Below are 117852 nucleotides of genomic sequence, written 5' to 3'. Positions count from 1 at the left end.
TAGTTCTTTAGCAACCACCTAAACAATCTCTCATACAGACTTTTTAAAGGACATTTACATTGCTGTGGTGGAAATGACGGTGATACTGTGTGACAACTATATTTTGTGTAAAAAATAATATTGACTGTCTCACATTAAATACTAAAATGTTTTTTTATTATTTGAGTATTACTTTGTTCAGGAACATTAAATGTTTTCATATAAATTATATTTTTACACTTTATTTTCATTGTTGAATGGACACATGGTAAAAAGTTTCTAAGATTGTTTTATTGCTAATTTAACAAAGAGAGAGGGAATTGTACAAAATTATATGTATTTTTAAAAAGGACATGAAAGTGCTTGTAGTCTAAGAACCACCCAATTACTTATCTCGCAGTTTTAATTATTGCTTTTGCATCTGTAAAATCATTTATATTTCAGTTCCGCTTTCGGCATTTTGACCAAGTTTAATGTTACCTACCTTGCTAATGAGATGACAGGCCAAGTGTATAACGTTAGCACAGACGGTTGTGAAATTAAGAACTAAAATAAGCGTTGCACTTGAGTCCAGTAGGTATGGTTACCAGTTGTATAGAAATTGGCGCAAGACAATGACTTCTTCACGGCAGGTATATCGATTTTCTTAAAAAGTGACGATGCCAGTTGGACCACTCTGCCATTTCTACTGTTCAATACTTTTTAAATTATGCTACTAGCTAGGCCTACCCTACAATGCCACATTTCTAATTTCATGTTAGCTAGCTCTATATATCCTCTATCAACATACAAACAATTAGTAGGTCTGTTGCGTACAATAGCCCATTAAAAACACTTCCATTTAAAATTAAGACACTGGTGTACGAACACAAATTTGGCTTCAACTTGCTGTGTTTGATAAAGCTAAGATCTGCTTCAATTGTATGACATCGAGAATGCCGCATTGCAGGTGTCCAAAGGACTGCCACTTCCAAAATTGGCTAAAATTGGAGATAAATAGGCCTAGTCTACTTTAGCGAGATGGCCACCTACCATAACTAGCTCTTTAAACACTCTCTACACATGTAGCCCTCATGTAGCCCTCTATTGATAACTGTACAAACTGTACATTAAGTGTCAGAATTTTAACAGGTGCTCTTAGCCAGAACAACCATCTGTTTGCACCAGCTTTACAGTAAAAAACACTGCAACCCTAGGGCTTAATATATAGGGTGAAAGGGGGTTACAACCCCCAATATTACAAAACAGGCAAAATAACCCCACAATAATATGTAGCAATATGATGAGAAAAATAATAGAGATGGGGATTTCATGATGTGACTGGGATATACTGGTAAAGCTGGGTGTTTGTCACAGAAGTCGCAGGTGCCACAGATTCCATGACATTCCCCATGTTTTGCCATTTCCACAATTTCCTCTGTTTTTAGCGCTGTTGGTTAATGTATTTTTACTTGGGATATTTTTTGCAGCCTGAAATTGAGAAATATGAAAAGGGAGAAAAAACAGGATGTTTTTTTTTTCTTTTTTTTCCCCATTTTCTCCCCAATTTAGTCGTTATACAAATTCTCCATGTTTATCACATTCCTGGTCGATGCGCTATCCTCTGTTGGTCTGGGGAGGGTGTAGACTACCGCATGCCTCCTCCGATACATGTGGAGTCACCAGCCGCTTCTTTTCACATGACAGCGAGCAGTTTCACTGGGAGAGTGTAACGCGCGTGGAGGTTCACGCTATCTCCCCCAGATCCCCTCCCTGCTGAACAATTGTGAACCCGGGTCTCTGCAGTGGTAGGTGAGTGCTTATACCTCTACAGTACCCAGACGGCCCTGAAAAAACAAAATGTTAGCAACAAACTTACGTAATAGAGCTGTAGAAACATGCAGCTATTGCCGTTGAGTGACTGAACATTGGCATTGAGATTTGGCTTTGATCCGTCTACTGATGGTCCTTCGGTAGGTAAGATTGCAGAAGATATTGTTCTTTGGAAGCATGTATACACATGCATTTTATGACTAACAAAGGTTGACTTTGCTTTGAAAATACTTTATGTTTCCAAACAAATATCAAGCTCCAATATACATGTGAACTGAAACATTACACGAGTTCATTTTTTGCCCAATGGCAAACTCTTAATATACTTTTCAGGCAGCTGCTATAATCTAAAACTGTGGGACTGCAACCTGTTAAGAGAGCTAGCCACTAGGTGGCACTCAGGTTCCAAACACGAAGAAGCAGCGGCCGTAAAACAGGAAGTGATCGATGAAGAGGCACGGGAAAACAGACGTTAGGTTATGCACTGCAGCATTGTTTTATTAGCATGCATTAAAGACGGTTTCTAAACATCGACCTGACTGGATATATGTTTAACACAACCAAAATGTACAGTATCCAATACTGTAGAAAACATATCTTTCCACTTTCTGTAGGGGATGGACACTTGAGATTAGATTTAAATGTTTTAATTTTAATTTTAATTTTTAAATTAAATGTTAAATGAGATTAGATTTATCTACTATTAGGACTTGGTGAGGACTAAATGAGAATGCTCTATGTCCTAATATGTGAAGTCAAAAAAATGAAAGAGGGTGTATTTTCATTTCACTTCACTGTAAATGACTGCTGCAGCTTCGTATTTTTATTTGTAGCCTCAATTATGTTTAGCTCCAAACAAGGTAGAATTAACCTAAAATCTATGCTATCATTGTTATCATTATCATTATTATTATAATTATACAAGAAATTACCTGTGCATTTCCAAATAGGGTATTCGGCTTTGGATAAACCCCTAATTCATATCCATCTGGACCCCTTTCGTTTTAAGGTGCTTTTCAAAGTTTTTATAAGTCATACTTTGAATATAATCTTTCAGTCTTTAAAAATAATGCAGGAACACAGGCACATGATCATCTGGAGGATTAAGAAAGGTTGCATAACCTGTATTATTATTCAAAGATTAGGTCAGTATTTGCATTTAGAATGCTAATCACATTTGTATATTGCATCAGATTCCTCTTACCATTTCAGGGTCAGTGAGCTACGAAGTTACCTGTTCAATCTTAATTGTTGTTAGGGTGTTGTGTTTATTAGGGGAAATTTGGCATCATTTTTCTCTATCTATTTCTGCGTAGTTTTGAAGTCCGCAAGGGAGATAAGTCGGGAAGCATTACTATTAGTTTTTGAACCAAAAATCTGACTCAAAAACAGACAAACCAGGACAGGATACCAAAAAAGGTTTAAAGACTGACAGAGACAGAAAGTCACCTGTGCAGATTGAACAAGATACAAAATAGGCTGAAACACTGGTTTGAATGCAGAGGAGAACAAACTGGATATTTAACAATAGGTGAAACTAATATAAAACAAGAAATCAGTTAGCACTAGCCAGTAAGAAGAACAGAAAAGAAGTACTAGACATAAGGAAGGGAAATAAAAGAAAATAAACCTGGATAAATTATTTAGAAAATACAAAGTAATCCCACAACACAACATAAATTTCAGCCAATGGAAATGTAACAGTCTGCAGTCTCTGACCCCATAGCACAGACGTCAAATGTAATCTCTGTGTAGATCACCTGTGTCTGCTGTCTCTCACAGAACAAGGGCAACAGCAAAACCTGGCTTTGTTACGAGAGCACTGAATGACCTGACTTTGTAAAACTAAAATAATCATCTGTCAAAAACTGATTTTTCAGCACTGCACTAGAACACACCTTAAATTAAACATGTGTCAATGCATTATAAGGATAACTTGTAGAGAACTCTATACCAACTAAGGGAAGATTTTACCAAATTAATATGCCAGTCACAATATTGTCCAAACTCTTTAAGAATAAGATCAGGAGATGATAAGAGATACATAAAAAGATCAAGATTGACTGTCAGGTTGCAAACACACCCCCACTACTGCCTGTGAAGTCTTGCTTTTTTCATAGGAACTAAACAAGCCACGTCACATTTTGTTAAAATATATTGTATCAATGTTGTTTTATGATTACATCTGATAAAACCATAAAAACAATAAAATTCCTTGAGTGCTGTTTACCCTCCCTTATGATGCATGCTAATATAGACATAAAACTGATGGATTCCATTGATGTAATGACTAACAGTAATTACTGTCCAGATTTGAGGAGCCAAATGTTACAGAGTCGAGAGGACATTGTGAAGCCTTGCAAGATTGCTGGTTAACATTCAATTTCTTGTTATCAAGCACCCATGACCTAGTGCAACAACAGGGAAGTGCCTTTCTCTTTTGATAGGTACCAGCAGTTCTTTCTTAAACAGATATTTCTTTCCTGACTAACAACTGTCGTGGAAATTATCTCATTTCCCCCGGTCGGTGAGAATAAAGGTATCTGAAACCGAATATTTTGGGTAAGTCTGTTAGACTCAACAGACTTACCCAGAATATTCGGTTTCAGATACCTTTATTCGGCCGAACAGGAGAATTCACAGAGCAACAACGTCTCTGAATGAATGTTCTCCAAACAGTTGGAGTATTTTACAGGCTACACTTCAAAGTAGGTGAAATTGCGTGTTCTGCAATTGCCCAAGCTATCTCAGCTTGAACATATGCTTTTGCAGTTCCGGTAAAAATGTTGGATTTCTAGGAAACGCTGAATTCTCACTTCCTCAAGGCTATATATGTCACAATGACTTACAGTGGGCTCCAGAATTATTAGCACCCTCAATAAAAATGTAGATAAAATCTGCATATAATAAATCACACAGATAATAATCTATATGTTATGTTCAAACATATGGGAAAACTATATACTTTTATTTCAATACATTTACTCTCATGCTTCAATGTTATTGTATTAAGTAATCAAATTTTTTTCTGAAAATCATAGGTGCCATAATTATTGGCACCCCTAACAATTATTGTAAGTAAAACCAAAAAAAAAAATGAAATCGGCAATACAATTTTACTTAATTTAGTTCATCTCAGTCTAAAGGAACTATTGTGTCATTCTATCACTTCCAGTTTCACTAGAGAATAAAAATGAGGTAACAAGCATACAAAATTCCTTTCATCCATCAGCATGGGAAAAGCCAAATAACTGTCAATTCAGAAGAGACCGAATGGTAATTTATCGTCACAAGTCTGGTAATGGGTACAAAAAAAGACAAACGGTTAAACATACCACTTAGCACTTTAAGGCAATACTAAGAACGTGTAAAACATATGGAATGGTTGCAAATTTGCCAAGAAGAAAAATCAAGTGCATGTTGTCCCCACGGATGGTGAGGGAGGCCATTAATAATCCAAGGATCACTGTTTAAGAATTGTAGAGATTGGTTTATTTCTAGCCGTCAACAAGCCTAAAAAAAAACATGAAATGGCACCTCCAAACCAACTAACTCTTTGGTAGGGTGGCACGAAGACAGTCCTTACTGAGCACAATAAACAAAACCAAGAATCGGGAGCTTTTGCATATTTATCAAGGGTGCCAATAATTCTGGAGCCCACGGTATAACAATGGGGAAGTGCAGAGACAGTTTCTGTGAAGAACAGGAACATGCGCGGGAGGAGCTATGCGCTCTGTAACACCGGATAATGAAATAATACCGGATAATGCAGTAACTTTTCATAATGTAATGACTTTTTCATTTAGAAGGACTTTATAATGTAATAAAAAATATATAATGTAACAACTTGCCAGCTAATGTAATAAATATGTTGTTACACGGATAACGCAATAACTTTTTCGGGATAATGTAATTTTTTCTTATTACATTATCCAGTGGTTGTTACCGTAAAATTTGTATACTGCTAGAATTCATTTTGGCTGTAAAAGTGATGGGTTTGGAGCCTTCGGATTCATAAAAAAGTAACAAAAAGCATAAATTACTGATTTGAGCAATCAGGACATCTTCACTATCATAAGACAGAGGTGCTTATGACCATGATATGCACTTTTGTACGTCGCTTTGGATAAAAGCGTCTGCTAAATAAATAGTAAGTGCTCGATGTCTTCTTGTTGTATCTCAGGTTGTCTATTATTGTTTAACAACGTTGCAGCGAAATCACCACAACTTTATCAATCAATCAGTTTTTATTTATAGAGCACATTTCATACAAATTTGCAACACAATGTGCTGAACACAATGCCTTTGTGCAGGGCTGCCCGATCCAGTTCCTGGCGGTCTGCTGCCCGATCCAGTTCCTGGCGATTTATTGTCCTGCAGGTTTCATTCCAACACCTCATTCAAAGCCTAGAGATCTCATTGAGCTTCTAATGAGTAAAATCACGTGCGAGAAATTTGGGTTGAAATAAAATCCTATGATATATCTATGGGAACAGGATTGGGCAGCCCTGCCTTATTGAAAAGGATGTTATCCGGTGAAGTTGTTACGTTATTCATCCAAAAAGTTTTACTCACCGGATAATGTAACAACCACTGGATAATGTAATAAGAATAAATGACATTATCCGGAATAAGTTATTACGTTATCCGTGTAACATATGTATTACATTATCTGGCAAGTTGTTACATTATCCGGTTTTACATTATAAAGTCTTTCTAAATGAAAAAGATATTACAGTATGAAAAGTTATTACATTATCCGGTATTATTACATAATCCAATGTTACAGAGCGCATAGCCCCTCCCGCGCGTGGTCCTGTTTTTCACAGAAACTGTCTCTGCGCTTCTCCATTGTTATACGTAAGTCACTGTGACATGTATAGCCTCGATGAAGTAAGAATTCAGCGTTTCGGGTAAATAAGTCAGTTTCCTAGAAATCTGATGTTTTTAACCGAGCTGCAATAGCGCGGTTAATAGACCAGTATCCATATGATGTTTTCACTTTATGATTTAAGAAGACCAAAGCATTAGCCTACATTACACACTGTAAAAAAAGGTTCTATATGGAACCAAAACGGGTTCAATAGAAATGTTTATATATGGCCCCCAAAAAAGTTCTTAAATGGTTCTGTTTTTTAAAATGGCACACGTATATGTGTTGGTTCCATATAGAACCTTTTTTATTTGTTTACAGTGTATAGCCAGTATGACCATATGTGGCTATTTCCTTTGCTGTCACTGTGAGGATGGACGACAGACAAGCAGAACTCTTCGATTTCATTTACTTTAGCAAATCTTCAACAGCCATTTCCTGAAAACTGTATATTGCCCATAGGGTATTCAATTTATCTCAACTTTAACAATAGATACAGCTACATCATTTTACATACTGCTTCTCAAATGTTACAGCTAGGGCGTGTCAGAGGCTTTTTTAAAATATATTTTGTCATTTTCATTTTATGTGGCATTTTATCAGTAAAAAAAGGTTGAAAAAAACGTTTTTTTCTGCGTGTACATATTGTTTTTGGAAGAATTAATTAAAAAACAATATTTTGACAAAAGCCTCTGACAAGCCCTAACTATTGAGTTATTGATCACATTTAAAAAAAAAAAAAATCAGTGCAGATTTTATCTGTTGAGCCCAAATATTGAATACCTTTTATGCAAATAGCTCATTTGCATATTTTAAAAGAAAGAAAAGAAAAGTCATAATACAAAAAAACCTTGTATTTGTGTGTTTATAACGTATTTCGTTATAATCGTATTTATAACGATTATATACATTTAGTTTGTTCATTTTATGAAACTGTAGAAGTTATAGATGCAAAATATAAAAAAAATATCACAATTGACATATGGAACCAAAATGATAGTTTTTGACGAAGCAATCCGCAATGTCCCTGTGAAAACTGATTTGGGGACAAAGAGGTTTTCTGATATTTGCGCCAAATGAAATCGCAGGTGCGTCTCGAATGCAATATTAGAAATTATGGATAAACAATAACGACGAAATGGAACAAACCAGCATCACATTTCCAAATTATAGGAACCAATCAGAAGTGTATTTTCTTGGCTCAGCAGTCGGTGGAGTGAAACTGAATGAAAATAATGCTGTCGAAAGTGCTCAGGCAATAAGACTATATTGCTATTTAAAGGAAGATGAAGTCAATCGACAGAGAGTCAATTTATGGCTGGATTCATTTCTTAAAGTCTTATGAAATAACCCAGCTGCTACGGAAGCGGATTGCTTTCACACACACACACGCGCGCGCGCAAAAAGACACCTTATCGCGTAATTACGAGATCAGGATCTCGTAATTATGAGAAAAGATCTCGTAATTGGGGGTTTCTTCAACTTGGAACACTTTTGTCCTTGTGAACTTATTAAAAAACATGTTCAAATCACACTTACCACAGTCTCATAAGTTTATCTAATTTGTCTAGTTTTAAGGTCCAAGAGAGGACGCGCTGCCATCACAAGATAATTTGGTCATTTTTGACATTTTTTCTGACCCGTAATGAACAAATGTCATTTCCACCACAACTAAATATATGACTATTATTTAAAAATAGTATGACATATGTCACCCCATAATAATATATGACTATTTTCATAACTAGTTTTGCCAGTTGATACCTTTTTACAATTATTATACATTTGCGAATTAAATTTATTAAATGTCACAAGGACCAAACGACTTAACGTACATCCACCACAATCTGAAATATAATGTTGGCTTGGGTAGATACTGTTTTGAAATAAATAAATTGTATTATTGCATTAAGTAGAGTATGATCTCCAAAATTGTGGAGAAATGTTTAATGTATGGTCGTAACTTTTTGAATATTTTCAAAAAATGTGTGCGGTGATGGAAATGACAGGGTGCTGTGGAAATGACATTGTGTTGCGGAAATGACAATTAATGAACACGGATGTAGAAAATATTAAATTGAAAACAGTAGAAACATTTATTTGAAACATTTTTGTTGAATTGTCGTGAGACAAAACTGTTTTTACAATGCAAAATAATGGCAAGGCAAAAATGTACATAAGCAATGATACATCAAAATTGCATCAAATAATTGTGAGAGTTGGATGTATATTTTAAAAATTTGAATTGGTCTCTTAGATGAACAGTTGTGTATGAGTTACTGTATAGAACTTTAACAACGCCCAGTGGAAATGTACCTCATACTTTCAAAGCATAGTGTGCGTAAAATGTGTGTGTGTGTGTGTGTGTGTGTGTGAATGTATCCCAGTCTTCCATTATGCAGAAGATGATTCAAAATGATGTACATCTTTGGACTTAAGCATTCTGGGCACTCTAGTCTGGCCCATTATAAACAGTTGTGTGGCTGCACATAATGTGTGTGTGCATGTGCGTGTATGTACGTGCAGCACATGTGTGTGTGAATGTCTGAATGTGATTAAAGGCCAAATCTAATCAAAAGTTTGACAAAATTCTTTCCAGACTGACACTGCAATCTCCTTGTGCCGTTTGGTCACTGCTCAGGGATCAGTCCTATTACTTTCACGGATTGGTACCAGATGATGTCATCTCTCTCTGGCCAATAGAATCGATTGTTACCTATGGACCAATTGTTACCTATGCAGCTCATTGTTTTAACAAGAGCACCACTGTAACCATCAATATCTTGAATGATGCCCGGGTACACATCTCCGTCATAATTGACGGCACACCACTGACCTATAAGTGTAAGTCCGGAATGTGCTGCAGACCTAAATTGTGGGATGTGTTAGGATGTGATGTGCTGGTTGAGGGGCAAGCTTCCTCCCATGGCTGAAACATTGCAGTTTCTGGATTTAATTAATATATAAACATAGTATTACACATATCTATTTTTACAATCCATATTTGTGCCCTATCAACATAGATAGCTCGGGTTTATGTGTTAACACAATGCCTTTCTCATTTCCACCACACTCTTGTCTTTTCCACCACAGAGGGAAGTGTGGTGGAAATGACTGTGGTGGAAATGACATTTCTACAGTATTTTGTGAAAAACTTCAAGGTAGCTTGACATATTAGCTTTGATTTGATAGCTAGCATGTGATGCATGCAAAATACACTTATTTAACTTTAAAAATCTATCCTCTTACAAACTTCCATGAAGGTACAGCATGTTTGGAAATGACATACAATAAAAATATTGTCTGTTCCAGCTGTTTTCTTCAATAGCTGTACATGAAAATGTACATCTCCTCCATATCAGACATGTGCTCTGTTGCCACTGTCTAGTTCTTTAGCAACCACCTAAACAATCTCTCATACAGACTTTTTAAAGGACAATTACATTGCTGTGGTGGAAATGACGGTGATACTGTGTGACAACTATATTTTGTGTAAAAAATAATATTGACTGTCTCACATTAAATACTAAAATGTTTTTTTTATTATTTGAGTATTACTTTGTTCAGGAACATTAAATGTTTTCATATAAATTATATTTTTACACTTTATTTTCATTGTTGAATGGACACATGGTAAAAAGTTTCTAAGATTGTTTTATTGCTAATTTAACAAAGAGAGAGGGAATTGTACAAAATTATATGTATTTTTAAAAAGGACATGAAAGTGCTTGTAGTCTAAGAACCACCCAATTACTTATCTCGCAGTTTTAATTATTGCTTTTGCATCTGTAAAATCATTTATATTTCAGTTCCGCTTTCGGCATTTTGACCGAGTTTAATGTTACCTACCTTGCTAATGAGATGACAGGCCAAGTGTATAACGTTAGCACAGACGGTTGTGAAATTAAGAACTAAAATAAGCGTTGCACTTGAGTCCAGTAGGTATGGTTACCAGTTGTATAGAAATTGGCGCAAGACAATGACTTCTTCACGGCAGGTATATCGATTTTCTTAAAAAGTGACTATGCCAGTTGGACCACTCTGCCATTTCTACTGTTCAATACTTTTTAAATTATGCTACTAGCTAGGCCTACCCTACAATGCCACATTTCTAATTTCATGTTAGCTAGCTCTATATATCCTCTATCAACATACAAACAATTAGTAGGTCTGTTGCGTACAATAGCCCATTAAAAACACTTCCATTTAAAATGAAGACACTGGTGTACGAACACAAATTTGGCTTCAACTTGCTGTGTTTGATAAAGCTAAGATCTGCTTCAATTGTATGACATCGAGAATGCCGCATTGCAGGTGTCCAAAGGACTGCCACTTCCAAAATTGGCTAAAATTGGAGATAAATAGGCCTAGTCTACTTTAGCGAGATGGCCACCTACCATAACTAGCTCTTTAAACACTCTCTACACATGTAGCCCTCATGTAGCCCTCTATTGATAACTGTACAAACTGTACATTAAGTGTCAGCATTTTAACAGGTGCTCTTAGCCAGAACAACCATCTGTTTGCACCAGCTTTACAGTAAAAAACACTGCAACCCTAGGGCTTAATATATAGGGTGAAAGGGGGTTACAACCCCCAATATTACAAAACAGGCAAAATAACCCCACAATAATATGTAGCAATATGATGAGAAAAATAATAGAGATGGGGATTTCATGATGTGACTGGGATATACTGGTAAAGCTGGGTGTTTGTCACAGAAGTCGCAGGTGCCACAGATTCCATGACATTCCCCATGTTTTGCCATTTCCACAATTTCCTCTGTTTTTAGCGCTGTTGGTTAATGTATTTTTACTTGGGATATTTTTTGCAGCCTGAAATTGAGAAATATGAAAAGGGAGAAAAAACAGGATGTTTTTTTTTTCTTTTTTTTCCCCATTTTCTCCCCAATTTAGTCGTTATACAAATTCTCCATGTTTATCACATTCCTGGTCGATGCGCTATCCTCTGTTGGTCTGGGGAGGGTGTAGACTACCGCATGCCTCCTCCGATACATGTGGAGTCACCAGCCGCTTCTTTTCACATGACAGCGAGCAGTTTCACTGGGAGAGTGTAACGCGCGTGGAGGTTCACGCTATCTCCCCCAGATCCCCTCCCTGCTGAACAATTGTGAACCCGGGTCTCTGCAGTGGTAGGTGAGTGCTTATACCTCTACAGTACCCAGACGGCCCTGAAAAAACAAAATGTTAGCAACAAACTTACGTAATAGAGCTGTAGAAACATGCAGCTATTGCCGTTGAGTGACTGAACATTGGCATTGAGATTTGGCTTTGATCCGTCTACTGATGGTCCTTCGGTAGGTAAGATTGCAGAAGATATTGTTCTTTGGAAGCATGTATACACATGCATTTTATGACTAACAAAGGTTGACTTTGCTTTGAAAATACTTTATGTTTCCAAACAAATATCAAGCTCCAATATACATGTGAACAGAAACATTACACGAGTTCATTTTTTGCCCAATGGCAAACTCTTAATATACTTTTCAGGCAGCTGCTATAATCTGAAACTGTGGGACTGCAACCTGTTAAGAGAGCTAGCCACTAGGTGGCACTCAGGTTCCAAACACGAAGAAGCAGCGGCCGTAAAACAGGAAGTGATCGATGAAGAGGCACGGGAAAACAGACGTTAGGTTATGCACTGCAGCATTGTTTTATTAGCATGCATTAAAGACGGTTTCTAAACATCGACCTGACTGGATATATGTTTAACACAACCAAAATGTACAGTATCCAATACTGTAGAAAACATATCTTTCCACTTTCTGTAGGGGATGGACACTTGAGATTAGATTTAAATGTTTTAATTTTAATTTTAATTTTTAAATTAAATGTTAAATGAGATTAGATTTATCTACTATTAGGACTTGGTGAGGACTAAATGAGAATGCTCTATGTCCTAATATGTGAAGTCAAAAAAATGAAAGAGGGTGTATTTTCATTTCACTTCACTGTAAATGACTGCTGCAGCTTCGTATTTTTATTTGTAGCCTCAATTATGTTTAGCTCCAAACAAGGTAGAATTAACCTAAAATCTATGCTATCATTGTTATCATTATCATTATTATTATAATTATACAAGAAATTACCTGTGCATTTCCAAATAGGGTATTCGGCTTTGGATAAACCCCTAATTCATATCCATCTGGACCCCTTTCGTTTTAAGGTGCTTTTCAAAGTTTTTATAAGTCATACTTTGAATATAATCTTTCAGTCTTTAAAAATAATGCAGGAACACAGGCACATGATCATCTGGAGGATTAAGAAAGGTTGCATAACCTGTATTATTATTCAAAGATTAGGTCAGTATTTGCATTTAGAATGCTAATCACATTTGTATATTGCATCAGATTCCTCTTACCATTTCAGGGTCAGTGAGCTACGAAGTTACCTGTTCAATCTTAATTGTTGTTAGGGTGTTGTGTTTATTAGGGGAAATTTGGCATCATTTTTCTCTATCTATTTCTGCGTAGTTTTGAAGTCCGCAAGGGAGATAAGTCGGGAAGCATTACTATTAGTTTTTGAACCAAAAATCTGACTCAAAAACAGACAAACCAGGACAGGATACCAAAAAAGGTTTAAAGACTGACAGAGACAGAAAGTCACCTGTGCAGATTGAACAAGATACAAAATAGGCTGAAACACTGGTTTGAATGCAGAGGAGAACAAACTGGATATTTAACAATAGGTGAAACTAATATAAAACAAGAAATCAGTTAGCACTAGCCAGTAAGAAGAACAGAAAAGAAGTACTAGACATAAGGAAGGGAAATAAAAGAAAATAAACCTGGATAAATTATTTAGAAAATACAAAGTAATCCCACAACACAACATAAATTTCAGCCAATGGAAATGTAACAGTCTGCAGTCTCTGACCCCATAGCACAGACGTCAAATGTAATCTCTGTGTAGATCACCTGTGTCTGCTGTCTCTCACAGAACAAGGGCAACAGCAAAACCTGGCTTTGTTACGAGAGCACTGAATGACCTGACTTTGTAAAACTAAAATAATCATCTGTCAAAAACTGATTTTTCAGCACTGCACTAGAACACACCTTAAATTAAACATGTGTCAATGCATTATAAGGATAACTTGTAGAGAACTCTATACCAACTAAGGGAAGATTTTACCAAATTAATATGCCAGTCACAATATTGTCCAAACTATTTAAGAATAAGATCAGGAGATGATAAGAGATACATAAAAAGATCAAGATTGACTGTCAGGTTGCAAACACACCCCCACTACTGCCTGTGAAGTCTTGCTTTTTTCATAGGAACTAAACAAGCCACGTCACATTTTGTTAAAATATATTGTATCAATGTTGTTTTATGATTACATCTGATAAAACCATAAAAACAATAAAATTCCTTGAGTGCTGTTTACCCTCCCTTATGATGCATGCTAATATAGACATAAAACTGATGGATTCCATTGATGTAATGACTAACAGTAATTACTGTCCAGATTTGAGGAGCCAAATGTTACAGAGTCGAGAGGACATTGTGAAGCCTTGCAAGATTGCTGGTTAACATTCAATTTCTTGTTATCAAGCACCCATGACCTAGTGCAACAACAGGGAAGTGCCTTTCTCTTTTGATAGGTACCAGCAGTTCTTTCTTAAACAGATATTTCTTTCCTGACTAACAACTGTCGTGGAAATTATCTCATTTCCCCCGGTCGGTGAGAATAAAGGTATCTGAAACCGAATATTTTGGGTAAGTCTGTTAGACTCAACAGACTTACCCAGAATATTCGGTTTCAGATACCTTTATTCGGCCGAACAGGAGAATTCACAGAGCAACAACGTCTCTGAATGAATGTTCTCCAAACAGTTGGAGTATTTTACAGGCTACACTTCAAAGTAGGTGAAATTGCGTGTTCTGCAATTGCCCAAGCTATCTCAGCTTGAACATATGCTTTTGCAGTTCCGGTAAAAATGTTGGATTTCTAGGAAACGCTGAATTCTCACTTCCTCAAGGCTATATATGTCACAATGACTTACAGTGGGCTCCAGAATTATTAGCACCCTCAATAAAAATGTAGATAAAATCTGCATATAATAAATCACACAGATAATAATCTATATGTTATGTTCAAACATATGGGAAAACTATATACTTTTATTTCAATACATTTACTCTCATGCTTCAATGTTATTGTATTAAGTAATCAAATTTTTTTCTGAAAATCATAGGTGCCATAATTATTGGCACCCCTAACAATTATTGTAAGTAAAACCAAAAAAAAAAATGAAATCGGCAATACAATTTTACTTAATTTAGTTCATCTCAGTCTAAAGGAACTATTGTGTCATTCTATCACTTCCAGTTTCACTAGAGAATAAAAATGAGGTAACAAGCATACAAAATTCCTTTCATCCATCAGCATGGGAAAAGCCAAATAACTGTCAATTCAGAAGAGACCGAATGGTAATTTATCGTCACAAGTCTGGTAATGGGTACAAAAAAAGACAAACGGTTAAACATACCACTTAGCACTTTAAGGCAATACTAAGAACGTGTAAAACATATGGAATGGTTGCAAATTTGCCAAGAAGAAAAATCAAGTGCATGTTGTCCCCACGGATGGTGAGGGAGGCCATTAATAATCCAAGGATCACTGTTTAAGAATTGTAGAGATTGGTTTATTTCTAGCCGTCAACAAGCCTAAAAAAAACATGAAATGGCACCTCCAAACCAACTAACTCTTTGGTAGGGTGGCACGAAGACAGTCCTTACTGAGCACAATAAACAAAACCAAGAATCGGGAGCTTTTGCATATTTATCAAGGGTGCCAATAATTCTGGAGCCCACGGTATAACAATGGGGAAGTGCAGAGACAGTTTCTGTGAAGAACAGGAACATGCGCGGGAGGAGCTATGCGCTCTGTAACACCGGATAATGAAATAATACCGGATAATGCAGTAACTTTTCATAATGTAATGACTTTTTCATTTAGAAGGACTTTATAATGTAATAAAAAATATATAATGTAACAACTTGCCAGCTAATGTAATAAATATGTTGTTACACGGATAACGCAATAACTTTTTCGGGATAATGTAATTTTTTCTTATTAGTGGTTGTTACCGTAAAATTTGTATACTGCTAGAATTCATTTTGGCTGTAAAAGTGATGGGTTTGGAGCCTTCGGATTCATAAAAAAGTAGCAAAAATCATAAATTACTGATTTGAGCAATCAGGACATCTTCACTATCATAAGACAGAGGTGCTTATGACCATGATATGCACTTTTGTACGTCGCTTTGGATAAAAGCGTCTGCTAAATAAATAGTAAGTGCTCGATGTCTTCTTGTTGTATCTCAGGTTGTCTATTATTGTTTAACAACGTTGCAGCGAAATCACCACAACTTTATCAATCAATCAGTTTTTATTTATAGAGCACATTTCATACAAATTTGCAACACAATGTGCTGAACACAATGCCTTTGTGCAGGGCTGCCCGATCCAGTTCCTGGCGGTCTGCTGCCCGATCCAGTTCCTGGCGATTTATTGTCCTGCAGGTTTCATTCCAACACCTCATTCAAAGCCTAGAGATCTCATTGAGCTTCTAATGAGTAAAATCACGTGCGAGAAATTTGGGTTGAAATAAAATCCTATGATAGATCTATGGGAACAGGATTGGGCAGCCCTGCCTTATTGAAAAGGATGTTATCCGGTGAAGTTGTTACGTTATTCATCCAAAAAGTTTTACTCACCGGATAATGTAACAACCACTGGATAATGTAATAAGAATAAATGACATTATCCGGAATAAGTTATTACGTTATCCGTGTAACATATGTATTACATTATCTGGCAAGTTGTTACATTATCCGGTTTTACATTATAAAGTCTTTCTAAATGAAAAAGATATTACAGTATGAAAAGTTATTACATTATCCGGTATTATTACATAATCCAATGTTACAGAGCGCATAGCCCCTCCCGCGCGTGGTCCTGTTTTTCACAGAAACTGTCTCTGCGCTTCTCCATTGTTATACGTAAGTCACTGTGACATGTATAGCCTCGATGAAGTAAGAATTCAGCGTTTCGGGTAAATAAGTCAGTTTCCTAGAAATCTGATGTTTTTAACCGAGCTGCAATAGCGCGGTTAATAGACCAGTATCCATATGATGTTTTCACTTTATGATTTAAGAAGACCAAAGCATTAGCCTACATTACACACTGTAAAAAAAGGTTCTATATGGAACCAAAACGGGTTCAATAGAAATGTTTATATATGGCCCCCAAAAAAGTTCTTAAATGGTTCTGTTTTTTAAAATGGCACACGTATATGTGTTGGTTCCATATAGAACCTTTTTTATTTGTTTACAGTGTATAGCCAGTATGACCATATGTGGCTATTTCCTTTGCTGTCACTGTGAGGATGGACGACAGACAAGCAGAACTCTTCGATTTCATTTACTTTAGCAAATCTTCAACAGCCATTTCCTGAAAACTGTATATTGCCCATAGGGTATTCAATTTATCTCAACTTTAACAATAGATACAGCTACATCATTTTACATACTGCTTCTCAAATGTTACAGCTAGGGCGTGTCAGAGGCTTTTTTAAAATATATTTTGTCATTTTCATTTTATGTGGCATTTTATCAGTAAAAAAAGGTTGAAAAAAACGTTTTTTTCTGCGTGTACATATTGTTTTTGGAAGAATTAATTAAAAAACAATATTTTGACAAAAGCCTCTGACAAGCCCTAACTATTGAGTTATTGATCACATTTAAAAAAAAAAAAAATCAGTGCAGATTTTATCTGTTGAGCCCAAATATTGAATACCTTTTATGCAAATAGCTCATTTGCATATTTTAAAAGAAAGAAAAGAAAAGTCATAATACAAAAAAACCTTGTATTTGTGTGTTTATAACGTATTTCGTTATAATCGTATTTATAACGATTATATACATTTAGTTTGTTCATTTTATGAAACTGTAGAAGTTATAGATGCAAAATATAAAAAAAATATCACAATTGACATATGGAACCAAAATGATAGTTTTTGACGAAGCAATCCGCAATGTCCCTGTGAAAACTGATTTGGGGACAAAGAGGTTTTCTGATATTTGCGCCAAATGAAATCGCAGGTGCGTCTCGAATGCAATATTAGAAATTATGGATAAACAATAACGACGAAATGGAACAAACCAGCATCACATTTCCAAATTATAGGAACCAATCAGAAGTGTATTTTCTTGGCTCAGCAGTCGGTGGAGTGAAACTGAATGAAAATAATGCTGTCGAAAGTGCTCAGGCAATAAGACTATATTGCTATTTAAAGGAAGATGAAGTCAATCGACAGAGAGTCAATTTATGGCTGGATTCATTTCTTAAAGTCTTATGAAATAACCCAGCTGCTACGGAAGCGGATTGCTTTCACACACACACACGCGCGCGCGCAAAAAGACACCTTATCGCGTAATTACGAGATCAGGATCTCGTAATTATGAGAAAAGATCTCGTAATTGGGGGTTTCTTCAACTTGGAACACTTTTGTCCTTGTGAACTTATTAAAAAACATGTTCAAATCACACTTACCACAGTCTCATAAGTTTATCTAATTTGTCTAGTTTTAAGGTCCAAGAGAGGACGCGCTGCCATCACAAGATAATTTGGTCATTTTTGACATTTTTTCTGACCCGTAATGAACAAATGTCATTTCCACCACAACTAAATATATGACTATTATTTAAAAATAGTATGACATATGTCACCCCATAATAATATATGACTATTTTCATAACTAGTTTTGCCAGTTGATACCTTTTTACAATTATTATACATTTGCGAATTAAATTTATTAAATGTCACAAGGACCAAACGACTTAACGTACATCCACCACAATCTGAAATATAATGTTGGCTTGGGTAGATACTGTTTTGAAATAAATAAATTGTATTATTGCATTAAGTAGAGTATGATCTCCAAAATTGTGGAGAAATGTTTAATGTATGGTCGTAACTTTTTGAATATTTTCAAAAAATGTGTGCGGTGATGGAAATGACAGGGTGCTGTGGAAATGACATTGTGTTGCGGAAATGACAATTAATGAACACGGATGTAGAAAATATTAAATTGAAAACAGTAGAAACATTTATTTGAAACATTTTTGTTGAATTGTCGTGAGACAAAACTGTTTTTACAATGCAAAATAATGGCAAGGCAAAAATGTACATAAGCAATGATACATCAAAATTGCATCAAATAATTGTGAGAGTTGGATGTATATTTTAAAAATTTGAATTGGTCTCTTAGATGAACAGTTGTGTATGAGTTACTGTATAGAACTTTAACAACGCCCAGTGGAAATGTACCTCATACTTTCAAAGCATAGTGTGCGTAAAATGTGTGTGTGTGTGTGTGTGTGTGTGTGTGCATGTATCCCAGTCTTCCATTATGCAGAAGATGATTCAAAATGATGTACATCTTTGGACTTAAGCATTCTGGGCACTCTAGTCTGGCCCATTATAAACAGTTGCGTGGCTGCACATAATGTGTGTGTGCATGTGCGTGTATGTACGTGCAGCACATGTGTGTGTGAATGTCTGAATGTGATTAAAGGCCAAATCTAATCAAAAGTTTGACAAAATTCTTTCCAGACTGACACTGCAATCTCCTTGTGCCGTTTGGTCACTGCTCAGGGATCAGTCCTATTACTTTCACGGATTGGTACCAGATGATGTCATCTCTCTCTGGCCAATAGAATCGATTGTTACCTATGGACCAATTGTTACCTATGCAGCTCATTGTTTTAACAAGAGCACCACTGTAACCATCAATATCTTGAATGATGCCCGGGTACACATCTCCGTCATAATTGACGGCACACCACTGACCTATAAGTGTAAGTCCGGAATGTGCTGCAGACCTAAATTGTGGGATGTGTTAGGATGTGATGTGCTGGTTGAGGGGCAAGCTTCCTCCCATGGCTGAAACATTGCAGTTTCTGGATTTAATTAATATATAAACATAGTATTACACATATCTATTTTTACAATCCATATTTGTGCCCTATCAACATAGATAGCTCGGGTTTATGTGTTAACACAATGCCTTTCTCATTTCCACCACACTCTTGTCTTTTCCACCACAGAGGGAAGTGTGGTGGAAATGACTGTGGTGGAAATGACATTTCTACAGTATTTTGTGAAAAACTTCAAGGTAGCTTGACATATTAGCTTTGATTTGATAGCTAGCATGTGATGCATGCAAAATACACTTATTTAACTTTAAAAATCTATCCTCTTACAAACTTCCATGAAGGTACAGCATGTTTGGAAATGACATACAATAAAAATATTGTCTGTTCCAGCTGTTTTCTTCAATAGCTGTACATGAAAATGTACATCTCCTCCATATCAGACATGTGCTCTGTTGCCACTGTCTAGTTCTTTAGCAACCACCTAAACAATCTCTCATACAGACTTTTTAAAGGAAAATTACATTGCTGTGGTGGAAATGACGGTGATACTGTGTGACAACTATATTTTGTGTAAAAAATAATATTGACTGTCTCACATTAAATACTAAAATGTTTTTTTATTATTTGAGTATTACTTTGTTCAGGAACATTAAATGTTTTCATATAAATTATATTTTTACACTTTATTTTCATTGTTGAATGGACACATGGTAAAAAGTTTCTAAGATTGTTTTATTGCTAATTTAACAAAGAGAGAGGGAATTGTACAAAATTATATGTATTTTTAAAAAGGACATGAAAGTGCTTGTAGTCTAAGAACCACCCAATTACTTATCTCGCAGTTTTAATTATTGCTTTTGCATCTGTAAAATCATTTATATTTCAGTTCCGCTTTCGGCATTTTGACCGAGTTTAATGTTACCTACCTTGCTAATGAGATGACAGGCCAAGTGTATAACGTTAGCACAGACGGTTGTGAAATTAAGAACTAAAATAAGCGTTGCACTTGAGTCCAGTAGGTATGGTTACCAGTTGTATAGAAATTGGCGCAAGACAATGACTTCTTCACGGCAGGTATATCGATTTTCTTAAAAAGTGACTATGCCAGTTGGACCACTCTGCCATTTCTACTGTTCAATACTTTTTAAATTATGCTACTAGCTAGGCCTACCCTACAATGCCACATTTCTAATTTCATGTTAGCTAGCTCTATATATCCTCTATCAACATACAAACAATTAGTAGGTCTGTTGCGTACAATAGCCCGTTAAAAACACTTCCATTTAAAATTAAGACACTGGTGTACGAACACAAATTTGGCTTCAACTTGCTGTGTTTGATAAAGCTAAGATCTGCTTCAATTGTATGACATCGAGAATGCCGCATTGCAGGTGTCCAAAGGACTGCCACTTCCAAAATTGGCTAAAATTGGAGATAAATAGGCCTAGTCTACTTTAGCGAGATGGCCACCTACCATAACTAGCTCTTTAAACACTCTCTGATGAGCAAAAGGCAAATGCTGGATTCACACTACACACAAGAACAGCAGAGAATCTGACTACCTTCAAGCGCAGACTAAAGACTCATCTCTTCAGGCTGCACCTCTCCCCACCCCTCCCTACCCTCTAGTTTAGCTCAATGTACCTAGTTAGGCTAATGCGATCTCGTTAGTTTTGTATTTGGCAGGATTGTTTTGTTCGATTCTGATTAGGCAAATGTGATTTCAGTGCTAGTTTTGTACTTGACATGATTGTTTTGTTTATTTGCTGAACAGGTTATCCTACAGGGTTGAAGTCCTGATCTATGTGGTCACTTCTGGCACTATGATCTTTACGTCACTCTAGTGTGTTTTTCTGCACCTCTGCACTTTGAACTGATGCACTTGTTGTATGTCGCTCTGGATAAGAGCGTCTGCTAAATGCCTGTAATGTAATGTAATGTAATGGTACAAGGGTTTAAAGGTTTCATGGTCTAAAGCAGAAAATTAACTACAAGCATTTCCAAAGCAGCTTGTACAGCATCAGCCCAATGCACCAGTCATTGCACTGGGGCGTTGGGGTGTGATTGTTTCAAAGGGAAGACCACCCCGAACTGGCCCACCAACTTAGTTGTCTTGGGTCAGTGCTAACAAAGCCCACATATTGATTCAGCCATTTGTAAGCAGAAAAGTATGGGATGGTATAGCTGCTGGTGATATTTGGCTGCTGGTGATTTACCACTGTTATCAGGTAAACTGGAAATAGGAAATAGTCACTATTACAGACCGAACTGACACGTAAGGAGAACGAAGGTTTCTCATGTAACCACCGATCTATGCATGAACTGAGGGACCATGCTAGTCACATACTAATGGGATGGTGGCAGGATGAATCAAGATTAAATTTCAGATCAGAGTACTTTGTGCAACAGGTGTGGTGCATTCTCCAACTCTTATAAATATCGGAACACACCACATTACTTCATCTAGACTTGCTGAGGTTATAAAGAAATCGACAGCTGGACTAGCATAGTTCATAGAACCGTGGCCACGTGAGTAACCTTTGTTCTATTTCATATGGGGACTATGCTAGGCACATTCTAATAACCTAGGAGTTATCTTTGATTCAAATCTTAGTTTTGTACCTCACATTAGAAACATAACTAAGAATGCATTCTACCATCTTAAGAACATTGCCAGAGTGCGACCATTTCTCTGTCGAGCCAACACAGAGACATTAATGCACGCCTTTATTACCTGCAGAATTGACTACTGTAATGCTCTACTTCCTGGTCTCCCTAAAAAGAATATAACTCAATTACAAGTACTGCAAAACTCAGCTGCACATGTATTGACTAGGACCAGAAAGAGAGCACACATTACACCAATTTTAAAGTCTCTGCACTGGCTGACAGTTTGCTTCAGAATTGATTTTAAGGTCCTTTTATTGGTTTATAAAGCTCTTAATGGTCTTGGTCCCATCTATTTATCAGATTTGCTTTTAGCTTACATATCCTCTTAGAACCCTCAGGTCTTCTGGTAGTGGCCTTTTAATCATCCCTGAAGTCAGAACAAAAACCCAAGGTGAGGCATCCTTTTATTACTATGGTCCACACCTCTGGAACAGCCTTCCTGAAGACCTGAGGGCTGCAGAGAATGTCGATATTTTTAAAAGTAAACTCAAGACCTACCTTTTTAGTCTGGCTTTTAATTGAGTTTTATGCATTTATCTGTTTTTTATGACAGCGTTTCCTCAGTTCCTGTTTTATTGAATGCTGTTATTATTGAGTGTTTTATTAATTTACAAAATCATTGCTTTGAGTATGGAATCGGGGTGGGGGGGGGGTTGTTGTATTGTGTTAAGCACTTTGTGTTACATTTGACTTGTATGAAAAGTGCTATACAAATACATATTTGTCTGATTGATAGATTTATTTTAATGGGGTGAGGGTGTATCAGAGTGTAGGACGGAGTGTAGCACAGTGGGTAAGGAACTGGGCTTGTAACCGAAAGGTCGCAGGTTCGATTCCCGGGTAAGGACACTGCCGTTGTACCCTTGAGCAAGGTACTTAACCTGCATTGTTTCAGTATATATATCCAGCTGTATAAATGGATACAATGTAAAATGCTATGTAAAAAGTTGTGTAAGTCGCTCTGGATAAGAGCGTCTGCTAAATGCCTCTAATGTAAAATGTAATGGGTGACAATACCAGAGTATGTTGGTTCCCTTAAGACAAGGTAGGAAATAAACAAACAGAAAACATTTTTTTTCCAAACTTCATTATTTTAGAACCAAACCTTAGCCACAAACTTAGGGTTGGGTTGGGAGAGCTGTGCTAAGTACAGCTGAGCCCACTCTGTGAGGTGATGCAGCATTCACTTGCTAAAACCTAGCAAAGGTATCTGAAGATGCCCAACTGACAGCAGCACATACAAACCAAATGTATCTGGACACCCCTAGGTCTGGGGCTGTTTTTCTTGGTTTGGGCTAGGCCCCTTAGTTCCAGTGAAGGAAAATGTTAATGTAATCTTCTAGACCGTTCTGTACTTCCCAACAGTTTTGGGAAGGCCCTTTTCTGTTTCAGTATGACAATGCCCCCGGGCACACAATTAAGTCCTTATAGAAAGAGTTTTGTTGAGAACAATGTGGAAGACTTTGACTGGTCTGCACAGAGCCCTGACCTCAACCCCATCCAACACATTTGGAATCAGTTCGAAAGCTAACTGCAAGTCAGGCGTAATCGCCCAATCAGTGTCTGACTTTACTAATGCTCTTCTGGCTGAATGGAAGAAAACCCCACCAGCAATGCTCCAACATCTAGTATAAAGCCTTCCCAGAAGAGTGGATGTTGTTATAGCAGCAAAAGGTGGACTGACTCCATATTGATGCCCATAATATTGGAAGAGATGTTGGATGTCAGGTGTCCACACACTTTAGGTTTAGTAAATTAGACAGAATACTTAATTTGCCTGATTTGCATAAGGTCCACCCTGTTTTAGCATGTTCACTCCAGGTATACATATGCATGAACACATTTAACTGTGCATCTAAATGAAAGTCCCGGTATGACATAGTCCAGAATGGACAGAATGGAAATTCTTATGTTATTAAGTGTTACAGTGATGAAAAGTTGTACTTGAGTACATATGGTCCAAGTGTTACCGTGATTTTAAATGGTGAATGTCAATATTGGAGCAAAACAGAACGAGCAGCTCTCTACTCAAGTTTGGAAATATTTCAAAGTCTACCATTTGTTGACTGAAGCTTATTTGTGTCTTCACTAAATGTTTATGAAGAGTATGTACAATCCATATGTAAGATAAATAATGAAACAGAATTTAAATCCCATTTACATGGATTTTTAGAAAAAACTTACTTTAAGCAAGATGTTAACTTCACCAATGACAAGATTTATGCCTCCCGGTTTTTTATCCAGACGATAAATACAGATGATGGTGATAAAGAAAAGAACATGTTGAATAAGCGAAGAGCGGTTGCAGCAAATTGTTCTGATAATAATAAGAATTGGAAATCACCTTCTACACTTTTTGTCAGGGTAAAATAACAGGTTAATTCTAGTAATCGTCCCTTTAGCTTTTTCAGACTGCCGTAATTTTACTCTGCCATTCTTCAATTCCACAAAAAGACCAGGAAGACTATGGACTAATTCATGGTGCATGGTTCGCATCTGGAGGGCACACTTCGCTGCTCGGCTAGCAGTAACTTCGAAGGAAAGCAAACGGTGGCTGTACCACTGCTAATTTAAATTTTCACGCAAGTCCGAGTTTTCATTCTATTCTTGTCATTTTGCGATTAGCCTATATGGAATTGACGATGAGAAAGTAATGAAACAGCAAATTGTTTACAACATGTGCATGTTCTCTGCTGTTGTTGCCAGTTATATTGGAAATGTGAATGCATTCTGTCGCCTCGGATGTCAAGACATGAATGGTAAATGGACTGCATTTATATAGCGCTTTTATCCAAAGCGCTTTACAATTGATGCCTCTCATTCGCCAGAGCAGTTAGAGGTTAGGGGTTAGGTGTCTTGCTCAAGGACACTTCGACATGCCCAGGGCGGGGTTTGAACCGGCAACCCTCCGACTGCCAGACAATCGGTCTTACCTCCTGAGCTATATCGCCCTATTCATTCACATGAAAGCGAATGTTCGCATAAAAACATAATGAATGTGTTTGAGAGGATATATAAAACAGTTACAATCTGACTATTGGCCTGTTATATCCTATTTGTTGCATAACAACGGTCCAAGTTCAACTACCAACGACAGTTTTGCTTGACAATGGTAAAATATGCCCAAACGGCTGCAGAAGAATATTTCAATTCCAGGTGATTAAATCGATAAAAATTAATAAATACAAAAGTAACCATATACAGTCATTGTTGGTAGCCCGTTGTATATAAGTGGAATAAACCCCTCCGGACTGTCCCGGTTATTAGAAAATAATGTAGGCTACTTCGGTGGTAGTAAGGGGTTACAGAAGAAATCAAAGGACAGATGGACCGACGACAACGTCGCTTTTTCATACGTCAGTGGGCTAATTTGCCTAATCTTTGCGGGACTTTAAACCGCGGTGGAAACGCAGACAACAATGGGCTGAAGGAACCTTTTAGTTCCTTGAAAAGTAGTTCCTGGGACTAAAAGTTCCTTTAAAAGGTACTTTTGGTGGAAACGCGGCTTTACATATTCAGAACCTTCTTCAAAATCCTGTTCCTGTTCATCTTGTTTGGGGCAGTGCATGGAATTGCTTTCATTCCTGTTTTTCTGACTTTCTTTGAAATCTGCACCTGTTCAGAAAAAGTCAACAATGAAAATAAAGAAACTGATGCTGGGTCAGTGAGAATTTATGATAATCCTGAATTTGATTATGGACCTAATATCGTTGAAGATGGACAATCACAGTTCACATTTTCATCAAATAACCAAATTCGGGTTTCACAATGTGTTAGCTTGGAAATGAAATTTGAACCTGACTGTCCCTGACTTTCAGAATTGATTATTCTGACATCAGCCTTCCTAATTATGATGTTACAGGTAGGAAAAACAGTTGTGTAGGGAAAAAAACAGTTAAGGATTCTGGTGGCTCTGCAATAAGTGTGAGATAACCATGGAATAGTGGCATCAGTCCTGCAGAATTCTAGATGCTAATAGCTTCCATGCCTTGGAATATATTATTGGCTGTGCAGGCCACACATGGTAGCACCACTGCTCCATTTAATGATTTAACATTTGGCTTTTTTTTTTCTATTTGTATTTTCATGTCTTTGTTCAATATCTTTATTACAGGACATTATGAAAATGTGCAATTGTTTCTAAATCATTGTAGAACAATAAAATGTGATTTTTTCAATGCCATTCAGTTTGAATATGCTATAATGTCCAGTTAAAACCCACAATGTAATGAGCTGTGCAGCAATAACTATTTAATATAACTATTTCAAGGTATGCTATGTAGGATTTTGCAGACCTTGTAGATTCTGTGTTTGTAAACCTCACTCACACCTCCTTTTTCCTCAAGCCCACCCAAACCTCCGTTGAGGACACACCCTCGAGTGCTACAAGCAAAATGTAAAGCAAAAAGGTAAGGTGCTCGGAGATATAGAAATTTTCACGTTGCCTCACAGCAAGAAGGTCTTGGGTTTGAATCTCGGCTTGGGGCCTTTCTCTGTGGAGTTTACATGTTCTCCCTGTGTCCGCGTGGGTTTCCTCCGAGTGCTCCGGTTTCCTCCCACAGTCCAAAGACATGCAGGTAGGCGAATTGGAGATTCTAAATTGCCCATTGGTATAAGTGTATGAGTGAATGGTGTGTGTGCCCTGTGATAGGTTGGCGGCCTGTCCACAGTGTATTCCTGCCTCTCGCCCAATGCATGCTGGGATAGGCTCCAGCACCCCCAACGACCCTGCTCAGAATAAGCGGGTATAGATAATGGATGGATGGATGGATGGATGGTTGGTAACAGTAAGTAGGCAGTGTTATAACGGTCTTTACACTGAGTGCACCCCATAGCGGGTGGGAACATCCTATGGTAGAGCCCCTGCCATTTTGTGTTTTTCCTAGTTTAATATTTAGCTATTCTAGGCTCTGTTTCATGAAGCAGAATTATTGAGTTTGCTGGATAACTGCACTGAGTAAAACTAAAAACCCTCCCAAATCTGCAACATGGACTGAAAAAGAGCTATTATGGGTTTTACTCCAGTTATCCAGCTACCTCAGTAATCCTGCTTCCTTTAATACTCCCCTGGAAATTTAGTTAGAATTGGGATGTAAACACAGAATTGCGCATGGAATATGTAACATTAGCAGGCCATAAGTCTATCATAGCTAGCTAATATACTTGTAAAGTGAATGACTTTTTTATGAAGTTCATAACCTTGTCAAAGTAGATAGCAACTTTGTTAGCTCTGTTACAAAGGTGGTTACACTTAATGTCAGCTAGAGAGCATGCATGCTGTAGTGAATTCATTTTTCCAGATTGAAATAAATGCAGGTGAATTACTGAGCTGGCTGAGTTGCAGCTATAAACAGTGATAGCAGTTCCTATAGGGTGGGGGAAGACTTCTTGATAGAAGAACAGATTTTTATACAAAAGCTACCCAACCTTGGGGCCCAGGTTGGGTAGCTTTTAAAATAATTTAGGGAAAATTGGGTAGCAGCATTGCTTTGGAATATGCCATGTTAAATTTGTGAGCTAAGATAACCAATATTATTTCTTGTAACTTATTTTTGATATCAGTACTTTTAGTCGCAGGCCTAGATTTGCAAGTCTGAATGACTTATAGATGGTGCTTTGTATGTATGAGTAACTTGGCATTTTTGTACATTGAAAACGTTTTTTTTGTTTTTCTTCAGATACTAATTTCCTGTCCCCTTTACATCTAACAATCATAATATTGCTCTTTTTGGCATTATACATTATGTCAAAATCTTCACCATACTGGGAACATATCTTCAATAACTGTTGGAGACCAGCACTATAAGGGCAAAAAAGAATTTACCTGCATGGTCTAATGAGCATATCAGAAAATTAAGATTCTTAATATATATTTAGGTACACGTCTATGACACATTTTGTGTGATAATTTCCCATGATATATTCTATCAAATGCTTTAGAAGCATCAATAAAACACTTAAACACTAGAATTTTGTCTTCGATATTTAGCTAATATTTTCTTCAGAGCAAATATACACATTTCTTATATTCTTTTAAAAGCAAAGTGATTGTCAGTGGTAAGAATGTACAATTCAAGCCTGCCCAGCAAGACCCGCTCCAATATTTTAGAAAAAATGTTGGCTAAGACAATAGGTAGATCATCTTCGGAGCTATTTAATTTAGCAGTCGTGTCTTTAAGTACAGGCAGAAGTAACACGAATATAATCTGGTAGGATACCATGAACTGGAAAAACCAGTAAAACAAAAAGCAAGACATGGAATAAGTTTTTGGCTAGCATGTTTTCGGGGTTCTGTAGTAATAAGGTCCATTCCACATACCTTGTTGTCATCAAGCCTCAACAGAGCATGAAGGACCTCCTCTGGCCTAACTACCATGTTCTCAGCCTCGTCAACATTTTCACCCATATATGTATTACTTTTAACACATAGTTGAACAAATCATAATAATGCTGTCACCACAACTCTGACTACTTTCACATCATAGGAACTATTATTTCACAACTTCCTGGCAAGTGAGTTAGCCCTCATCGTATCCTTATTTTTTTAATTCAGTGAAGAGAAGATTTAAATCTTGCACTAGTTTTTTTAAGCTCAAACAAGGGCCCTTGTCTAATTCTTCCTAACTGTGCCTAACTTTTAAATGTGTCTCTAGCTGCAGCATGTAACTCAGCCACATAGTCATTCCAGTGAGGTTTAATATTATGCACCTTATTCTTTGGTTTACAAAATAACTTTCTAGAAGCATTGACAGATTCCACAAATATTACTGTACATAAAACATAGATCTTTACTATGTTGATCATTATTACAGTTTATGTCACATCACCCCAATGCATATCTTGGTAAGTCAATGCTATCTAGCAGCTTTTCTGCTTGAGTGGTATATCTGTTATTATCATCCATCACTGTGTTAGCATTATTACCAGCAACAGATAACACAGATATATTCTCAACATTTAAGTACAGAGAAAGCATGTATAAATATTTTTTTTTAATTTAGAAAGAATATTAAATACTTTTTCAAACCTAAGACAGATGGTACAGAAAATGAGAACCCAAAAGATAATTCAAAATATGCATTGGAATTCTATGGTCATTTTTATACCAGTGATGAATGTCCCATCAGTGATACGCCTGCTCTTAAAGACTGTACATTGTATATTGATGGAGAATTCCAATTTATGTTACACAGACATTTCTGTTACTGCAATTAAGAAGGGTATCTGTAAACTAAATGGGAATAAATATCCAGGGAATGATGTGTTGACCAGTGACTTCTAAAAAACTTTTCTGGATGACATTGAGGTATTTGTTTAGAACATTTTTATTGGAGTTTTTTACTTGTTTACTCGGAAGATTATTCTTCCATAAGACGTGTCTTATTATTAATCATAAATGCTAAAAGATTAATTTAATTAATGTAATTTTTATTTTAATAAGTAATACCGCAGATAGTGTGAAGTTAAATTTTAAGCACTCTTGCCTGCTTAATTGTTTCATTTGTGTGTTGTTTTTTTTCTTGGTTCAGTTTTTTGAAGTCGCTAGCTGCCTGCAAGCTCAACAGTAGCACAACTAGGTAACATGGCTTTTAACTGTATACAGTGGTTTGCAAAAGCTTGTGCACTCCTGGTCAAATGTACACGTTTTGTTAATTTTCATAAAACTTCTACACATGCACATTTTTTTTTGTTACTTTGTTCTATATGTTAAATTCAATATGTTACAAGAAAATAAAAACTAATTGTGCATTAAAATTTAAAGAAATATGTCTTGTTTCAGTTCCCAGCAGAGGTTGTATGAATTTCATTTCACGTAGAATATTGAAGTAATTGTTCAATTAACCTTAATTACACATAGTACACATATTGTTTTTGTACTCAAGCCTGCTGTAAATATTTCTCAGCCTCATAATGGATTCCTTGACTTTCATTTTCATGACTTCTCATGTTGCAAACACCAATAACAGAGTCCGAAGGCAATCAAAAGCCTAAAATCAAGGCTAGATACTTAAAGCTGTCTTATACCTGCATGAAGGAAGAAATTGGACACACTTGACTATTCAGAAACCCCTCTTATGCCATTTGTCCCATAAGTTATGATGCCCTGAAATAGGGGGACTATTTATAAAAAGTGCTGTAATGTCTACATGGTGAAACCAAAATGTGGCCACATTCTACCCTTTTTCAAAAGGATACTTCCAGCAGGATAGTGCGCCATGTCACAAAGAACAACGTTTACTCCTTATGGCCAGTATAAAAACTGCTGTGATTCTTTGCAGCATAGTTTCAACAAGGTGCTGTAATTATTTCTTAGGGATTTTGGCCCATGCTGACTTCATAACATCACTCAGTTCCTCCCCACTATAGCCCCATCTTCCAGTTCTCAGCTGAGAGAAGTGGAACTCGGCGTGGTCTTCTGCTGCTGTAGCCCATCTGCTTCAAGGTACGACATGTAGTGCATTCCAATATGCCTTTATGCACACCACTATTGTAAAATAAGCTGTTATTTGAATATTTATTGCATTTCTGTTTGCTTGAACAAGTCTGCCCATTGTCCCCTGACCTCTCTCATTAACAAGATGTTCTAAGCCATAGAAAAGCCGCTCTTTGGATTTTTTTGTTTATTGCACCATTCTCTGCAAATGCTAGAGACTGTAGTGCATAAAAATTCCGGGAGGGCTGCTGTTTCTGAGATGCTGGAGCAACCGTTTCTGGTACCAATAATCATACCATGTTTAAAGTCCCTTTGGTCACAGATCTCAGCCATTCTAATGTTTGGTCAAACAAAAAACTAAACATCTTCACGATGTCCGCATGCTTTATACACTGAGATGTGGCCACACAATTTGTTGTTTGGAGGAGCAGGCTCTTTGCGTTAAAACAAGCAGGTGTAACAAATAAAGTGGCCGGTGAATATGTGTGAGTATGTGTGTGTGTATACATATATATACATATATATATATATATATATATATATATATATATATATAGAGAGAGAGAGAGAGAGAGAGCTACAGGAATAAAACAGTCATCATAATTATCTGTATTTTTATTTATATTACCATGGGTTTTTTTTTTTACTTTGTTTTCATTTACAATTGTTTTGATGAGTCAGTATTCCTTCCTTTATTCTAAAGTTTTATTTATTATTATACAACATCTTTTCAGATTCTTGAATATGTCCGTTCTGTTTTTAAACAAAGATTATTTTTCTTTAAAAAGAAACAATCCCAACAACAGCTGTAGTTTTAAGACGAAATGTCTAAAATTGTGTGAACTCATCTTTCTTTTTTTCAGTCAAACTCATTGGTAATTTTATACATCCTTTTGAAATCGGCACTGTTCTCTTTCCTCCACGATTGATACTAAAGTAAACAGAGTGCTGTTTGGGTCCAGAAATTTAACAAGGGGAATATTGACTCCTGTCTCTTGAAAGATGAGGTTCTGCAGAGTCATGGCCACCATTGAGTCGACACCCAGAGCAGCCAGTGCTGTATCATCACTCAGCTCTTCAAAGTCTACATTGCAAGTCTCACGGATCGTGGTCCTGACACAGTCCCCTGCCGAAGAGGGTGTAGGTGACAGTTGGGCTCTGGGTTCTGTGCATATGTTTCTCAGTTCTTCATTTACCAAAGCTGACAGACGTATATTCAGGGAGGTGTTTTGAGACAGCACATGATTTCTAAGGTTTTTGAAGCTGAACTTGCACACAACCTGTTGAGCACTGTTTTGCAACAAACATTGCTCCAGACCATCATGAAATTCTGCCACATTCATCACTATCATTCCCTTTGTCTCCAAAAATCTCTGCAAAGAATCCTTGTTCAATAGGAGGCCCAGGTTCAAAGCCCCCCAGTTAATAGACTGTGCAGCCAGTCCAAGCCTCCTCCGATAATGGCAAAACATGTCCAGGAAATAATTGGCAGCGGCATAGTTTGTTTGAGTGGAATTGCCAATGAAAGAGGAGATGGAAGAGTAGCACACAAAATAGTCCAGTTTGCAGTGCATTGTTGCACGATGGAGATTTAAAGCACCATTAATCTTTGGCCTGAACACTTTTTCATAGTGTGACTTGTTGAGAGTTTCAAGTAGACCATCATGCAGGACAACAGCACTGTGAAATATCCCTCTAACTGGACAGGAAGGAAACCTCTGTTCAATCTCAACGACTGCCTTCACAACCTGTTCTGAAAGGGAGACGTCACACTGTATGCTGATGATGGACACGCCGTATCGATTCTGCAGGGTGAATATCTCATTCTGCAAATGAGATGAAGACCTTCTGCTTAGAATGGCAATGCATCCACCTCCTCTTTGAGCAATGAACTTCACTGTTTCAAACCCCAGCCCAGAAAGACCCCCCGTCACTATGTACACAGACTTCTGCAGGAAAAGTTGTTTTGGCTTCTCTTGTATTGGAAGGTGAGATACCTCATCCTTGGTTTTTCCATCAAGCACAACTATGGATGTGGTGTCTGAGCAAAAGTAGGATTTTGATACCTGAACAGGCAGGCAATCAATGCTTCCGGAAGTCTTTCTTTGAAAGACAATGTTTTTCAGTACCGGAACTTCAATCAATCGCATTGATTTCAGCCAGCTGTAGATCAATCCTTTTTGCTTCTTTAGGTATGCTTTCTGGAACAGATGAGCCACCTGAACAATCTGAACACAAACATTTTCACAATCTGTTCTTAACATGTTTCGCAAAAGAATAGGTGGCATCTGGTTATCATACACTAAAACAATGTTTCTGGCAGTAGAAACACTGCAAGCTTTATCAACCAAAGATGCATCAAATGGAGGCAAAAGGACAAATGCATCGCACTTGTTCGCATTTTGTAGCAGTCCGCTAAGTTGGGTCCCTACAATGACATTCCACCCTAACTGATTTGCGGTAAGCATCAGCACCTGCACCAGATATGAATCCGGTTCAAGAGAAATAATGGCCAACTTTTTCTTTTCTCTTACTTTCGGAAGGACACAATGCAAGATTTCCCATGCAAGGACAAAGAAGGAAATGCATGGTACTTCGTTGAGAAATGGAAGCTTCTTTGTTCTATAGCATGCAGCTTCTGGAATCACAACCTTTGAGGATGCAGTAATGGGGTAACATGAAACAATGTTGTCTCCCAATTTCAGTTTCCCCACATCCTTCCCGACAGCTGTAACAGTTCCACTGAAGTCCAGAGCCAGGAGTTTGTGGTTCTGTGATACGTGTTTGTTCCAGTACATGGTCTGACCAAAGTTCAGATCAGAGACACTGACCGGGAAGTAATCTGATGAATGAACACAGATTTTACTCAGTTGAACCTCAACAGTTTGGTCCTGTATTTGGTCTCCAGGTTCACTACAAGGAATTGCAGACAGCTTTGTCATTCTATAAGGGTCAGCAGTCTGCAGGATGAGATTCTCAGACCCTGAAGAGTAAACTACCCTTTCAGGACTCTCAATGGTTTTAATGGGAGTGCGAGTGATTGTACTTGAATAAATCTGACCATTGCTTATCGTCAGCTCTGAGTATTTTCTGGCTGGATAGGAACATAAAGTGTGAGCTAACGAACTGAGGTCTTCACTTGTCATAGAGGCAAGATCAATTATCTGGAATGACAAACCTAAAAGTTCAGCTGCGCAGGCTCGAGTCATGCCAGAAATGACGAAACCTGGACTGATACGGTCTACCGTCCCCTCTGCTGATCTGTAGGTTATAATTCTGATAGTGTTGGTGTATTTGGCAGCTTTCAGTGCAAGAACAATTTCACGGAAAAGCTCACAGCAGTCGACCAGGTGATCAAGGATCATTTCTGTTTTCAAGTCACTGAGATTTTGAAGGCCAGAAATGAACAAAACATCTTCAAACTTATTGACACCATCTGGAACCATGAATTCAGTAAACAATTCTGTAACTTTGAAGTTGGATAGTTTTCCAAGTTCCTCGAACTGGATGAAAGTAGAACTTGAGTGTAAATACTGCCGTAAAAAATCAGCCACCCCTAACTGATCAGCAAAAACTAAGGCTTTTGGTTTGTGACAGGGGCTGACATCCTCAGTGGTGGCATGCTGCTCATTGTGAAAGAAGAACTCTTTAGCAACAGAAGAACCCCCTCCCATTAATGTGATCCTCACATGTCTCAGTTCAACTAAAACATGACCCTCTTTGTCTGTGAAACAGCCACATACCTCAAACCCATCAGATGTCTCTCTGACTGTTCTCAGATATATGACCATTTCATTCTGCAGGGGACCAGACACAGTGACACAGCCCATGGCAGATGGGAATCCAGGCCTTGATGAAAATCTATTCCCGGCTACAACACCTATCATCTGCATAAATTGATCCAGCACTATAGGGTGAACATAGTAGTCCTGCAGCTGCCTCATCATTTCATCTGGAACCCTGAAGTTCGAAATAGCCTCCTTGAACTCCTCCCCATAGTACACATCTCCCAGCTCTCGGAAGACTGAACCATACTGAAATCCTGCCTGAGAGAGGGCTGTGTAGACCTGCTCCGCCTTTATGACTGATTGGCATCTTTTGAACACAAAATCCAGAGCGATATTCTTTTGCTCAGGAGCCATTGATCCATTTTTCCATTCAATGGCACCTGAGGCATAAGTAGCTGACTGAGAATGTATTTTAAATTCTGCTGTGTCCTCTGATGGTTCAACCTGTACTTTCATTTTGGGGGAGGTCTCACTGAACAGATATGGACTTTGGAAACTGATACTGAGCTGCAGTGAGCTAAGAGACACATTTGACTTCATACTGGCTATGACAGAAGCTAGAGCCAGTTCAACATACAGAGCACTGGGGGCAAGGGCAATGCCATTGTGTTTGTGTTCACTTAGGTACTTTGTTGCACCTGAGGAAAGATTACAGGTGAACTCTGTGCTGTTGTGCTTTGTGGGTCTTATAATAGGGTGACGGTTACGAGACATTGTTTCATTGCCCTGCCTCACTGTTTCAAAGTACACCTCCTTCTTTACACAATCAAATTGATACCTTGGGAACGATGTTGGTGGTGCCTCATGTCCTTTATAGAGATGTTCCCAGTTTACATTCACCCCCAGCTCAAAGAGTTTTGACACCGAGGTTAGCAGTGTCTCATGGTCTTTATCTGGTTGCGCAGTGGGGAGCACAGTGATGTCATTCCCTAATGTCTCCATGATGTTCCTCTGCAGGGCCCTTCTTGGACCTATCTCTACAAAGACTACGTTCTTCTTGTCTTTGGCTACTGATCTCAAAGCTTGTTCAAATGCGACAGGCTCACGAACATTCCTGGTCCAATATTTCCCTGAGCTAAAATCCCCTTGAGAACACTTCTCTCCAGTCACAGTGGAAAACAACTCTGCCTCCATTTCATTCTCTTGCAAAGATCCTACACTGCCCTGTATTTGGTCCAGGATGGGATCCATCATATGACTGTGGTAAGCAGCAGGGACATCTAAAATGTGGAGGAACAGATTCTTGTCGTTGAAAGAGGTCTTCAGCTTATGGTGAAGACTTTCGACTGCATCTGCTTCACCTGATAGTGTGCAGGACTGAGGGCTGTTGAAGGCAGCTAAGCAGACTTTCCCTGAGTAAGCAGGCAGGAGCCTCAGGATTTCTGATACGGCTATCTTACTGACAACAAGCATCTTCCCTCCTGTGACTTTGCTCTGCAACATACTGCGGAAATAGATCACCTTTACTGCATCCTCAAGAGACAGAAGACCAGAGCAATGGGCAGCAGCAACCTCTCCTACAGAGTGCCCAAGAACAGCATCAGGTCTGATACCCCAGTGCTTTAGAAGACTGAAAATGCCAACCTGGATAGCAAAGAGAATGGGTTGGACAACATCTGGTTTTGAATAATCATCATTGTCATATTCATTTTCCAGCTTCTCCAAAATGTTAGTGCTTTTGTAATTATGGAACAGGTTCTCAACCTCTTTCATTTTGTCTCTGAATATGGGATTCTCTTTCAACAGTCCCTTGCACATGCCTTTGTAGGTCACTCCATTTCCACAAAACACAAAAACTAACTTTAAACCTGATTTGAATGGTAAAGTGCTTTCGCTCAGCGCCGATCTGAGTTTTTCCTGTAGGTTACTGCGAGAGGATGTCAGAAACACTCTTCTATACCTGTGCTTCATGTGGCTTCTCCGACATGCCGATGTATATGCCAGAGATTTTAAATCTACTTGCATTGTTTGTGGCCAGCTCTTGACTTGTGTCTGCAATTATCATTTCAAATGACTTTTCAGAAGCTGCAGACAACACAAAGAGTTTTGTTGAATCCTGATTGGTGGGTATAGAATAGTCCACCTGCCTGTACTCTCTGACTATGGCATGTGCATTGGTCCCTCCAAACCCAAAGTTATTGATACCTGCAGCCCTTCCTGCTGGGCCAGTCTTTTCCCACTTCTCTACTCTAGTGGGAATTTTCAGGTTCAAGGCTTTGGCATCGATGCTGGCACTGTCCTCAGAGTAGAATAGAGAGGGAACAATAGTTTCATAGTGCATCATCAGAAGCACCTTGATGAGTCCTGCCACTCCAGCTGCTGACTCAGTGTGCCCAATGTTACCTTTCACTGAGCCAATGCAGAGTGCTTCTCCTGGAGGTCTGGTTTTGGCAATGGCTCTGGAGATGCTGCCTGCTTCTGCTGGATCTCCTGCTGGGGTTCCAGTCCCATGAGCCTCTATGTACTGAACATGTGATGGATCAAACCCTGCAGAGTAAATTCTGTGGAGCAGCTCCTCCTGCTGGGCCATGGACGGCCTGGTGATTGGACTGACAGTGCCACCATCCTGATTGAGAGCAGTTTTGCTTATGATGCCCCACACATGATCAAAGTCCCGTAGAGCCTGCACACAGGACAACAAAGGAAAATCATGATGTCACACAAGAATTTAATGGCAGTGCCACCTAGGCTCCTTTCATAGCTACACATAGATGTTTATAATCACTTGATAATGGCTGGTTTAAAATTTGATTTCAACACAAATGAGCTACATCTGTATCGGAAATACTTGAATACTTCCATTTGTTTTTAGAATACTGTATATTACAATAGAGGACTGTGTGATACAGCAGTTTAACAACTAGTCACCATTTAAAGCAGCATCAGGAATCTGGATAAGGAAAAACCTGTGTGTCAATTTTATTGTAATTTATTTCCCACTATCCCATCGTGATTGGATAGTAGCCACCAGACAAGGAAGTAGTTCTTTTTTAAAAGGATAGTGGCCAGACTACCCTCTCTATGTATATTTCACTTTATTCCTAAGGGGAATCAGCGAGGGTAACAGATAGAAATGTGCTCACAGTACAGAAAGTGGCTGCACTGGGAGACTCATATATGAGCTGAAAGTCAGCTGCCCAACAGAAACTCACTCTCCCCCAAAAACAAAAAGTGGTGAGAATATGTGGAACAGCTTGCCTAGTCATGTAATTGAGTTCCTAGAGGCGTTCATATTCTTGATGTAAAAGACTTGATGTAGTGTTGGATGCGCTCTAGTTTGTAGGTAAGTGGTGAATGTAGAAGGGCAGTATTATGTGTTCTTATGTTCTTATAAACACAGTATTACTGCCTCACTTTTTTCAGTGGCTTGAGCAGGATGACCCCACAGCCTTCCCCTCTCCCATAGCCATCTGCTCTGCTGGAGAAAGGTTTGCTGCAGCCGTCGGGTGAGAGCATCTTGGCTTTGCTGAGAGTGACAAAAATCCGTGGCTCAAGGATGCAGCTGACCCCACCACAGACAGCCATCTCACAGTCTCCTGGAAAAACAAGAAGGGTAGCACAACCATCAACATGACATCACAAACAGACATAATACCACCACAGACAGATTTTCCTTCTGGGTCAGTCTATAATTGCTGTCACAACATGTCAAAAATGTACAGAAAGGTTTGAGTTTAGTGTTGTTTTGTTTGCCCAAAAAACTACCTTCTGAAAAATTGGATTTGATACTTTATTTTAATTCAATTAACAGACGGCCAACCAAACAAGACATTAAACCATGGTCTTGAATCACTGTGAGCATTATAGATCCCATGTGTCCATATGTTTTGAAGTGAAGTACCAAAGATATCAATTAAAAATAATACTAAAAACTAAGAAAAAGGTTCAACAGAAAGAACTAAAACTGCTATAGCTGTGTGTAAATAACAGGCAGCCTTACCTTGTCTAACGGCTTGGGCAGCGTAGTGGAGAGCCACTAGAGAGGAGGAGCAGGCGCAGTCGATAGCAAGCGAGGGTCCCGTGAAGTTGAAGGTATAGGAGATCCTGTTGGCAGCTATGCTCATGCCTGTTCCTGTGCCATTGTAGTGGGTTATGGTGGTTGGGCTGTTGCTCAGAATTGTCTCGTAGTCCCTGTTCATGAGTCCTAAAAGAAATAGTTTTTGTTCAGGAAATAAATTTGTACAGTTCAAAAGGATTCTGTGAACAGTGAGATGCACTGAGCCATTAAAAACACTAAATGTATTTAAAAGTTGGCCATAGGGCTGGCATTCTTGAACTGCCACATTCAGACAATGATAGCCAAAATCATGTCCCCTGACCAATGAAAGACCCTTAAAGAAGGCATTTTTATCTAACTAAAAAACGAAAAGTTTGTACCAATGAAAACCCCAGTTCTGGTTCCACTGGCCTTCTCCATGGGTATCCCAGCAGTCTCCAGTGCTCTGTAGGTGCACGCCAGCAAGAGCTTCTGCTGGGGATCCATGAGGTCTGCCTCCGTCTCAGTGATTCCAAAGAACTTGTGGTCAAACTCATTTAACCTGGGTATTAAATTGTCCAGCACCTTTATTTCACTACTGCATTGTGTTTCTTTGAGATACATTGAGATTTGTGTTGACTTGCTGCTCAATTCACTATGTTAAATTTTAAGGAAATAAAACTAACAATTGATTTACAAAGAAAAATGAAACAATTATTTCTATCAGAAAATCTCTAAGAGCACATTGTATGAACAATTTAAATATGTTGGATATGACATTAATGTAAAATTATATTTTTGGTTATTATAAGAAATAAATCTCAGCTGCATGCATTTCATAAATATGCAGTTCAAAATATAAAGGTAACTGTAGGGAACTTGTAGCTTACCCATCAATCAGGCCTGCTTTGGCAGTTCGTGTTTTTCCAGCTTTGCTGTCATCAGAATCATACCAGAACGCTGGGTCAAATCGGTCATCTGGAATTTGCACTGTGCAGTTCTTTCCTTCCAGCAGAATCTTCCAGAAATTAGTCAGTCCTTCACCTGGCAGATGTAGGAGTATATTTACTGTCACTATTAGATCACCATCCATTTGTTCTCTAGGCAATTAAAAAAGTTATTCAAAATATGCCAATCGCTGTTATAATTTTGAAAATTATCCGACAATTTATGTTGCCAAAATAATTGTGACAAGGCTACCATAGAATGTTGCATTTGATTTGCATTGTACTCTGTTTTAAGAAATCAAATTACTTTTTATTTTTTTTAATTAATTTTCATAATCCTCAGTTTAATCTTCACATTACCTCAAGGTTAATTGTAAAAGCTACATAAGGCCATTGCATTTGTAATTTACTATGCCATTAAATGCTGGGGAGGTAAATAACAACAATAATAAAAATAATAATAAAGGTTGGGTTGTAGTCTAGAAAAACGTGCTACACAGTTTTTAGTCACCACAACCTTACTGCAACACTGAAAAGTTGCAAAAATGGCACCTTGCCCACCTTGCGCACCTTGCCTGCCCACCTTGCCCACCTTGCCTTCAGTTAGATGGATTACACAGATGTGTAAAGCTATGCCTAAATCTTCTTTTTAACAGGCAAAGTAGCCTACATTGGTACACTGGCTGGCACGACTACACACAAACATTTCTTAATACAATATGAAAAAGCACAGAGAAATCAGATCAATAGCTGAACTTGGTGACTGTGCTGTCATTTGTTTTAAGAATTTAAAATATCTTTAAAACCTGACTTTTTGACGTAAGTTTGAGTTGCCTGAAGGATATTAACTAACTGTACAATATGATGCCAGCATACAGTGAAATAAATCACTGCAATTTATTTCCCCAAAAAATGCAGCCTATATTGACGACATTCTGAATGGCAGATACCTCACCTCCAGGGAAATTGCAACCAATGCCCACAACAGCAACCTCTTCACCTGAGTCCGCCATTTTCAGCTTTCACTCCTTAACAAAATTAAAGTGTGAAAATTATATCTTACACAACTCACAGGATGGAACATATTTAAAAACTAATTTATCCATGGCTGTAGCATTCAATATCAACAGAAATGGCAAAAATAAATAAGAAAACACAAATTGTGCATTAAAAAATATGAAGTGAAAATATGAAGAAAATACGTATAAGAGTAATTCATTAAATTAGGAGACAGATTCATGGTGATATAGTAAGCAGACTGTTAAATGTTCGGATTCCATGCTTCCTGTGATGTAAGAGTGAAGTATAATTAACGAAGGATGTGTAGAACTCGTTCACTCCTACAGGATTAACCCCAAAAAGAACACACTGAACACACATGAGTAATCTGCACCTGTTGCTACACAATGAAGCCTCTGCGTGCCTGTGGAAAAAACCCATTAGATGTTTCACATTAGGCTATCGATATTTTATATCTTAACTCACCGAATCGCAACAAAGATTAACATAATTCCATTACCAAACTATTGGAGTTTCATGCTTCAAGCTTTTGAACATCAACTTTATGTATTTAAGTACAATAAATGTACATTTCTAAAGTATGGGCATTTACAATTATAAATTAACTACTTTTATCAGGTAAAGTTATCAGAGAATTGTGTCCCAACCTTTGACTAAAAACATGAAGTATAATAAAAGTATAATAAAATATAAACAATAATCAAATAAAAGCAAACAAACTGGCCAGATTTTCACCGTGTCTCTGCTTAACACATTTATAGGACACTCTTAGCCATAGCATCTAACATTAATATGTAGCCTACTTATAAGCAACAGTGCCGATAAGTAATCAGGGTCACAACCAATAATAATAATCAGTACATAAACAAAAAGCAACATAGATGAAACAAACATTTCAATTGTTTACTATATATTGTTGCATGGGGACGAGACAACATTTTAGAAATTGAATTTTACATTAATCTTGTGTATTTCTTATGACAATCATACAAAACTCCAGTTCGTGTTTTTGTGGTTAACTGACTCAACCTGTCACTGGCTAGCTTTGAATTAGCCAGATTGAAAAACAAAATATAAGATAAGACCTTTGTTTGTCCATACATGCATATGTAAATATGCCCAAGTATTGATGTAAAGCTAATACTTTTTACTCCAAGTAATTGGTATATTTTGAAAATCTGAAAACCATAACAGGACGCTATTACTGCTAGGATGCTGCCAATGACTGGTTCAGCTTTATTTAAATTAGCTGCAAGGTGAAACAAAAATACAGTGTTCGAATTACGGGGGGAATTGGGGAGGGTCTGACTCTGACCCCCCTAATTAAGACTTGGACCCGCCCCCAAAAGAGGTAAAAACAACAGGTTGGGGGGGGGGTCGAAACATTTATATATCCTCCTTACCTGTAATCGTAAATATTACAATATATTTCCCATCAGAGGCGTCATTAGACACCAACCATAGTGACACCACTGACCTGTTGTTTTTACCTCTTTTAGAGGGGGGTCCAAGTCTTAATTAGGGGGGTCAGACCCCCCCCAATTCCCCCCATAACCCTGAAAATAATACATATAAAACCATTGTTATACTATGTACAGAATTATATGTACATATGCCCAAGTATCATAGAAGTAAAGCCAATGTTACTTTGGACAAATAATTACATATGATGAAACAAAAGTGTAAAACCATAACAGGATTCACTCACTAGTGAACATTATGCTGCTGCTAGGATAAAGTTTTAAATGAACTGGATAAAATAGGTGCCACAGATTCCATGACATTCCCCATGTTTTGCCATTTCCACAATTTCCTCTGTTTATAGCGCTGTTGGTTAATGTATTTTTACTTGGGATATTTTTTGCAGCCTGAAATAGAGAAATGTGAAAAGGGAGAAAAAACAGAATGTTTTTTTTTTTCATTTTTCTCCCATTTTCTCCCCAATTTAGTCTTTATACAAATTCTCCGTGTGTATCACATTCCTGGTCGATGCGCTATCCTCTGTTGGTCTGGGGAGGGTGTAGACTACCACATGCCTCCTCCGATACATGTGGAGTCACCAGCCGCTTCTTTTCACATGACAGTGAGCAGTTTCACTGGGAGAGTGTAACGAGCGCGGAGGTTCACGCTATCTCCCCCAGATCCCCTCCCTGCTGAGCAGGCGCCCCGACCAACCAGTAGGATTCGCTAATGCAACGATCAGGACTCATACCCTCACCGGCTTCTCACCCGTGATCACTGTCAATTGTGAACCCGGGTCTCTGCAGTGGTAGGTGAGTGCTTATACCTCTACACTACCCAGACGGCCCTGAAAAAACAGAATGTTAGCACCAAACTTACGGAGTAGAGCTGTAGAAACATGCAGCTATTGCCGTTGAGTGACTGAACATTGGCATTGAGATTTGGCTTTGAGCCGTCTACTGATGCCCCTTCGGTAGGTAAGATTGCAGAAGATATTGTTCTTTGGAAGCTTGTATACACATGCATTTTATGACTAACAACGGTTGACTTTGCTTTGAAAATACTTGTTTATGTTTCCAAACAAATACCAAGCTCCTATATACGTGTGAACTGAAACATTACACAAGTTAATTTTTTGTCCAATGGCAAACTCTTAATATACTTTCAGGCAGCTGCTATAATCTTAAACTGTGCGATTACAACCTGTTATGAGAGTTAGCCACTAGGTGGCACTCAGGTTCCAAACACGATGCAGCAGTCGCCGTAAAACAGGAAGTGACCGATGAAGAGGCACGTGAATACAGACGTTCGGTTATGCACTGCAGCATTGTTTTATTAGCATGCGGTTTCTAAACATCGACCTGACTGGATATATCTTTAACACAACCAAAATGTACAGTATCCAATACTGTAGAAAACATCTCTTTCCACTTTCTGTAGGGGATGGACACTTGAGATTAAATTTAAATGTTTTAATTTTTAAATTAAATGTTAAATGAGATCAGATTTATCTACTATTAGGACTTGGTGAGGACTAAATGAGAATGCTCTATGTCATAATATGTGAAAATCTATGCTTCTGTGCATCTATGACACAATGCCTTATTTCTGCAATACCCAATCCAAACAGATTCCATATATTTAGTTATAATCATAATAATAATAATAATTATTATTATTATTATTATTATTATTATTATTATTATACAAGAAATTGCCTGTGCATTTCCAAATAGGGTATTTGGCTTTGGATAAACCCCCAATTCATATCCATCTGGTCCCCTTTCATTTTAAGGTGCTTTTCATACTTTGAATATAATCTTACAGTGTTTAAAAATAATGCAGGAACACAGGCACATGATCATCTGGAAGATTAAGAAAGGTTGCAAAACCTGTATTATTATTCAAAGATTAGGTCAGTATTTGCATTTAGAATGCTAATCACATTTGTTTATTGCATCAGATTCCTCTTACCATTTCAGGGTCAGTGAGCTACGAAGTTACCTGTTCAATCTTAATTGTTGTTAGGGTGTTGTGTTTATTAGGGGAAATTTGGTATCATTTTTCTCTATCTATTTCTGTGTAGTTTTGAAGGGAGATAAGTCGGGAAGCATTACTATTAGTATTTCAACCAAAGATCCGACTCAAAAACAGACAAACCAGGACAGGATACCAAAAAAGGTTTAAAGATCGACAGAGACAGAAAGTCACCTTTGCAGATTGAACAAGATACAGAATAGGTTGAAACACTGGTTTGAATGCAGAGGAGAACAAACTGGATATTTAACAATAGGTGAAACTAATATAAAACAAGAAATCAGTTAGCACTAGCCAGTAAGAAGAACAGAAAAGGAAGTACTAGACATAAGGAAGTGAAATAAAAGAAAATAAACCTGGATAAATTATTTAGAGAATACAAAGTAATCCCACAACACAACATACATTTCAACCAATGGAAATGTAACAGTCTGCAGTCTCTGACTCCATAGCACAGAAGTCAAATGTAATCTCTGTGTAGATCAGCTGTGTCTGCTGTCTCACACAGAACAAGGGCAACAGCAAAACCTGGCTTTGTTACGAGAGCACTGAATGACCTGGCAGTAAACTTTATAAAACTAAAATAATCATCTGTCAAAAACTGATTTTTCAGCACTGCACTAGAACACACCTTAAATAATACATGTGTCTGAAAATCAGGTTTAGCATGAGTGTCAGTGCATTATAAGGATAACTTGTAAAGAACTCTATAACAACTAAGGGAAGACTTTACGAAATGAATATGCCAATCATCATGTTGTCCAAACTCTTTAAGAAAAAGTTCAGGAGATGATAAGAGATAAATAAAAAGATCAAGATTGACTGTCAGGCCGCAAACACACCCCCACTACTGCCTGTGAAGTCCTGCTTTTTCATAGGAACTAAACAAGCCACGTCACATTTTATATAAAATATATTGTATCAATTTTGTTTTATGATTACATCTGATAACCCCATAAAAACAATAAAATTCCTTGAGTGCTGTTTACCCTCCCTTATGATGCATGCTAATATAGAAATAAAACTGATGGATTCCATTGATGTAATGACTAACAGTAATTACTGTCCAGATTTGAGGAGCCAAATGTTACAGAGTCGAAAGGACATTGTGAAGCCTTGCAAGATTGCTGGTTAACATTCAATTTCTTGTTATCAAGCACCCATGACCTAGTGCAACAACAGGAAAGTGCCTTTCTCTTTTGATAGGTACCAGCAGTTCTTTCTTAAACAGGTATTTCTTTCCTGACTAACAACTGTCGTGGAAATTACCTCATTTCCCCCGGTCGGTGAGAAGAGTCTAACAGACTTACCCAAAATATTCGGTTTCAAATACCTTTATTCGGCCGAACAGGCGAATTCACAGAGCAACAATGTCTCTGAATGAATGTTCTCCAAACAGTTGGAGCATTTTATAGGCTACACTTCAAAGTAGGTGAAATTGCGTGTTCTGCAATTGCCCAAGCTATCTCAGCTTGAACAGGTGCTTTTGCAGTTCCGGTAAAAATGTTGGATTTCTAGGAAATGCTGAATTCTCACTTCCTCAAAGCTATATATGTCACAGTGACTTACAGTGGGCTCCAGAATTATTAGCACCCTCAATAAAAATGTCGAAAAAAGCTGCATATAATAAATCACACAGATAATAATCTATATGTTATGTTCAAACATATGGGAAAACTATATACTTTTATTTCAATACATTTACTCTCATGCTTCAATGTTATTTTATTAAGTAATCTGAATTTTCTGAAAATCATAGGTGCCATAATTATTGGCACCCCTAACAATTATTGTAAGTAAAACCAAAATAAAAATTAAATTGGCAATACAATTTTACTTAATTTAGTTCATCTCAGTATAAAGGAACTATTGTGACATTCCATCAGGTAACAAGCATACAAAATCCCTTTCATCCATCAGCATGGGAAAAGCCAAATAACTGTCAATTCAGAAGAGACCGATTGTAATTTATCGACACAAGTCTGGTAATGGGTACAAAAAAAGACACAAACGGTTAAACATACCACTTAGCACTTTAAGGCAATACTAAAAACGTGTAAAACATGGAATGGTTGCAAATTTGCCAAGAAGAGAAATCAAGTGCATGTTGTCCATTAATAACCCAAGGATCACTGTTTAAGAATTGCAGAGATTGGTTTGTTTCTTGCGGTCAACAAGTCTAAAAAAAAAAAACATAAAATCGCACGTCCATACCAAATGACTCTTTGGTAGGGTGGCACGAAGACAGCCCTTACTGAGCACAATAAACAAAACCAAGAATCGGGAGCTTGCCAAACCTCATTGGAATTATGACTGGAAGAGAGTGTTATTGTCAGATGAGACCAAAATTGAACATTTGGCCATACACACCATCGACATGTTTGGTGGCACACTAGTTTACACATGTTGGGAAATAAATCTTATGTCAATAACTGTTTTATTTTTTAGTTAAGAAATTGTTTTTAGCATTTTTTGTGCATATTTATCAAGGGTGCCAATAATTCTGGAGCCCACGGTATAACAATGGAGAAGTGGAGAGACAGTTTCTGTGAAGAACAGGAACATGCGCGGGAGGGGCTATGCGCTCTGTAACACCGGATAGTGAAATAATACCGGATAATGTAATAACTTTTCATAATGTAATGACTTTTTCATTTAGAAGGACTACATAATGTAATAAAAAAGTATAATGTAACAACTTGCCAGATAATGTAATAAATATGTTGTTACACGGATAACGCAATAACTTTTTCGGGATAATGTAATTTATTACATTATCCAGTGGTTGTTACCGTTAAATTTGCATACTGCCAGAATACATTTTTGCTGTAAAAGTGATGGGTTTTGGAGCCTTCGGATTCATAAAAAAGTAACAAAAAGCATAAATTACTGATTTGAGCAATCAGGGCATCTTCACTATCAAAAGACAGAGGTGCTTATGCCCATGATATGCACTTTTGTACGTCGCTTTTGATAAAAGCGTCTGCTAAATAAATAGTAAGTGTTCGATGTCTTCTTGTTGTACCTCAGGTTGTCAGTTATTGTTTAACTACGTTGCAGCCAAAGCCAGTTTTTTATTTATAGGGCACATTTCATCCAAATTTGCAACACAATGTGCTGAACAAAATGCCTTAGTGCAGGGCTGCCCGTCCCAGCTCCTGGCGATCTACTGTCCTGTAGGTTTCATTAAAAAAGCGTCTAACAAAGCGCACCCTAACAAAGCGCACCTCATTCAAAGCATAGAGATCTCATTGAGCTTCTAATTAGTAAAATCAGGTGCGCGAAATTAGGGTTGAAATACAAACCTATGGTAGATCACTGGGAATAGGATTGGGCAGCCCTGCCTTATTGAAACGGATGTTATCCGGTTAAGATGTGACGTTATTCATCCAAAATGTTTTACTCACCGGATAATGTAACAACAACTGGATAATGTAATAAGAAAAATTGACATTATCCGGAATAAGTTATTACATTATCCGTGTAACATATTTATTACATTATCTGGACAGTTGTTACATTATCCGGTTTTACATTATGAAGTCCATCTAAATGAAAAAGTTATGACATTATGAAAAGTTATTACAATATCCGGTATTATTACATAATCCGGTGTTACAGAGCGCATAGCCCTCCCGCGCGTGGTCCTGTTTTTCAAAGAAACTGTCTCTGCGCTTCTCCATTGTTATACGTAAGTCACTGTGACATGTATAGCCTCGAGGAAGTAAGAATTCAGCGTTTCGGGTAAATAAGTCAGTTTCCTAGAAATCCGATGTTTTTAACCGAGCTGCAATAGCGCGGTTAATATACCAATATCCATATGATGTTTTCACTTCATGATTTAAGAAGGCCAAAGCATTAGCCTACATTACACACTGTAAAAAAAAGGTTCTATATGGAACCAAAACGGGTTCAATAGAAATGTTTATATATGGCCCCCAAAAAGGTTCCTAAATGGTTATATTTTTTTTAAATGGCACACGTATATGTTTTGGTTCCATATAGAATCCATTTTTTATTTTTATTTTTGTACAGTGTACGCTCCAGGAAACAAGCTTTTTAACGATATATGATTCAACCAGGTCAGTTTAAAAACCGCGGAGGCATTTAAGCATAAAAGATGCTATCATAAGCTTATTTTATGCTTCGTGTTCTTGACGATGGTGTTATATTATCACCTAAATTAACTATTTATAACGATTATTTACTTTTAGTTTGATCATTTTATGAAACTATAGAAGTTATAGATGCAAAATATCAAAAAAATATCACAATTGACATATGGAACCAATATTATCGTTTTTGACGAAGCAATCCGCAATCCCTGTGAAAACTGATTTGGGGACAAAGAAGTTTTCTGATATTTGCGCCAAATGAAATCGCAGGTGCGTCTCGAATGCAATATTAGAAATTATGGATAACAATAACGATGAAATGGATCAAACCAGCATCACATTTCCAAATTATAGGAACCAATCAGAAGTGTATTTTCTTGGCTCTGCAGTCGGTGGAGTGAAACTGAATGAAAATAATGTTGTCAGGCAATAAGACTATATTAGCCTACTATTTAAAGGAAGATGAAGTCAATCCACAGAGAGACCATTTATGGCTGAATGAATTTCTTAAAGTCTTATCAAATTACCCAGCTGCTACGGAAGCAGATTGCATTCACACACACACACACACACACACACACACAAAGACACCTTATCGCTTTTACGAGATCAGGGTCTCGTAATTATGAGAAAAGATCTCGTAATTACTGATCTCGCAATTTTAATTATTGCTTTTGCATCTGTAAAATCTTTGTGGGAAATCATTTATATTTCAGTTCCGCTTTCGGCATTTTGACCGAGTTTAATGTTACCTACCTTGCTAATGAGATGACAGGCCAAGTGTATAACGTTAGCACAGACGGTCGTGAAATTAAGAACTAAAATAAGCGTTGCACTTGAGTCCAGTAGGTATGGTTACCAGATGTATAGAAACTGGCGCAAGACAATGACTTCTTCACGGCAGGTATATCGATTTTCTTAAAAAGTGACTATGTCAGTTGGACCACTCTGCCATTTCTACTGTTCAATACTTTTTAAATTATGCTACTAGCTAGGCCTACCCTACAACGCCACATTTCTAATTTCATGTTAGCTAGCTCTATATATCCTCTACCAACATACAAACAATTAGTAGGTCTGTTGCGTACAATAGCCCATTAAAAACACTTCCATTTAAAATTATGACAAGAAACTGGTGTGCGACCACAAATTTGGCTTCAGCTTGCTGTGTTTGATAAAGCTAAGATCTGCTTCAATTGTATGACATCGAGAATGCCGCATTGCAGGCAAAATTGGCTAAAATTGGAGATAAATAGGCCTAGTCTACTTTAGCGAGATGGCCACCTACCATAACTAGCTCTTTAAACACTCTCTGATGAGCAAAAGGCCAATGCTGGATTCACACTACACACAAGAACAGCAGAGAATCTGACTACCTTCAAGCGCAGACTAAAGACTCATCTCTTCAGGCTGCACCTCTCCCCACCCCTCCCTAGCCTCTAGTTTAGCTCAATGTACCTAGTTAGGCTAATGTGATCTCGTTAGTTTTGTATTTGGCAGGAATGTTTTGTTTATTTGCTGAACAGTTTACCCTTCAGGGTTGGAGTCCTGATCTATGTGGTCACTTCTGGCGCTATGATCTTTACTTCACTCTAGTGTGTTTTTCTGCACCTCTGCACTTTAAACTGATGCACTTGTTGTACATCGCTCTGGATAAGAGCATCTGCTAAATGCCTGTAATGTAATGTAATGTAATGGTACAAGGGTTTAAAGGTTTCATGATCTAAAGCAGAAAATGAACTACAAGCATTTCCAAAGTAGCTTGTACAGCATCAGCCCAATACACCAGTCATTGCACTGGGGCGTTGGGGTGTGATTGTTTCAAAGGGAAGACCACCCCAAACTGGCCCACCAGCTTAGTTGTCTTGGGTCAGTGCTAACCAAGCCCACATATTGATTCAGCCATTTGTAAGCAGCAAAGTATGGGATGGTATAGCTGCTGGTGATTTACCACTGTTATCAGGTAAACTGGATATAGGAAATAGTCACTATTACAGACCAAACTGACACGTAAAGAGAACGAAGGCTTCTCCACGGATCTATGTATGAACTGAGGGACTATGCTAGTCACATACTAATGGGATGGTGGCAGGATGAATCAAGATTAAATTTCAGAGTACTTTGTGCAACAGGTGTAGTGCATCCTCCAACTCTTATAAATATTGGAACACACCACATTACTTCATCTACACTTGCTGAGGTTATAAAGAAATCGACAGCTGGACTAGCATAGTTCATAGAACTGTGCCCTGTGAGTAACCTTTGTTCTATTTCATATGGGGACTATGCTAGTCACATTCTAATAGATTAGGGATTCAATGTCACCAGGTGAGAGAGGCCTAAGTGTAGTAGTTGTACTTGTGCGTTCCCTCTGCCCCCCCTCCCCAGGCTGAATAGTAGTGGTTGAATGTACAGGGGCCATAGGAAACTTAACTGTGTAATCAGAATAGCTATCCCAATTATCCCATGCAGGTTTCCCCCCAAAATTGTTGGTTTTATCATTCTCATTGTCTAATTCAGCCACTAATCCCTCAGGAAGGGGTACCCCTACCGCTGCTATGTGACCTTGCATGATATCTACTGCTCTCTTGTATTTTCCTACACGGTCTGAATTGCTAGTGTGAGTTCCGGGAGTCAGATTGGTACATTTACTAATCAAGTAATCATACGCCCCTTGTGCACAATTTAAGTCATTGACTGTTTTCTCTAGTGATGATTCTGAAGATTCTGATTATTGTCTTCTATCTGTGCAACCTCCTGCCTCAGCTTTATTTGAATCTCCATGTTAAGTGTGGCATTCGCTTTATAACTTTTAAGAGTAACTGCATTCTCTGTGACTTGCTGTTGAAGAGTATGGTTTTCTATCTCTACAACGTCTAATCTCTTTTTAGTCATTTTGTAAGATGCCAGAATCGCTTTCAATGCTGTAGCAATCTTCCCTTTCTTATTTTTAGGTACTTTTGAGTAGTTTTCAGACTGAGACGATGCCCACTCGTAAGGCGCGTCTTGGTTTTCTATCCCTTCAAGCACACTGCGTTTACCATGTTTAGCAATGTACCTAACCACAAGGTCTTCCATCCTCTAATTTATAGTTGGCTATCACACAATAAACAAACAATATTGCTAAACCAGCGTTACTCGAAAAAAAAAGAAAAGAATTCGTAATCTAGTCACGTGAATTAGTGAGTGATATTAGAATAGTTTTTTTACTACTCAGAGTACACCCAATTTAAGAATCTATGTCCCAGTACTTCGGAACCAATAAATTCTACAGACCAGTTACTTTAGGTCTGTGTTCTAATCGTTGCGTTATCTAGTTGCTTTAAGATAAACAACAGCTACCCTGTTCCTGTACTTCGGACACAGGTCGAGGATTCCAGTTACTTTAGGAATACTATTTTAGCATAAAGGTCCCGGTGCTTCGGGCACGATTGATTCTAAAGACCAGTTACTTTAGGCCTACTTGTATCTACAAGTTACAACAGTGCCACACTCTGTCGGGCACGGTCCAGTTACTCTTAATTCCAGTGCTTCGGAATTAAAACTCCTACTGCCAGTATGAAATGATGGTGAAAACAAACAAAACTGTCCCAGTCCTTAAAACTCTTTTCTAGATTTTTTTTAAACGAGGGGGTTCCCTAAAATACAAACCAGCAGCATAAAAGAAGAAACCGCGTTTCTTACCTTAGTGTCCCAGGTTTTTTCGGAATTCCTCGCTGGGTGGCTCACCAGTTGTAAGGAAAAAAGGACGTCTCTCGAACGTGATGAAAATGTACAAAGTTTATTTCCAATACCGGCAGTGACAAAAGCGCACGAATGACACTTTGGATTCAGCAGAGTCCGACTGAACCACGAACCTTTCCACAGTCTGCTTCTTATTCGTTTTCAAAGCTTTGATCAGGAGTGTTGAATACACCTACTAAGAAGGATATAGTCAGTTTCGAACACCTATCAGTTAGGCCGTAGTGTATTGGCCGTCCTGTTGTTGAATTGAATTAGCACGTCTGTTGACTTGGATGGTTCCCAATCTCTCACTCCCGGTCGCTATTCTACCATTGTACCAACTGTATTGTGATAATGATAAGATCAAGGGGATGTGTGGGAAAAACAGGACCCAGCCTGGGCCAGAAGAGCTGGGTGTTCTCCTCACACTGTTGAATATTTCTTCAAAATATACACTTCACAGAGTCTGATGCAACTGGATTTATTGCAGGCAATTCAAATATAACATGCAAGAACCCGGGCTGATCTGCGCATATCAATACAAACACTCTCAAAGCATTCCACAAGACACTTCACAGAAAACACATAAGATGCACACACACACAGACAAGACACACACACACAGACAAGACATACATTCAAGACATACAAGACATACCAAACTCCCCTGGGGCCGAACACTCCCATTTATCCTATCTTGTTAGCTCCTCCTGTTGTGGACAGGCTTGGGCTTTCCCACAGGTTTACATCATTATACTTGACTCTTCCCCATATACCATTGTTTCTCTTTTTTCAGACACCATTATTTCCAAGCCCCCTTCCTTTCTTTAATTAAAAAATAGGCATTCCCTTCTCTTATCGAAGTCTTCCTCCCCTTCATTCCCTTCTCTTATCTAAGTCTTCCTCCCCTTCTTGGCATAAGACATGTATTCACCTCATTTATCTCCTGCTGGATTTTATCATTCACAACACGTTTGTATGAAAGGCCTAGTTTGTATGCCAGAAGCTGTGCTTTCATTGTATATGGACTTTTACAGCTTGTGTTTTATATTAAGTGCAAACCTCTACAGATTATTACTGTTTTGACCAAGATCTGGCCATTGCTAGTTCTACATATTCTTCTTTTGTTAATAATATACTCCGTCTTGGTGGTGATGGTTGGTGCTCTTAAATGCATTTCCTTCCTACAACAAATTTCTTACATCTTTGATTCAAATCTTAGTTTTGTACCTCACATTAGAAACATAACTAAGAATGCATTCCACCATCTTCAGAACATTACCAGAGTGCGACCATTTCTCTCTCGAGCCAACACAGAGACATTAATGCACACCTTTATTACCTGCAGAATTGACTACTGTAGTGCTCTACTTTCTGGTCTCCCTAAAAAGAATATAGCTCAATTACAAGTACTGCAAAACTCAGCTGCACGTGTATTGACTAGGACCAGAAAGAGGGGGAGGGGGTTTGTTGTATTGTGTTAAGCACTTTGTGTTACATTTAACTTGTATGAAAAGTGCTATACAAATAAAGTCTGATTGATTGATTGATTAGCACGTCTGTTGACTTGGATGGTTCCCAATCTCTCACTCCCGGTCGCTATTCTACCATTGTACCAACTGTATTGTGATAATGATAAGATCAAGGGAATGTGTGACCAGCAGACATATTGGCATCAGCGACAGATTTATTACATCTTTGATTCAGATCTTAGTTTGAATCACTCTGTGAGGTGATGCAGCATTCACTAGATAAAACCTAGCAAAGGTATCTGAAGATGCCCAACTGACAGCAGCACATACAAACCAAATGTATCTGGACACCCCTAGGTCTGGGGCTGTTTTTCTTGGTTTGGGCTAGGCCCCTTAGTTCCAGTGAAGGCAAATGTTAATGTAATCTTCTAGACTGTTCTGTACTTCCCCAACAGCCCATAATATTGGATGAGATGTTGGAAGTCAGGTGTCCACACACTTTAGGTTTAGTAAATTAGACAGAATACTTAATTTGCCTGATTTGCATAATCTCCACCCTGTTTTAGCATGTTCACTCCAGGTATACATATGCACGAACACATTTAACTATGCATCAAAATGAAAGTCCCGGTATGACATAGTCCCCACAAAATACATCCTAGTTTATACCCATTGCGACTGTTTAGCAAATTCAACATAGATATTGCTACCTTGTAGCAACTCCCTTTGTTACAATCGCAATCCTTTAGTAAATCTGGACCAGAGTCTCAGCCTAGCAAGGGTATCGGGAGAAGAGGCTGGCATCACAGCTGAGGCAAATAGGCAAGCAAATGGCAGGGGCTAACAGCAGACAGAAAAGATGCAAACAGTTAACCCTGTGCCATGAAAACAGGCTTGTCAAACCTGTTTCAGAAATGTCATATTTGAACTCATCCTGCCGCCAAGTGGAAGCATATCCCATTAGTATGACTAGCGTAGGCCCTATGTGAAATAGAACAGATGTATACAGTATTGAGCATGTTACACAACCAAATCAAAACAAGAAAATTACACTGAGAAAATACCTAGTGCTTCAACAATGCTTACAGAATGGAAGTGCTGGACAAGCTTGAGTGATGGATCTGCCTATTATTGCCTCACAATACTGATTTTCATGAGTCTGCCTTACCACAGTTTAACATAGCTATTCACATCAAAGACTGATGAATCATCAATTATTAAAATGAATTCTGCATGAATACTAATACAACCGCTGTTCTTCTTTCCAAGAGATTGGTGTTGATGACATGTTCATCATGATTTCCGCCTGGCAGCAGAGCAATGTTTGCGACAGTGTTGAGAAGCGTCTGGCAGACACATACAAAAAGGCAGCCATCTCTATCACCATCACCACGCTGACGGACATCTTGGCTTTCTACATTGGTCTCATGACACAGTTCCGCTCAGTGCAGTCTTTCTGCCTTTACACTGCCACAGCTATCCTGTTCTGTTGTATATACAACATCACTTTCTTTGGTGCCTTCATGGCACTGAATGGAAGGAGAGAAGAAAGTGCACTGGCTGACCTGCAGGAAGGCTGAATTCCAATACCCCAAAGGAAGATATAAATGTGAAAGTAAATTATGTAAGAAAAAGAATGATGATGTAGAACCAGTAAATGGACATCCGATAAGTGGACTTTTTAAGGATTACTTTGGACCCTTCTTGACCAAATCATGGAGCAAAGTTTTACTGACCCTGCTTTATGCTACTTACTTGGCTGGCAGTATTTACAGATGTATCCAGACAAAAGAGGGAATAGACCTCCGAAATCTGGACCCTGACAATTCTTATGTTATTAAGTGTTACAGTGATAAAAAGTTGTACTGTAGTACATATGGTCCAAGTGTTACCGTGATTTTAAATGGTGAATGTCAATATTGGAGCAAAACAGAACGAGCAGCTCTCAACTCAAGTTTGGAAATATTTCAAAGTCTACCATTTGTTGACTGAAGCTTATTTGTGTCTTCGCTAAATGTTTATGAAGAGTATGTAAAATCCATATGTAATATAAATAATGAAACTGAATTTAAATCCCACTTACTTGGATTTTTAGAAAAAACTTACTTTAAGCAAGATGTTAACTTCACCAATGACAAGATTTATGCCTCCCGGTTTTTTATCCAGACAATAAATACAGATGATGGTGATAAAGAAAAGAACATGTTGAATAAGCGAAGAGCGGTTGCAGCAAATTGTTCTGATAATAATAAGAATTATTCTTTTATGGTTCATCACCCTGCATTCATCTATTGTGACCAGTATGTTGTCATAGTAGTAATACTATTCAGAATATTTTAGTGGCCACAGCAGCCATGCTGGTCATATCCCTCTTGCTGATTCCAAACCCTCTCTGCTCGCTTTGGGTAACCTTTGCCATTGCTTTTGTCATTGTGGGTGTTGTTGGCTTCATGACCTTGTGGGATGTTAATCTTGATTCCATATCCATGATCAATCTGGTTATCTGCATTGGCTTTTCTGTGGACTTCTCTGCACACATTTCTTATGCCTTGTCTCAAGCGGTAAAGATAAACCCAATGAAAGGTAATTGATGCACTCTACACCCTGGGGTATCCCATAGTTCAGGGAGCTGTTTCTACCATACTGGGGGTGTTGGTGCTATCAGCATCACAGAGTTACATATTCAGAACCATCTTCAAAATCCTGTTCCTGGTCATCTTGTTTGGGGCAGTGCATGGAATTGCTTTCATTCCTGTTTTTCTGACTTTCTTTGAAATCTGCACCTGTTCAGAAAAAGTCAACAATGAAAATAAAGAAACTGATGCTGGGTCAGTGAGCACTTATGATAATCCTGAATTTGATTATGGACCTAATATGGTTGAAGATGGACAATCACAGTTCACATTTTCATCAAATAACCAAATTTGGTTTTCACAATGTGTTAGTGTGAATGGGAATTGTAGCTTGGAAATGAAATTTGAACCTGACTGTCCCTGACTTTCAGAATGGATTATTCTGACATCAGTCTTCCTAATTATGATGTTACAGGTAGGAAAAACAGTTGTGTAGGGAAAAAAACAGTTAAGGATTCTGGTGGCTCTGCAATAAGTGTGAGATAACCATGGAATAGTGGCATCAGTCCTGCAGAATTCTAGATGCTAATAGCCTCCATGCCTTGGAATATATTATTGGCTGTGCAGGCCACACATGGTAGCACCACTGCTCCATTTAATGATTTAACATTTGTATTTTTTTTTCTATTTGTATTTTCATGTCTTTGTTCAATATCTTTATTACAGGACATTATGAAAATGTGCAATTGTTTCTAAATCATTGTAGAACAATAAAATGTGATTTTTTCAATGCCATTCAGTTTGAATAAGCTATAATGTCCAGTTAAAACCCACAATGTAATGAGCTGTGCAGCAATAACTATTTAATATGACTATTTCAAGATATAATATGTAGGATTTTGCAGACCTTGTAGATTCTGTGTTTGTAAACCTCATTCACACCTCCTTTTTCCTCAAGCCCACCCAAACCTCCGTTGAGAACACACCCTCGAGTGCTACAAGCAAAATGTAAAGCAAAAAGGTAAGGTGCTCGGAGATATAGAAATTTTCACGTTGCCTCACAGCAAGAAGGTCATGGGTTTGAATCTCGGTTTGGGGCCTTTCTCTGTGGAGTTTGCATGTTCTCCCTGTGTCCGCGTGGGTTTCCTCCGGGTGCTCCGGTTTCCTCCCACAGTCCAAAGACATGCAGGTAGGCGAATTGGAGACTCTAAATTGCCCATAGGTATAACTGTATGAGTGAATGGTGTGTGTGCCCTGTGATAGGTTGGTGGCCTGTCCACAGTGTATTCCTGCCTCTCGCCCAGTGCATGCTGGGATAGGCTCCAGCACCCCCCACGACCCTGCTCAGAATAAGCAGGTATAGATAATGGATGGATGGATGGATGGATGGTTGGTAACAGTAAGTAGGCAGTGTTATACACGGTCTTTACACTGAGTGCACCCCATAGCGGGTAGGAACATCCTATGGTAGAGCCCCTGCCATTTTGTGTTTTTCCTAGTTTAATATTTAGCTATTCTAGGCTCTGTTTCATGGAGCAGAATTACTGAGTTTGCTGGATAACTGCACTGAGTAAAACTAAAAACCCTCCCAAATCTGCAACATGGACTGAAAAAGAGCTATTATGGGTTTTACTCCAGTTATCCAGCTACCTCAGTAATCCTGCTTCCTTTAATACTCCCCTGGAAATTTAGTTAGAATTTGGATGTAAACACAGAATTGCGCATGGAATACGTAACATTAGCAGGCCATAAGTCCATCATAGCTAGCTAATATACTTGTAAAGTGAATGACTTTTTTATAAAGTTCATAACCTTGTCAAAGTAGATAGCAACTTTGTTAGCTCTGTTACAAAGGTGGTTACACTTAATGTCAGCTAGAGAGCATGCATGCTGTAGTGAATTCATTTTTCCAGATTGAAATAAATGCAGGTGAATTACTGAGCTGGCTGAGTTGCAGCTATAAACAGTGATAGCAGTTCCTATAGGGTGGGGGAAGACTTCTTGATAGAAGAACAGATTTTTATACAAAAGCTATCCAACCTTGGGGCCAAGGTTGGGTAGCTTTTAAAATAATTTAGGGATAATTGGGTAGCAGTATTGCTTTGGAATACGCCATGCTAAATTTGTGAGCTAAGATAACCAATATTATTTCTTGTAACTTGGCCTAATTTTGATATCAGTACTTTTAGTCGCAGGCCTAGATTTGCAAGTCTGAATGACTTATAGATGGTGCTTTGTATGTGTGATTAACTTGGCATTTTTGTACATTGAAAACGTTTTTTTTTTGTTTTTCTTCAGATACTAATTTCCTGTCCCCTTCACATCTAACAATCATAATATTGCTCTTTTTGGCATTATACATTATGTCAAAATCTTCACCATACTGGGAACATATCTTCAATAACTGTTGGAGACCAGCACTATGGAGACCAAGTGCAAAAAAAACAAAAAAACAACCAATTCATCCTCATGCATGAGGTGGTTGATTACAGAATTTCCAATAACGCAACCATTTTACCTGCATGGTCTAATGAGCATATCAGAAAATTATGATTCTTAATATATATTTAGGTACACGTCTATGACACATTTTGTGTGATAATTTCCCATGATATATTCTATCAAATGCTTTAGAAGCATCAATAAAACACTTAAACACTAGAATTTTGTCTTCGATATTTAGCTACTATTTTCTTCAGGGCAAATATACACATTTCTTATATTCTTTTAAAAGCAAAGTGATTGTCAGTGGTAAGAATGTACAATTCAAGCCTGTCCAGCAAGACCCGCTCCAATATTTTAGAAAAAATGCTGGCTAAGACAATAGGTAGATCATCTTCGGAGCTATTTAAGTTAGCAGTCGTGTCTTTAAGTACAGGCAGAAGTAACACGAATATAATCTGGTAGGATACCATGAACTGGAAAAACCAGTAAAACAAAAAGCAAGACATGGAATAAGTTTTTGGCTAGCATGTTTTCGGGGTTCTGTAGTAATAAGGTCCATTCCACATACCTTGTTGTCATCAAGCCTCAACAGAGCATGAAGGACCTCCTCTGGCCTAACTACCATGTTCTCAGCCTCGTCAACATTTTCACCCATATATGTATTACTTTTAACACAGTTGAACAAATCATAATAATGCTGTCACCACAACTCTGACTACTTTCACATCATAGGAACTATTATTTCACAACTTCCTGGCAAGTGAGTTAGCCCTCATCGTATCCTTATTTTTTTAATTCAGTGAAGAGAAGATTTAAATCTTGCACTAGTTTTTTTTAAGCTCAAACAAGGGCCCTTGTCTAATTCTTCCTAACTGTGCCTAACTTTTAAATGTGTCTCTAGCTGCAGCATGTAACTCAGCCACATAGTCATTCCAGTGAGGTTTAATATTATGCACCTTATTCTTTGGTTTACAAAATAGCTTTCTAGAAGCATTGACAGATTCCACAAATATTACTGTACATAAAACATAGATCTTTACTATGTTGATCATTATTACAGTTTATGTCACATCACCCCAATGCATATCTTGGTAAGTCAATGCTATCTAGCAGCTTTTCTGCTTGAGTGGTATATCTGTTATTATCATCCATCACTGTGTTAGCATTATTACCAGAAACAGATAACACAGATATATTCTCAACATTTAAGTACAGAGAAAGCATGTATAAATATTTTTTTTAATTTAGAAAGAATATTAAATACTCTTCTCTTTTTCAAACCTAAGACAGATGGTACAGAAAATGAGAACCCAAAAGATATTTCAAAATATGCATTGGAATTCTATGGTCATTTTTATACCAGTGATGAATGTCCCATCAGTGATACGCCTGCTCTTAAAGACTGTACATTGTATATTGATGGAGAATTCCAATTTATGTTACACAGACATTTCTGTTACTGCAATTAAGAAGGGTATCTGTAAACTAAATGGGAATAAATATCCAGGGAATGATGTGTTGACCAGTGACTTCTAAAAAACTTTTCTGGATGACATTGAGGTATTTGTTTAGAACATTTTTATTGGAGTTTTTTACTTGTTTACTCGGAAGATTATTCTTCCATAAGACGTGTCTTATTATTAATCATAAATGCTAAAAGATTAATTTAATTAATGTAATTTTTATTTTAATAAGTAATACCGCAGATAGTGTGAAGTTAAATTTTAAGCACTCTTGCCTGCTTAAATGTTTCATTTGTGTGTTGTTTTTTTCTTGGTTCAGTTTTTTGAAGTCGCTAGCTGCCTGCAAGCTCAACAGTAGCACAACTAGGTAACATGGCTTTTAACTGTATACAGTGGTTTGCAAAAGCTTGTGCACTCCTGGTCAAATGTACACGTTTTGTTAATTTTCATAAAACTTCTACACATGCACATTTTTTTTAGTTACTTTGTTCTATATGTTAAATTCAATATGTTAAAAGAAAATAAAAACTAATTGTGCATTAAAATTTAAATAAATATGTCTTGTTTCAGTTCCCAGCAGAGGTTGTATGAATTTAATTTCACGTAGAATATTGAAGTAATTGTTCAATTAACCTTAATTACACATAGTACACATATTGTTTTTGTACTCAAGCCTGCTGTAAATGTTTCTCAGCCTCATAATGGATTCCTTGACTTTCATTTTCATGACTTCTCATGTTGCAAACACCAATAACAGAGTCCGAAGGCAATCAAAAGCCTAAAATCAAGGCTAGATACTTAAAGCTGTCTTATACCTGCATGAAGGAAGAAATTGGACACACTTGACTATTCAGAAACCCCTCTTATGCCATTTGTCCCATAAGTTATGATGCCCTGAAATAGGGGGACTATTTATAAAAAGTGCTGTAATGTCTACATGGTGAAACCAAAATGTGGCCACATTCTACCCTTTTTCAAAAGGATACTTCCAGCAGGATAGTGCGCCATGTCACAAAGAACAACGTTTACTCCTTATGGCCAGTATAAAAACTGCTGTGATTCTTTGCAGCATAGTTTCAACAAGGTGCTGTAATTATTTCTTAGGGATTTTGGCCCATGCTGACTTCATAACATCACTCAGTTCCTCCCCACTATAGCCCCATCTTCCAGTTCTCAGCTGAGAGAAGTGGAACTCGGCGTGGTCTTCTGCTGCTGTAGCCCATCTGCTTCAAGGTACGACATGTAGTGCATTCCAATATGCCTTTATGCACACCACTATTGTAAAATAAGCTGTTATTTGAATATTTATTGCATTTCTGTTTGCTTGAACAAGTCTGCCCATTGTCCCCTGACCTCTCTCATTAACAAGATGTTCTAAGCCATAGAAAAGCCGCTCTTTGGATTTTTTTGTTTATTGCACCATTCTCTGCAAATGCTAGAGACTGTAGTGCATAAAAATTCCGGGAGGGCTGCTGTTTCTGAGATGCTGGAGCAACCGTTTCTGGTACCAATAATCATACCATGTTTAAAGTCCCTTTGGTCACAGATCTCAGCCATTCTAATGTTTGGTCAAACAAAAAACTAAACATCTTCACGATGTCCGCATGCTTTATAAACTGAGATGTGGCCACACAATTTGTTGTTTGGAGGAGCAGGCTCTTTGCGTTAAAACAAGCAGGTGTAACAAATAAAGTTGCCGGTGAATATGTGTGAGTATGTGTGTGTGTATACATATATATATATATATATATATATAGAGAGAGAGAGAGAGAGCGAGAGAGAGAGAGAGCTACAGGAATAAAACAGTCATTATAATTATCTGTATTTTTATTTATATTACCATGGGTTTTTTTTTTACTTTGTTTTCATTTACAATTGTTTTGATGAGTCAGTATTCCTTCCTTTATTCTAAAGTTTTATTTATTATTATACAACATCTTTTCAGATTCTTGAATATGTCCATTCTGTTTTTAAACAAAGATTATTTTTCTTTATGAAAACAATCCCAACAACTGCTGTAGTTTGAAGAGGAAATGTCTAAAATTGTGTGAACTCATCTTTCTTTTTTTCAGTCAAACTCATTGGTTATTTTTATACATCCTTTTGAAATCGGCTCTGTTCTCTTTCCTCCACGATTGATACTAAAGTAAACAGAGTGCTGTTTGGGTCCAGAAATTTAACAAGGGGAATATTGACTCCTGTCTCTTGAAAGATGAGGTTCTGCAGAGTCATGGCCACCATTGAGTCGACACCCAGAGCAGCCAGTGCTGTATCATCACTCAGCTCTTCAAAGTCTACATTGCAAGTCTCACGGATCGTGGTCCTGACACAGTCCCCTGCCGAAGAGGGTGTAGGTGACAGTTGGGCTCTGGGTTCTGTGCATATGTTTCTCAGTTCTTCATTTACCAAAGCTGATAGACGTATATTCAGGGAGGTGTTTTGAGACAGCACATGATTTCTAAGGTTTTTGAAGCTGAACTTGCACACAACCTGTTGAGCACTGTTTTGCAACAAACATTGCTCCAGACCATCATGAAATTCTGCCACATTCATCACTATCATTCCCTTTGTCTCCAAAAATCTCTGCAAAGAATCCTTGTTCAATAGGAGGCCCAGGTTCAAAGCCCCCCAGTTAATAGACTGTGCAGCCAGTCCAAGCCTCCTCCGATAATGGCAAAACATGTCCAGGAAATAATTGGCAGCGGCATAGTTTGTTTGAGTGGAATTGCCAATGAAAGAGGAGATGGAAGAGTAGCACACAAAATAGTCCAGTTTGCAGTGTATTGTTGCACGATGGAGATTTAAAGCACCATTAATCTTTGGCCTGAACACTTTTTCATAGTGTGACTTGTTGAGAGTTTCAAGTAGACCATCATGCAGGACAACAGCACTGTGAAATATCCCTCTAACTGGACAGGAAGGAAACCTCTGTTCAATCTCAACGACTGCCTTCACAACCTGTTCTGAAAGGGAGACGTCACACTGTATGCTGATGATGGACACGCCGTATCGATTCTGCAGGGTGAATATCTCATTCTGCAAATGAGATGAAGACCTTCTGCTTAGAATGGCAATGCATCCACCTCCTCTTTGAGCAATGAACTTCACTGTTTCAAACCCCAGCCCAGAAAGACCCCCCGTCACTATGTACACAGACTTCTGCAGGAAAAGTTGTTTTGTCTTCTCTTGTATTGGAAGGTGAGATACCTCATCCTTGGTTTTTCCATCAAGCACAACTATGGATGTGGTGTCTAAGCAAAAGTAGGATTTTGACACCTGAACAGGCAGGCAATCAATGCTTCCGGAAGTCTTTCTTTGAAAGACAATGTTTTTCAGTACCGGAACTTCAATCAATCGCATTGATTTCAGCCAGCTGTAGATCAATCTTTTTTGCTTCTTTAGGTATGCTTTCTGGAACAGATGAGCCACCTGAACAATCTGAACACAAACATTTTCACTATCTGTTCTTAACATGTTTCGCAAAAGAATAGGTGGCATCTGGTTATCATACACTAAAACAATGTTTCTGGCAGTAGAAACACTGCAAGCTTTATCAACCAAAGATGCATCAAATGGAGGCAAAAGGACAAATGCATCGCACTTGTTCGCATTTTGTAGCAGTCCGCTAAGTTGGGTCCCTACAATGACATTCCACCCTAACTGATTTGCGGTAAGCATCAGCACCTGCACCAGATGTGAATCCGGTTCAAGAGAAATAATGGCCAACTTTTTCTTTTCTCTTACTTTCGGAAGGACACAATGCAAGATTTCCCATGCAAGGACAAAGAAGGAAATGCATGGTACTTCGTTGAGAAATGGAAGCTTCTTTGTTCTATAGCATGCAGCTTCTGGAATCACAACCTTTGAGGATGCAGTAATGGGGTAACATGAAACAATGTTGTCTCCCAATTTCAGTTTCCCCACATCCTTCCCGACAGCTGTAACAGTTCCACTGAAGTCCAGAGCCAGGAGTTTGTGGTTCTGTGATACGTGTTTGTTCCAGTACATGGTCTGACCAAAGTTCAGATCAGAGACACTGACTGGGAAGTAATCTGATGAATGAACACAGATTTTACTCAGTTGAACCTCAACAGTTTGGTCCTGTATTTGGTCTCCAGGTTCACTACAAGGAATTGCAGACAGCTTTGTCATTCTATAAGGGTCAGCAGTCTGCAGGATGAGATTCTCAGACCCTGAAGAGTAAACTACCCTTTCAGGACTCTCAATGGTTTTAATGGGAGTGCGAGTGATTGTACTTGAATAAATCTGACCATTGCTTATCGTCAGCTCTGAGTATTTGCTGGCTGGATAGGAACATAAAGTGTGAGCTAACGAACTGAGGTCTTCACTTGTCATAGAGGCAAGATCAATTATCTGGAATGACAAACCTAAAAGTTCAGCTGCGCAGGCTCGAGTCATGCCAGAAATGACGAAACCTGGACTGATACGGTCTACCGTCCCCTCTGCTGATCTGTAGGTTATAATTCTGATAGTGTTGGTGTATTTGGCAGCGTTCAGTGCAAGAACAATTTCACGGAAAAGCTCACAGCAGTCGACCAGGTGATCAAGGATCATTTCTGTTTTCAAGTCACTGAGATTTTGAAGGCCAGAAATGAACAAAACATCTTCAAACTTATTGACACCATCTGGAACCATGAATTCAGTAAACAATTCTGTAACTTTGAAGTTGGATAGTTTTCCAAGTTCCTCGAACTGGATGAAAGTAGAACTTGAGTGTAAATACTGCCGTAAAAAATCAGCCACCCCTAACTGATCAGCAAAAACTAAGGCTTTTGGTTTGTGACAGGGGCTGACATCCTCAGTGGTGGCATGCTGCTCATTGTGAAAGAAGAACTCTTTAGCAACAGAAGAACCCCCTCCCATTAATGTGATCCTCACATGTCTCAGTTCAACTAAAACATGACCCTCTTTGTCTGTGAAACAGCCACATACCTCAAACCCATCAGATGTCTCTCTGACTGTTCTCAGATATATGACCATTTCATTCTGCAGGGGACCAGACACAGTGACACAGCCCATGGCAGATGGGAATCCAGGCCTTGATGAAAATCTATTCCCGGCTACAACACCTATCATCTGCATAAATTGATCCAGCACTATAGGGTGAACATAGTAGTCCTGCAGCTGCCTCATCATTTCATCTGGAACCCTGAAGTTCGAAATAGCCTCCTTGAACTCCTCCCCATAGTACACATCTCCCAGCTCTCGAAAGACTGAACCATACTGAAATCCTGCCTGAGAGAGGGCTGTGTAGACCTGCTCCGCCTTTATGACTGATTGGCATCTTTTGAACACAAAATCCAGAGCGATATTCTTTTGCTCAGGAGCCATTGATCCATTTTTCCATTCAATGGCACCTGAGGCATAAGTAGCTGACTGAGAATGTATTTTAAATTCTGCTGTGTCCTCTGATGGTGCAACCTGTACTTTCATTTTGGGGGAGGTCTCACTGAACAGATATGGACTTTGGAAACTGATACTGAGCTGCAGTGAGCTAAGAGACACATTTGACTTAATACTGGCTATGACAGAAGCTAGAGCCAGTTCAACATACAGAGCACTGGGGGCAAGGGCAATGCCATTGTGTTTGTGTTCACTTAGGTACTTTGTTGCACCTGAGGAAAGATTACAGGTGAACTCTGTGCTGTTGTGCTTTGTGGGTCTTATAATAGGGTGACGGTTACGAGACATTGTTTCATTGCCCTGCCTCACTGTTTCAAAGTACACCTCCTTCTTTACACAATCAAATTGATACCTTGGGAACGATGTTGGTGGTGCCTCATGTCCTTTATAGAGATGTTCCCAATTTACATTCACCCCCAGCTCAAAGAGTTTTGACACCGAGGTTAGCAGTGTCTCATGGTCTTTATCTGGTTGCGCAGTGGGGAGCACAGTGATGTCATTCCCTAATGTCTCCATGATGTTCCTCTGCAGGGCCCTTCTTGGACCTATCTCTACAAAGACTACGTTCTTCTTGTCTTTGGCTACTGATCTCAAAGCTTGTTCAAATGCGACAGGCTCACGAACATTCCTGGTCCAATATTTCCCTGAGCTAAAATCCCCTTGAGAACACTTCTCTCCAGTCACAGTGGAAAACAACTCTGCCTCCATTTCATTCTCTTGCAAAGATCCTACACTGCCCTGTATTTGGTCCAGGATGGGATCCATCATATGACTGTGGTAAGCAGCAGGGACATCTAAAATGTGGAGGAACAGATTCTTGTCGTTGAAAGAGGTCTTCAGCTTATGGTGAAGACTTTCGACTGCATCTGCTTCACCTGATAGTGTGCAGGACTGAGGGCTGTTGAAGGCAGCTAAGCAGACTTTCCCTGAGTAAGCAGGCAGGAGCCTCAGGATTTCTGATACGGCTATCTTACTGACAACAAGCATCTTCCCTCCTGTGACTTTGCTCTGCAACATACTGCGGAAATAGATCACCTTTACTGCATCCTCAAGAGACAGAAGACCAGAGCAATGGGCAGCAGCAACCTCTCCTACAGAGTGCCCAAGAACAGCATCAGGTCTGATACCCCAGTGCTTTAGAAGACTGAAAATGCCAACCTGGATAGCAAAGAGAATGGGTTGGACAACATCTGGTTTTGAATAATCATCATTGTCATAGTCATTTTCCAGCTTCTCCAAAATGTTAGTGCTTTTGTAATTATGGAACAGGTTCTCAACCTCTTTCATTTTGTCTCTGAATATGGGATTCTCTTTCAACAGTCCCTTGCACATGCCTTTGTAGGTCACTCCATTTCCACAAAACACAAAAACTAACTTTAAACCTGATTTGAATGGTAAAGTGCTTTCGCTCAGCGCCGATCTGAGTTTTTCCTGTAGGTTACTGCGAGAGGATGTCAGAAACACTCTTCTATACCTGTGCTTCATGTGGCTTCTCCGACATGCCGATGTATATGCCAGAGATTTTAAATCTACTGCATTGTTTGTGGCCAGCTCTTGACTTGTGTCTGCAATTATCATTTCAAATGACTTTTCAGAAGCTGCAGACAACACAAAGAGTTTTGTTGAATCCTGATTGGTGGGTATAGAATAGTCCACCTGCCTGTACTCTCTGACTATGGCATGTGCATTGGTCCCTCCAAACCCAAAGTTATTGATACCTGCAGCCCTTCCTGCTGGGCCAGTCTTTTCCCACTTCTCTACTCTAGTGGGAATTTTCAGGTTCAAGGCTTTGGCATCGATGCTGGCACTGTCCTCAGAGTAGAATAGAGAGGGAACAATAGTTTCATAGTGCATCATCAGAAGCACCTTGATGAGTCCTGCCACTCCAGCTGCTGACTCAGTGTGTCCGATGTTACCTTTCACTGAGCCAATGCAGAGTGCTTCTCCTGGAGGTCTGGTTTTGGCAATGGCTCTGGAGATGCTGCCTGCTTCTGCTGGATCTCCTGCTGGGGTTCCAGTCCCATGAGCCTCTATGTACTGAACATGTGATGGATCAAACCCTGCAGAGTAAATTCTGTGGAGCAGCTCCTCCTGCTGGGCCATGGACGGCCTGGTGATTGGACTGACAGTGCCACCATCCTGATTGAGAGCAGTTTTGCTTATGATGCCCCACACATGATCAAAGTCCCGTAGAGCCTGCACACAGGACAACAAAGGAAAATCATGATGTCACACAAGAATTTAATGGCAGTGCCACCTAGGCTCCTTTCATAGCTACACATAGATGTTTATAATCACTTGATAATGGCTGGTTTAAAATTTGATTTCAACACAAATGAGCTACATCTGTATCGGAAATACTTGAATACTTCCATTTGTTTTTAGAATACTGTATATTACAATAGAGGACTGTGTGATACAGCAGTTTAACAACTAGTCACCATTTAAAGCAGCATCAGGAATCTGGATAAGGAAAAACCTGTGTGTCAATTTTATTGTAATTTATTTCCCACTATCCCATCGTGATTGGATAGTAGCCACCAGACAAGGAAGTAGTTCTTTTTTAAAAGGATAGTGGCCAGACTACCCTCTCTATGTATATTTCACTTTATTCCTAAGGGGAATCAGCGAGGGTAACAGATAGAAATGTGCTCACAGTACAGAAAGTGGCTGCACTGGGAGACTCATATATGAGCTGAAAGTCAGCTGCCCAACAGAAACTCACTCTCCCCCAAAAACAAAAAGTGTTGAGAATATGTGGAACAGCTTGCCTAGTCATGTAATTGAGTTCCTAGAGGCGTTCATATTCTTGATGTAAAAGGCTTGATGTAGTGCTGGATGCGCTCTAGTTTGTAGGTAAGTGGTGAATGTAGAAGGGCAGTATTATGTGTTCTTATGTTCTTATAAACACAGTATTACTGCCTCACTTTTTTCAGTGGCTTGAGCAGGATGACCCCACAGCCTTCCCCTCTCCCATAGCCATCTGCTCTGCTGGAGAAAGGTTTGCTGGAGCCGTCGGGTGAGAGCATCTTGGCTTTGCTGAGAGTGACAAAGATCCGTGGCTCAAGGATGCAGCTGACCCCACCACAGACAGCCATCTCACAGTCTCCTGGAAAAACAAGAAGGGTAGCACAACCATCAACATGACATCACAAACAGACAGAATACCACCACAGACAGATTTTCCTTCTGGGTCAGTCTATAATTGCTGTCACAACATGTCAAAAATGTACAGAAAGGTTTGAGTTTAGTGTTGTTTTGTTTGCCCAAAAAACTAGCTTCTGAAAAATTGGATTTGATACTTTATTTTAATGCAATTAACAGACAAGACATTAAACCATGGTCTTGAATCACTGTGAGCATTATAGATCCCATGTGTCCATATGTTTTGAAGTGAAGTACCAAAGAGATCAATTAAAAATAATACTAAAAACTAAGAAAAAGGTTCAACAGAAAGAACTAAAACTGCTATAGCTGTGTGTAAATAACAGGCAGCCTTACCTTGTCTAACGGCTTGGGCAGCGTAGTGGAGAGCCACTAGAGAGGAGGAGCAGGCGCAGTCGATAGCAAGCGAGGGTCCAGTGAAGTTGAAGGTGTAGGAGATCCTGTTGGCAGCTATGCTCATGCCTGTTCCTGTGCCATTGTAGTGGGTTATGGTGGTTGGGCTGTTGCTCAGAATTGTCTCGTAGTCCCTGTTCATGAGTCCTAAAAGAAATAGTTTTTGTTCAGGAAATAAATTTGTACAGTTCAAAAGGATTCTGTGAACAGTGAGATGCACTGAGCCATTAAAAACACTAAATGTATTTAAAAGTTGGCCATAGGGCTGGCATTCTTGAACTGCCACATTCAGACAATGATAGCCAAAATCATGTCCCCTGACCAATGAAAGACCCTTTAAGAAGGCATTTTTATCTCACTAAAAAACGAAAAGTTTGTACCAATGAAAACCCCAGTTCTGGTTCCACTGGCCTTCTCCATGGGTATCCCAGCAGTCTCCAGTGCTCTGTAGGTGCACTCCAGCAAGAGCTTCTGCTGGGGATCCATGAGGTCTGCCTCCGTCTCAGTGATTCCAAAGAACTTGTGGTCAAACTCATTCAACCTGGGTATTAAATTGTCCATCACCTTTATTTCACTACTGCATTGTGTTTCTTTGAGATACATTGAGATTTGTGTTGACTTGCTGCTCAATTCACTATGTTACATTTTAAGGAAATAAAACTAACAATTGATTTACAAAGAAAAATGAAACAATTATTTCTATCAGAAAATCTCTAAGAGCACATTGTATGAACAATTTAAATATGTTGGATATGACATTAATGTAAAATTATATTTTTGGTTATTATAAGAAATAAATCTCAGCTGCATGCATTTCATAAATATGCAGTTCAAAAAATATAAAGGTAACTGTAGGGAACTTGTAGCTTACCCATCAATCAGGGCTGCTTTGGCAGTTCGTGTTTTTCCAGCTTTGCTGTCATCAGAATCATACCAGAATGCTGGGTCAAATCGGTCATCTGGAATTTGCACTGTGCAGTTCTTTCCTTCCAGCAGAATCTTCCAGAAATTAGTAAGTCCTTCACCTGGCAGATGTAGGAGTATATTTACTGTCACTATTAGATCACCATCCATTTGTTCTCTAGGCAATTAAAAAAGTTATTCAAAATATGCCAATCGCTGTTATAATTTTGAAAATTATCCGACATTTTATGTTGCCAAAATAATTGTGACAAGGCTACCATAGAATGTTGCATTTGATTTGCATTGTACTCTGTTTTAAGAAATCAAATTACTTTTTATTTTTTTTAATTAATTTTCATAATCCTCAGTTTAATTTTCACATTACCTCAAGGTTAATTGTAAAAGCTACATAAGGTCATTGCATTTGTAATTTACTATGCCATTAAATGCTGGGGAGGTAAATAACAACAATAATAAAAATAATAATAAAGGTAGGGTTGTAGTCTAGAAAAACGTGCTACACAGTTTTTAGTCACCACAACCTTACTGCAACACTGAAAAGTTGCAAAAATGGCACCTTGCCCACCTTGCGCACCTTGCCTGCCCACCTTGCCCACCTTGCCTTCAGTTAGATGGATTACACAGATGTGTAAAGCTATGCCTAAATCTTCTTTTTAACAGGCAAAGTAGCCTACATTGGTACACTGGCTGGCACGACTACACACAAACATTTCTTAATACAATATGAAAAAGCACAGAGAAATCAGATCAATAGCTGAACTTGGTGACTGTGCTGTCATTTGTTTTAAGAATTTAAAATATCTTTTAAACCTGCCTTTTTGACGTAAGTTTGAGTTGCCTGAAGGATATTAACTAACTGTACAATATGATGCCAGCATACAGTGAAATAAATCACTGCAATTTATTTCCCCAAAAAATGCAGCCTATATTGACGACTTTCTGAATGGCAGATACCTCACCTCCAGGGAAATTGCAACCAATGCCCACAACAGCAACCTCTTCACCTGAGTCCGCCATTTTCAGCTTTCACTCCTTAACAAAATTAAAGTGTGAAAATTATATTTTACACAACTCACAGGATGGAACATATTTAAAAACTAATTTATCCATGGCTGTAGCATTCAATATCAACAGAAATGGCAAAAATAAATAAGAAAACACAAATTGTGCATTAAAAAATATGAAGTGAAAATATGAAGAAAATACGTATAAGAGTAATTCATTAAATTAGGAGACAGATTCATGGTGATATAGTAAGCAGACTGTTAAATGTTCGGATTCCATGCTTCCTGTGATGTAAGAGTGAAGTATAATTAACGAAGGATGTGTAGAACTCGTTCACTCCTACAGGATTAACCCCAAAAAGAACACACTGAACACACATGAGTAATCTGCACCTGTTGCTACACAATGAAGCCTCTGCGTGCCTGTGGAAAAAACCCATTAAATGTTTCACATTAGGCTATCGATATTTTATATCTTAACTCACCGAATCGCAACAAAGATTAACATAATTCCATTACCAAACTACTGGAGTTTCATGCTTCAAGCTTTTGAACATCAACTTTATGTATTTAAGTACAATAAATGTACATTTCTAAAGTATGGGCATTTACAATTAACTACTTTTATCAGATAAAGTTATCAGAGAATTGTGTCCCAACCTTTGACTAAAAACATGAAGTATAATAAAAGTATAATAAAATATAAACAATAATCAAATAAAAGCAAACAAACTGGCCAGATTTTCACCGTGTCTCTGCTTAACACATTTATAGGACACTCTTAGCCATAGCATCTAACATTAATATGTAGCCTACTTATAAGCAACAGTGCCGATAAGTAATCAGGGTCACAACCAATAATAATAATCAGTACATAATCTTACAACAAAAAGCAACATAGATGAAACAAACATTTCAATTGTTTACTATATATTGTTGCATGGGGACGAGACAACATTTTAGAAATTGAATTTTACATTAATCTTGTGTATTTCTTATGACAATCATACAAAACTCCAGTTCGTGTTTTTGTGGTTAACTGACTCAACCTGTCACTGGCTAGCTTTGAATTAGCCAGATTGAAAAACAAAATATAAGATAAGACCTTTGTTTGTCCATACATGCATATGTAAATATGCCCAAGTATTGATGTAAAGCTAATACTTTTTACTCCAAGTAATTGGTATATTTTGAAAATCTGAAAACCATAACAGGACGCTATTACTGCTAGGATGCTGCCAATGACTGGTTCAGCTTTATTTAAATTAGCTGCAAGGTGAAACAAAAATACAGTGTTCGAATTACGGGGGGAATTGGGGAGGGTCTGACTCTGACCCCCCTAATTAAGACTTGGACCCGCCCCCAAAAGAGGTAAAAACAACAGGTTGGGGGGGGGTCGAAACATTTATATATCCTCCTTACCTGTAATCGTAAATATTACAATATATTTCCCATCAGAGGCGTCATTAGACACCAACCATAGTGACACCACTGACCTGTTGTTTTTACCTCTTTTAGGGGGGGGTCCAAGTCTTAATTAGGGGGGTCAGACCCCCCCCAATTCCCCCCATAACCCTGAAAATAATACATATAAAACCATTGTTATACTATGTACAGAATTATATGTACATATGCCCAAGTATCATAGAAGTAAAGCCAATGTTACTTTGGACAAATAATTACATATGATGAAACAAAAGTGTAAAACCATAACAGGATTCACTCACTAGTGAACATTATGCTGCTGCTAGGATAAAGTTTTAAATGAACTGGATAAAATAGGTGCCACAGATTCCATGACATTCCCCATGTTTTGCCATTTCCACAATTTCCTCTGTTTATAGCGCTGTTGGTTAATGTATTTTTACTTGGGATATTTTTTGCAGCCTGAAATAGAGAAATGTGAAAAGGGAGAAAAAACAGAATGTTTTTTTTTTTCATTTTTCTCCCATTTTCTCCCCAATTTAGTCTTTATACAAATTCTCCGTGTGTATCACATTCCTGGTCGATGCGCTATCCTCTGTTGGTCTGGGGAGGGTGTAGACTACCACATGCCTCCTCCGATACATGTGGAGTCACCAGCCGCTTCTTTTCACATGACAGTGAGCAGTTTCACTGGGAGAGTGTAACGAGCGCGGAGGTTCACGCTATCTCCCCCAGATCCCCTCCCTGCTGAGCAGGCGCCCCGACCAACCAGTAGGATTCGCTAATGCAACGATCAGGACTCATACCCTCACCGGCTTCTCACCCGTGATCACTGTCAATTGTGAACCTGGGTCTCTGCAGTGGTAGGTGAGTGCTTATACCTCTACACTACCCAGACGGCCCTGAAAAAACAGAATGTTAGCACCAAACTTACGGAGTAGAGCTGTAGAAACATGCAGCTATTGCCGTTGAGTGACTGAACATTGGCATTGAGATTTGGCTTTGAGCCGTCTACTGATGCCCCTTCGGTAGGTAAGATTGCAGAAGATATTGTTCTTTGGAAGCTTGTATACACATGCATTTTATGACTAACAACGGTTGACTTTGCTTTGAAAATACTTGTTTATGTTTCCAAACAAATACCAAGCTCCTATATACGTGTGAACTGAAACATTACACAAGTTAATTTTTTGTCCAATGGCAAACTCTTAATATACTTTTCAGGCAGCTGCTATAATCTTAAACTGTGCGATTACAACCTGTTATGAGAGTTAGCCACTAGGTGGCACTCAGGTTCCAAACACGATGCAGCAGTCGCCGTAAAACAGGAAGTGACCGATGAAGAGGCACGTGAATACAGACGTTCGGTTATGCACTGCAGCATTGTTTTATTAGCATGCGGTTTCTAAACATCGACCTGACTGGATATATCTTTAACACAACCAAAATGTACAGTATCCAATACTGTAGAAAACATCTCTTTCCACTTTCTGTAGGGGATGGACACTTGAGATTAAATTTAAATGTTTTAATTTTTAAATTAAATGTTAAATGAGATCAGATTTATCTACTATTAGGACTTGGTGAGGACTAAATGAGAATGCTCTATGTCATAATATGTGAAAATCTATGCTTCTGTGCATCTATGACACAATGCCTTATTTCTGCAATACCCAATCCAAACAGATTCCATATATTTAGTTATAATCATAATAATAATAATAATAATAATTATTATTATTATTATTATTATTATTATTATACAAGAAATTGCCTGTGCATTTCCAAATAGGGTATTTGGCTTTGGATAAACCCCCAATTCATATCCATCTGGTCCCCTTTCATTTTAAGGTGCTTTTCATACTTTGAATATAATCTTACAGTGTTTAAAAATAATGCAGGAACACAGGCACATGATCATCTGGAAGATTAAGAAAGGTTGCAAAACCTGTATTATTATTCAAAGATTAGGTCAGTATTTGCATTTAGAATGCTAATCACATTTGTTTATTGCATCAGATTCCTCTTACCATTTCAGGGTCAGTGAGCTACGAAGTTACCTGTTCAATCTTAATTGTTGTTAGGGTGTTGTGTTTATTAGGGGAAATTTGGTATCATTTTTCTCTATCTATTTCTGTGTAGTTTTGAAGGGAGATAAGTCGGGAAGCATTACTATTAGTTTTTGAACCAAAGATCCGACTCAAAAACAGACAAACCAGGACAGGATACCAAAAAAGACCGACAGAGACAGAAAGTCACCTTTGCAGATTGAACAAGATACAGAATAGGTTGAAACACTGGTTTGAATGCAGAGGAGAACAAACTGGATATTTAACAATAGGTGAAACTAATATAAAACAAGAAATCAGTTAGCACTAGCCAGTAAGAAGAACAGAAAAGGAAGTACTAGACATAAGGAAGTGAAATAAAAGAAAATAAACCTGGATAAATTATTTAGAGAATACAAAGTAATCCCACAACACAACATACATTTCAACCAATGGAAATGTAACAGTCTGCAGTCTCTGACCCCATAGCACAGAAGTAAAATGTAATCTCTGTGTAGATCACCTGTGTTTGCTGTCTCACACAGAACAAGGGCAACAGCAAAACCTGGCTTTGTTACGAGAGCACTGAATGACCTGGCAGTAAACTTTATAAAACTAAAATAATCATCTGTCAAAAACTGATTTTTCAGCACTGCACTAGAACACACCTTAAATAATACATGTGTCTGAAAATCAGGTTTAGCATGAGTGTCAGTGCATTATAAGGATAACTTGTAAAGAACTCTATAACAACTAAGGGAAGACTTTACAAAATGAATATGCCAATCACAATGTTGTCCAAACTCTTTAAGAAAAAGTTCAGGAGATGATAAGAGATAAATAAAAAGATCAAGATTGACTGTCAGGCCGCAAACACACCCCCACTACTGCCTGTGAAGTCCTGCTTTTTCATAGGAACTAAACAAGCCACATCACATTTTGTTAAAATATATTGTATCAATTTTGTTTTATGATTACATCTGATGAACCCATAAAAACAATAAAATTCCTTGAGTGCTGTTTACCCTCCCTTATGATGCATGCTAATATAGAAATAAAACTGATGGATTCCATTGATGTAATGACTAACAGTAATTACTGTCCAGATTTGAGGAGCCAAATGTTACAGAGTCGAAAGGACATTGTGAAGCCTTGCAAGATTGCTGGTTAACATTCAATTTCTTGTTATCAAGCACCCATGACCTAGTGCAACAACAGGAAAGTGCCTTTCTCTTTTGATAGGTACCAGCAGTTCTTTCTTAAACAGGTATTTCTTTCCTGACTAACAACTGTCGTGGAAATTACCTCATTTCCCCCGGTCGGTGAGAAGAGTCTAACAGACTTACCCAAAATATTCGGTTTCAAATACCTTTATTCAGCCGAACAGGAGAATTCACAGAGCAACAACGTCTCTGAATGAATGTTCTCCAAACAGTTGGAGCATTTTATAGGCTACACTTCAAAGTAGGTGAAATTGCGTGTTCTGCAATCTCAGCTTGAACAGGTGCTTTTGCAGTTCCGGTAAAAATGTTGGATTTCTAGGAAATGCTGAATTCTCACTTCCTCAAAGCTATATATGTCACAGTGACTTACAGTGGGCTCCAGAATTATTAGCACCCTCAATAAAAATGTTGAAAAAAGCTGCATATAATAAATCACACAGATAATAATCTATATGTTATGTTCAAACATATGGGAAAACTATATACTTTTATTTCAATACATTTACTCTCATGCTTCAATGTTATTTTATTAAGTAATCTGAATTTTCTGAAAATCATAGGTGCCATAATTATTGGCACCCCTAACAATTATTGTAAATAAAACCAAAAAAAAAATTAAATTGGCAATACAATTTTACTTAATTTAGTTCATCTCAGTATAAAGGAACTATTGTGACATTCCATCAGGTAACAAGCATACAAAATCCCTTTCATCCATCAGCATGGGAAAAGCCAAATAACTGTCAATTCAGAAGAGACCGATTGTAATTTATCGACACAAGTCTGGTAATGGGTACAAAAAAAGACACAAACGGTTAAACATACCACTTAGCACTTTAAGGCAATACTAAAAACGTGTAAAACATGGAATGGTTGCAAATTTGCCAAGAAGAGAAATCAAGTGCATGTTGTCCATTAATAACCCAAGGATCACTGTTTAAGAATTGCAGAGATTGGTTTGTTTCTTGCGGTCAACAAGTCTAAAAAAAAAAAACATAAAATCGCACGTCCATACCAAATGACTCTTTGGTAGGGTGGCACGAAGACAGCCCTTACTGAGCACAATAAACAAAACCAAGAATCGGGAGCTTGCCAAACCTCATTGGAATTATGACTGGAAGAGAGTGTTATTGTCAGATGAGACCAAAATTGAACATTTGGCCATACACACCATCGACATGTTTGGTGGCACACTAGTTTACACATGTTGGGAAATAAATCTTATGTCAATAACTGTTTTATTTTTTAGTTAAGAAATTGTTTTTAGCATTTTTTGTGCATATTTATCAAGGGTGCCAATAATTCTGGAGCCCACGGTATAACAATGGAGAAGTGGAGAGACAGTTTCTGTGAAGAACAGGAACATGCGCGGGAGGGGCTATGCGCTCTGTAACACCGGATAGTGAAATAATACCGGATAATGTAATAACTTTTCATAATGTAATGACTTTTTCATTTAGAAGGACTACATAATGTAATAAAAAAGTATAATGTAACAACTTGCCAGATAATGTAATAAATATGTTGTTACACGGATAACGCAATAACTTTTTCGGGATAATGTAATTTATTACATTATCCAGTGGTTGTTACCGTTAAATTTGCATACTGCCAGAATACATTTTTGCTGTAAAAGTGATGGGTTTTGGAGCCTTCGGGTTCATAAAAAAGTAACAAAAAGCATAAATTACTGATTTGAGCAATCAGGGCATCTTCACTATCAAAAGACAGAGGTGCTTATGCCCATGATATGCACTTTTGTACGTCGCTTTTGATAAAAGCGTCTGCTAAATAAATAGTAAGTGTTCGATGTCTTCTTGTTGTACCTCAGGTTGTCAGTTATTGTTTAACTACGTTGCAGCCAAAGCCAGTTTTTTATTTATAGAGCACATTTCATCCAAATTTGCAACACAATGTGCTGAACAAAATGCCTTAGTGCAGGGCTGGCCGTCCCAGCTCCTGGCGATCTACTGTCCTGTAGGTTTCATTCCAACCCTAACAAAGCGCACCTCATTCAAAGCATAGAGATCTCATTGAGCTTCTAATTAGTAATGGTAATGGTAATGGACTGCATTTATATAGCGCTTTTATCCAAAGCGCTTTACAATTGATGCCTCTCATTCGCCAGAGCAGTTAGGGGTTAGGTGTCTTGCTCAAGGACACTTCGACATGCCCAGGGTGGGGTTTGAACCGGCAACCCTCCGACTGCCAGACAATCGGTCTTACCTCCTGAGCTATGTCGCCCCAAAATCAGGTGCGCGAAATTAGGGTTGAAATAAAAACCTATGATGGTAGATCACTGGGAATAGGATTGGGCAGCCCTGCCTTATTGAAACGGATGTTATCCGGTTAAGTTGTGACGTTATTCATCCAAAATGTTTTACTCACCGGATAATGTAACAACAACTGGATAATGTAATAAGAAAAATTGACATTATCCGGAATAAGTTATTACATTATCCGTGTAACATATTTATTACATTATCTGGACAGTTGTTACATTATCCGGTTTTACATTATAAAGTCCATCTAAATGAAAAAGTTATTACATTATGAAAAGTTATTACATTATCCGGTATTATTACATAATCCGGTGTTACAGAGCGCATAGCCCTCCCGCGCGTGGTCCTGTTTTTCAAAGAAACTGTCTCTGCGCTTCTCCATTGTTATACGTAAGTCACTGTGACATGTATAGCCTCGAGGAAGTAAGAATTCAGCGTTTCGGGTAAACAAGTCAGTTTCCTAGAAATCCGATGTTTTTAACCGAGCTGCAATAGCGCGGTTAATATACTAATATCCATATGATGTTTTCACTTCATGATTTAAGAAGGCCAAAGCATTAGCCTACATTACACACTGTAAAAAAAAAAGGTTCTATATGGAACCAAAACGGGTTCAATAGAAATGTTTATATATGGCCCCCAAAAAGGTTCCTAAATGGTTCTATTTTTTTCAATGGCACACGTATATGTTTTGGTTCCATATAGAACCTTTTTTTTTTAATTTTTTTTTTTACAATGTATAGCCAGTATGACCATATGTGGCTATTTCCTTTGCTGTCACTGTGAGGATGGACGAAAGACAAGCAGAACTCTTCGATTTCATTTACATTAGCAAATCTTCAACAGCCATTTCCTCAAAACTGTATATTGCCCATAGGGTATTCAATTTATCTCAACTTTAACAATAGATACAGCTACATCATTTTACATACTGCTTCTTAAATGTTATAGCTAGGGCGTGTCAGAGACTGTTTTTTAAATATGTTTTGTCATTTTCATTTTATGTGGCATTTTTTCAGTAAAAATAGGTTAAAAAAAACGTTTACTTCAGCATGTACATATTGTTTTTGGAATAATTCATTAAAAAAACAATATTTTGACAAAAGCCTCTGACAAGCCCTAACTATTGAGTTATTGATCACATTTAAAAAATATCAGTGCAGATTTTTTCTGTTGAGCTCAAATATTGAATACCTTTTATGCAAATTAGCAACATAATGTGCTGAATACAATGCCTTAGTGCAGGGCCGCCCGTTCCAGCTCCTGGCCATCTACTGTCCTGTAGGTTTCATTCCAACCCTAACAAAGCACACCTCATTCAAAGCATAGAAATCTCATTGAGCTTCTAATTAGTAAAATCAGGTGCGCGAAATTAGGGTTGAAATAAAAACCTATGATGGTAGATCTCTGGGAACAGGATTGGGCAGCCCTGCCTTATTGAAAAGGATGTTATCCGGTGAAGTTGTGACGTTATTCATCCAAAAAGTTTTACTCACCGCATAATGTAATAACCACTGGGTAATGTAATAAGAAAAATTGACATTATCCGGAATAAGTTATTACGTTATCCGTGTAACATATTTATTACATTATCTGGCAAGTTGTTACATTACCCGTTTTTACATCATAAAGTCCTTCTAAATTATTACATTATGGAAAGTTATTACATTATCCGGTATTCTTACATAATCCGGTGTTACGGAGCGCTTAGCCCCTCCCGCGCGTGGTCCTGTTTTTCAAAGAAACTGTCTCTGCGCTTCTCCATTGTTATACGTAAGTCACTGTGACATGTATAGCCTCGAGGAAGTAAGAATTCAGCGTTTCAGGTAAATAAGTCAGTTTCCTAGAAATCCGATGTTTTTAACCGAGCTGCAATAGCGCGGTTAATATACCAATATCCATATGATGTTTTCACTTCATGATTTAAGAAGGCCAATGCATTAGCCTACATTACACACTGTAAAAAAAGGTTCTAAATGTTACCAAAACCGGTTCAATAGAAATGTTTATATATGGCCCCCAAAAAGGTTCCTAAATGGTTATATTTTTTTTTAAATGGCACACGTAGCCTATATGTTTTGGTTCCATATAGAATCCATTTTTATTTATTTTTTTGTACAGTGTACGCTCCAGGAAACAAGCTTTTTAACGATATATGATTCAACCAGGTCAGTTTAAAAACCGCGGAGGCATTTAAGCATAAAAGATGCTATCATAAGCTTATTTTATGCTTCGTGTTCTTGACGATGGTGTTATATTATCACCTAAATTAACTATTTATAACGATTATTTACCTTTAGTTTGTTCATTTTATGAAATTATAGAAGTTATAGATGCAAAATATCAAAAAAATATCACAATTGACATATGGAACCAATATTATCGTTTTTGACGAAGCAATCCGCATTCCTGTAAAAACTGATTTGGGGACAAAGAAGTTTTCTGATATTTGCGCCAAATGAAATCGCAGGTGCGTCGCGAATGCAATATTAGAAATTATGGATAACAATAACGATGAAATGGAACAAACCAGCATCACATTTCCAAATTATAGGAACCAATCAGAAGTGTATTTTCTTGGCTCTGCAGTCGGTGGAGTGAAACTGAATGAAAATAATGTTGTCGAAAGTGCTCAGGCAATAAGACTATATTAGCCTACTATTTAAAGGAAGATGAAGTCAATCGACAGAGAGTCAATTTATGGCTGGATGAATTTCTTAAAGTCTTATCAAATTACCCAGCTGCTACGGAAGCAGATTGCATTCACACACACACACACACACAAAGACACCTTATCGCGTAATTGGGTGATTCTTAGACTACAAGCACTTTCATGTCCTTTGGTCATATTTTTAAAAATACATATAATTTTGTACAATTCCCTCTCTCTTTGTTAAATTAACAATAAAACCATCTTAGAAACTTTTTACCATGTGTCCATTATGATTTTTTCTTACTTTTCAACAGCCTTATAGGCTTCAATATCACTGTTTTGCCCTTGTCCCACACCCAGACTTTTAAAATTAAACAATGAAAATAAAGTGTAAAAATATAATTTATATGAAAACATTTAATGTTCCTGAACAAAGTAATACTCAAATAATAAAAAAACATTTTAGTATTTAATGTGAGACAGTTGTCAATATTATTTTTTACACAAAATATAGTTGTCTCACAGTATCACCATCATTTCCACCACAGCAATGTAATTTCCCTTTAAAAAGTCTGTATGAGAGATTGTTTAGGTGGTTGTTAAGGAACTAGACAGTGGCAACGGAGCACATGTCTGATATGGAGGAGATGTGCATTTTCATGTACAGCTATTGAAGAAAAATCAAGGTAAATATTGCTTGAACAGACAATATTTTTATTGTATGTCATTTCCAAACATGCTGTACCTTCATGGAAGTTTGTAAGAGGATAGATTTTTTAAGTTAAATAAGTGTATTTTGCATGCATCATATGCTAGCTATCAAATCAAAGCTAATATGTCAAGCTACCTTGAAGTTTTTCACAAAATACTGTGGTACCTCTGTGGTGGAACTTGTACTTTGTGCAACAGGTGTAGTGCATCCTCCAACTCTTATAAATATTGGAACATACCACATTACTTCATCTACACTTGCTGAGGTTATAAAGAAATCGACAGCTGGACTAGCATAGTTCATAGAACTGTGCCCTGTGAGTAACCTTTGTTCTATTTCATATGGGGACTATGCTAGTCACATTCTAATAGATTAGGGATTCAATGTCACCAGGTGAGAGAGGCCTAAGTGTAGTAGTTGTACTTGTGCGTTCCCTCTGCCCCCCCTCCCCAGGCTGAATAGTAGTGGTTGAATGTACAGGGGCCATAGGAAACTTAACTGTGTAATCAGAATAGCTATCCCAATTATCCCATGCAGGTTTCCCCCCAAAATTGTTGGTTTTATCATTCTCATTGTCTAATTCAGCCACTAATCCCTCAGGAAGGGGTACCCCTACCGCTGCTATGTGACCTTGCATGATATCTACTGCTCTCTTGTATTTTCCTACACGGTCTGAATTGCTAGTGTGAGTTCCGGGAGTCAGATTGGTACATTTACTAATCAAGTAATCATACGCCCCTTGTGCACAATTTAAGTCATTGACTGTTTTCTCTAGTGATGATTCTGAAGATTCTGATTATTGTCTTCTATCTGTGCAACCTCCTGCCTCAGCTTTATTTGAATCCCCATGTTAAGTGTGGCATTCGCTTTATAACTTTTAAGAGTAACTGCATTCTCTGTGACTTGCTGTTGAAGAGTATGGTTTTCTATCTCTACAACGTCTAATCTCTTTTTAGTCATTTTGTAAGATGCCAGAATCGCTTTCAATGCTGTAGCAATCTTCCCTTTCTTATTTTTAGGTACTTTTGAGTAGTTTTCAGACTGAGACGATGCCCACTCGTAAGGCGCGTCTTGGTTTTCTATCCCTTCAAGCACACTGCGTTTACCATGTTTAGCAATGTACCTAACCACAAGGTCTTCCATCCTCTAATTTATAGTTGGCTATCACACAATAAACAAACAATATTGCTAAACCAGCGTTACTCGAAAAAAAAAGAAAAGAATTCGTAATCTAGTCACGTGAATTAGTGAGTGATATTAGAATAGTTTTTTTACTACTCAGAGTACACCCAATTTAAGAATCTATGTCCCAGTACTTCGGAACCAATAAATTCTACAGACCAGTTACTTTAGGTCTGTGTTCTAATCGTTGCGTTATCTAGTTGCTTTAAGATAAACAACAGCTACCCTGTTCCTGTACTTCGGACACAGGTCGAGGATTCCAGTTACTTTAGGAATACTATTTTAGCATAAAGGTCCCGGTGCTTCGGGCACGATTGATTCTAAAGACCAGTTACTTTAGGCCTACTTGTATCTACAAGTTACAACAGTGCCACACTCTGTCGGGCACGGTCCAGTTACTCTTAATTCCAGTGCTTCGGAATTAAAACTCCTACTGCCAGTATGAAATGATGGTGAAAACAAACAAAACTGTCCCAGTCCTTAAAACTCTTTTCTAGATTTTTTTTAAACGAGGGGGTTCCCTAAAATACAAACCAGCAGCATAAAAGAAGAAACCGCGTTTCTTACCTTAGTGTCCCAGGTTTTTTCGGAATTCCTCGCTGGGTGGCTCACCAGTTGTAAGGAAAAAAGGACGTCTCTCGAACGTGATGAAAATGTACAAAGTTTATTTCCAATACCGGCAGTGACAAAAGCGCACGAATGACACTTTGGATTCAGCAGAGTCCGACTGAACCACGAACCTTTCCACAGTCTGCTTCTTATTCGTTTTCAAAGCTTTGATCAGGAGTGTTGAATACACCTACTAAGAAGGATATAGTCAGTTTCGAACACCTATCAGTTAGGCCGTAGTGTATTGGCCGTCCTGTTGTTGAATTGAATTAGCACGTCTGTTGACTTGGATGGTTCCCAATCTCTCACTCCCGGTCGCTATTCTACCATTGTACCAACTGTATTGTGATAATGATAAGATCAAGGGGATGTGTGGGAAAAACAGGACCCAGCCTGGGCCAGAAGAGCTGGGTGTTCTCCTCACACTGTTGAATATTTCTTCAAAATATACACTTCACAGAGTCTGATGCAACTGGATTTATTGCAGGCAATTCAAATATAACATGCAAGAACCCGGGCTGATCTGCGCATATCAATACAAACACTCTCAAAGCATTCCACAAGACACTTCACAGAAAACACATAAGATGCACACACACACAGACAAGACACACACACACAGACAAGACATACAAGACATTCAAGACATACAAGACATACCAAACTCCCCTGGGGCCGAACACTCCCATTTATCCTATCTTGTTAGCTCCTCCTGTTGTGGACAGGCTTGGGCTTTCCCACAGGTTTACATCATTATACTTGACTCTTCCCCATATACCATTGTTTCTCTTTTTTCAGACACCATTATTTCCAAGCCCCCTTCCTTTCTTTAATTAAAAAATAGGCATTCCCTTCTCTTATCGAAGTCTTCCTCCCCTTCATTCCCTTCTCTTATCTAAGTCTTCCTCCCCTTCTTGGCATAAGACATGTATTCACCTCATTTATCTCCTGCTGGATTTTATCATTCACAACACGTTTGTATGAAAGGCCTAGTTTGTATGCCAGAAGCTGTGCTTTCATTGTATATGGACTTTTACAGCTTGTGTTTTATATTAAGTGCAAACCTCTACAGATTATTACTGTTTTGACCAAGATCTGGCAATTGCTAGTTCTACATATTCTTCTTTTGTTAATAATATACTCCGTCTTGGTGGTGATGGTTGGTGCTCTTAAATGCATTTCCTTCCTACAACAAATTTCTTACATCTTTGATTCAAATCTTAGTTTTGTACCTCACATTAGAAACATAACTAAGAATGCATTCCACCATCTTCAGAACATTACCAGAGTGCGACCATTTCTCTCTCGAGCCAACACAGAGACATTAATGCACACCTTTATTACCTGCAGAATTGACTACTGTAGTGCTCTACTTTCTGGTCTCCCTAAAAAGAATATAGCTCAATTACAAGTACTGCAAAACTCAGCTGCACGTGTATTGACTAGGACCAGAAAGAGGGGGAGGGGGTTTGTTGTATTGTGTTAAGCACTTTGTGTTACATTTAACTTGTATGAAAAGTGCTATACAAATAAAGTCTGATTGATTGATTGATTAGCACGTCTGTTGACTTGGATGGTTCCCAATCTCTCACTCCCGGTCGCTATTCTACCATTGTACCAACTGTATTGTGATAATGATAAGATCAAGGGAATGTGTGACCAGCAGACATATTGGCATCAGCGACAGATTTATTACATCTTTGATTCAGATCTTAGTTTGAATCACTCTGTGAGGTGATGCAGCATTCACTAGATAAAACCTAGCAAAGGTATCTGAAGATGCCCAACTGACAGCAGCACATACAAACCAAATGTATCTGGACACCCCTAGGTCTGGGGCTGTTTTTCTTGGTTTGGGCTAGGCCCCTTAGTTCCAGTGAAGGCAAATGTTACTGTAATCTTCTAGACTGTTCTGTACTTCCCCAACAGCCCATAATATTGGATGAGATGTTGGAAGTCAGGTGTCCACACACTTTAGGTTTAGTAAATTAGACAGAATACTTAATTTGCCTGATTTGCATAATCTCCACCCTGTTTTAGCATGTTCACTCCAGGTATACATATGCACGAACACATTTAACTATGCATCAAAATGAAAGTCCCGGTATGACATAGTCCCCACAAAATACATCCTAGTTTATACCCATTGCGACTGTTTAGCAAATTCAACATAGATATTGCTACCTTGTAGCAACTCCCTTTGTTACAATCGCAATCCTTTAGTAAATCTGGACCAGAGTCTCAGCCTAGCAAGGGTATCGGGAGAAGAGGCTGGCATCACAGCTGAGGCAAATAGGCAAGCAAATGGCAGGGGCTAACAGCAGACAGAAAAGATGCAAACAGTTAACCCTGTGCCATGAAAACAGGCTTGTCAAACCTGTTTCAGAAATGTCATATTTGAACTCATCCTGCCGCCAAGTGGAAGCATATCCCATTAGTATGACTAGCGTAGGCCCTATGTGAAATAGAACAGATGTATACAGTATTGAGCATGTTACACAACCAAATCAAAACAAGAAAATTACACTGAGAAAATACCTAGTGCTTCAACAATGCTTACAGAATGGAAGTGCTGGACAAGCTTGAGTGATGGATCTGCCTATTATTGCCTCACAATACTGATTTTCATGAGTCTGCCTTACCACAGTTTAACATAGCTATTCACATCAAAGACTGATGAATCATCAATTATTAAAATGAATTCTGCATGAATACTAATACAACCGCTGTTCTTCTTTCCAAGGGATTGGTGTTGATGACATGTTCATCATGATTTCCGCCTGGCAGCAGAGCAATGTTTGCGACAGTGTTGAGAAGCGTCTGGCAGACACATACAAAAAGGCAGCCATCTCTATCACCATCACCACGCTGACGGACATCTTGGCTTTCTACATTGGTCTCATGACACAGTTCCGCTCAGTGCAGTCTTTCTGCCTTTACACTGCCACAGCTATCCTGTTCTGTTGTATATACAACATCACTTTCTTTGGTGCCTTCATGGCACTGAATGGAAGGAGAGAAGAAAGTGCACTGGCTGACCTGCAGGAAGGCTGAATTCCAATACCCCAAAGGAAGATATAAATGTGAAAGTAAATTATGTAAGAAAAAGAATGATGATGTAGAACCAGTAAATGGACATCCGATAAGTGGACTTTTTAAGGATTACTGTGGACCCTTCTTGACCAAATCATGGAGCAAAGTTTTACTGACCCTGCTTTATGCTACTTACTTGGCTGGCAGTATTTACAGATGTATCCAGACAAAAGAGGGAATAGACCTCCGAAATCTGGACCCTGACAATTCTTATGTTATTAAGTGTTACAGTGATGAAAAGTTGTACTGTAGTACATATGGTCCAAGTGTTACCGTGATTTTAAATGGTGAATGTCAATATTGGAGCAAAACAGAACGAGCAGCTCTCAACTCAAGTTTGGAAATATTTCAAAGTCTACCATTTGTTGACTGAAGCTTATTTGTGTCTTCGCTAAATGTTTATGAAGAGTATGTAAAATCCATATGTAATATAAATAATGAAACTGAATTTAAATCCCACTTACTTGGATTTTTAGAAAAAACTTACTTTAAGCAAGATGTTAACTTCACCAATGACAAGATTTATGCCTCCCGGTTTTTTATCCAGACAATAAATACAGATGATGGTGATAAAGAAAAGAACATGTTGAATAAGCGAAGAGCGGTTGCAGCAAATTGTTCTGATAATAATAAGAATTATTCTTTTATGGTTCATCACCCTGCATTCATCTATTGTGACCAGTATGTTGTCATAGTAGTAATACTATTCAGAATATTTTAGTGGCCACAGCAGCCATGCTGGTCATATCCCTCTTGCTGATTCCAAACCCTCTCTGCTCGCTTTGGGTAACCTTTGCCATTGCTTTTGTCATTGTGGGTGTTGTTGGCTTCATGACCTTGTGGGATGTTAATCTTGATTCCATATCCATGATCAATCTGGTTATCTGCATTGGCTTTTCTGTGGACTTCTCTGCACACATTTCTTATGCCTTGTCTCAAGCGGTAAAGATAAACCCAATGAAAGGTAATTGATGCACTCTACACCCTGGGGTATCCCATAGTTCAGGGAGCTGTTTCTACCATACTGGGGGTGTTGGTGCTATCAGCATCACAGAGTTACATATTCAGAACCATCTTCAAAATCCTGTTCCTGGTCATCTTGTTTGGGGCAGTGCATGGAATTGCTTTCATTCCTGTTTTTCTGACTTTCTTTGAAATCTGCACCTGTTCAGAAAAAGTCAACAATGAAAATAAAGAAACTGATGCTGGGTCAGTGAGCACTTATGATAATCCTGAATTTGATTATGGACCTAATATGGTTGAAGATGGACAATCACAGTTCACATTTTCATCAAATAACCAAATTTGGTTTTCACAATGTGTTAGTGTGAATGGGAATTGTAGCTTGGAAATGAAATTTGAACCTGACTGTCCCTGACTTTCAGAATGGATTATTCTGACATCAGTCTTCCTAATTATGATGTTACAGGTAGGAAAAACAGTTGTGTAGGGAAAAAAACAGTTAAGGATTCTGGTGGCTCTGCAATAAGTGTGAGATAACCATGGAATAGTGGCATCAGTCCTGCAGAATTCTAGATGCTAATAGCCTCCATGCCTTGGAATATATTATTGGCTGTGCAGGCCACACATGGTAGCACCACTGCTCCATTTAATGATTTAACATTTGTATTTTTTTTTCTATTTGTATTTTCATGTCTTTGTTCAATATCTTTATTACAGGACATTATGAAAATGTGCAATTGTTTCTAAATCATTGTAGAACAATAAAATGTGATTTTTTCAATGCCATTCAGTTTGAATAAGCTATAATGTCCAGTTAAAACCCACAATGTAATGAGCTGTGCAGCAATAACTATTTAATATGACTATTTCAAGATATAATATGTAGGATTTTGCAGACCTTGTAGATTCTGTGTTTGTAAACCTCATTCACACCTCCTTTTTCCTCAAGCCCACCCAAACCTCCGTTGAGAACACACCCTCGAGTGCTACAAGCAAAATGTAAAGCAAAAAGGTAAGGTGCTCGGAGATATAGAAATTTTCACGTTGCCTCACAGCAAGAAGGTCATGGGTTTGAATCTCGGTTTGGGGCCTTTCTCTGTGGAGTTTGCATGTTCTCCCTGTGTCCGCGTGGGTTTCCTCCGGGTGCTCCGGTTTCCTCCCACAGTCCAAAGACATGCAGGTAGGCGAATTGGAGACTCTAAATTGCCCATAGGTATAACTGTATGAGTGAATGGTGTGTGTGCCCTGTGATAGGTTGGTGGCCTGTCCACAGTGTATTCCTGCCTCTCGCCCAGTGCATGCTGGGATAGGCTCCAGCACCCCCCACGACCCTGCTCAGAATAAGCAGGTATAGATAATGGATGGATGGATGGATGGATGGTTGGTAACAGTAAGTAGGCAGTGTTATACACGGTCTTTACACTGAGTGCACCCCATAGCGGGTAGGAACATCCTATGGTAGAGCCCCTGCCATTTTGTGTTTTTCCTAGTTTAATATTTAGCTATTCTAGGCTCTGTTTCATGGAGCAGAATTACTGAGTTTGCTGGATAACTGCACTGAGTAAAACTAAAAACCCTCCCAAATCTGCAACATGGACTGAAAAAGAGCTATTATGGGTTTTACTCCAGTTATCCAGCTACCTCAGTAATCCTGCTTCCTTTAATACTCCCCTGGAAATTTAGTTAGAATTTGGATGTAAACACAGAATTGCGCATGGAATACGTAACATTAGCAGGCCATAAGTCCATCATAGCTAGCTAATATACTTGTAAAGTGAATGACTTTTTTATAAAGTTCATAACCTTGTCAAAGTAGATAGCAACTTTGTTAGCTCTGTTACAAAGGTGGTTACACTTAATGTCAGCTAGAGAGCATGCATGCTGTAGTGAATTCATTTTTCCAGATTGAAATAAATGCAGGTGAATTACTGAGCTGGCTGAGTTGCAGCTATAAACAGTGATAGCAGTTCCTATAGGGTGGGGGAAGACTTCTTGATAGAAGAACAGATTTTTATACAAAAGCTATCCAACCTTGGGGCCAAGGTTGGGTAGCTTTTAAAATAATTTAGGGATAATTGGGTAGCAGTATTGCTTTGGAATACGCCATGCTAAATTTGTGAGCTAAGATAACCAATATTATTTCTTGTAACTTGGCCTAATTTTGATATCAGTACTTTTAGTCGCAGGCCTAGATTTGCAAGTCTGAATGACTTATAGATGGTGCTTTGTATGTGTGATTAACTTGGCATTTTTGTACATTGAAAACGTTTTTTTTTTGTTTTTCTTCAGATACTAATTTCCTGTCCCCTTCACATCTAACAATCATAATATTGCTCTTTTTGGCATTATACATTATGTCAAAATCTTCACCATACTGGGAACATATCTTCAATAACTGTTGGAGACCAGCACTATGGAGACCAAGTGCAAAAAAAACAAAAAAACAACCAATTCATCCTCATGCATGAGGTGGTTGATTACAGAATTTCCAATAACGCAACCATTTTACCTGCATGGTCTAATGAGCATATCAGAAAATTATGATTCTTAATATATATTTAGGTACACGTCTATGACACATTTTGTGTGATAATTTCCCATGATATATTCTATCAAATGCTTTAGAAGCATCAATAAAACACTTAAACACTAGAATTTTGTCTTCGATATTTAGCTACTATTTTCTTCAGGGCAAATATACACATTTCTTATATTCTTTTAAAAGCAAAGTGATTGTCAGTGGTAAGAATGTACAATTCAAGCCTGTCCAGCAAGACCCGCTCCAATATTTTAGAAAAAATGCTGGCTAAGACAATAGGTAGATCATCTTCGGAGCTATTTAAGTTAGCAGTCGTGTCTTTAAGTACAGGCAGAAGTAACACGAATATAATCTGGTAGGATACCATGAACTGGAAAAACCAGTAAAACAAAAAGCAAGACATGGAATAAGTTTTTGGCTAGCATGTTTTCGGGGTTCTGTAGTAATAAGGTCCATTCCACATACCTTGTTGTCATCAAGCCTCAACAGAGCATGAAGGACCTCCTCTGGCCTAACTACCATGTTCTCAGCCTCGTCAACATTTTCACCCATATATGTATTACTTTTAACACAGTTGAACAAATCATAATAATGCTGTCACCACAACTCTGACTACTTTCACATCATAGGAACTATTATTTCACAACTTCCTGGCAAGTGAGTTAGCCCTCATCGTATCCTTATTTTTTTAATTCAGTGAAGAGAAGATTTAAATCTTGCACTAGTTTTTTTTAAGCTCAAACAAGGGCCCTTGTCTAATTCTTCCTAACTGTGCCTAACTTTTAAATGTGTCTCTAGCTGCAGCATGTAACTCAGCCACATAGTCATTCCAGTGAGGTTTAATATTATGCACCTTATTCTTTGGTTTACAAAATAGCTTTCTAGAAGCATTGACAGATTCCACAAATATTACTGTACATAAAACATAGATCTTTACTATGTTGATCATTATTACAGTTTATGTCACATCACCCCAATGCATATCTTGGTAAGTCAATGCTATCTAGCAGCTTTTCTGCTTGAGTGGTATATCTGTTATTATCATCCATCACTGTGTTAGCATTATTACCAGAAACAGATAACACAGATATATTCTCAACATTTAAGTACAGAGAAAGCATGTATAAATATTTTTTTTAATTTAGAAAGAATATTAAATACTCTTCTCTTTTTCAAACCTAAGACAGATGGTACAGAAAATGAGAACCCAAAAGATAATTCAAAATATGCATTGGAATTCTATGGTCATTTTTATACCAGTGATGAATGTCCCATCAGTGATACGCCTGCTCTTAAAGACTGTACATTGTATATTGATGGAGAATTCCAATTTATGTTACACAGACATTTCTGTTACTGCAATTAAGAAGGGTATCTGTAAACTAAATGGGAATAAATATCCAGGGAATGATGTGTTGACCAGTGACTTCTAAAAAACTTTTCTGGATGACATTGAGGTATTTGTTTAGAACATTTTTATTGGAGTTTTTTACTTGTTTACTCGGAAGATTATTCTTCCATAAGACGTGTCTTATTATTAATCATAAATGCTAAAAGATTAATTTAATTAATGTAATTTTTATTTTAATAAGTAATACCGCAGATAGTGTGAAGTTAAATTTTAAGCACTCTTGCCTGCTTAATTGTTTCATTTGTGTGTTGTTTTTTTCTTGGTTCAGTTTTTTGAAGTCGCTAGCTGCCTGCAAGCTCAACAGTAGCACAACTAGGTAACATGGCTTTTAACTGTATACAGTGGTTTGCAAAAGCTTGTGCACTCCTGGTCAAATGTACACGTTTTGTTAATTTTCATAAAACTTCTACACATGCACATTTTTTTTAGTTACTTTGTTCTATATGTTAAATTCAATATGTTAAAAGAAAATAAAAACTAATTGTGCATTAAAATTTAAATAAATATGTCTTGTTTCAGTTCCCAGCAGAGGTTGTATGAATTTAATTTCACGTAGAATATTGAAGTAATTGTTCAATTAACCTTAATTACACATAGTACACATATTGTTTTTGTACTCAAGCCTGCTGTAAATGTTTCTCAGCCTCATAATGGATTCCTTGACTTTCATTTTCATGACTTCTCATGTTGCAAACACCAATAACAGAGTCCGAAGGCAATCAAAAGCCTAAAATCAAGGCTAGATACTTAAAGCTGTCTTATACCTGCATGAAGGAAGAAATTGGACACACTTGACTATTCAGAAACCCCTCTTATGCCATTTGTCCCATAAGTTATGATGCCCTGAAATAGGGGGACTATTTATAAAAAGTGCTGTAATGTCTACATGGTGAAACCAAAATGTGGCCACATTCTACCCTTTTTCAAAAGGATACTTCCAGCAGGATAGTGCGCCATGTCACAAAGAACAACGTTTACTCCTTATGGCCAGTATAAAAACTGCTGTGATTCTTTGCAGCATAGTTTCAACAAGGTGCTGTAATTATTTCTTAGGGATTTTGGCCCATGCTGACTTCATAACATCACTCAGTTCCTCCCCACTATAGCCCCATCTTCCAGTTCTCAGCTGAGAGAAGTGGAACTCGGCGTGGTCTTCTGCTGCTGTAGCCCATCTGCTTCAAGGTACGACATGTAGTGCATTCCAATATGCCTTTATGCACACCACTATTGTAAAATAAGCTGTTATTTGAATATTTATTGCATTTCTGTTTGCTTGAACAAGTCTGCCCATTGTCCCCTGACCTCTCTCATTAACAAGATGTTCTAAGCCATAGAAAAGCCGCTCTTTGGATTTTTTTGTTTATTGCACCATTCTCTGCAAATGCTAGAGACTGTAGTGCATAAAAATTCCGGGAGGGCTGCTGTTTCTGAGATGCTGGAGCAACCGTTTCTGGTACCAATAATCATACCATGTTTAAAGTCCCTTTGGTCACAGATCTCAGCCATTCTAATGTTTGGTCAAACAAAAAACTAAACATCTTCACGATGTCCGCATGCTTTATACACTGAGATGTGGCCACACAATTTGTTGTTTGGAGGAGCAGGCTCTTTGCGTTAAAACAAGCAGGTGTAACAAATAAAGTTGCCGGTGAATATGTGTGAGTATGTGTGTGTGTATACATATATATATATATATATATATATATATATATATATATATATATATAGAGAGAGAGAGAGAGAGAGAGAGAGCGAGAGAGAGAGAGAGCTACAGGAATAAAACAGTCATTATAATTATCTGTATTTTTATTTATATTACCATGGGTTTTTTTTTTACTTTGTTTTCATTTACAATTGTTTTGATGAGTCAGTATTCCTTCCTTTATTCTAAAGTTTTATTTATTATTATACAACATCTTTTCAGATTCTTGAATATGTCCATTCTGTTTTTAAACAAAGATTATTTTTCTTTATGAAAACAATCCCAACAACTGCTGTAGTTTGAAGAGGAAATGTCTAAAATTGTGTGAACTCATCTTTCTTTTTTTCAGTCAAACTCATTGGTTATTTTTATACATCCTTTTGAAATCGGCTCTGTTCTCTTTCCTCCACGATTGATACTAAAGTAAACAGAGTGCTGTTTGGGTCCAGAAATTTAACAAGGGGAATATTGACTCCTGTCTCTTGAAAGATGAGGTTCTGCAGAGTCATGGCCACCATTGAGTCGACACCCAGAGCAGCCAGTGCTGTATCATCACTCAGCTCTTCAAAGTCTACATTGCAAGTCTCACGGATCGTGGTCCTGACACAGTCCCCTGCCGAAGAGGGTGTAGGTGACAGTTGGGCTCTGGGTTCTGTGCATATGTTTCTCAGTTCTTCATTTACCAAAGCTGATAGACGTATATTCAGGGAGGTGTTTTGAGACAGAACATGATTTCTAAGGTTTTTGAAGCTGAACTTGCACACAACCTGTTGAGCACTGTTTTGCAACAAACATTGCTCCAGACCATCATGAAATTCTGCCACATTCATCACTATCATTCCCTTTGTCTCCAAAAATCTCTGCAAAGAATCCTTGTTCAATAGGAGGCCCAGGTTCAAAGCCCCCCAGTTAATAGACTGTGCAGCCAGTCCAAGCCTCCTCCGATAATGGCAAAACATGTCCAGGAAATAATTGGCAGCGGCATAGTTTGTTTGAGTGGAATTGCCAATGAAAGAGGAGATGGAAGAGTAGCACACAAAATAGTCCAGTTTGCAGTGCATTGTTGCACGATGGAGATTTAAAGCACCATTAATCTTTGGCCTGAACACTTTTTCATAGTGTGACTTGTTGAGAGTTTCAAGTAGACCATCATGCAGGACAACAGCACTGTGAAATATCCCTCTAACTGGACAGGAAGGAAACCTCTGTTCAATCTCAACGACTGCCTTCACAACCTGTTCTGAAAGGGAGACGTCACACTGTATGCTGATGATGGACACGCCGTATCGATTCTGCAGGGTGAATATCTCATTCTGCAAATGAGATGAAGACCTTCTGCTTAGAATGGCAATGCATCCACCTCCTCTTTGAGCAATGAACTTCACTGTTTCAAACCCCAGCCCAGAAAGACCCCCCGTCACTATGTACACAGACTTCTGCAGGAAAAGTTGTTTTGGCTTCTCTTGTATTGGAAGGTGAGATACCTCATCCTTGGTTTTTCCATCAAGCACAACTATGGATGTGGTGTCTAAGCAAAAGTAGGATTTTGACACCTGAACAGGCAGGCAATCAATGCTTCCGGAAGTCTTTCTTTGAAAGACAATGTTTTTCAGTACCGGAACTTCAATCAATCGCATTGATTTCAGCCAGCTGTAGATCAATCTTTTTTGCTTCTTTAGGTATGCTTTCTGGAACAGATGAGCCACCTGAACAATCTGAACACAAACATTTTCACTATCTGTTCTTAACATGTTTCGCAAAAGAATAGGTGGCATCTGGTTATCATACACTAAAACAATGTTTCTGGCAGTAGAAACACTGCAAGCTTTATCAACCAAAGATGCATCAAATGGAGGCAAAAGGACAAATGCATCGCACTTGTTCGCATTTTGTAGCAGTCCGCTAAGTTGGGTCCCTACAATGACATTCCACCCTAACTGATTTGCGGTAAGCATCAGCACCTGCACCAGATGTGAATCCGGTTCAAGAGAAATAATGGCCAACTTTTTCTTTTCTCTTACTTTCGGAAGGACACAATGCAAGATTTCCCATGCAAGGACAAAGAAGGAAATGCATGGTACTTCGTTGAGAAATGGAAGCTTCTTTGTTCTATAGCATGCAGCTTCTGGAATCACAACCTTTGAGGATGCAGTAATGGGGTAACATGAAACAATGTTGTCTCCCAATTTCAGTTTCCCCACATCCTTCCCGACAGCTGTAACAGTTCCACTGAAGTCCAGAGCCAGGAGTTTGTGGTTCTGTGATACGTGTTTGTTCCAGTACATGGTCTGACCAAAGTTCAGATCAGAGACACTGACCGGGAAGTAATCTGATGAATGAACACAGATTTTACTCAGTTGAACCTCAACAGTTTGGTCCTGTATTTGGTCTCCAGGTTCACTACAAGGAATTGCAGACAGCTTTGTCATTCTATAAGGGTCAGCAGTCTGCAGGATGAGATTCTCAGACCCTGAAGAGTAAACTACCCTTTCAGGACTCTCAATGGTTTTAATGGGAGTGCGAGTGATTGTACTTGAATAAATCTGACCATTGCTTATCGTCAGCTCTGAGTATTTGCTGGCTGGATAGGAACATAAAGTGTGAGCTAACGAACTGAGGTCTTCACTTGTCATAGAGGCAAGATCAATTATCTGGAATGACAAACCTAAAAGTTCAGCTGCGCAGGCTCGAGTCATGCCAGAAATGACGAAACCTGGACTGATACGGTCTACCGTCCCCTCTGCTGATCTGTAGGTTATAATTCTGATAGTGTTGGTGTATTTGGCAGCGTTCAGTGCAAGAACAATTTCACGGAAAAGCTCACAGCAGTCGACCAGGTGATCAAGGATCATTTCTGTTTTCAAGTCACTGAGATTTTGAAGGCCAGAAATGAACAAAACATCTTCAAACTTATTGACACCATCTGGAACCATGAATTCAGTAAACAATTCTGTAACTTTGAAGTTGGATAGTTTTCCAAGTTCCTCGAACTGGATGAAAGTAGAACTTGAGTGTAAATACTGCCGTAAAAAATCAGCCACCCCTAACTGATCAGCAAAAACTAAGGCTTTTGGTTTGTGACAGGGGCTGACATCCTCAGTGGTGGCATGCTGCTCATTGTGAAAGAAGAACTCTTTAGCAACAGAAGAACCCCCTCCCATTAATGTGATCCTCACATGTCTCAGTTCAACTAAAACATGACCCTCTTTGTCTGTGAAACAGCCACATACCTCAAACCCATCAGATGTCTCTCTGACTGTTCTCAGATATATGACCATTTCATTCTGCAGGGGACCAGACACAGTGACACAGCCCATGGCAGATGGGAATCCAGGCCTTGATGAAAATCTATTCCCGGCTACAACACCTATCATCTGCATAAATTGATCCAGCACTATAGGGTGAACATAGTAGTCCTGCAGCTGCCTCATCATTTCATCTGGAACCCTGAAGTTCGAAATAGCCTCCTTGAACTCCTCCCCATAGTACACATCTCCCAGCTCTCGAAAGACTGAACCATACTGAAATCCTGCCTGAGAGAGGGCTGTGTAGACCTGCTCCGCCTTTATGACTGATTGGCATCTTTTGAACACAAAATCCAGAGCGATATTCTTTTGCTCAGGAGCCATTGATCCATTTTTCCATTCAATGGCACCTGAGGCATAAGTAGCTGACTGAGAATGTATTTTAAATTCTGCTGTGTCCTCTGATGGTGCAACCTGTACTTTCATTTTGGGGGAGGTCTCACTGAACAGATATGGACTTTGGAAACTGATACTGAGCTGCAGTGAGCTAAGAGACACATTTGACTTAATACTGGCTATGACAGAAGCTAGAGCCAGTTCAACATACAGAGCACTGGGGGCAAGGGCAATGCCATTGTGTTTGTGTTCACTTAGGTACTTTGTTGCACCTGAGGAAAGATTACAGGTGAACTCTGTGCTGTTGTGCTTTGTGGGTCTTATAATAGGGTGACGGTTACGAGACATTGTTTCATTGCCCTGCCTCACTGTTTCAAAGTACACCTCCTTCTTTACACAATCAAATTGATACCTTGGGAACGATGTTGGTGGTGCCTCATGTCCTTTATAGAGATGTTCCCAATTTACATTCACCCCCAGCTCAAAGAGTTTTGACACCGAGGTTAGCAGTGTCTCATGGTCTTTATCTGGTTGCGCAGTGGGGAGCACAGTGATGTCATTCCCTAATGTCTCCATGATGTTCCTCTGCAGGGCCCTTCTTGGACCTATCTCTACAAAGACTACGTTCTTCTTGTCTTTGGCTACTGATCTCAAAGCTTGTTCAAATGCGACAGGCTCACGAACATTCCTGGTCCAATATTTCCCTGAGCTAAAATCCCCTTGAGAACACTTCTCTCCAGTCACAGTGGAAAACAACTCTGCCTCCATTTCATTCTCTTGCAAAGATCCTACACTGCCCTGTATTTGGTCCAGGATGGGATCCATCATATGACTGTGGTAAGCAGCAGGGACATCTAAAATGTGGAGGAACAGATTCTTGTCGTTGAAAGAGGTCTTCAGCTTATGGTGAAGACTTTCGACTGCATCTGCTTCACCTGATAGTGTGCAGGACTGAGGGCTGTTGAAGGCAGCTAAGCAGACTTTCCCTGAGTAAGCAGGCAGGAGCCTCAGGATTTCTGATACGGCTATCTTACTGACAACAAGCATCTTCCCTCCTGTGACTTTGCTCTGCAACATACTGCGGAAATAGATCACCTTTACTGCATCCTCAAGAGACAGAAGACCAGAGCAATGGGCAGCAGCAACCTCTCCTACAGAGTGCCCAAGAACAGCATCAGGTCTGATACCCCAGTGCTTTAGAAGACTGAAAATGCCAACCTGGATAGCAAAGAGAATGGGTTGGACAACATCAGGTTTTGAATAATCATCATTGTCATAGTCATTTTCCAGCTTCTCCAAAATGTTAGTGCTTTTGTAATTATGGAACAGGTTCTCAACCTCTTTCATTTTGTCTCTGAATATGGGATTCTCTTTCAACAGTCCCTTGCACATGCCTTTGTAGGTCACTCCATTTCCACAAAACACAAAAACTAACTTTAAACCTGATTTGAATGGTAAAGTGCTTTCGCTCAGCGCCGATCTGAGTTTTTCCTGTAGGTTACTGCGAGAGGATGTCAGAAACACTCTTCTATACCTGTGCTTCATGTGGCTTCTCCGACATGCCGATGTATATGCCAGAGATTTTAAATCTACTGCATTGTTTGTGGCCAGCTCTTGACTTGTGTCTGCAATTATCATTTCAAATGACTTTTCAGAAGCTGCAGACAACACAAAGAGTTTTGTTGAATCCTGATTGGTGGGTATAGAATAGTCCACCTGCCTGTACTCTCTGACTATGGCATGTGCATTGGTCCCTCCAAACCCAAAGTTATTGATACCTGCAGCCCTTCCTGCTGGGCCAGTCTTTTCCCACTTCTCTACTCTAGTGGGAATTTTCAGGTTCAAGGCTTTGGCATCGATGCTGGCACTGTCCTCAGAGTAGAATAGAGAGGGAACAATAGTTTCATAGTGCATCATCAGAAGCACCTTGATGAGTCCTGCCACTCCAGCTGCTGACTCAGTGTGCCCAATGTTACCTTTCACTGAGCCAATGCAGAGTGCTTCTCCTGGAGGTCTGGTTTTGGCAATGGCTCTGGAGATGCTGCCTGCTTCTGCTGGATCTCCTGCTGGGGTTCCAGTCCCATGAGCCTCTATGTACTGAACATGTGATGGATCAAACCCTGCAGAGTAAATTCTGTGGAGCAGCTCCTCCTGCTGGGCCATGGACGGCCTGGTGATTGGACTGACAGTGCCACCATCCTGATTGAGAGCAGTTTTGCTTATGATGCCCCACACATGATCAAAGTCCCGTAGAGCCTGCACACAGGACAACAAAGGAAAATCATGATGTCACACAAGAATTTAATGGCAGTGCCACCTAGGCTCCTTTCATAGCTACACATAGATGTTTATAATCACTTGATAATGGCTGGTTTAAAATTTGATTTCAACACAAATGAGCTACATCTGTATCGGAAATACTTGAATACTTCCATTTGTTTTTAGAATACTGTATATTACAATAGAGGACTGTGTGATACAGCAGTTTAACAACTAGTCACCATTTAAAGCAGCATCAGGAATCTGGATAAGGAAAAACCTGTGTGTCAATTTTATTGTAATTTATTTCCCACTATCCCATCGTGATTGGATAGTAGCCACCAGACAAGGAAGTAGTTCTTTTTTAAAAGGATAGTGGCCAGACTACCCTCTCTATGTATATTTCACTTTATTCCTAAGGGGAATCAGCGAGGGTAACAGATAGAAATGTGCTCACAGTACAGAAAGTGGCTGCACTGGGAGACTCATATATGAGCTGAAAGTCAGCTGCCCAACAGAAACTAACTCTCCCCCAAAAACAAAAAGTGTTGAGAATATGTGGAACAGCTTGCCTAGTCATGTAATTGAGTTCCTAGAGGCGTTCATATTCTTGATGTAAAAGGCTTGATGTAGTGCTGGATGCGCTCTAGTTTGTAGGTAAGTGGTGAATGTAGAAGGGCAGTATTATGTGTTCTTATGTTCTTATAAACACAGTATTACTGCCTCACTTTTTTCAGTGGCTTGAGCAGGATGACCCCACAGCCTTCCCCTCTCCCATAGCCATCTGCTCTGCTGGAGAAAGGTTTGCTGGAGCCGTCGGGTGAGAGCATCTTGGCTTTGCTGAGAGTGACAAAGATCCGTGGCTCAAGGATGCAGCTGACCCCACCACAGACAGCCATCTCACAGTCTCCTGGAAAAACAAGAAGGGTAGCACAACCATCAACATGACATCACAAACAGACAGAATACCACCACAGACAGATTTTCCTTCTGGGTCAGTCTATAATTGCTGTCACAACATGTCAAAAATGTACAGAAAGGTTTGAGTTTAGTGTTGTTTTGTTTGCCCAAAAAACTAGCTTCTGAAAAATTGGATTTGATACTTTATTTTAATGCAATTAACAGACAAGACATTAAACCATGGTCTTGAATCACTGTGAGCATTATAGATCCCATGTGTCCATATGTTTTGAAGTGAAGTACCAAAGAGATCAATTAAAAATAATACTAAAAACTAAGAAAAAGGTTCAACAGAAAGAACTAAAACTGCTATAGCTGTGTGTAAATAACAGGCAGCCTTACCTTGTCTAACGGCTTGGGCAGCGTAGTGGAGAGCCACTAGAGAGGAGGAGCAGGCGCAGTCGATAGCAAGCGAGGGTCCAGTGAAGTTGAAGGTGTAGGAGATCCTGTTGGCAGCTATGCTCATGCCTGTTCCTGTGCCATTGTAGTGGGTTATGGTGGTTGGGCTGTTGCTCAGAATTGTCTCGTAGTCCCTGTTCATGAGTCCTAAAAGAAATAGTTTTTGTTCAGGAAATAAATTTGTACAGTTCAAAAGGATTCTGTGAACAGTGAGATGCACTGAGCCATTAAAAACACTAAATGTATTTAAAAGTTGGCCATAGGGCTGGCATTCTTGAACTGCCACATTCAGACAATGATAGCCAAAATCATGTCCCCTGACCAATGAAAGACCCTTTAAGAAGGCATTTTTATCTCACTAAAAAACGAAAAGTTTGTACCAATGAAAACCCCAGTTCTGGTTCCACTGGCCTTCTCCATGGGTATCCCAGCAGTCTCCAGTGCTCTGTAGGTGCACTCCAGCAAGAGCTTCTGCTGGGGATCCATGAGGTCTGCCTCCGTCTCAGTGATTCCAAAGAACTTGTGGTCAAACTCATTCAACCTGGGTATTAAATTGTCCAGCACCTTTATTTCACTACTGCATTGTGTTTCTTTGAGATACATTGAGATTTGTGTTGACTTGCTGCTCAATTCACTATGTTACATTTTAAGGAAATAAAACTAACAATTGATTTACAAAGAAAAATGAAACAATTATTTCTATCAGAAAATCTCTAAGAGCACATTGTATGAACAATTTAAATATGTTGGATATGACATTAATGTAAAATTATATTTTTGGTTATTATAAGAAATAAATCTCAGCTGCATGCATTTCATAAATATGCAGTTCAAAAAATATAAAGGTAACTGTAGGGAACTTGTAGCTTACCCATCAATCAGGGCTGCTTTGGCAGTTCGTGTTTTTCCAGCTTTGCTGTCATCAGAATCATACCAGAATGCTGGGTCAAATCGGTCATCTGGAATTTGCACTGTGCAGTTCTTTCCTTCCAGCAGAATCTTCCAGAAATTAGTAAGTCCTTCACCTGGCAGATGTAGGAGTATATTTACTGTCACTATTAGATCACCATCCATTTGTTCTCTAGGCAATTAAAAAAGTTATTCAAAATATGCCAATCGCTGTTATAATTTTGAAAATTATCCGACATTTTATGTTGCCAAAATAATTGTGACAAGGCTACCATAGAATGTTGCATTTGATTTGCATTGTACTCTGTTTTAAGAAATCAAATTACTTTTTATTTTTTTTAATTAATTTTCATAATCCTCAGTTTAATTTTCACATTACCTCAAGGTTAATTGTAAAAGCTACATAAGGTCATTGCATTTGTAATTTACTATGCCATTAAATGCTGGGGAGGTAAATAACAACAATAATAAAAATAATAATAAAGGTAGGGTTGTAGTCTAGAAAAACGTGCTACACAGTTTTTAGTCACCACAACCTTACTGCAACACTGAAAAGTTGCAAAAATGGCACCTTGCCCACCTTGCGCACCTTGCCTGCCCACCTTGCCCACCTTGCCTTCAGTTAGATGGATTACACAGATGTGTAAAGCTATGCCTAAATCTTCTTTTTAACAGGCAAAGTAGCCTACATTGGTACACTGGCTGGCACGACTACACACAAACATTTCTTAATACAATATGAAAAAGCACAGAGAAATCAGATCAATAGCTGAACTTGGTGACTGTGCTGTCATTTGTTTTAAGAATTTAAAATATCTTTTAAACCTGCCTTTTTGACGTAAGTTTGAGTTGCCTGAAGGATATTAACTAACTGTACAATATGATGCCAGCATACAGTGAAATAAATCACTGCAATTTATTTCCCCAAAAAATGCAGCCTATATTGACGACTTTCTGAATGGCAGATACCTCACCTCCAGGGAAATTGCAACCAATGCCCACAACAGCAACCTCTTCACCTGAGTCCGCCATTTTCAGCTTTCACTCCTTAACAAAATTAAAGTGTGAAAATTATATTTTACACAACTCACAGGATGGAACATATTTAAAAACTAATTTATCCATGGCTGTAGCATTCAATATCAACAGAAATGGCAAAAATAAATAAGAAAACACAAATTGTGCATTAAAAAATATGAAGTGAAAATATGAAGAAAATACGTATAAGAGTAATTCATTAAATTAGGAGACAGATTCATGGTGATATAGTAAGCAGACTGTTAAATGTTCGGATTCCATGCTTCCTGTGATGTAAGAGTGAAGTATAATTAACGAAGGATGTGTAGAACTCGTTCACTCCTACAGGATTAACCCCAAAAAGAACACACTGAACACACATGAGTAATCTGCACCTGTTGCTACACAATGAAGCCTCTGCGTGCCTGTGGAAAAAACCCATTAAATGTTTCACATTAGGCTATCGATATTTTATATCTTAACTCACCGAATCGCAACAAAGATTAACATAATTCCATTACCAAACTACTGGAGTTTCATGCTTCAAGCTTTTGAACATCAACTTTATGTATTTAAGTACAATAAATGTACATTTCTAAAGTATGGGCATTTACAATTAACTACTTTTATCAGATAAAGTTATCAGAGAATTGTGTCCCAACCTTTGACTAAAAACATGAAGTATAATAAAAGTATAATAAAATATAAACAATAATCAAATAAAAGCAAACAAACTGGCCAGATTTTCACCGTGTCTCTGCTTAACACATTTATAGGACACTCTTAGCCATAGCATCTGCTAATTAGGTACATTCGGAGCGACGCTAGCGTCGCTCCCTCCTAGTTTATGAGCCAGTTCCCCATTCCAGTCTGTGCTCTCCCCCTCAGAAGGCGCTTCCAGCGACGTGGCCCCCCCCGACAACGGAACCCCTCTAACCTCTGCTACCCCCCGCTGACCCCCTGTGAGAACTTCACGGTCACAGGGGGACTATGGAACTGCCAGTCTGCTACGCGCAAGGCAGACTTCATTTCTGCCTATGCCTCCCTCCAATCCCTGCAGTTCCTTGCCCTCACAGAGACCTGGATCACACCAGACAACTCTGCCACTCCTGCTGCCCTCTCATCCTCCTACTCCTTCTCCCACACCCCCCGGCGATCTGGCCGTGGTGGTGGTACTGGTCTACTGATCTCCCCCACCTGGAAATTCTCTGTTCTCCCCCTCCCTGACCTGTCCATATCCACTTTTGAATTCCATCCTGTCTCTATCACCTACCCTGCTAACCTTTATATTATTGTTATTTATCGCCCCCCGGGGCCCCTGGGAAGCTTCCTGGATGAGCTAGACACCCTGCTCAGCTCCTTCCCTGAGGACGGCACCCCGCTGATCCTCCTCGGAGATTTTAACATCCACCTAGAAGCCTCCCAGTCTGCTGCCTTCCTACCACTACTTCACTCCTTTGACCTCTCCCTACAACACTCTCCTCCAACCCACAAGGCAGGCAACCTCCTAGACCTGATCTTCCTGAGGACCTGCTCCAGCTCCAATCTTACGGTTACCCCCCTGCATACGTCTGACCATCATTTCATCTCCTTCTCCCTCCCCCTCTCTCCACACCCTCCCTCTCCCCCTCCCATCCCCACTGTCACTGTCCGCCGTAACCTCCGCTCCCTATCACCCTCTTCTCTTGCTCACAGAGTGACTGCCTCCCTCCCCACTCTTCAATCATTTTCCAAGCTCCCCACTAACTCTGCATCCTCCACCCTGACGTCATCTCTCTCCTCAGCACTCGACTCCCTATGCCCCTTCGTCCCTAGGCCAGCACGTTCATCCCCTCCCAGTCCATGGATGTCTGACATCCTGCGCACCTCCAGGGCCACCCTCCGCGCTGCTGAGAGGAAGTGGGCCAAATCCAGGGACCCATCTGACCTCTCAGCCTATCAGTCTCTCCTGAAAGAGTTCTCTTCTTCTGTCACTGCCGCTAAGGCAAAATTCTACCAAACCAAAATTCATAACTCCATTTCTAACCCTCGTCAACTTTTCTCTATTTTCTCTTCTCTCCTCAGCGTGCCACCTCCTCCACCCCAGTCTTCCTTCACTGCAGATGACTTTGCAGCATTCTTTGACGAAAAGATTGCAGACATCCGCACCTCCTTTGCCCCCTCTGCGTCCTCCGCCCCCTCTGCGTCCTCCGCCCCCTCTGCGTCCTCCGCCCCCTGTTTCTCCACATTTTCTCTCCTCTCAGACACTGAAGTCTCCCAGCTTCTGCTCACCCACCGCCCTACCACCTGCGCCCTCGACCCTATCCCCTCATCTCTCCTTCAAGCAATCACACCAGACATCCTCCCTTTTGTCGCCTCCCTCGTGAACTCATCCCTATCTTCTGGATGTTTCCCCTCATCCTTCAAGAAGGCCCACATCACCCCGCTGCTGAAGAAACCCACACTAGATCCCTCAGTCATTCAGAACTACCGCCCGATATCTCTCCTCCCTTTCCTATCCAAAACACTCGAACGTGCTGCATCTAACCAGCTCTCTGCTTATTTCTCTGAGAACAACCTGCTTGATCCCCACCAGTCTGGCTTCAGGCCTGGCCACTCGACTGAGACTGCACTCCTCTCGGTCAGTGAGTCACTCCATGCCGCACGAGCAGCCTCCCTCTCCTCTGTCCTGATTCTCCTAGACCTCTCCGCTGCATTTGACACTGTGGACCACTCTACCCTCCTGTCCTCCCTGGCAGCAACAGGGATCCGCGGCACCGTCCTTGACTGGATTGAGTCCTACCTCTCTGACCGCTCCTTCCAGGTTGCCTGGGCGGGTAAGGTATCACCACCCCGTCCCCTCACCACCGGAGTTCCCCAGGGCTCAGTCCTTGGTCCCCTTCTCTTCTCCATGTACACCAGATCCCTTGGCCCTGTAATATCTGCCCATGGCTTGTCCTATCATTCCTATGCCGACGACACGCAACTCTTTCTCTCCTTCTCCCCATCGGACACACAGGTCCCCGCCCGCATCTCCGCTTGCCTGAGGGACATACAGAGCTGGATGGACAATCACCACCTGAAGCTCAACCCGGGAAAGACGGAGCTAATCTTTATTCCTGCTCTATCCTCTCCCCTCCTCGACTTTTCCATTTCCTTAGGGGACACCGTAGTGACATCATCACCCTGCGCCAAGAATCTTGGAGTGATGATGGACAACAGGCTGTCCCTCTCCAACAACATTGCAGCAGTAACCCGGGCATGCAGATTTTTCCTATACAACATCCGCAGAATCCGCCCCTTTCTCACCACCTACTCAACCCAGCTCCTGGTCCAAGCAATGGTTCTATCCCGCCTGGACTACTGCAACTCTCTTCTGGCTGGACTACCGGCATCTGCCACCAGACCCCTGCAGCTCATTCAGAATGCTGCGGCTCGTCTGGTCTTCAACCTCCCCAGACACTCCCACGTAACTCCCCTGCTCACTACCCTCCACTGGCTGCCTGTTATAGCTCGCATCAAATTCAAAACATTGGTTCTAGCATACCAGGCAGTCAAGGGATCAGCCCCAGCATACCTTCAAAAGATATTCAAACCCTACATGCCAGCCAGATCCCTCCGTTCTGCTACCTCAGGACGCCTAGCACCTCCCCCTCTTCGCACCTGCACTTCCAGAACACGTCTCCTCTCTGTTCTGGCCCCACGATGGTGGAATGACCTCCCTGTGGAGGTCAGAACAGCTGAGACTGTGACCCATTTCAAACGACGACTGAAGACCCACCTCTTCAGGCTGCACCTCTCCCCATCCCTTCCCCCCCTGTAAATGACTAAACTTAGGGTTGTAACTAGGCAGCTGTTTAATAGGTGACTTAGTTGATGCGCCAGTCTTAACGACTACTTGTATTTTTATTTTTATTTTTCCATAGATTGCGTTGTTGCCGTTCTCGCTGTTAGTGTTAATCAGTTTAACCACCAGGGTCCAGGTTGAACTATGCGGTTGTTCCCTGTACTTGGACCGGTACTTCTCTCTAGGGGTTTCGTCATACTTGTTCCTGGTTATGGTTATACACTTTGTTGTACGTCGCTCTGGATAAGAGCGTCTGCCAAATGCCTGTAATGTAATGTAATCTAACATTAATATGTAGCCTACTTATAAGCAACAGTGCCGATAAGTAATCAGGGTCACAACCAATAATAATAATCAGTACATAATCTTACAACAAAAAGCAACATAGATGAAACAAACATTTCAATTGTTTACTATATATTGTTGCATGGGGACGAGACAACATTTTAGAAATTGAATTTTACATTAATCTTGTGTATTTCTTATGACAATCATACAAAACTCCAGTTCGTGTTTTTGTGGTTAACTGACTCAACCTGTCACTGGCTAGCTTTGAATTAGCCAGATTGAAAAACAAAATATAAGATAAGACCTTTGTTTGTCCATACATGCATATGTAAATATGCCCAAGTATTGATGTAAAGCTAATACTTTTTACTCCAAGTAATTGGTATATTTTGAAAATCTGAAAACCATAACAGGACGCTATTACTGCTAGGATGCTGCCAATGACTGGTTCAGCTTTATTTAAATTAGCTGCAAGGTGAAACAAAAATACAGTGTTCGAATTACGGGGGGAATTGGGGAGGGTCTGACTCTGACCCCCCTAATTAAGACTTGGACCCGCCCCCAAAAGAGGTAAAAACAACAGGTTGGGGGGGGGTCGAAACATTTATATATCCTCCTTACCTGTAATCGTAAATATTACAATATATTTCCCATCAGAGGCGTCATTAGACACCAACCATAGTGACACCACTGACCTGTTGTTTTTACCTCTTTTAGGGGGGGGTCCAAGTCTTAATTAGGGGGGTCAGACCCCCCCCAATTCCCCCCATAACCCTGAAAATAATACATATAAAACCATTGTTATACTATGTACAGAATTATATGTACATATGCCCAAGTATCATAGAAGTAAAGCCAATGTTACTTTGGACAAATAATTACATATGATGAAACAAAAGTGTAAAACCATAACAGGATTCACTCACTAGTGAACATTATGCTGCTGCTAGGATAAAGTTTTAAATGAACTGGATAAAATAGGTGCCACAGATTCCATGACATTCCCCATGTTTTGCCATTTCCACAATTTCCTCTGTTTATAGCGCTGTTGGTTAATGTATTTTTACTTGGGATATTTTTTGCAGCCTGAAATAGAGAAATGTGAAAAGGGAGAAAAAACAGAATGTTTTTTTTTTTCATTTTTCTCCCATTTTCTCCCCAATTTAGTCTTTATACAAATTCTCCGTGTGTATCACATTCCTGGTCGATGCGCTATCCTCTGTTGGTCTGGGGAGGGTGTAGACTACCACATGCCTCCTCCGATACATGTGGAGTCACCAGCCGCTTCTTTTCACATGACAGTGAGCAGTTTCACTGGGAGAGTGTAACGAGCGCGGAGGTTCACGCTATCTCCCCCAGATCCCCTCCCTGCTGAGCAGGCGCCCCGACCAACCAGTAGGATTCGCTAATGCAACGATCAGGACTCATACCCTCACCGGCTTCTCACCCGTGATCACTGTCAATTGTGAACCCGGGTCTCTGCAGTGGTAGGTGAGTGCTTATACCTCTACACTACCCAGACGGCCCTGAAAAAACAGAATGTTAGCACCAAACTTACGGAGTAGAGCTGTAGAAACATGCAGCTATTGCCGTTGAGTGACTGAACATTGGCATTGAGATTTGGCTTTGAGCCGTCTACTGATGCCCCTTCGGTAGGTAAGATTGCAGAAGATATTGTTCTTTGGAAGCTTGTATACACATGCATTTTATGACTAACAACGGTTGACTTTGCTTTGAAAATACTTGTTTATGTTTCCAAACAAATACCAAGCTCCTATATACGTGTGAACTGAAACATTACACAAGTTAATTTTTTGTCCAATGGCAAACTCTTAATATACTTTTCAGGCAGCTGCTATAATCTTAAACTGTGCGATTACAACCTGTTATGAGAGTTAGCCACTAAGTGGCACTCAGGTTCCAAACACGATGCAGCAGTCGCCGTAAAACAGGAAGTGACCGATGAAGAGGCACGTGAATACAGACGTTCGGTTATGCACTGCAGCATTGTTTTATTAGCATGCGGTTTCTAAACATCGACCTGACTGGATATATCTTTAACACAACCAAAATGTACAGTATCCAATACTGTAGAAAACATCTCTTTCCACTTTCTGTAGGGGATGGACACTTGAGATTAAATTTAAATGTTTTAATTTTTAAATTAAATGTTAAATGAGATCAGATTTATCTACTATTAGGACTTGGTGAGGACTAAATGAGAATGCTCTATGTCATAATATGTGAAAATCTATGCTTCTGTGCATCTATGACACAATGCCTTATTTCTGCAATACCCAATCCAAACAGATTCCATATATTTAGTTATAATCATAATAATAATAATAATAATAATTATTATTATTATTATTATTATTATTATACAAGAAATTGCCTGTGCATTTCCAAATAGGGTATTTGGCTTTGGATAAACCCCCAATTCATATCCATCTGGTCCCCTTTCATTTTAAGGTGCTTTTCATACTTTGAATATAATCTTACAGTGTTTAAAAATAATGCAGGAACACAGGCACATGATCATCTGGAAGATTAAGAAAGGTTGCAAAACCTGTATTATTATTCAAAGATTAGGTCAGTATTTGCATTTAGAATGCTAATCACATTTGTTTATTGCATCAGATTCCTCTTACCATTTCAGGGTCAGTGAGCTACGAAGTTACCTGTTCAATCTTAATTGTTGTTAGGGTGTTGTGTTTATTAGGGGAAATTTGGTATCATTTTTCTCTATCTATTTCTGTGTAGTTTTGAAGGGAGATAAGTCGGGAAGCATTACTATTAGTTTTTGAACCAAAGATCCGACTCAAAAACAGACAAACCAGGACAGGATACCAAAAAAGACCGACAGAGACAGAAAGTCACCTTTGCAGATTGAACAAGATACAGAATAGGTTGAAACACTGGTTTGAATGCAGAGGAGAACAAACTGGATATTTAACAATAGGTGAAACTAATATAAAACAAGAAATCAGTTAGCACTAGCCAGTAAGAAGAACAGAAAAGGAAGTACTAGACATAAGGAAGTGAAATAAAAGAAAATAAACCTGGATAAATTATTTAGAGAATACAAAGTAATCCCACAACACAACATACATTTCAACCAATGGAAATGTAACAGTCTGCAGTCTCTGACCCCATAGCACAGAAGTCAAATGTAATCTCTGTGTAGATCACCTGTGTTTGCTGTCTCACACAGAACAAGGGCAACAGCAAAACCTGGCTTTGTTACGAGAGCACTGAATGACCTGGCAGTAAACTTTATAAAACTAAAATAATCATCTGTCAAAAACTGATTTTTCAGCACTGCACTAGAACACACCTTAAATAATACATGTGTCTGAAAATCAGGTTTAGCATGAGTGTCAGTGCATTATAAGGATAACTTGTAAAGAACTCTATAACAACTAAGGGAAGACTTTACAAAATGAATATGCCAATCACAATGTTGTCCAAACTCTTTAAGAAAAAGTTCAGGAGATGATAAGAGATAAATAAAAAGATCAAGATTGACTGTCAGGCCGCAAACACACCCCCACTACTGCCTGTGAAGTCCTGCTTTTTCATAGGAACTAAACAAGCCACATCACATTTTGTTAAAATATATTGTATCAATTTTGTTTTATGATTACATCTGATGAACCCATAAAAACAATAAAATTCCTTGAGTGCTGTTTACCCTCCCTTATGATGCATGCTAATATAGAAATAAAACTGATGGATTCCATTGATGTAATGACTAACAGTAATTACTGTCCAGATTTGAGGAGCCAAATGTTACAGAGTCGAAAGGACATTGTGAAGCCTTGCAAGATTGCTGGTTAACATTCAATTTCTTGTTATCAAGCACCCATGACCTAGTGCAACAACAGGAAAGTGCCTTTCTCTTTTGATAGGTACCAGCAGTTCTTTCTTAAACAGGTATTTCTTTCCTGACTAACAACTGTCGTGGAAATTACCTCATTTCCCCCGGTCGGTGAGAAGAGTCTAACAGACTTACCCAAAATATTCGGTTTCAAATACCTTTATTCAGCCGAACAGGAGAATTCACAGAGCAACAACGTCTCTGAATGAATGTTCTCCAAACAGTTGGAGCATTTTATAGGCTACACTTCAAAGTAGGTGAAATTGCGTGTTCTGCAATCTCAGCTTGAACAGGTGCTTTTGCAGTTCCGGTAAAAATGTTGGATTTCTAGGAAATGCTGAATTCTCACTTCCTCAAAGCTATATATGTCACAGTGACTTACAGTGGGCTCCAGAATTATTAGCACCCTCAATAAAAATGTTGAAAAAAGCTGCATATAATAAATCACACAGATAATAATCTATATGTTATGTTCAAACATATGGGAAAACTATATACTTTTATTTCAATACATTTACTCTCATGCTTCAATGTTATTTTATTAAGTAATCTGAATTTTCTGAAAATCATAGGTGCCATAATTATTGGCACCCCTAACAATTATTGTAAGTAAAACCAAAAAAAAAATTAAATTGGCAATACAATTTTACTTAATTTAGTTCATCTCAGTATAAAGGAACTATTGTGACATTCCATCAGGTAACAAGCATACAAAATCCCTTTCATCCATCAGCATGGGAAAAGCCAAATAACTGTCAATTCAGAAGAGACCGATTGTAATTTATCGACACAAGTCTGGTAATGGGTACAAAAAAAGACACAAACGGTTAAACATACCACTTAGCACTTTAAGGCAATACTAAAAACGTGTAAAACATGGAATGGTTGCAAATTTGCCAAGAAGAGAAATCAAGTGCATGTTGTCCATTAATAACCCAAGGATCACTGTTTAAGAATTGCAGAGATTGGTTTGTTTCTTGCGGTCAACAAGTCTAAAAAAAAAAAACATAAAATCGCACGTCCATACCAAATGACTCTTTGGTAGGGTGGCACGAAGACAGCCCTTACTGAGCACAATAAACAAAACCAAGAATCGGGAGCTTGCCAAACCTCATTGGAATTATGACTGGAAGAGAGTGTTATTGTCAGATGAGACCAAAATTGAACATTTGGCCATACACACCATCGACATGTTTGGTGGCACACTAGTTTACACATGTTGGGAAATAAATCTTATGTCAATAACTGTTTTATTTTTTAGTTAAGAAATTGTTTTTAGCATTTTTTGTGCATATTTATCAAGGGTGCCAATAATTCTGGAGCCCACGGTATAACAATGGAGAAGTGGAGAGACAGTTTCTGTGAAGAACAGGAACATGCGCGGGAGGGGCTATGCGCTCTGTAACACCGGATAGTGAAATAATACCGGATAATGTAATAACTTTTCATAATGTAATGACTTTTTCATTTAGAAGGACTACATAATGTAATAAAAAAGTATAATGTAACAACTTGCCAGATAATGTAATAAATATGTTGTTACACGGATAACGCAATAACTTTTTCGGGATAATGTAATTTATTACATTATCCAGTGGTTGTTACCGTTAAATTTGCATACTGCCAGAATACATTTTTGCTGTAAAAGTGATGGGTTTTGGAGCCTTCGGGTTCATAAAAAAGTAACAAAAAGCATAAATTACTGATTTGAGCAATCAGGGCATCTTCACTATCAAAAGACAGAGGTGCTTATGCCCATGATATGCACTTTTGTACGTCGCTTTTGATAAAAGCGTCTGCTAAATAAATAGTAAGTGTTCGATGTCTTCTTGTTGTACCTCAGGTTGTCAGTTATTGTTTAACTACGTTGCAGCCAAAGCCAGTTTTTTATTTATAGAGCACATTTCATCCAAATTTGCAACACAATGTGCTGAACAAAATGCCTTAGTGCAGGGCTGCCCGTCCCAGCTCCTGGCGATCTACTGTCCTGTAGGTTTCATTCCAACCCTAACAAAGCGCACCTCATTCAAAGCATAGAGATCTCATTGAGCTTCTAATTAGTAAAATCAGGTGCGCGAAATTAGGGTTGAAATAAAAACCTATGATGGTAGATCTCTGGGAACAGGATTGGGCAGCCCTGCCTTATTGAAACGGATGTTATCCGGTTAAGTTGTGACGTTATTCATCCAAAATGTTTTACTCACCGGATAATGTAACAACAACTGGATAATGTAATAAGAAAAATTGACATTATCCGGAATAAGTTATTACATTATCCGTGTAACATATTTATTACATTATCTGGACAGTTGTTACATTATCCGGTTTTACATTATAAAGTCCATCTAAATGAAAAAGTTATTACATTATGAAAAGTTATTACATTATCCGGTATTATTACATAATCCGGTGTTACAGAGCGCATAGCCCTCCCGCGCGTGGTCCTGTTTTTCACAGAAACTGTCTCTGCGCTTCTCCATTGTTATACGTAAGTCACTGTGACATGTATAGCCTCGAGGAAGTAAGAATTCAGCGTTTCGGGTAAACAAGTCAGTTTCCTAGAAATCCGATGTTTTTAACCGAGCTGCAATAGCGCGGTTAATATACTAATATCCATATGATGTTTTCACTTCATGATTTAAGAAGGCCAAAGCATTAGCCTACATTACACACTGTAAAAAAAAAAAGGTTCTATATGGAACCAAAACGGGTTCAATAGAAATGTTTATATATGGCCCCCAAAAAGGTTCCTAAATGGTTCTATTTTTTTCAATGGCACACGTATATGTTTTGGTTCCATATAGAACCTTTTTTATTTTATTTTTTTTTTTACAATGTATAGCCAGTATGACCATATGTGGCTATTTCCTTTGCTGTCACTGTGAGGATGGACGAAAGACAAGCAGAACTCTTCGATTTCATTTACATTAGCAAATCTTCAACAGCCATTTCCTCAAAACTGTATATTGCCCATAGGGTATTCAATTTATCTCAACTTTAACAATAGATACAGCTACATCATTTTACATACTGCTTCTTAAATGTTATAGCTAGGGCGTGTCAGAGACTGTTTTTTAAATATGTTTTGTCATTTTCATTTTATGTGGCATTTTTTCAGTAAAAATAGGTTAAAAAAAACGTTTACTTCAGCATGTACATATTGTTTTTGGAATAATTCATTAAAAAAACAATATTTTGACAAAAGCCTCTGACAAGCCCTAACTATTGAGTTATTGATCACATTTAAAAAATATCAGTGCAGATTTTTTCTGTTGAGCTCAAATATTGAATACCTTTTATGCAAATTAGCAACATAATGTGCTGAATACAATGCCTTAGTGCAGGGCCGCCCGTTCCAGCTCCTGGCCATCTACTGTCCTGTAGGTTTCATTCCAACCCTAACAAAGCACACCTCATTCAAAGCATAGAAATCTCATTGAGCTTCTAATTAGTAAAATCAGGTGCGCGAAATTAGGGTTGAAATAAAAACCTATGATGGTAGATCTCTGGGAACAGGATTGGGCAGCCCTGCCTTATTGAAAAGGATGTTATCCGGTGAAGTTGTTACGTTATTCATCCAAAAAGTTTTACTCACCGCATAATGTAATAACCACTGGGTAATGTAATAAGAAAAATTGACATTATCCGGAATAAGTTATTACGTTATCCGTGTAACATATTTATTACATTATCTGGCAAGTTGTTACATTACCCGTTTTTACATCATAAAGTCCTTCTAAATTATTACATTATGGAAAGTTATTACATTATCCGGTATTCTTACATAATCCGGTGTTACGGAGCGCTTAGCCCCTCCCGCGCGTGGTCCTGTTTTTCACAGAAACTGTCTCTGCACTTCTCGATTGTTATACGTAAGTCACTGTGACATGTATAGCCTCGAGGAAGTAAGAATTCAGCGTTTCAGGTAAATAAGTCAGTTTCCTAGAAATCCGATGTTTTTAACCGAGCTGCAATAGCGCGGTTAATATACCAATATCCATATGATGTTTTCACTTCATGATTTAAGAAGGCCAATGCATTAGCCTACATTACACACTGTAAAAAAAGGTTCTAAATGTTACCAAAACCGGTTCAATAGAAATGTTTATATATGGCCCCCAAAAAGGTTCCTAAATGGTTATATTTTTTTTTAAATGGCACACGTAGCCTATATGTTTTGGTTCCATATAGAATCCATTTTTATTTATTTTTTTGTACAGTGTACGCTCCAGGAAACAAGCTTTTTAACGATATATGATTCAACCAGGTCAGTTTAAAAACCGCGGAGGCATTTAAGCATAAAAGATGCTATCATAAGCTTATTTTATGCTTCGTGTTCTTGACGATGGTGTTATATTATCACCTAAATTAACTATTTATAACGATTATTTACCTTTAGTTTGTTCATTTTATGAAATTATAGAAGTTATAGATGCAAAATATCAAAAAAATATCACAATTGACATATGGAACCAATATTATCGTTTTTGACGAAGCAATCCGCATTCCTGTAAAAACTGATTTGGGGACAAAGAAGTTTTCTGATATTTGCGCCAAATGAAATCGCAGGTGCGTCGCGAATGCAATATTAGAAATTATGGATAACAATAACGATGAAATGGAACAAACCAGCATCACATTTCCAAATTATAGGAACCAATCAGAAGTGTATTTTCTTGGCTCTGCAGTCGGTGGAGTGAAACTGAATGAAAATAATGTTGTCGAAAGTGCTCAGGCAATAAGACTATATTAGCCTACTATTTAAAGGAAGATGAAGTCAATCGACAGAGAGTCAATTTATGGCTGGATGAATTTCTTAAAGTCTTATCAAATTACCCAGCTGCTACGGAAGCAGATTGCATTCACACACACACACACACACACACACACACAAAGACACCTTATCGCGTAATTGGGTGATTCTTAGACTACAAGCACTTTCATGTCCTTTGGTCATATTTTTAAAAATACATATAATTTTGTACAATTCCCTCTCTCTTTGTTAAATTAACAATAAAACCATCTTAGAAACTTTTTACCATGTGTCCATTATGATTTTTTCTTACTTTTCAACAGCCTTATAGGCTTCAATATCACTGTTTTGCCCTTGTCCCACACCCAGACTTTTAAAATTAAACAATGAAAATAAAGTGTAAAAATATAATTTATATGAAAACATTTAATGTTCCTGAACAAAGTAATACTCAAATAATAAAAAAACATTTTAGTATTTAATGTGAGACAGTTGTCAATATTATTTTTTACACAAAATATAGTTGTCTCACAGTATCACCATCATTTCCACCACAGCAATGTAATTTCCCTTTAAAAAGTCTGTATGAGAGATTGTTTAGGTGGTTGTTAAGGAACTAGACAGTGGCAACGGAGCACATGTCTGATATGGAGGAGATGTGCATTTTCATGTACAGCTATTGAAGAAAAATCAAGGTAAATATTGCTTGAACAGACAATATTTTTATTGTATGTCATTTCCAAACATGCTGTACCTTCATGGAAGTTTGTAAGAGGATAGATTTTTTAAGTTAAATAAGTGTATTTTGCATGCATCATATGCTAGCTATCAAATCAAAGCTAATATGTCAAGCTACCTTGAAGTTTTTCACAAAATACTGTGGTACCTCTGTGGTGGAACTTGTACTTTGTGCAACAGGTGTAGTGCATCCTCCAACTCTTATAAATATTGGAACATACCACATTACTTCATCTACACTTGCTGAGGTTATAAAGAAATCGACAGCTGGACTAGCATAGTTCATAGAACTGTGCCCTGTGAGTAACCTTTGTTCTATTTCATATGGGGACTATGCTAGTCACATTCTAATAGATTAGGGATTCAATGTCACCAGGTGAGAGAGGCCTAAGTGTAGTAGTTGTACTTGTGCGTTCCCTCTGCCCCCCCTCCCCAGGCTGAATAGTAGTGGTTGAATGTACAGGGGCCATAGGAAACTTAACTGTGTAATCAGAATAGCTATCCCAATTATCCCATGCAGGTTTCCCCCCAAAATTGTTGGTTTTATCATTCTCATTGTCTAATTCAGCCACTAATCCCTCAGGAAGGGGTACCCCTACCGCTGCTATGTGACCTTGCATGATATCTACTGCTCTCTTGTATTTTCCTACACGGTCTGAATTGCTAGTGTGAGTTCCGGGAGTCAGATTGGTACATTTACTAATCAAGTAATCATACGCCCCTTGTGCACAATTTAAGTCATTGACTGTTTTCTCTAGTGATGATTCTGAAGATTCTGATTATTGTCTTCTATCTGTGCAACCTCCTGCCTCAGCTTTATTTGAATCCCCATGTTAAGTGTGGCATTCGCTTTATAACTTTTAAGAGTAACTGCATTCTCTGTGACTTGCTGTTGAAGAGTATGGTTTTCTATCTCTACAACGTCTAATCTCTTTTTAGTCATTTTGTAAGATGCCAGAATCGCTTTCAATGCTGTAGCAATCTTCCCTTTCTTATTTTTAGGTACTTTTGAGTAGTTTTCAGACTGAGACGATGCCCACTCGTAAGGCGCGTCTTGGTTTTCTATCCCTTCAAGCACACTGCGTTTACCATGTTTAGCAATGTACCTAACCACAAGGTCTTCCATCCTCTAATTTATAGTTGGCTATCACACAATAAACAAACAATATTGCTAAACCAGCGTTACTCGAAAAAAAAAGAAAAGAATTCGTAATCTAGTCACGTGAATTAGTGAGTGATATTAGAATAGTTTTTTTACTACTCAGAGTACACCCAATTTAAGAATCTATGTCCCAGTACTTCGGAACCAATAAATTCTACAGACCAGTTACTTTAGGTCTGTGTTCTAATCGTTGCGTTATCTAGTTGCTTTAAGATAAACAACAGCTACCCTGTTCCTGTACTTCGGACACAGGTCGAGGATTCCAGTTACTTTAGGAATACTATTTTAGCATAAAGGTCCCGGTGCTTCGGGCACGATTGATTCTAAAGACCAGTTACTTTAGGCCTACTTGTATCTACAAGTTACAACAGTGCCACACTCTGTCGGGCACGGTCCAGTTACTCTTAATTCCAGTGCTTCGGAATTAAAACTCCTACTGCCAGTATGAAATGATGGTGAAAACAAACAAAACTGTCCCAGTCCTTAAAACTCTTTTCTAGATTTTTTTTAAACGAGGGGGTTCCCTAAAATACAAACCAGCAGCATAAAAGAAGAAACCGCGTTTCTTACCTTAGTGTCCCAGGTTTTTTCGGAATTCCTCGCTGGGTGGCTCACCAGTTGTAAGGAAAAAAGGACGTCTCTCGAACGTGATGAAAATGTACAAAGTTTATTTCCAATACCGGCAGTGACAAAAGCGCACGAATGACACTTTGGATTCAGCAGAGTCCGACTGAACCACGAACCTTTCCACAGTCTGCTTCTTATTCGTTTTCAAAGCTTTGATCAGGAGTGTTGAATACACCTACTAAGAAGGATATAGTCAGTTTCGAACACCTATCAGTTAGGCCGTAGTGTATTGGCCGTCCTGTTGTTGAATTGAATTAGCACGTCTGTTGACTTGGATGGTTCCCAATCTCTCACTCCCGGTCGCTATTCTACCATTGTACCAACTGTATTGTGATAATGATAAGATCAAGGGGATGTGTGGGAAAAACAGGACCCAGCCTGGGCCAGAAGAGCTGGGTGTTCTCCTCACACTGTTGAATATTTCTTCAAAATATACACTTCACAGAGTCTGATGCAACTGGATTTATTGCAGGCAATTCAAATATAACATGCAAGAACCCGGGCTGATCTGCGCATATCAATACAAACACTCTCAAAGCATTCCACAAGACACTTCACAGAAAACACATAAGATGCACACACACACAGACAAGACACACACACACAGACAAGACATACAAGACATTCAAGACATACAAGACATACCAAACTCCCCTGGGGCCGAACACTCCCATTTATCCTATCTTGTTAGCTCCTCCTGTTGTGGACAGGCTTGGGCTTTCCCACAGGTTTACATCATTATACTTGACTCTTCCCCATATACCATTGTTTCTCTTTTTTCAGACACCATTATTTCCAAGCCCCCTTCCTTTCTTTAATTAAAAAATAGGCATTCCCTTCTCTTATCGAAGTCTTCCTCCCCTTCATTCCCTTCTCTTATCTAAGTCTT

At 38.7% G+C, this 117852-nt stretch overlaps 2 protein-coding genes and 3 pseudogenes across 2 annotated transcripts; 2 read left to right on the top strand and 3 right to left on the bottom strand.

The window, feature by feature from the left end:
- Positions 1-31369: 31369 nt before the first annotated feature.
- LOC118224764 lies at positions 31370-45376 on the bottom strand (annotated as a pseudogene).
- A 9190-nt stretch (positions 45377-54566) lies between these two features.
- LOC118225296 lies at positions 54567-56630 on the top strand (annotated as a pseudogene).
- Positions 56631-61601: 4971 nt separating this feature from the next.
- On the bottom strand, positions 61602-83133 carry LOC118224891 (phthiocerol/phenolphthiocerol synthesis polyketide synthase type I PpsD-like). Its single transcript, XM_035412724.1, has 7 exons — positions 82755-83133; positions 70618-70690; positions 69606-69759; positions 69115-69275; positions 68678-68881; positions 68104-68285; positions 61602-67372 (listed from the first exon to the last, which is right to left on the bottom strand). Exons 2-7 carry the CDS (start codon positions 70673-70675, stop codon positions 61844-61846), a joined length of 6288 nt encoding a protein of 2095 aa, XP_035268615.1. The 5' UTR covers positions 70676-70690; positions 82755-83133; the 3' UTR covers positions 61602-61843.
- A 2432-nt stretch (positions 83134-85565) lies between these two features.
- On the top strand, positions 85566-87629 carry LOC118225295 (annotated as a pseudogene).
- A 5001-nt stretch (positions 87630-92630) lies between these two features.
- On the bottom strand, positions 92631-117285 carry LOC118224885 (phthiocerol/phenolphthiocerol synthesis polyketide synthase type I PpsD-like). Its single transcript, XM_035412710.1, has 7 exons — positions 116907-117285; positions 101647-101719; positions 100635-100788; positions 100144-100304; positions 99707-99910; positions 99133-99314; positions 92631-98401 (listed from the first exon to the last, which is right to left on the bottom strand). Exons 2-7 carry the CDS (start codon positions 101702-101704, stop codon positions 92873-92875), a joined length of 6288 nt encoding a protein of 2095 aa, XP_035268601.1. The 5' UTR covers positions 101705-101719; positions 116907-117285; the 3' UTR covers positions 92631-92872.
- Positions 117286-117852: the final 567 nt, after the last annotated feature.

The sequence above is a fragment of the Anguilla anguilla genome, chromosome 4 (assembly GCF_013347855.1).
Source record: "Anguilla anguilla isolate fAngAng1 chromosome 4, fAngAng1.pri, whole genome shotgun sequence".
Taxonomy (NCBI): Eukaryota; Metazoa; Chordata; class Actinopteri; order Anguilliformes; family Anguillidae; genus Anguilla; species Anguilla anguilla.
The sequence above is the reverse complement of the archived record's forward strand: the minus strand, read 5'-3'. Positions and strand labels throughout refer to the sequence as shown.

What these genes read in the sequence shown, in the direction of transcription:
- LOC118224891 (XM_035412724.1), bottom strand. Translation starts at nt 70,675, where the DNA reads ATGGCGGACTCAGGTGAAGAGGTTGCTGTTGTGGGCATTGGTTGCAAT. An exon ending in AAAGCAGCCCTGATTGATGG is followed by an intron (nt 69,276 to 69,605) that starts GTAAGCTACAAG and finishes TTTAATACCCAG; the next exon opens with GTTGAATGAGTTTGACCACA. An exon ending in TGCTCAAGCCACTGAAAAAA is followed by an intron (nt 67,373 to 68,103) that starts GTGAGGCAGTAA and finishes TCCTGTGTGCAG; the next exon opens with GCTCTACGGGACTTTGATCA.
- LOC118224885 (XM_035412710.1), bottom strand. Translation starts at nt 101,704, where the DNA reads ATGGCGGACTCAGGTGAAGAGGTTGCTGTTGTGGGCATTGGTTGCAAT. An exon ending in CAGAACTGGGGTTTTCATTG is followed by an intron (nt 99,911 to 100,143) that starts GTACAAACTTTT and finishes TATTTCTTTTAG; the next exon opens with GACTCATGAACAGGGACTAC. An exon ending in TGCTCAAGCCACTGAAAAAA is followed by an intron (nt 98,402 to 99,132) that starts GTGAGGCAGTAA and finishes TCCTGTGTGCAG; the next exon opens with GCTCTACGGGACTTTGATCA.